Source organism: Poromitra crassiceps (genome assembly GCF_964638095.1).
Source record: "Poromitra crassiceps genome assembly, chromosome: 2".
In the NCBI taxonomy this organism is placed as follows: Eukaryota; Metazoa; Chordata; class Actinopteri; order Beryciformes; family Melamphaidae; genus Poromitra; species Poromitra crassiceps.
In genome coordinates, this window is record NC_139624.1 from 50,267,740 (window position 1) to 50,411,918 (window position 144,179).

Consider the following 144,179-nt stretch of genomic DNA (forward strand, 5'->3'; position numbering starts at 1 on the left):
TTAATACATGCTATGTAATGTACACGAGCTGAAATATCAACGCACATCTTTGACTTAATATTTAAGAAGCAAAACCCACCAGATTTAACCAAGATTTCATGTGTAGCAACCATGTAAAGGCTCACATCCCTTGCAACGTCAACGTTACTGTAACTTGTCTTGCTGTCACCCGACCTCAAATGTTCAGGTTTATAAATGCTAATTCAGTAACGTGATGTGGTTATATGCTCAATGGAACACATATTTATTCTGTGTAATGTTCATACAGATTACATCAAACACAAAGGTGTGTTCAAAGCACGTCAACCCTGAGTGTTTTGAGGCTGGCCTGGCTGGGAAGACATACCTGGTTCCAGACAGTGTCCCCCAGCTGTTTCCATGGACTAAACCCACCCGTGTCAGGAGATGTATCACCATAGTGTAGTAAGTGAATATTATATATTATATTATATGTATTTTAAGTACTGTGAGCACTAATGAGGGTTTGTTTATATACTCTCTCTGTGTGTGTGTGTGTGTGTGTGTGTGTGTGTGTGTGTGTGTGTGTGTGTGTGTGTGTGTGTGTGATGTAATGCCTCTTGAACTATGACTGGTAGCCTCTATTCTTTTTTCCTTTCTGTAAGAGGAGCTGTGTAGTATTGTGTATTTATCTGTTGTGTTTTTTGTGTCTATCTATCTATCTATATATCTATCTATCTATCAGTAAGGAGCGTGCAGGTGGAGAGGGATTTCAAACGGGTTTGCTCCAGGCGCGCAGACTTTGAGGGTCTTGCCTCTGCACTACGCAAACAGAAGTCCATCCAGACAAGCGACATGAAGAGAGGAATCACGCTTGAGCTGGAGGCAGCAGCGATGTATTCTGAAGTCACACGTCACCAGTTTCCCCAGTGGGTTTTTGGTGAATACAAATGCCCCCCATCTAGGATGTCCACCTGACAGGAGAGTCACAGATCTGAATGCAGACCCCTGCCATGGCCTTCTTGAAATAAAATGCCCAAATAAGGACAGCTACAGGAGTTGCCCATACCTAATTGAAAAGGAGGATGGTAAATATTCTCTAAAGCATGGCCTCTTGACCGATTAAAAAAAAAAAACATTTGTTTGAAATCATCTGTCATTCATTCTTTCAGGTTCCCATAGGGCTTCACAATTATGTCAACATCACAATTTAATCATGGTTTTTACAAAGTTCAAGGGTATTTCTTGTTTACTATTCAGCACAATATTGCATTTTGAAATAGCATGTCACATCAGTGCCATGGATACCTGATTAGGAAGTGTAATGCAGTGTTTCTCAAACTTAAAAATGTCAAGGTCTCCCCTTAACTCAGTTACAGTTAGACTTGTATGGGCAGAGGTGTAGTGCTATCTAGAGAAGTGGGGGAACGCACCTACTGTATATGGGGAGCACCTGCACACGCACAGGTCCCAACAAAGCCCCCCCCCCCCCCCCCGCGCACGCACACACGCTAACGTTCACGCAGCCTATTCATTAATTAATCGTTCGGGGCGGGCAATCGCTTATATCAACGAATTAAACGAGCAAACTCACGGATTCCTCAAGTGCTGCAAACCACTGTCACTGACACACGACTAACTTGTGTCCTCTATAAACACTGCAGAAGCCCGTGACATTTGCAGCTCTGAAACTAAAATACGTATATGGGCACAGCAGAGCAGAGTCAGTTATCAACACAAACAGCTAAACAATCTCTCAACCAGCGATCACACAAGTTGCACAAGGCAACTGGCATCTGGCGATGCAAATTGCAATGGGGTGATTAACGCTAACTTTTGATTCAACCGCGTTGAAAAGAAACACGCTTTTAACATTGTTTCTTCATGCTTGTAAACGTACCTTTTTAGCAGCTGGTCCGAAAAATGAAAGGATGTTTGGCTGCCTTTTTCATCTTTACTTGTTATAGTGAGGTACTGGTGGAAAAAAATATATTTTGATGCTGAAAAAGCCAGTATGTTTCAGTATAGCTTTTATTAAACTGAGGTTTCCCCCACGCTGTAGCTAGTTAAGGTGGAATGTTTCCTTTTCCTTCAAGCCACGAGTTGATGCTGTGTGAATCATTCAGCCCACCTTAAATATAGTTACGGTGGAATGTTTCCTTCTTTCTTCAAGCCGCGAGTTGATGCTGTGTGAATAATTCAGTCCACCTTAAATATAGGACGAATGACAACGTTGTCAAGTTTCACTCGTTTTATTGGCTCGACATGCACACACACACTGACACACACAAAACACCCCTTGGAGAAGTATGGGAACGCTGTTCCCATGCGTTACACCGGGACTACACCTATGTGTATGGGTCAATTTAGACCCCCCTAAAGGAACCCACAGAGTCCCTGGAATCCACTTTGAGAACCACTGGTGTAATGGAAAGAATATTGGCTACTCTGAGTTTTAACTCATTCTCTGCCAAAGACGTACCCGGACGTACTTTTAACAATGGCGTTCTGTGCCAAAGACGTACTCGGACGTACTTTCATGTTTTGGCTGTTTACATTACATCAGACACTTTCCCAGCCTGTGACATTGTTTCAGGTCAAACTGATAAAAGGAACCCGCTAGTTTAGTATTTATGGGTGGAGCCTGTGGTCGAAACAGAGTCCGACCCAGAGTTCTCGGATGGCGACGATGGCGAGGAAGATCCAATGGGAGAAAGTAATCCAGAGATGTGTTGATCAGCGGAGGAATGAGGAAATGATCGATCAGTTTGACGGGTAATCCAGAGGGTGGTGAGGACGTGTTGAATAGCCGAGGGGAAAACGGGAACGATCAAACAGCAGGGAGGATAGGACAGGGAGACATGGACGAGGACGGGTGGACCAGAACAAAACAAAATAAACACACGAACAGCTAACAATAACGAAAAGTAAGGACGCGGGCAGAAGCGACAGTCACAGCAGCAGACACCAGCAGTACTCAGACCCGGAAACAACGTAACGTAAACGATAAAAGGGGGATCGTGTGTGTGTGTGTGTGTGTGTGTGTGTGTGTGTAGGTGTGTGTGTGTGTGTGTGTGTGTGTGAGAGAGAGAGTGTGTGAGTGTGACCACATAAGGGTTCGTTCCATTTGTTTATGCTTTTATCAAGCTAAGCTAAAAATCCACATGGCAACTGTAAAAGTAAATTATTTATTTGATTTTGTGCACATATTTATCATACTTTGATAAATACTGCGGCCAAGCCTCATCTGTCAAGAAACCCCAGGGGCCAGACTCTCTCTCTCTCTCTCTCTCTCTGTAGCCGCTCACTGGGCGGGATGGACCGACACAGCTCCCTCAAATACATTCTCTTATTTTTTATTTTTTATTTATTTATTTGGGAAAACAAATACTGTATAATGTGTCTGATGTGTCACTGAGGCAAAAAATAAAAGGCTCAAAAGAGAGTTCTGCTTGAAACGGTGTCCTTCACTAAAAACCTCTTTTTCTCATATTTATGTTCCAAGGAGGGCATTTTTAGTGAAAACAAGCTAACTTCCACTGCTTGTAACTAAACAAGGAAACATGGGAGAGTTTCAGTTTTTTACAAGGGGTAAGAAGAGAGTCTCTGCTTTATTGTGAGATATTTTGTGTAATTTTATTCCTAGCACAGAATATTCTGTGGGTCCTGGAAGATCAGGAAATATGCTCAAAATCCTGGCACTGGGAGCACACAGACCGAAATGACCCTGGCAGAGAATGAGTTAAAGACCAACTTTGTGTGTTTAAACTTTTTTCCTCAAGAGATGAAGGATTGCAATCACAAAGACAACATTATACAAAGGGATTGTTTTTAATTAAATTCAGAAATAATAATTACAATACATTTCAAAGTGCTTTTTCCTTTATCATTCAAAGTGTAATTTCAATGATTAGACTCACACGGGGGAAAACTAAAACAGATGCCGTTAATATGCCTCCAAACGTGTTTCTTTGGCTCTTTAAAAATAGCAGATATGAGCATGTTGGTCTTCTATTTTTGAAAAATCTTGAAAAGTTGTGCAAATCTTTGATTATATATATATATTTTTTTTGGAAGCGAACATTTTTAACTCAAATCTTTGCTTCTGGGGGTCCCTGGAACAAAATATTTTGAGATGGTTCGTGTGACTTCAGAATACAACGCTGCTGCCTCCAGCTCAAGCGTGATTCCTCTCTTCATGTCGCTTGTCTGGATGGACTTCTGTTTGCGTAGTGCAGAGGCAAGACCCTCAAAGTCTGCGTGCCTGGAGCAAACCCATTTGAAATCCCTCTCCACCGGCACGCTCCTTACTGATAGATAGACACATAAAACACAACAGATAAATACACAATACTACACAGCTCCTCTCTTACAGAAAGGAAAAAAGAATAGAGGCTACCAAGTTCAAGAGGCATTACAAACATTACACACACACACACACACACACACACAGAGTATATAAACAAACCCTCATTAGTGCTCACAGTACTTAAAATACATAATATTCACTTACTACACTCTGGTGATACATCTCCTGACACGGGTGGGTTTAGTCCATGGAAACAGCTGGGGGACACTGTCTGGAACCAGGTATGTCTTCCCAGCCAGGCCAGCCTCAAAACACGCAGGGTTGACGTGCTTTGAACACACCTTTGTGTTTGATGTAATCTGTATGAACATTACACAGAATAAATATGTGTTCCATTGAGCATATAACCACATCACGTTACTGAATTAGCATTTATAAACCTGAACATTTGAGGTCGGGTGACAGCAAGACAAGTTACAGTAACGTTGACGTTGCAAGGGATGTGAGCCTTTACATGGTTGCTACACTACATTGAAATCTTGGTTAAATCTGGTGGGTTTTGCTTCTTAAATATTAAGTCAAAGATGTGCGTTGATATTTCAGCTCGTGTACATTACATAGCATGTATTAATGCAATCTGAAAGCTAGCTAGGCTGTAATGCTAACGTGGTGCTAGATAACGCTAACAGGGGCTAACGCTAAGCAAAATCTTGTTTTACCTGGAAATTCGGTCCAATATCCCTCCGGATTTTCACAATCCATTGTCTCCTGAGTTTGTCGGAAACGATGGAACGACAATGATTTGCCAGATTCCCGACGTTTATCAGAGTTGCAGCCCGGGCACACAGCAACAAGACATTGTTGTTGTCGCAACTTTGCCACCCTGTGCGATGACGTAATCCAAGATGGCCGCGCTGTGAATAAGGTCTATATGCCTTCCAGCTGTGAAAATACTGTCGTCATCCAAGGACTTAAAAATCAGATTTAAAGTAATCTTATTATTTATTTTCTCTTGTCTTTATTTGCATAATTGGTGTTGCAGTAATCCCAAAGTAATGGAAAGTAATCAAGTTACATTAGTTTAATATTGTGAAACTTGGATCACGTTACTGATTACAATCTTTAACAGGTAGTAATAGTATTGGATTTTTTTTTTTAAAGTAACGAGTTCACCAATGACCACAGTTGTGAATAATTCTACGCCTAAAGGGCGTGGTTAAATGGTTAAGGCCGGGTTTAGCGCCGAGGGGAAAATAGGGACTGCGCCTGACCACGCCCACTAATAGCGCTGCACCTGGCATTAAATGCTATTTTAAGGCCAGGGGGAAGATAGGGCCCACAGTGTACAAAAATAGTGTATATTAATAACTGTGTGTCCATTGCCACACTGCTACCCCTGGCTCCTATTGTATTATTGGCAGATAAGCATCCAGTAATTGAACTCTTAGCTCTGAACAAAATGGCCACAATACAGGAAGATGTTCGCTTTAATAACAAGCCTCCACTGAATGCTGCAGGCCAGTGACAGAGGAGTCCATTTGGGCTCGAGCTTGGTCAGTTTCCTCAAGATGAATGGATTCTTTCGTTCATAGAGTGAGAGATTATAGGCTGTCCAACCAGGGGATGCACCATCACGGTCCAAAGTGAACCCAGATTGGGGGTCAAAGAACTTTGTACATTTTAAAGTAAAATGCATTAATCTGGTGCACTTTGAGAGCAAAATTAAGAGGCTAGTAGATCTATGAAGAACTACACACATTACATTAATATCCTCTTCACTATGCTGTGGCTTTACAATGCCAATTTATTCAATATGTCTCTGTCTTCTTGCACACTCCCAGCCATTTGGAAATGTTCCAGAATAACTCCACTTCACAAAGGTGGTGATCCCCTTGATCCCAATAACTATAGACCGATTTCTGTTATCAGTGCTGTTGCAAAAATATTTGAAAAACTAATTTACAATCAATTATCCCTGTATCTCAACCACTTCAATTTATTATCCCAATCTCAATCTGGTTTCAGGCCGAATTTCTCCACCACTACTGCTCTTCTTAAATTTACTAATGATGTTACTTCATCCTTTGATCATGGTCAGTTTACTGGTTCTATCTTTGTTGATCTTACCAAGGCGTTTGATATGGTTGACCATCATCTGCTTCTTGATAAGCTTTACGCCATTGGACTGTCTCGTCAGGCTTTGCTTTGGTTCAACGCATACCTGCATAACAGGCATCATTGTGTGCTATTAAATGGCTGTCAGTCCGACTATGTGGTTATGGAAAGGGGGGTGCCCCAAGGTTCCACGTTGGGGCCTCTCCTCTTCTCTATTTTTATAAATGATCTCCCGCAAATTTGTTCAGACTGTCATGTGCAATTATATGCCGACGATACCGTCATATATACATCTAGTTCAGATATTCAACAGATTCAGAACTCACTGCAATCCGATTTCAATCTATTACAAAACTGGTTTTACAATAACAAACTGTTACTGAACAAAAATAAGTCATGCTGTATGCTGTTTGGCACAAGGTTTAAACTTGCCCGTATCTCCAACACACTACATATTAATTTTTCTGATGGTTCACTGCTTGAGAAAGTTGATGTCTTTAAATATCTGGGCGTTTGGCTTGACCCAGAACTCGCCTTTAGACCGCACATTGACTCTGTGATTAAAAAAGTAAATTGCAACTTGAGAATATTATACCGTTCAATTAACTGTTTCACTTTCCATGTAAGAAAACGTATTATTTCCCAATTAGTACTTCCTATAATTGATTATGCTGATATTGTTTACCAAAACACCATAGCTTCTCACCTGCGTCCTCTGAATGTTGTGTTCAATAGTCTGTGTAGATTCATTTTAAGATGTCCATATCTCACCCACCATTGTAACATGTATCATTCACTTAACTGGCTATCTCCTAACTCTAGAAGACATTTTCATTGGCTGCAATTCATTTTCAAATGTATCAACTTCAACTACCCATCTTACCTTAAACAGTACTTAATCCCCCATATTTCTTTATATCCGCTTAGACACTCCCAATATCCTTCATTTGTTGTCCCCAATACTCTCACTCAATCCGGGCGTAGGGCATTTCATTTCAAAGCACCATCCGATTGGAACAACCTGCCAAATTCCCTGCGCTCTACTACCTCACTATTCATGTTTAAAAATGCATTACTTACTCATTTAAAAACAACCTGTTCTTGTTTCTAACTACTTTAACTACTGTAAATTGCCCTTGGGTGTGGGCATGTGTGTGTGTGTACGTGTGTGTGTGTGGGTGTGTATGCGTGTCTGTGTGTGTTATGATTGTGCGAGGTTTGTACCTCTACATGTTCATGTAAACCTGCAACTCTCTTTTGTTGTATTGTTGATGCTTTCTGTTCTTATGTAGGTCCCCCTCTAAAACGAGATGATTCATCTCAAGGGGTTTTCCTTCAATAAAGTTCAATATATACAATGATGAAAAAATATGAGTGAGTTGAGTTGAGAGGTCAAGTACAGATTTATTTTATTCAGAACCACAATGAATCGAGAAATTGCATTGAATAATTTTGAATACAATGAAATATAGATATCTACAGAATTGAAGTCCTTGAGTCAGCAAAACATAGACACACCCTCGACGACAGGGACAGATAAAAGAAACGGACCTAAGAGCCTTGGTGCTCTCCTGCACAGGCAGGGAGCCAGACGGGAGACCGTCACTTAAATGGAATTGTCTCAGCTCCAGGAGGGAGTGTGCAGACAACAGGAAAAATAGAAAAGATACGGGAGAACCGTCACTTAGATGGTCTCGACTCCATCAGGGAGTGAGCGGAGACAGGCAGGCCACTTTAGATGAGAGAGAGTTAGCTCTGGGATAGGGCAAAAGAAGCATGATAAGTGCCTGTGCAAAATTCCCCCGTGAACATACGGTTGGAGCACAAAGGTTTGAGACATATATTAGAGACCGGCAGGCCATATTAGATGAGAGAGAGATAGCTCTGGGATAGGGCAAAAGAAGCACGATAAGTGCCTGTGCAAAATTCCCCCGTGAACATACGGTTGGAGCACAAAGGTTTGAGATATATATTAGAGACCGGCAGGCCACATTAGATGAGAAAGAGATAGCTCTGGGATAGGGCAAAATAAGCACGATAAGTGCCTGTGCAAAATTCCCCCATGAACATACGGTTGGAGCACAAAGGTTTGAGATATATATTAGAGACCGGCAGGCCATATTAGATGAGAGAGAGATAGCTCTGGGATAGGGCAAAAGAAGCACGATAAGTGCCTGTGCAAAATTCCCCCGTGAACATACGGCTGGAGCACAAAGGTTTGAGATGCATATCAGAGATAGACAGGTTTTTATTTAGACAGGTTGGCCACCTCAGATAAGAAATCGTTAAAAGCCAAGAGTGATGCTTAAATAGGGAGTGTATAATGAACTCCATGTTGAAAATTAAGGTAATGTATATTGGATAATGATGTCATGTATATTGGACAGAATGTAATGGACAATGATAGTATGCTTTGTAAGGAGAAGTGTTAACTTATATAAAACCTATAAAACCCAAGGATTTTTTATTTATTTATTTTTCTTCTTCAAAGCATCATTGAGAAGGGTCCACACATCCAATAAGGTAAGAGGCATGAATTTGGGTTCAGATAATTAGCCTCCTCCATGCATGTAGAAATGACAGAATGATCTCGGGCTATATATATATATATATATATATCATTGTGTGTTTATGGATTTGCGGTTGTTAGGCCTATATACTGATGAGCGAGAACCGAAAGGTAAAAAGATGTATAACTAACAAACTTTGTGGATTCACTGTTTTCGTAATTGGTTTTACTGTGTAATGTAATGTAATGTAATGTAATGTAATGTGTGTGTGTGTGTGTGTGTGTGTGTGTGTGTGTGTGTGTGTGTGGGGGGGGGGTTCACTTAGCTTTGGGCATGTTTCCTCCTCAAATATTTTGGGCATTTTGGCGGTTTTTGAACACCTCTTGGGCTTGAAACCACCAGCTGTATCTGGCAACACTGTTCAACATCACATTTCTGTAGTGAAATTGAAAGTAACCTTTCAGTAAGGTGTTGAGTGAGTTGGTAAGGTGTGTTGAGAAAGTAAGCCTTTCTCAACAATACAGCAGTCTTAGGGCCCTATCTTCCCAACGGCAGTAATTTTGCGTTAGCGCCCGTTTTGCGCTGGAATAGCACCACGCAAAGCCCTAATTGTGGGCGTGTCGGCCTGCTGCGCTTCACGTCATCTCGGCGCACATCTCCGTATAGGCATGTTTATGCCCAAAAGCATTGTGGAGGTGTGGTCATGCCCATAAAACCACAGCGTCACATCAGCAGCTTCCTCCTTCACTAAGAGGGACTAGAGTGAGAGAGAGAAAGAGGGAGAGAGAAAAGATAACCTAGATGGGGAGAGGGAGAGAGAGGGAGATAGAGAGAGATGTGAGGCTGTCATGCATAGAAATCAAATAACGTGCTCATGCCCACCTGCAGGGCCGGTTCCAGAACAAGATGACTAGGGGTGCATCCTAGATAGGAAGGGGTGCAGATGCCCGGCCAAAGGCCGGCCGCCCGAAAAATTTGACATGTTATTTTACTAAAAATAATGCATTTGACCATCATTTCAAGTAGAATGATACCACCCAAGCAAGAATATTTCAAGTGTTTCAAGTGCTTTACTGAAATATTTAGACCATAATGATAATACAATTATCTCAACCTTAAAAGGTTACATATAGGTGCCAAAAAGCCATAAAATCACATCAAAGAACAAAGAAAAACAACTATAATTCAAGTTTAAACAGTAAGTGTGTAGCTGTAGCATTTATTAAAAAAAAAAAAAAAAAAAAAAAAACTTTTCAACTGAGCATGCAGACAATTAAAATAAGGGTGCAATGCATGCTTTTGCACCCCCGTAGAACCGGGCCTGCCCACCTGTGAATCACCTGTGTATTATTGCCATTTCACACGCTGAAAAAGGGCTGCTGCCCAAACGTCTGTATGCTTATTTCGGGCTCTCTTCTATCTCCGCTGCGGTAATATACTGCATGCATAATTACGCAGCGTACTGAGAGCCGCGATGAGTGATGCTGCTCTATTTGAAGAAGTTGAATTTCGTTCCACCAGCACACATTTTATTAATCAGCTATTTTCTATTCGTTTCTATTCATATATATACATTGAATCCCACCAATTTAATCTGTCATTTTCCCCTTGGCGCACATAAAGACATGCTTCCGTCACTGTCTGCTTGATGGCGAGAGGGACTTCAGCTGCCATCCGCGCTGTGGAGAAGCTGGTCTTACATGCGTGCAATTGCAGGGAAAGAGGTTACTGTACTGGCCGGACACAGGTGTTGTGCGAAATAATGATGCGTTTTGAATTGGATTAGGGGAAGGAGGGTCTGGCGGGCGGGCATCTGTGTGCGCCGGGTGCTGGAGGGGGGTCTTCCCTGAGAAGGTGGGAGCCGGACAGGTATGCAGGCTTGGTGGTGGGGTGGGTGTGGCTCGGTGCCCTGGGTGTTTTGGGCCGGCCAGGGTGGGGAGAGGCAGCTTGGCACAACACCGTCACAACTTTCTCAAAAGCAATCTATTGTTACCTCACACCACAAACCTGTATGGTCGGGAATTATGTAGCCTAATAAAACCATGACAAACAAATTCTCATTTTTAAATAAAGGTGTGCTTTTTCTGCAATGTAGGCTATAGTTGAAAATCAACGTGGCATTCCGAGGAGAGAAGAGTGTGTGCAGGCGCGAGTGGAGAGTGACATCCATGCCGTGCGTAAATGGATCCAAGCAAGGATTTCCTGCACTGCACGGAGATGTGGAGACTGTCTGCGTTTGCGCTAAGACCAGCTATTTCCTGGCGTTCAAATTGAGAGCACCCAAGGCGATTTTTTCTAACACATTACGCTGGAACGCCTATTTTGGAATGGGCAATGCCCAGACCTCTCTTTGCGCTAGAGGCCCACGGACACGCCTGGGGCACGCCTACACCTGCGTCATCCCAGCGCAAAACTGGACGGTGGAGGCAGACGATAGCTTAAGGCGCGCAAATGCAGCGCAAACGATAGTGCCGTTGGGAAGATAGGGCCCTTAAAGTTACAAAACTGAGTACAGCAGATATTTACTGTTTAAACAGAGAGCAGTGACACATTTAGCTATTATCACTATGGGATGTTTCCCTGTTTTCATTTTGCACTGTACTGATACTGATACTGTACTTGTCAAAGGAAGTTTTCAATGCATTCAATCAATTTTCTCTTTCTTATTTCTCTTCTGCTTTGTGGAGATGTCCACCCTTGCCCAGGTCCAGTAAACATTGCTTAGCCAATTACTGACCCTACAATCAACAACATCCCTCTTCATCCTGGTCATCTTATGGACGTATGTAAATCCAAGGGCTTACACATTCATTTAAATGTGAGAAGCCTACTTCATAAAATTCATCAAATCCGGCATCTTATACAAGGTAGTAAAGCAGGTATAGTTTGCATATCGGAGTCATGGCTGGACGCCTCAATAACGGATGTTGAGATAGAAATTGAGAATTACACTGTGAGTAGGAAAGACCGTAATAGGAGGGGGGGAGGGGTCTGTGTTTATATTAGGTCAGATATTGTTTTTAATGTAAGATTGGATCTCAATGATGATCACTTAGAAGCAGTCTGGGCTAACATCCTACTTCCTAAGAGTAAACCAATCCTAGTGGGATTATGCTACAGACCGCCAAATCAAACTGATTTTTACAATAAGTTAGAAGAGCTACAGTATGTTCCAAACATAGAGAATTTTTGTCTGATGAAGTGATATTAATGGGTGATTTTAACACCGACATTTCAAACCTTGACCATTCCATGTACAGGGCCTGATCTTGCACCAACTACAACTTTAAACAACTAATAAATAAACCCACTCGGATAACAAGTTCTTCACAGACCACAATCGATATAGTTTTATTATCTGTCTAAAGTCTAAAATCTCAAATAGTGGGGTAATAGACTATGGACTAAGCGACCACTCAATTACATTCTGCACTCGCAAGGTTCAGAGGTCAGTCCTAGTATCACAACACTACCAAGATAAGGTCCCTGAAGAACTACAATAGTGAAGTGCTGAAAGGTAGGCTACTGTGCATGGACTGGTCACCTGTTTTAGTTGCGTGTATGTGGATAAAGCTTGGGAGCATTTTAAATCCTTGTTTCTAGCAGTCATAAACGAAATTGCACCAGAGAAAAGTCAGATCGGAGCCTTGGATGAACTCAGAAATCCTCAAAGCTATCAAGGTCAGAAATGACACATTCACCATTTTTAGTAGAAACAGGAATGAGCAAGTCTATAATGAGTTTAAAAAACTCAGAAATTAGGTAGTCTGATAAAGAAAGCCAAGCAATTACAGAAAATAAGTCAAATCCACAACTGTGGAAGTGCCTGAAACAGACAGGATATAGAAACAGGCTTATAACAAAAGCAAAAAACATGAGTCTAGACATAGGAGGCACGCTAGTAACAGGAAATTTCAATGTAGCAAATAGTCGAAATACATTTTTCAATACTATAGCAAACCCACTAGTTAATAATCTGCCCACTCCAACAGACACGTATGGTGAAAGTCATGTGGAGAGTTTTTATCAACAAAAAGGTGTCCAGGCAGACACGTTTTTGTTTTCAAGTGTGTCTGAGGAAACGAAAAAAAAACAAAAAAAACAAAGGCCCTCAACCCTACTAAGGCAACAGGACAGGATAAAATCCCTGCCAGATTCCTGCAGGATGCAGCCTTTATCAATCAATCAATCAATCAATCAATCAATTAATTATAATTTAACTAGCTCAAAATTAAGCTACTTTTTCCAATATTCCAATAATAACTACACAAATATTCAATAATTATGTAATTACAATTCTGCCATTTCACATTTTTGCTTTTGGTCTCAGTGTCTCTGGTTTTCAAACTTTTTGTGGCCAAGGCACACCAAAGGGCAAGCCAAAATCTCAAGGCACATACCTGTATTCATATCCATGCAAAATAGTCTGTAAATCAAGAAGTTAACAAGCATAATACAAAATAATTTATGAATGCATTTGAAATGTAAAATTACTTCAAAGCAGCAGCATATCATAATCAATCCAATTAATTTATTAAGCAGAATATCAAAGCAATTTAAACATTCTGTTATTAAACCTGTCAGTGTCTTATCTGACCTATTCTCCCTCCCTACCTTACCATCCACCTGTTGCTCTCCCATCTGTGCCGTCTCTTCATCGAATGACATTTTTTCTCGTATCATCATCATCCTCCTCCTCTTTTCTGTTTTCTTGGGGGTTTGGGGGGAGAGGGTCGGTGCTTCAGCAAACAACACTGCCCGCCTGCCTAGGCAGTTTATTTTAGGATGTGTGGTATTTATTCATTGTTTCATTATTTCTTTGTTAGTAACTCCGCGTAGGGGAAACACTGAACAGGCACTGCAATAGGGTAAACAAAAAGGTGTGTGTGTGTGTGTGGGGGGGGGGGGGTGTTAAAAACAAAACCTTAATTGTTATTATAGCCCCCCCCCCCCCCCCAAAAAAAGGGCAAATAAATAATTTTTCCATTGCTTTATTTCTCAGTGAGGACTTGAAAGGGTTAATTGCAGTAAGAGGCGGTGCAACACTGGACTGTGTCAGCGTCACTTTCCTGAAGTGAAACTCAGTCAGAGCAACATTACAGCACTACTGCAGATGAGAAAAGTCTCCGACTTTCTTTCAAAACTCAACTTAAACTAGAATCATCAGGCCTTTCTTCTTTCTTTCCAAAACTACAGCAGTCACAGGTGAGTACAGCAGATCATATTTAGTTAGTTGTAGTTACAGTTAAACAGATCATAACAGTGTCTGAGTTGTATCCAGATTGGATGTTCCTGTTTCCATTTGACACTGAATCTTGTCACATGGTTTGAGTGAACTCCAATGAAAAAGAATGATGTATTTACAATGTTGACATTTTACACTCTCCTTTCAGGTCTCGGTGTCAGACCTTTCCCAACAGCAGAGACGTCGCCTACACGGGTGAGTACAACAGATCATATTTACTGTTGAGTAGTGACACCAAATTGAGATCCAGATTTCCCCATTTTCATTTTTGGCTAATATTACAATAATCTAACTTTTGACATTTTTGCATTATGAATATTCAAGAATTATGTAGGCGTAGGCTTATTTGCAATGTTGACCTTTCACACTTTCAGGTTAGGTCTCAGTGTCTAGATACAGTATGTCTGCTGCCAGCTGTCTCCTGTCTGAAGAGCAGTTTCTCTGCTCCATCTGTCTGGATGTGTTCACTGATCCAGTCTCCACACCATGTGGACACAACTTCTGCAAAAACTGTATCACTCAGCACTGGGATGTTAATGCCCCATGCAAGTGTCCCATGTGTAATAAGCTTTTCGAGAGAAGACCTGAGCTGCAAGTCAATACTTTCATATCTGAGATGGCTGCTCAGTTCAGAAAGTCAGTGAGTACTAGACCTAAGACAGAGGCTGAAACCCGACAGATGATCCAGGAGAGACAACTGAAGATTCAGGACATCAAACAGTCAGTAGAGCTCAGCAAGGAAGATGCAGACAGAGAGATAGCAGACAGTGTGCGTGTCTTCACTGCTCTGATGCAGTCTGTGGAGAGAGGTCAGGCTGAGCTCATTGAGACGATCGAAGAGAAGCAGAAAACAACAGAGAAACAGGCTGAAGGCTTCATCAAAGAGCTGGAACAGGAAATTTCTGAGCTGATAAAGAGAAACGCTGAGGTGGAGCAGCTCTCACACATTGAAGACCACCTCCACCTCCTCCAAAGCTTCCCCTCGCTGAACACTCCTCCGCACACCAAGGACTGGACAGAGGTCAGGGTCCATCGCTTATCATATGTGGGGACTGTGAGGAGAGCTGTGGCTCAGCTGGAAGAGACTCTCAGGAAAGAGATGGAGAAGCTGCTTGAGGCTGAGCTGAAGAGGGTCCAGCAGTATGAAGTGGATGTGATTTTGGATCCTGAAACAGCACATCCTAAACTCATCCTGTCTGATGATGGGAAACAAGTACATCATGGTGATGTAAAGAAGAATCTCCCAGACAATCCAGAGAGATTTTCTCATTGTTGCTTTCTCTTGGGAAAGCAGAGCTTCTCTTCAGGAAGGTTTTACTACGAGGTTCAGGTTAAAGGGAAGACTTTGTGGGATTTAGGAGTGGCCAGAGGGTCGATCAACAGAAAGGGAGAGATCACACTGAGCACAGAGAATGGCTTCTGGTCTATATGGTTGTGGTATGGAAATGAGTATGAAGCTGCTGCTGACCCTGCTGTCCACCTCTCTCTGAAAAGGAAGCCTCAGAAGGTGGGGGTGTTTGTGGATTATGAGGAGGGTCTGGTCTCCTTTTATGACGTAGATGCTGCAGCTCTTATCTACTCCTTTACTGGCTGCACCTTCACTGAGAAACTCTACCCATACTTCTGTCCCTGTTATAATGATGGCGGTAAAAACTCCGCCCCTCTGATCATCTCTCCTGTCAATCACACATACATTTATTAGACTTCTCAGAGAGGATTCTTCGGCAGCGTATTGATGTCACATTGACACAGAAATATAGGCTCAGTCATTAGAACATGGTATTTTCACATTATGACAGCTTTTTTCATCATTGCGACATACCAACTCATATAAGGAGATTATAACAAGATATCAACTTGATTGTGTCTCGAATCAGGACAAGTTCAGTGACTGATTATTGTTGCTGAGATGTCTCATTCCATGAGTCTGTGTAAACTTGATCAAATATTGTGTTTATTGGTATGTCGTAACGAGAAAGGTTTATCATTATAAGGAGATACCATATGTTGGTTTGTCAAATTTACATATTCAAGGGTAATTTATATGGTTTCCTATTTCATAAATGTAACCCTTAGTAATTCTAATGTATGTACTTGGCTGCTTAATTTTGTACATCCAATTTTTCTTTGATGTATCCCATTACTACTTACTGTTGCAACACACCACCTTCCTCATGGTGAATGACAAAAGTTTGATCTAATCTAATGATTCTGTAACACTTCTCAGGAAGAGTGTACAAACTTGTGTGTGCTCGAAATCTTGGTGTTATCTTCGATCACGTTATGCACCTTGACAGACGCATCAAGTCCTTGTCCCGTACGTGTCCGTACGCGTTTTTATCATCTTAGAAATTATTGCAAAGCTCAGGTCTGTTGTAGCACATGAGTTGGAAATGATGATACATGCCTTTGTTTCATCACGTCTGGACTACTGGAATTCTCTTTTTACTTGCATCAGCAAAACATCTCTGGACCGCCTCCAACTGGTCCAGAATGCAGTTGCCAGATTGTTGACCAGGTCAAGTAGGTCATGTTATATTACTCCTGCCTTGACCTCCTTGCATTGGCTTCCTGTTAACTTCAGGATCCAGTTCAAGGTTCTGTTGATTACATATAGAGCTCTGCATGGTCAGGCATCTGCATATCAGTGACCTGCTCCACTCACATGTCCCCAGCAGGTCACTGAGGTCTGCTGTCCAGGGCCTATTGGTTGTTCCCCGCACCACGCTCAAAACCAAAGGTGACCGAGCCTTTGAGTCTGTAGCTCCTAGGTTGTGGAACGCTCTTCCTCAGGATTTGAGAGCTGTGGCCTCTGTAGACATTTTTAAAAAGCAGCTAAATCCATTTGTTTAGACAGGCGTTTGTTTAGACTGTGTGTTTTCTGTGTCCCTGATTGTAGCCCCGTTTTCTGTATTTTACTGTTACTTGTCTTGCATTGATTTTTTTGTATGTATTTTAACCTGTGAAGCACTTTGTGGATCCTCTCTGTGAGAAGTGCTATACAAATACAATTTACATACTTACAAACTTCAAGCAATGTCATATCAGGAAGAAGCAGCATTTACTAATATCATTGTCGAAAAGACAAATTGAAAAGGTGTCATGTTATCAGAGCATTATTATGCTGTATTTTGCAGAATTACTGAACAGCTGTTTATGAGTAAGTAGGAATATTACAATCTGTTTCTCACTTTAAAATGTATTATTTGAACAAATAATATCCAATTGGAAAAGCTTGTGTTGTTATGACTTATTTCTCTGTAGCCTATGCTTAAATTATTTAAAGTTTAACTGATAACAAAGATGGAATGTTTTCAATTCGAAAGGCAATCAACAGTTTGACCACAGAAATGAACCATGTCTATCCCACACTGATGAAACAGCCAAGTCATAAGCTGTTCTCAGTCATTGTTGGTATGAGCTGTAGACCTCCAATATGGCCACAAGAGTGCAGCATCCATCAGCTGTAACTTTGAAAGCCCTCTATAGTCTACTCTATAGCAATGATTCTCAACCTTTTTCATATTAAGGACCCCTAGTTTAACCCACATGAGGGCCATGGACCCTGCAAGGTCGCTCAGACCCATATCTCAGAATATTTTCTTATTCTTAGATCTGATTTTGTCCAGAATTCCATGACTGTCTTCTGTCTTCTACATTCTCTAATTGACTTCTTGTAAATGAAATAATTGTGAAGGGTAACGCTTTATAATAACATTCAGTCAACGTAAGTCATTTATAAGCTTTTAGTTAATGATGAACTAACCATTTACAAAACATGAATATACATTTGTAGATGATTAATAAATGTTATATACAAATGTGTTGTAATCATCTATAAACCTTTAGTATGAAGTGTTCCTCACCTGTTGTAAACGATGTAAATAATTTACAATTCCTTTACAAGGCTGTCTGCATCCTCTAATCTAAACTGTAAACCATTCATGACACATGTTACATTCGAAGGGGATAGTAGCTCTGTTTGTCAAAATTGAAGCCAATGCGGAAGTGTCCTCTTTGCCTGCAGGGGGCGACCCATTGGTTTGGGTCTATGTTGTAGTTGCAGACTATGTTTTGGGGGCGTGATTGACAGGTCGCTTGTCCACTGATCACACAGCTTGCCGATCACGGACCAATAGCAGGCCATGCTCTGTGGGAAACCCCTGGACTTGGGTTGAGATCCAAGATGGCAATCGCCAAAATGCCATATGTGAGGGATAAAAAAAAAAACAAGTCCACAGACCAATAGGTCGCCGCCCCCTGCAGGCCATTCGAAAGAATGCAGGTTTAAGTGCACTTCCACATTGGCTTCAATTTTGACAGAGCCACCCCCTTGTATGTAACACATTTATGTGTGATGAATGGTTTACACTTTAGATTAGGGGATGCAGAAAGCCTTGTAAATTAATTGCAAATAATTTACACATCATTTATAACAGGTGAGGAACACTTCATTTACTAAAAGTTTATAGATGACTGACACATTTGTGATATGTTAACATAGCATTTATTAATCATCTACAAATGTATATTCATGTTTTGTAAGTGATTAGTTCATCATCAACTAAAGGCTTATAAATGACTTACGACTGAACGTTATTATAAAGTGTTACCTGGTGAAGAATAACAATTAATCGATTTGCCGGAGACCCCCTACAACCCCCTCCAGGGCCCCTGTTGGTCTCCGGACCCCACGTTGAGAACCACTGCTCACAGACCTGATGCTCACAGAAACGTCCTCTGTCAGCAGCCTGCTGTTCAGAGCACTTCCTCTCTTCTTTCTGTCTGGATGTGCTCAACAATTCACATAAGTTGTGTAAAACCTGAATGGACACACTGGGAGAGGAGGATCACACTCAATGTACAACAAATCAAAGAAGCAACAATACACACATTCATGGACACACACTCTTACACACTGATTAACGACAATGCAGCAGAATGATACTGTGAAGACAACTGGGGAATTGAGCATAAAGTATTGAATATTTTTCCATTGCATTTTTTGAGGTGGGAAATATAATTTCAATAGAGTGTTTTGAATAGAATGCCAAAGTAACGCCCTATTCCGGGTTAGGCATACATACGAACCAAGTGATTACATCTGCCATCTTATTTTACATAGACATTTTATAAAATGCGTATAAAAATAGTTTTGGGAAATATTGCTGGGGGGGAGGGGGTACCACCCCCATTTGGACACCCCAACTGTAAAATATAGCCTAATCAAGATAGAGAACAGAAATTAACCATGTTTATCCCACATAGGGTTGGGCAATAAAATAGCAATATCAGCAATAGACACTTGTATAGACATTATAGTATAATGTATTGATATGTCCCTTCATAATGGCACATACTGTATACTACAAGTGACATGCAAACAGCCAATCAACAGACAAATCATAAAGTTCCCAACGATCGACTATCGCACTTTGACGCTGCAACACTCAATTTGTGTGTTTGTAATAGTTGTGAAACAGAAAAATGATGTGTGCCTTGACTTAAAAAACAAGGCCAGGTCGAAACCTGGCATAGGCCCGTGTGCTGCTAATTTGGGTGGGAAGAGGGAGAGGATTGAGATGCAGAGATGGATAAAACATCATTCTTATTGTATAGCTTCATTGAAATGCTTAGTTTATGAGTTTAATGTGAAAAATAAGCATTTTTCATTCGCCCCTGAACAATATATAAAGAACCCAAAACGCTTGGTTACATTGGTGGCAGCGGTGGTCGAAGGTGACGTCAGCGGTGGTCGTCTCTGACCCGCAATTTTTATTTATTTGAACGTGTTGGACCGTGGTGAGCACTGTTTGGTTAGCTTAGCTGTGTAGTGGCTACAGTTAACTGGCCGGCCGAATGACACTTTATTATTATTTTCAGGTCAGTAAAATGTCACCAAGCACCTTGATACAACAATAGCACTGTATATAAGCGAGCAAAACTGTTAATGAGATGTTTAATTGTAAACTGTGTTTTGTGTTGAGATATGTACCGAGATAACGTACTTTGCGCTAAGCTAACGTTAGCATACTTGCAGGTCCATTCCATTAACTTTATGTGCCGAATTTACTATGGCGAGGAATTTGAACATTTATCTGTCAGTGCAATGGTAGATTTTCATGACCGGAGAATATTATTTGATTGCTTCATTATTGCTTGCATCCTAATAAACAGATTGCCTCCAAAGATTGTGTTGTGTATAATGTGCTAAATCATGTAGGCTATCGCATGCAGACAAGCTCATTATCCATTGTCTGGTGATGGGCACAGTTGGATAAAAATGATAGATGTCTGTAAATTAATATAAATGTTGATGTTGAGTGAATGCCAAATGGACCAACCCTGGAACAGACGAGAAGAGGAAGAATAGAAGAATTAACAACCTTCAAGTCCCTGCCAGCAGCCTTCAAATCTCCAGACTTCGAGTCCTTATATGTAAAATGTGATGTCTGTAATAATTTGGCATACAATACATAGCCTACACCATTCAGCATGCATTTCAGCTTCGAGGTGCATTACCGCCACCTACCGGACTGCAGAGAGGTGCAGGACCCGCATGCAAAGAGGCAAAGAGGTGAGCAAAGTCATTCCCGACAAACGGGAATCTAATGTGTGTTCATGTGTGTTCTCCACACATGGGCCAAAAAGTTCAAAATGAAGTAGTTAAATTAAAAAAAAAATTAAAATAGGTAATGAGAAATTATCAATAATTATTAATATATATTATCTACTAATATGAAATATTTTGTATCTATAATTTATTTTGGCTATATTGCCCAGCCCTAATCCCAGACTGATGAAACGAACAACTCTGATTCAAATGCAATCAATCAGCAGTTCTCCGTCATTTTTGCCATGAGGTGTGGACCTCCAATATGGCCGCCAGAGGGCAGCAAGCTACATCACTTGGTACCTCCTAAATCATACACAAAGCTGACATTAACATCTTTACAGTTGAATGGACAGTCTGACTCATGTTAAAAACAGCTCCACTTTATTTATTTTACTGCAAACCATTTCAGAAATAAAGTGCTTCTGCACTCAAAGAAAACACACCATTCTCATATCGTTTCTAATATTACACACAAAGAAGCTTACAAGAATAGACACTTTTCATGGGGGCCATTTTGTGTCGAAAAGGCAGGATAAACACCGGTGCAAGCAAAACACTAATACAAGCTTGCACCTGTGTTTATCCTGCCTTTTTTCAACACAAAACGGCCCCCATGAAAAGGGTCTATCATTGTGTAGGCTATACATGATCATTTATAAAATTACCATAATTTAAGTAGGCTATTTTATCTAGTGTATTTGTACTCTGCATCATGCCTGCTGTCAGAAACATTCAGGAGTGTTCTTCCTTGGACTCTTCTCCAATATTTCCATTAGTAACATTATTACCATTAGTGGCAGCTTCCGTTCCATTGTTGATGTTGTCAGAGCCTGGCGCTAGGCAGGCTGCAGCCTGTAGGACAGCCAGCCAGCGCTGTTTGAGCTCTGGGTCATCACAAGAGAAGGTGTGGGTGCATGTGGACTGGTTTAGACAGAAACAGGACCGGCCCTGGAGCTCCAGAGGCGAATCCTCCACACTGTAGCCAAGCAGAGGGATGCTGCACAGGGCCTTCACATCCTGGAGATGATGGAGATGTGGGGGTTGAGTGGGAGAGGAGCAGGTTGGTTTCATTAGTTAAAGTTGTACTAGGCAAGATTTTTTTTAATGTAAAAACTACACCTGTGGGCCGTCCCGGTGGCTCACCTGGTAGAGCACGTACCATGGGAACGTACAAAAAGGTGTGGACCAAAGCAACTCAGCAGGCAACTATAATAACAAAGCGAAAAATGAGCTGCTTAGAGTTTAAAGATAAATAAATTTAATAAGAAGTAATTTGTACCTGCGTACTTCACAGTTAACAGACAGTGTACATCTTCACATAGTTGATACGGGCAACAACACAAAACACAACGCGTTTCAACCGTTGGTTTTCGTCAGGCTGTATGGAAGGGCGTCGGCCGCCGCACCTGCATATATAGAGAACATAGCCTACGTGGTACATGTAACATGGAGTGACGTGGAGGGGGCAGAGCCCTGACGTCAGAGGAAAAGGTATGCTCTACTTAGTCTACTGAGTCTACTAGGATAGACAGAACTAGCAGAGGTCCATAAATGATTACATATTACAAAAATAGGCTACAAGTCACATCAGTAATGCTGTAGGAAAATACAGGTAGCCTAATATGTTGATGTTAATGCAAAGCATATCAGCAAAATAGATGCAAGGATATGATGCAAGAATCGCACAGAGCAATACATATAATTAATAAATGTGACAGTAGACATTCCAGTAATGCAGACTTCATGATCTAACTAAATAAAGCATGAAAGGTCCAGCTCCTCATTGAGTCCATTGGGAGCGGAGGTATCCAACCTGTGGATCCAGTGCGCTTCACGCTGGAGAAGCGTCCTGTCCAGGTCGCCACCCCTCGGGTGGGGTTTGACACTGTCTATGGCCCAGAAACGGAGGTCAGAGACACTATGGTTGTGTCGAACAAAGTGATCGACCAGAGGGGCCTTGGTGTCCTGACGCCGGAGCACGCTCTTGTGCTCCGTGATCCGTATTCGTAACGGACGCGAGGTCTTCCCGATGTACCAGAGCGGGCAGGGGCAAGAAATGGCATACACCACCCCTTGCGAGGCGCAGGTGGTGAGATGTTTAAGATGGACGGTGTGTCCGTTGGGGAATATGAGTGATTTGGCCTTAGTGGTCTGTGGGCAGCAAGCGCAGTGTCCGCTCGGGAAATGACCTGTAGAGGGAGGACGGGAATCGATAGTGGTTTGAGTTGTTATGTTGGGGGTGACAAGCGTCTTGACTAGACAGTCCCTAATGTTTTGATTTCGGGAGAAGGCGATCCTGGGGGGTGTGGCGAAGACATCATGAACCTGTAGCACTCTCCAGAATTTAAGCAGGCTCCGCTTGATTCTATTGGCCAAGGGGGAGTACTGCAGGGTCGCTGTCACCCTGGGCGAGGGAGGGTCTGATATTCTGGGCTGGAGCAGGATGTCCCTGTGGGAGTGTAGTGCGCGTTTGTACGCATGTGAAATGGGTCTCCGCCCATATCCACGCTCCTGAAACCTCAGTTTCATCTGTGTGGCTTTATTCAAAAAGTCACATTTGTCGCTGCATAATCTCCAGAGGCGCATGAATTGGCCTGTGGGGAGGTTTTCTTTTAGATGTGAGGGATGGTAACTGGAGGCATGGAGAAGGGTATTTCTGTCCGTGGGTTTTCGGTAGATGGATGAGTGTAGTTTGGTGTGCTGTTTATATACAGTGACGTCCAGGAAATTAATACGATCTTGGTGGTGATCAATGGTAAACCGGAGGTGTGGATTCCAGGTGTTGAGGAGTGTGTGAAACTCCAACAGGGTGGTGGATGGGCCGGACCAGATCATGAACACATCATCTATATACTGTATCTGCGCCACAGGGTGATGGATGAGATGAAGGGGTTAACGCTGGGGTTGTAAACAAAGTCTCTTTCAAAGGCACCTACGTACAGGTTGGCAATACTGGGAGCCGCGGCGCAACCCATAGCAACACCAGAGGTCTGCAGATAAAAGTCTCCGTTGAACAAGAAATAATTATTGCGTAGGCTAATCTCAGCCAGTGTGGATATGAAATCATTGGGGGGGTGAGTGGATATTCTACCTGTCAGTGTGTCATTGATGGTATCTATTGCCCCCTGCTGTGGGATGTTGGTATACAGGGATTCAATGTCCATGGTGACAAGAATGACAGATGGCACATCAATGTCGATTTGCTCAATGATACGTAAAAAATCAGACGTGTCCCGGATATATGCTGGTAGACTCTGTACAAAAGGTTGTATGTGGTGGTCGATGAATTTGGAAAGAGGCTCAAGTAAGCTCTCGTTACCAGAAACGATAGGCCGGCCAGGGGTCGGGGTTATGTTTTTATGGATTTTGGGGAGGAGATAGAAGGCTGGGGTCCTATAGTGTTTATGTAACAGGAATCGATGGTTGCGTGTAGTGATCTGTCCCGCCTGCAGTGCAGTGTCAATCACAGATTTAATGGTTGTGCGGGTACGGGGACCTGGGTCACTACTGCAACGCTTATATGTAGATGTGTCAGAGAGTTGACGCATGGCTTCTGTGATGTAGTCAGCACGGTTCTGGACCACAACAGCTCCACCTTTGCCGGCTAGTCGAATGACAATAGAATCATCCCTTTGTAGATCTGTAAGAGATGCTCTTTCCCTGCGCGTAATGTTATGTGTAACAGAGGGGATGCTCTGTTCCAGCGTGGAAATGTCCTGATGTATGAGCTTACTGTAGGTATCAATGGCAGAGTCTATAGGCCCAGGTGGAATGAAGGAGGAGGGGGGTGCCAAAGCTGCGGGGGTGTTGTCACTGCTGCTATGTTGCCTAAAGTACAATCTAAGCCTGAGTTTGCGAATGAATTTGTGTAAATTGACTCTTGTGTTAAATGGCTGGTACTTGGCTGTGGGGACAAATGACAAACCTTTAGAGAGCAGATCAAGGTGTGATTGTGTTAGTGCTTTGCAGGAGAGATTTATCACAGGTATGGGTTGGGGGACGCACTCCTGGTGTAGTAGCGGGTCTGGGGTTGGGAAACACCGCCTCGGTACGGAGGAGGCTTCGTGCCGGAGCCTCGTTTTTGCCGTCCTGTCCGCGCGGAACGGCCTTGGTCTAAAAAAGGGGCCTATGAGGAGGGGGCTGGTGCAGGGAAGGGTGCGTATCCCTCTGAATCTTCCCCACTGGAGCAAGTATAGTCGGGGGATGAGTCCCTGAAGGTGACTCTCCTGGGTCTACGTGTAGCTGGGTTCAGCCACTGGTAGACGTGGTTTCTTTGGTAGTCGTTAATGTCGCGTACAAATCTCTTGTATTTGTAGGCTTTTGTCTCCTCCTTCAATTTGTTGATCCCCTCCTGGATGTTGGAGGCCTGGGTGGTGAAGTCCTCAGGTGTCGTCTTGTCTTTCACGGAGGTGATGTTAAAAGCAATCTCAGTTTTGAGCCTGCTGGCCTCAGAGTTAGAGGTTTGGATAAGGAGAATCATCAGGTCCAGTCAGCATTTATTGAGGATCGCACACCATTTATTTGAGAAGTCCGTATTATCTTGGAATGCCGTGGGTGCTTTTTGTATACGTAGTCCACGGGGGATTCTCTTGGCGCGGCAGTATTCAGACAAGGTGCCCGCATGCAGTGTGAGGCGAGCTACTCTTTTCTCCAGTCTCAGGATATTAATCCAATCCTGGGACACAGGCGAGGCGGGTTGGGTCTCAAAGAGAGACGGACCCGTTGCCAGAAGGGGCTCGATGTCCTCAGAGCTGTAGCTCAGTATGTTTTCCCAAACGGGTACGTGGGTATCGGTACCGGTCATGTCCACTGACAGTATGCCAGACTGTACAAAATAGGAACGCACAAAAAGGTGTGGACCAAAGCAACTCAGCAGGCAACTATAATAACAAAGCGAAAAATGAGCTGCTTAGAGTTTAAAGATAAATAAATTTAATAAGAATTAATTTGTACCTGCGTACTTCACAGTTAACAGACAGTGTACATCTTCACATAGTTGATACGGGCAACAACACAAAACGCAACACGTTTCAACCGTTGGTTTTCGTCAGGCTGTATGGAAGGGCGTCGGCCGCCGCACCTGCATATATAGAGAACATAGCCTACGTGGCACAGGTAACGTGGAGTGACGTGGAGGGGGCAGAGCCCTGACGTCAGAGGAAATCAATTCTATTGTCATTCGACTAGCCGACAAAGGTGGAGCTGTTGTGGTCCAGAACCGTGCTGACTACATCACAGAAGCCATGCATCAACTCTCTGACACATCTACATATAAGCGTTGCAGTAGTGACCCAGGTCCCCGTACCCGCACAACCATTAAATCTGTGATTGACACTGCACTGCAGGTGGGACAGATCACTACACGCAACCATCGATTCCTGTTACATAAACACTATAGGACCCCAGCCTTCTATCTCCTCCCCAAAATCCATAAAAACATAACTTACTTGAGCCTCTTTCCAAATTCATCGACCACCACATACAACCTTTTGTACAGAGTCTACCAGCATATATCCGGGACACGTCTGATTTTTTACGTATCATTGAGCAAATCGACATTGATGTGCCACTGGATTAAATTTATTTATCTTTAAACTCTAAGCAGCTCATTTTTCGCTTTGTTATTAGAGCACGTACCATGAAAGTAGGAACTTTTTTGAATGGGGGCCAGATCATGCAACAGTTGCCTCCTATGAGATCATTAGTGGTACAAAAATTGACAGTGATGTCACTATGACATCATCAGTTGCCTCCTATGACATTGCCCACATCACTGATGACATACTCTGTGATGTATGACATGATTGATGACATCACTGATATAATCAGTGATATAATCAGTGATGTCACTATGACATCATTAGTGGGACAAAAATGGAAACAGAGAGACAGTGATGTCAGGAAATCTCTGAGCTGATGAAGAGAAACTAAAGAGAAGATAATCTCCCAGGACATCAAGTGACCAAGTGGCCAACAGAGACACCATCACCAAGAAGGCTCAGCAGAGGTTGTACTTCCTACACCAACTCAGGAAGTACAAACTGCCTCAGGAGCTGCTGATCCAGTTCAACACCGCCATCATCCAGTCTGTCCTCTGCAACTCCATCTCTGTCTGGTTTGACTCTGACACCAAACATGATGGGCACAAACTGCAACGGACAGTCAGGACTGCAGAGAAAATCATTGGTGCCAAACTGCCCTCCATGCAGGAACTGTACTTTTCCAGAGTAAACAAGGGCATATTCAGCCCAGGAGCACGTGCGGCGTGTGGCAACTGCAGGGGCAGGCATGCCTGGGTTGTGGCTATATGGGGTAGGCTACAGCCATGGATGGAGCGATGCGAAATCGTGGCAATTGTTATTCCATGTAATTTGTGTTACTTCTTGTATAGTGTCATGACGAAAGCAATAGGCTCGTTTGAGATGAGCAAGTTCTGCGCAGATTCGACCAGCGCCTTGCTTGCCCCGTTGCATGATGGTTAGAAAAGTTGTCCGACTTGCTCCGCTTGCCCAACTGCGTGAGCCACAGGACTCTTGTGAGAGCGAGGCGGGCGCAGATTTGGAGCAAGGCGCCGCAGTTGCTCCCCACCAACTGCGCCCGACTGCGGATGACAGAGGATGACGAGAAGCGCATCAAGCTGAGCGCCCATTGGTTCAACACAGGTGCATCCAGGGCTGGACTGGGACCAAAAAAGCTACCTGCCATGTGTCAGACAGGCCCACAATTTCGAATCGGCCCAATTTTTCCAGCTTCGCTCACGCTCGCATGGGTTGGGGATTTACTTATAAAGCCACATGTTATGACCCGGTCTAGGGGTTTTAGGTGTAATGATGTTGCAGCATTGAATAAACGTGCCCAGTGAGAACTCAAGGTTTACTTATTAAATAGACATAAGTAGAGTACTAAACATAACACTGATTTTTTTAAAGTGCAGACATTTCAGTCGCACACTGTGCGTCTCAGCAGCGCAGCATGTCAGCATGTGTGTGCGCTCAGGGGCCGCGGAAGGCTGTTCAAGTAGGTCGGGCTCAACCGCAAAAATTAGACTAGACTACATCAGACAACAATATGAAACTTTTTGAAGTTTACTCCATTAGTTAAATGAAGCTTATTATCGGAGACAGATGAGTTTAGGCTATTTGCATAGGGCCGTGCGTCGCTGTTCCTGCTACTGAAATGGAGCGGAGTTGTGGTTATAGCCTATATCAATCCGATTCCGATATCAATCAATGAATTAATCAAGCATCACTTCGATTCAGCGTCGTGGTTTAAATAGTGCTACTACTACTTTGCGAACAGGAGGGATAGAATAATACACATCAAAGTAGTGAAACACAAAAAAGCACCAGCTGATGCTGCACCTCGGCAACACACACACTTTCTCCCCTCCCTCCTCCTCCACACACACGCCAGACTCACCATATCTTTCTCTCTCTATCTCTTTACATTCTGCCGAAGAACTGCGTCCTCTTGTCGTTGCTCTGGACGAACTCCCTTGCAATCACCGAAACATCCACTTTGTCCAAATAGTCCTTGTGTGTATGGCCGCACATCAGGCTATTAAGTCTTTTTTGTGTCATTGTTGATCGCATATATGTCGTTGATCACATAATATATATCAATCAATAGGTCTTTAAATGACGACACGGGGATTGTATAAAACAACTTTAACAGTTTGTGTACATCTGGCAGGAGTGTTTGTGCCACAGGTGTATTGTTCATTGCTGACAACAGATGACACGGTTAGGGGTTTGCCTGCTTCCTCCTCGCCCTCCTCGAAAAGCTTGATTGTGTCTGGCAACATATCAAGCTGTGTGCCGAGAGAGTCAACATTAAAATCCTTCTCGTAGAGACACAGAATAGCAGACGGGAAACCAACCTTTTCCCCTTCAGCTGCAGACACAATCAGGCGCTCCAGGGCGGCTGCCTGCCACATGCAAGTCTCTCTGCACAAAACGACGGTCCAACTCCCCAAAAGTAGGTCGGGCTCAAGCCCTACCGGCCCTATAGGCTCCGCGGCCCATGCGCTGCTCTCTAAGCAGGGTGTGTGCATTGTGCACCCGCCTATACAGAGACACATACTGTAGCCTATTACTATCTTGCACATTGTGGAGTTAGAGGGAGCACCAACAACATCTTTGAACAACACGTCTGTTAGCAGAGTGGGTTAATGCAGCAGTTCTCGCGTGCACTCCCAGAGCAGCAGCAAGACGGAGGAAATAAATATAACACGAGGAACAGTTTCTCTTTCTCTCTCTGTGGTTCTTCTCCCATGGAGCTGGGTCAGAGACACACACACATGCATACGTTTTCCGTGCATGTCATTGGCTGCACCACCTGTGTTGCCTTCAGGTAACATCCTAAATTACAATGCTATACATTAGCATTGGTTAGAGGGCCACTCCAGAGACCAGAATCATTCATTATTGACGCCTGAATGGGCCGCTACTGGCCCAATCAAATACATAATACATACTTTTTCACCAACCTGACCGGCCCACTACCAGCGGCCCACCGGCCATCGCACCGGTAAGAATACATTGCAGTCCAGCCGTGGGTGCATCACAAACCCACAGTGAAGTGTAGAAACTTCGATTTTATATATATTCCAAGCTGTCACTCCATATTTTACATAAATACCACCTGTAATGCCTACATTAAAATAAAAAATAAGTAATCTGAAGGGCTGGGTCATTTGAGCAGTGAATATGGGTAGCGCTAATGCATGTTTTAATTTGTTTACAAACCGCTGTTATACAAAACTGTAGAAGAAGAAAAGCAGCAGGGAGTGTGCTGTCGGGGGTGTTCGACTTGTTGATGCCTCGCCTGACTGCGCCTGGCTGCTCTCGTCTGCTTTCCAGGCGAGGCGGCAGTCAACTCAAACGAGCCTAAAGATACAACAGGTTGAGATAAAGGATACATCCTCCCAATATTCAAGTAGCCTATATACAGTGTGTGTATCCCCCTACAATGGTGATGATCACAGGTACCCAATACATTAGATGCAGGGCGCATTATGTTGACCCATTCACTCCTATAGTAAGCTTTGGTTGACTAATGAAGTTCATTTCCAAAATATAACTTAAAATAAAGACTTGGTTTTTCAACCAACTCAATGATCATGGTGTTTAACACCTTACTCACTATAGAAAAGAGACTAAGGCCCAATCCCAATTCTTATTTTTACCCCTAACCCTTGTTTTTGAGTGTCCCTCACTTTGGCCCTTGCCCTTCAAAACGGAGCCACAAGGGATAGGGATTGAAAACAGTCACCTCCTAGGAAATGGGACACCACTCATTACTTCATCATTTTTGCCCAACTGTGATAATAAAGCTATTTCTAGTTCAAACAGATTGATTGAAGTCTGCAGATTCGCATAGATACACTATTTTGTCATCATTGCATAATTAATTAGTTAATGTTTTTGATAACTTACTAATATTTTAATTTGTACGATTTTATTAGTTGACTGGTTTGCTCAGGAGTCACTGGAAAACATGATTATAACATTGTAGGCTAGTCTATAGCAGGGGTGGGCAATTATTTTTCATGGGGGGGCCACATGAGAAACCCAGATTGTTACCGAGGGCCGAACAAATATTGTCATGCCGTAACCCAGGGATGGGCAACTTTGATGATAGAGGGGGCCACAAAAAAATGTCCTCGCTACCAGAGGGCCAGGTATTGCTGGGGGCTGAACGGCGCCGGCGCGAACAATTTGGGGCATTTGAAGGCAGGTTTAGAGGAATAACTCATTTTAAATTAACAGTTGTGATGTCATTATTCAGTCTTAACCACCAATATTTGATCGTTTTCTCACTCAATCCTATGTCACCACCTGCTCTCCCTGCAGTGCTTGAAATTAACTTTTTTGACCACCTGCCAATATGGCTGCTAGATTTTAAAATTACCAGCCAATTAGAATTTCCACTAGCCAAAATGTTTTTCTTTAAATAAACCAGAATATGAATGGGTTAATTTAAGCATACAGTAAGTATCAGTAAGCGGCCTGGGATTCTCAAAGCCTGTGTTGAGGGTCACACGAACAAAAATGCACTCTTGAAGCTAAATAAATCCAAAACCAATGAGTTAGCCTAATTATTTAAATTTTTACTTAAATGTAGAACAGTCATTTCTTACACATGAGATTACTTTTAGCCTTTTAGCCATAAAGAGTATTGAAAGATATTCCATATTCCAGACTGAAATGTTATAACAGAAGTGGAGTATTGGCCAGAATTACATGAACATTTGGACACTTATTCAACGGGTGTCTTGCATGTCGCGTTCAGGTGCACTGTAAAAAAAAATAAAAAAATAAAAATAAAATGCAATTCCAGCACAGGCCACACAGGAGCCGCATGCGGCCCGCGGGCCGCCAGTTGCCCAGGTCTGCTATATAGGATAGTCTAGCCTATTCAAATTGATTGAGTTGATATTGTAGCTACATAATATTCTGTTTTTTTACATTTTATTCTGGTGATTGGGTTGCTTCATAATCGGGACATTAAGAAGTTGACGTTTGTTTGTAATGTCTGGCTCATTTCTGACTGATTAATAGTGGTTTTCTTTCAGCCCTTGGTGTTTTGCAGTGGGTGCTGCTGCAGTCCGTGTGTGTGTGTGTGTGTATGTAGGTGCGCTCGTTGTAATTGACGCTGCGTCCCAAGCGTACGGCAACCATTTTAGGGCATCCTCGTCAGTCAGAGTATAGGCTATCGTTCCTCAGTCTAAAGCGTTGTCAGTTGTCATGTCTCCTATAGTAAACCGTCGAGTGTGCTCTGAAACACCTTCAGTCCTCACACGAAAACGCTGTCATTCCTCCTGCCTCACTAAAAACGTTGTCGATCCTCCTGCAGACTAGCTGTCAGACATCACTCAAACTAGCTGTCAGGCATCACTCCTCACGTCTCACACAAAAACGTTGTCGATCCTCCTGCAGACTAGTTGTCAGACATCACTCAAACTAGCTGTCAGGCATCACGCCTCACACAAAAACGTTGTCGATCGTCCTGCAGACTAGTTGTCAGACATCACTCAAACTAACTGTCAGGCATCACTCCTCACGTCTCACACAAAAACGTTGTCGATCGTCCTGCAGACTAGTTGTCAGACATCACTCAAACTAGCTGTCAGGCATCACGCCTCACGTCTCACACAAAAACGTTGTGGATCCTCCTGCAGACTAGTTGTCAGACATCACTCAAACTAGCTGTCAGGCATCACGCCTCACGTCTCACACAAAAACGTTGTCGATCGTCCTGCAGACTAGTTGTCAAGCATCACTCAAACTAGCTGTCAGGCATCACATGAAAACGCTGTCATTCGTTGTTTTTGGTTGTTCTTCCGTGTGGGGAAAGAATGCCTGTGAAGTTAGCAACAATTTTTTACAACTTCACTTCCGGTTGAATGCTTTTGCCTTTCAAAATAAAAGCACACGTTTTTTTTATATTTACAATAGATTAAAGTAGTAATCTATGAGACCCAATATAATTAACATAGTAACACTAAGAGGAACATCTAGTTTAATTGACAATAGACTATATATATATTTAGATATATATATTTATATTTCTTGAAATTCTTTCAACACAAAGACCGGAAGGCTAAATTTGGACACATGTAAATTAAACATAAAAAGTTAAATGGCTTTAAGGTAGATTCCTAGGATACTTCTTTATTGAATGGGAAAGCTTATTTAATTATTTAATGGTAAACTGTTGTTCCATCAGGCATAAGATATCCAAACAATGTAGGGTGTGTGCAGAAAACATTTGACTTCTACAATAGCCTTGGTTATGGCCTCTTGGTAGACATCCAAAGAATAGCAAGTAGAGGTGATGCACATTAAGCAAAATGGAAGGTTTTGGTCTTGTGAAAAGTTATTAGCAAAATTTAGATACACAAGTGTCTTGTTGATGACCACCAAACATAACCAGCAACCTAAGGACATGTTGAGGAGCTGGGCCATCGGTGTAAGACAGGGGTAGCAAAACTTTTTTGGTTGAGCCACAAACAGAAAATATAAGCAGTCATGGGCTAAACAATATAAAGCGTGAGTTTTCAACCAGGTACACTGTAAGCAAACATCCAATTTGTAAACCAGAAAACCCCTGGGCCATCAAACATTCATTTTCCATCCAAATAAGTGAACAGTTTTGACATGGCAGTGAGTGCTCACCTATGGTTAGCTCTTACTGTATTATTTCAATGATTGTTTCTGTCAGAGGTTAAGACCGATAATTCACCAAAATAACATGATTACACTGACAAAAGCAATGAACTGTGTATTGGCAAGCAACAAACATTTGTAGGAAATGCATGACATCATGGGAATACTATGGCTAGGCTAGAGTTCAAGGCCCACCCAAAGATTCCAGGATCATTGTAATAGACTGAGTAATCATAATGCCAAAGAGGAATTTGACTTTGTGCAAGTATGCATATCACATCAATTACAGAAGATTGAGCAAACAGAAATCAATCTCAAATGATAGTGTCTAGAGAGGGAAAACACATGAAACTTGAAATGACAAGCAAACCAGATGAAACCTGTTAACACGTTTTAATGTAATAAGAAACATTTCACAGAATGGTCAGTCCTCCACTGGAATGCTTTCCCCCCCTTCTTTTCAGTCCATAGCAAACACTGCAACAGGAAGTGAGCTGGGGTTCAATTTAGAATGTTTTTGTTGTCAATTTAAAACATCTATACGGGAGAGTTTCTACTTTATGGAAATTTCAAAAAATAAAAATGTCAAAATCCCACCACGTGAAGGGTCTTTCCAGACACCACACCTTTACAGAACAAGAGCAACCAAAAAGCTTTAAAAATAGGTGCTAGGCGAACTCACCAATGGCTTTAGGCGGCGTTCACGACCAAGGTGCTTTTTTCATGTAACGTTATGGAAATCATGTTGAGAGCGCTTCCATTGTGCACAGAGAGTTTTTTGTGCGCTTCGTTTTGTTTTTACCTGCAGTCGCCTGCAGTACAGTTTAGGACACAACAACCACTTTGCTTCGTTGAAAGGACATCACACACATCTTTGCTGCACAGACTTCTAAATGAATGGACTGCACTTTCAAGTAAATATGTCACTCTGCCTCTCTCTGATGGTCCCGATAACAGCCAGCCACTCTGCCTCTCTCATGGTCCTGATAACAGCCAGCCACACTGCCCCTCATGGTCCAGATAACAGCCAGCTACTCCGCCTCTCTCATGGTCCTGATAACAGCCAGCTACTCTGCCCCTCTCTCATGGTCCTGATAACAGCCAGCCACTCCGCCTCTCTCATGGTCCTGATAACAGCCAGCTACTCTGCCCCTCTCTCATGGTCCTGATAACAGCCAGCCACTGTAGCCAACTGTAGCCTAGCCTATTCATAGCATTCCATGATGTCACATGCATTTCCTACCAATATGGTGCTTCACAATACACAGCTCATTGGCTGCTTTTGTCATTTGAGTGTAATCACCTGCCAATGGATTATAATCACCTGTTATTGACCTACAAAGGACAACTGTTATACTGAATTTTGGTGAATTATCTGTCTTAACCTCTGACAAAAACAAGAATTGAAAATAAAAATGGAAAAGATACATTGTCTTTTTAAATAAATAAATTGTAATAGGAGAGCACTCAAACTACTGCACCGTCAAACTGTTTACTTATTTTGATAGAAAATAATGTTTTGATGGAACTGGGGGTTTTAACTGTTTCTTCCTAACTGCAGCTGACGTCATCACTCATACACATGACTTGTGTATCTAAATTTTGCAAATAACTTCACAAGACCAAAACCTTCCATTTTGCTTAATGTGTATCACCTCTACTTGCTATTCTTTGGATGTCTTCCAAGAGGCCATAACCAAGGCTATTGGAGAAGTCAAATGTTTTCTGCACACACCCTACATTGTTTGGATATCTTATGCCTGATGGAACAACAGTTTACCATTAAATAATTAAATAAGCTTTCCCATTCAATAAAGAAGTATCCTAGGAATCTACCTTAAAGCCATTTAACTTTTTATGTTTAATTTACTTTAATTTACATGTGTCCAAATTTAGCCTTCCGGTCTTTGTGTTGAAAGAATTTCAAGAAATATAAATATATATATCTAAATATAAATATAAATATATATATCTAAATATATATATAGTCTATTGTCAATTAAACTAGATGTTCCTCTTAGTGTTACTATGTTAATTATATTGGGTCTCATAGATTACTACTTTAATCTATTGTAAATATAAAAAAAACGTGTGCTTTTATTTTGAAAGGCAAAAGCATTCAACCGGAAGTGAAGTTGTAAAAAATTGTTGCTAACTTCACATGCATTCTTTCCCCACACGGAAGAACAACCAAAAACAACGAATGACAGCGTTTTCATGTGATGCCTGACAGCTAGTTTGAGTGATGCTTGACAACTAGTCTGCAGGACGATCGACAACGTTTTTGTGTGAGACGTGAGGCGTGATGCCTGACAGCTAGTTTGAGTGATGTCTGACAACTAGTCTGCAGGAGGATCCACAACGTTTTTGTGTGAGACGTGTAGAGATTTGTGATGTTGGGATTACTATAGCAGGCCCTTGGTACTGCTTTTACATGCTAACTCGTTAAAACGCTGGTTATGGTCCTTTAATGCTAAAAGTCAATCTGAGCGCACCATGAATCATAAAAGAGATGAAATATGGAGTTATGTTAGGCTTGTTTTATTTGCTTGTAACAATGATATAACTCGGGCTACATTTTCATAATGCATTTATGCTGCATAAGGCTTCTCACAGTTGGGCAGAAAAATAGCATTGGCTTTTAACATTATGATATTATATTAGTCATGCTTAAATGTGTAATGGAGTGAATACTGCTCTTCTCCTTGCTGAAAAAACCCAGTATGATAAATAGATGTTTTCTCTATGGTTAATTAGGCATATTCCAATACTTTTATTCATGTTATATTCTGCTTCAGTTATTGCTGTGTTTGCTTATAAAATTAGGCTAAAAAATAGCATTGGCTTTTTATATAATGACATTCGAATATTATGCTGTATTGGTTTATGTTTGCTCCAAACACTGTAGGCCAAAAAGACTGAGGTGGGCCTATTACTGTTCAACTGGTAAAGTGTATTTCAAGTCAAAAAATGGCATTAGAACTGTTTTACTGTCATGTACTGTCACATATACTACAAAGCCTTGAAGCCACTGAGAGAAAGGGGAAGAGGTTACTTAAGGTTACTTTCGTTTTCAGCGTTGGTTAATGCAAGTGATGCTGTGAGAATGAGATCATGTTTTCTGCCTGGGCGCTTTGCTGGGGTGTCATTCATCTACTGTCTCCCCTCCAGGTGTAAAGCCAGGGGAGGGGGAAGAGTGAGATGGGGGGGCACCTATGCAGAGCGGCCTAGCACACAATTTAAGAGTATATGCCTGCTTAGGTACTGTTTTTTGAGAAACTACACTGTTTGTTTATCCTTTGTTTATCCTTTGTTTATCCTTTGTTTACCCTTATCTACTTTGTTCAAAGTGAATAAGGGGGGGGCTCATAAACAGAGCAGACCACAAGGCCCTTCTACGTGTCTGGAAGAGAGCAGGGGACGGGAGGAGAGTGATACCGAGCACCTGCCCACACCTTTTTTAAGAAAATGTATCGTTGCTTTGCGCTGTTAGTAAGAGAGCCCATTGTATTCCCCAGCTGCATGAAGATTAATGTTGCGGCCTGTCAGATAACAGGGGGAGTGACGGGTGTCAATTAAGGACAAGGCCATATTATCTATGTACACCGAGACAATCATTCTTGATCACTTTTTCACATCACTCCTTGGGAAGACTGCTTCAGAGCTTTTTCATATTTTAGGACTTCTTGTCTTGAACGAAAAACTTTGTTTTATATCTTGTAAACTCTTGTAAACTTTTATTTTTTGAACTTAAATAAATAATTTTTTAAATCCATCCACCCTCCTGGTTCTCCATCTCCATCCATTTTGTGAGGTTTTCCAGCTTCCAGCTGCCCTTCTTCAAAAAGGAGAGTGAGTACGACAGCTTAAGATACCTGGCCCTTTGGGCTAAGGGGTAGCCATAGGTTACCCCCTCCCTTGAGTGTGTTGAGTGTAATGAGTGTGAACAGTTTCAGTGGAAAAATGGACGTAGCATTTATCCACCCGATTTAAGGTAGAACATTTCTCTAAAGCGTTTGATTGCTTCTGTATATCATCTGTACTTAAGCAGGAGAAAGTGCCCTGGATAACTGGGACCGGCTGGTGACAGACTTTTTAAGTCTGACACGGCTGGAAGTGGTTATCGTAGCCGGGGTTTGTGTTTGAGTTTTAATCCTGATAAACAGAGCTCTGGTCTAAATACTGGTGATTGCTAATCAAAGAATATTTGTTGTGTGAATCAGCGGGTATAAAAAGAAGAGTGATTAACCCCTACTATCTGTGAATATAAATTTATCGATAGAAAGATTAACTATATACTCTGAACTCCGGGGCTTCCATAGGCTAGTAAAGTGGAAAACCACGTCTGACCGATTCGAGCTAGATTAGAGAAGCCGGAGTATAAATATAAAGGGTCATAAGGTCAGAACCTAGAGGGACGTAATATAGTGGTGGCTTAATAGGGAACTCTCGTATACCGGATGAGGGTTTTTCTCCTCAGACATCAAAAGTGGGTGAGGAGATAATATTTTGGTATCGCTCAGGCTATATTATTACGTTAATATAGTTTGGATATTTAAAGTATTCCATAAGCGACCTGAAAGGTCAGCTCTAGGGGTTTTTCCGCTACAGACGTGAGGCGTGATGCCTGACAGGTAGTTTGAGTGATGTCTGACAACTAGTCTGCAGGAGGATCCACAACGTTTTTGTGTGAGACGTGAGGAGTGATGCCTGACAGCTAGTTTGAGTGATGTCTGACAACTAGTCTGCAGGACGATCGACAACGTTTTTGTGTGAGACGTGAGGAGTGATGCCTGACAGCTAGTTTGAGTGATGTCTGACAGCTAGTCTGCAGGAGGATCGACAACGTTTTTAGTGAGGCAGGAGGAATGACACCGTTTTCGTGTGAGGACTGAAGGTGTTTCAGAGCACACTCGACGGTTTACTATAGGAGACATGACAACTGACAACGCTTTAGACTGAGGAACGATAGCCTATCCTCTGACTGACGAGGATGCCCTAAAATGGTTGCCGTACAAGCGGTCAGAGTCAGGTGTATGGAAACACACCACCCCTTCGGGAAGCGAGAGTGAAACTCATCCAGCGTCCCTCAGAGTGAAAAGGGTCCTTTCCGTTCCATATGACTAGGGGTGGGAATCGCTGAGTAGCTCACGATACGATATCGTCACGATACTTGGCCCTCGATAACGATATTATCACGATACAGCGATACTGCGATAATCGATATATTGGAAGACGATACATCACGATACCTGTGTAACTGAAGAGAAAAAAATACCCCTAAAAGGCAAGAAGCAGGTATTATGTATTTATTAGCAGAATTGACATGAACTCTCTCAGAGTTCACTCACTCACTCATACCATTTTCGATACCACGGAGGAAAAGTTACACATTAAGTCTTTTTATTATTATTATTAAAACAAGAAAACCTATATAACCTACCTACCTATATAATTTCTAAAAGTAGATATTAATGATCAAACATTTCCATTCATGTAGCCTACAGTATTTATGTTTTTGTTTCAACTACAAACATAAATAAACGTCAACTTGAAACTATGTTTGAACTACCACACACAGCATAATATTTTAGCCTGTTTATTATTATTATTATTATTATTATTATTATTATTATTTTTTTTTTTTTTTAAATAAACATATCGATACTTGGTGCCAGTGTATCGATAACGTATCGCAAGTGGAAATATCGCGATACCGTGAGTATCGATATTTTGTCCCACCCCTACATATGACTGACACTGAATAACTGGTGTCTAGACCAGTGCTGGCGCACGTGGTAAAAAAACGGGCAGGAAAAATCATCACAGACTCATCTCACCCCGGTCATGATCTGTTCCAACTACTCCCCTCTGGTAGGCACTACAGTGCACTGTACGCCAAATGGACTCCCAGACATAAAAACAGTTTCTACCCACAGGCCATCACTCTGATCAACACTTAAAATCTTTCACTTTAACACTTTTGCTAACACTGAAATCACTTCACTCTGATCACTCGCGAACTTGAACACTCAATGTGCAGTAACCTGTAGCACCTACCCCTGTGTATATACCGCCCTCTCCCACGTACAGTAGGCACACTACAAACACATTTCTATGTTTACTGTGAAATAACTGCACACCCTCACCCCACACACACAATTCGAAATACGTTTTACTGGGTAATATCTGTGCAATATCTGACTCAAAGCTTAAAGGTCCCATTCTGTGAAAAAGCTGTTTTTACTTGTAAATGCATATATACTGCTGTCAGCCCTCCCTGTAATGAGTGGTCACAAGCTCAGAACTGCCACAGTTGGATTTGTCCCTATCCAGCTTCCCCCTGCAGTCTCCTCCAAGCCACACCCCCAAACGCTTCGTTTGCCCAGAGGGGAATTGGGACGTCACGAGCTTCCTCACGCATACTGCGCGGGTCTCTCTCACACAAGCTACCTGCACCATTTTGTCTATAGCCACAAAATTAACACTTCTAGCTGGAGCGACGCCAACTGTACGTGATCCAGCAACTGCAGAGGTGCATTCGGTAAGTCTAGGCATTTTGAGATGTCCTCTTTAGCGTAGTAACCGTTAAGTTAACGATAACTCGCAACCTAGCGTGCTGGTCCACAGATGCTAATCTGATTGGCCGCTGGGAGCCTGGGGCGGGCTCTCCCTCAGCGGCCAATGGGAACTGTTAGTTCTGAATATATTATAGAAACAGACCGTTCTTGGGAAGCGACGAGATGAGGAAGTGAGAACTCCGTCACAACAAACGGGGTTGCTATATTTTCGACAAATTAATCCAGAATCATGTTTTATGGACCAGAGACACACGTTTTTAAGAGGTTACAGCTGCACGAATTGGGACCTTTAATTCACACTGAACGGTAAATAACTGTGCAATACCTGATACCTGATTGTTTATACATGTACATACAGCTTATTTATACGTAGCTAGCTTATTTATACATATATACATTCATATATACTGTACCATACATTCCTTTCACGTATTCAAAATAAGATGCTTTTTTTCATACACTTATTATTGAATTGTTTATAGTAGTTAATGTCGCTGCTACTCACAGCAGTTGAAACAATTGCACCTGAACCCACAGCTCTCTGGAGCTGGGAGGCGGAGCGAAGTCAGCTCACAGCACGTGGCTGGCAGTGCGGAAGCCGCCCAGGTGGAAAGCGAGCTACTATAGGATTTTAACAGGCTTTCTGCTACGTCTGGTGTCCAGAAAAAAATAATTTTACCAGGAAAATGTGTTGGTCACATTTCAATAAAAATTACAATCGCATTGCTATCTGAATTAAAAGCGACAAAGGCAACTGGACTGGATAGCATCCCATCGAGATTTTTGAGTGATGCTGCAGGGATCATTGCGCCTAGTATAACCCACATTTTAAACCTTTCCATTGATTTTAAACTGTCCAGAGTCATTCCTCTCCACAAGAAAGGGAGTAAGACTGCTCAAGGTAATTACAGATCTGTGTCTACTTTAGGAGGAATTTCTAAGGTTCTCGAAAAAAATAATCTATGAACAAATTGAGGAATATGTTGTTGAGAATAACATCTTGTATGATCTCCAATCAGGTTTTAGAGCATCCCATTCAACAGAAACACGTTTGGTTTACCTTATTGACTACATCAAAAGGGAAGTTGACAATGGTAAATTCTGTGGTATGGTTTTACTGGACCTGCAAAAAGCTTTTGATACAGTGAACCATAGGGTTTTACTGTATAAGTTGAAGGCTCTTGGTTTTAACAGTTTGTCATGTTACTGGATCAGATCATACCTTTCAGACAGATATCAGAAAGTTGATATTAATGGGACACTGTCAGGAGTTAGGTGTAATAGCTGTGGAGTGCCTCAAGGAAGTGTCCTGGGGCCTCTTCCGTTTTTAATTTATGTTAATGACATGAAGGCTGCTTGCTCCTGTCTTGTTTTTCTGTATGCAGATTACTCTGCTCTTGTGGTGTCCCATAAGGACAAGAGCATGGTTGAGAGCTGTCTGGGTGCAGAGATGGAGAAGGTGTGCGACTGGCTGAGCGATAATAGGCTCTCTCTCCATTTGGGCAAAACAGAGTCCATACTATTCGGGACGAAAATAAAACTTAACAGATCTCCGGGTTTTAATGTTAAGGTGGATGACATAGTTTTGTCAACTAACGACATCTAGGATGTGAGCTAGACCAGTCGCTCACAGGGGAGAGGATGGGGACTAAGGTCATAGCCAAGGTCAACCAGAAAATAAAATTTCTGGCCAGAAAGTCAAAACCTTTAGATTTTAACACGTTGAAAGTGTTGGCCATGGCGTTGGTCCAACCACACTATGACTATGCTAGTTCGACTTGGTACACTAGCACCCCTAAGTGTATCAAGACCAAACTGCAGACATCTTCCAACCTATGTTGGCCGCTCCCAGTTCATTGCACTAAACTGGCCGTCAGTTGAAGACAGAGTTAACCAGCTTAAATTAAGTCTTTCCCATAGAATAATGAATGGTTCCATCCCCAAATACTTAAAGAATTATTTTAAATTGGTAAGAGAGACTCATGGCTATGCCACTAGGGCAAGTGGTACAGACATAGTCCCAAGTAGATTCAAGAGTGAAGCAGGTAAAAGTACCTTCCAGTACTCTGCTGCTGTAAATTTGAACCTTCTTCCAACACATATCAAGGAGATGGAATCAGTAAGTATTTTTTTAAAGAGCAGTAAAGGGATGGCTGCTATGCAGTGCACCCAATTAGGTAGGACCACAGCTCAATTGCTGCATGGTATTAATGGGTATTTTTAGAAGGCTATGGCTAGCTGGTGTGATGTATGTTAATTCTCTGGAGAATTTAATGGCGTTTTATTTTGTTCATAGAATTGCAAATAAGGTGATATATTGCTAGTTTTTATATTGCTTGTTTTATATTGCTCTTGTTTTTATATTGTTTGTATTTATTGTAAGTATTTACAATGGGGCCTGTTTGTGCCAACCATTTGTTTCTACATACGGGGACCACAAATTAATTCCTCTGACAATGTGATACTGATGGTGTGGCCAGTTGTATTTTAACAACTGTCAAATAAAAATCAATCAATCGCCTGGACCGCGTTCCCTTCGCCTCTCTCGCAGACACGCAGACACACACGCACGCACGCACACACGCACGCACACACACACACACACACACACACACACACACACACACACACACACACACACGTCAGCTAATTGCCATGTCAGCTAATTGAATGAGGTATGTTGAATACATACAGATGGGCCACTTGTACTCGTGTACATTGCCTGACTTTGTTTGCCCCATTAGATTTGGAATGACTGCGAATGGATTGCTGCCATCCAGAACTACCGTCCTGTCTCTCTTCTCTCATTCATTTCCAAAACCCTTGAACGGGCTGCTTCCGAACAACTTTCTCTCCATCTCTCCCAGAATGACCTACTGGATCCTCTACAATCTGGCTTCAAGGTTTCTCACTCTACTGAGACAGCTCTCCTTTCAGTCACTGAGGCCTTACACACTGCTAAGGCCTCCTCCCTCTCCTCTGTCCTTGTCCTCCTTGACTTGTCTGCAGCTTTTGATACAGTGCATCACCAGATTCTTCTCTCTATTCTCTCTGATCTAGGCATCTCAGGATCTGCACTCTCCTGGTTTGCCTCCTATCTCTCTAACCGCTCATACGCAACTCAGCGCACGCTGCGACCTGGCAGAAGGGAGTAGATGGTAACCACTACTGCCTGATGTAAACCAAAGTGCCCTTCTGGGACATGTATTAAATATGATTGATTGATTGATTAATTGATACCAGGTTCTATGGCGAGGATCCCTATCCAGATCCTGTACTCTTAGCACAGGTGTGCCCCAGGGCTCAGTCCTGGGCCCCTTGCTATTCCTTCTCTATATCAGATCTCTTGGCCATGTGACCTCATCGCATGGCTTCTCTTATCACTGCTATGCTGACGACACTCAGCTCTACCTCTTTCCCCCCCTCAGACACCCAAATCGAGGCACGTATCGCTGCATACCTCAAAGACATTGGTGCTTGGATGTCTGTCCACCATCTCAAGCTGAATCTTGGTAAGACAGAGCTACTCTTCCTCCCCGGGAAAGACTGTCCCCTCACTGACCTTTCCATCTCCATTGACAACACTACTGTGTTTCCCTCTCAAACAGCTAAGAACCTTGGAGTGATCCTTGACAATCAGCTGTCCAACTCAGCCTACATCGCAGCAACTGCCCGCTCCTGTAGGTTCTCCCTGTACAACATCCGCAAAATCCGTCCCGTTTCTCACAAGGGAAGCAACACAACTGCAGCCCATCTGGTATTCAACCAACCCAAATTCTCTCATGTCACTCCCCTCTTCCGGGACCTTCACTGGCTTCCCATCTCGGCACACATTACATTCAAAACACTGGTTCTGGCCTACAGGGCAGTACACCAGAAAGCGCCTCTGTACTTACAATCTATGGTCGGGCTCCAAATCTCTCACCGTTCCCTCCGCTCCTCCACCAGCGCAGGACGCCTCGCCCCTCCTCCACTACGGGGGCTCAAAAGTCGCTCATCCCGTTCGCGACTCTTCTCGTCCCTGGCACCTCAATGGTGGAACGAGCTTCCACCTTCGGTCACAACGGCCGAATCACTGCCGATCTTTCGGAAAAGACTAAAGACACACCTTTTCAGGCTCCATCTGGGCCCTTCTTGAACCAACTTCTTTCTCTCTCTCTTAAAAAAACAACAACTTCTAAACTAACCTAAGCTAAACTTGTACCACTATTCCTTCAGAAGTTGTAGTTGTCATAGACTGTGTTGCATAGTTGATTGCTCTATTGCTGACAAAAATGTGTTATTGTAAGTCGCTTTGGATAAAAGCGTCTGCCAAATGACGTAATGTAATGTAATGTAATGCTTATTGGTTAGCGTAGCTTTGGCAATATTTTGATGTGCTAGACTTCGAGAAATGTATTTAATTTAATGTAATTATTATCACAAAGGGATGCAAGAGGTTGGTCAATTCCCCCTGCTGCCCCAGTCATTGCTCCACCAACTCTACCCGCTTCTTTTTGGTGGTGCAACCACTTCTATGAGTGACTTTGTGTGTATGAGCATGACAGTTCACCTGAGATGTAGTCACCTGAAAGGGGTTAGGGTTAGGCAGTGAAAAGTCACCTGAATCAATCTCATGTAGGAGCACGAGATGTAGTCTTGCGACATCTGGCGAGTGATGTCACTAAACTGGAAGTGAATTGCTCGACTGTGATGTCATCAGTCAGTCGTGATGTCTTCAGTGATGTCAGTGTAGAATGCATTTGCACTGTGATCTTATCTTAGTCACAATTTATGACAGAAGTGATGTCAGTCGGGCAGTTTTGTGTGTGTGTGTGTGTGTGTGTGTTGAATGCATTTGCAATTGCCCAACTGTGATGTCACCTGAGATTCTGGTCTGGATTTGGGTCTGGATCGAGGCAACAAGGAAAAGGGTGTGTGCGTGAAGTGATGTCATTCAACTGGAAATGTCGTGACACAATTGCTCGACTGTGATGTCATCAGGTAGTTGTGATGTAGTCACCTAAGAGGTCACCTGGAAGTGATGTCACTCGGGCAAGTGTAGGTGTGTGTGTGCGTGTGTTGAATGCATTTGCAATTGCACAACTGTGATGTCACTCGAGCAACTGTGATCTTATCTTAGTCACTATTTGTGACGGAAGTGATGTCAGTCGGGCAGTTGTGTGTGTGCGCGTGTGTGGTGAATGCATTAGCAATAAACCCTTTTCACAGCAGCCATTTTGTGTCTAAAAGGCAGGATAAACACAGGTGCAACCAACTCACTAATTAGGGCCTCAGCATTGGAACACCAAAATGGACTGGAAGTTGGAAACCCCAATTAATGTTTTGTTTATCCTGCCTTTGAGAGGCAAAATGGCCACCGTGAAAAGGGTCTATTGCCCAACTGTGATGTCACCCGAGAGATTTGGGTCTGGATTTGGGTCTGCATTTGCATCGAGGCAACAAGGAAGAGGGTGTGTGTGTGTGTGTGTGTGTGAAGTGATGTCACTCAACTGGAAATGATGTCATGCAATTACTCGTCTGATGTCATCAGGCAGTTGTGATGTCATCAGTGATGTCATGTCAGGGGTGAAAGTGGTTTGAATTTCTTACAGGAACTATACTACCCCAACCTTCATCGTTTCATATTGTCCTCCTCCCGCCCCCAGCTTCATGCATCCCTGAACACACACATCCATTTTTTGAATGCCTGTATGGTGTAGAAATTAGAAACACTTGACAATATGTATAGTGAATTATTTAGGCCTGTTTAAACATTACAACAACAGACTCTCCTATGTGGAATATCATGTGTGATTTCAACTCTCCTTTTTGACCAAAACATTTACCACACACTGAACAATTAAATTGTTTCTCTCCTGTGTGAACTATTATGAATAACCGCAGTAGGCTACATTGTATGCTTTGGTGCGATGTAGGATTTTGTCTTTCAATAATAATATCCTCATTGCAGCCTTGCTGTAGTTGTTGGTGTTGTTGCGGTTATTTGACTTTCTGACCACCCGCCTCAGTGCTTATTATGAGGCCAGAATAACAGATGCTGCCCTTGGCCATTGGGAAGGCTAACCATTTACTTTTGGCTTTATTGATTGTGTATGATTCAACTTTGTATCTATGATTTTATATTATTGCATGTTTTTGTAGATTGTTGGGACTTCACTGGCCTGGAACAAACTGCTGGACTGGGGCGAATGAATAGCTGTGCCAAAGAAGCTAGGCCTATGTGCTGTAGCCTATTGTATTTTTAATTTTATATTTTTTATATTTTTCATTTGCAAGTTCAACTGTCAGCTGAGCTCTGTTATTGAAGCTTTGGCTAAAGCCCTGAATTTTACAATGATGTTTTGAAATAAATATGTTTAAAAATCATTTGTGTGTTAAAAGCTTGTGCTACGTTTTCATTAGCGTTAATATATTACAGTAATTTAGTAAGTAAAATCGCTGGGCTGGGCGCAGTGTTTGTGGTGTGGGAAATGTGTTAAAAGCTTGTATTACGTTTTCAATAGCGTTAATACACTAAGGAAGGTATGTGACCATCATTCATTTCAATGTCCGCTCTCAAGAGCAATTCAGTTGGTTCATGAAATCGCTGGGCTGTGTGCTGTGCAGTGGTTGTGGTGTGGGAGATTCCAGCTGTCAAAAGAGGGCAAAAGACTTGCTCCTGGCCAATCCCGGCGCTTGACTGCTGCGTAGGCGGGCACAGGGCGTGGTTTTGGCTTAACCTATGTGGGTTTCGAAATAACGCAGTATGGACAGACAGCCGAGCAGCAGCGCAAGCGGATTTTGATTGACAGCAGCTGCGTGTCTTCCAGGAACGCCGTTCAGGCACAGAATTTCTTAACGGAACTGAGTTCCGGACCGTTCCGGCCCACTTTCACCAGTGCATGTCACTCGAGCAATTGTCTTCTTCTTCTTCTTAGTTAAAATAGGTTAAGTGGTGTCTGTCTGCACCTGGGTGTGATTTGTATTTATACAAGTATTTAGGAATTTGTGTTCTCTCTCAGAAACAAGGAGATACTGTTACTGCATCTGCTGATAAATCCTGCTGTTAAGTGCACTAAAACTATGTTTTTCATTTATAAGACAGTTAAAGACAGTAACTGTATTGATAGAGCCTTATGTGAAGTTTGATTTGGACAGACGAAAAAAGTCCCTGTGTGCTCGGTTATGCTCTGGAAATCTTCCTTTGGCACTGGAGACTGGTAGGTTTAATGCTACCCCTGAAGAAGATACTTTGTTTGCTTTGTGACCTGTGTGAAATTGAGAACGAGATTTTCTATTATATTGTACAGCTTATGATGATACAAGAGAGATACTTTTCAGTAAAATGTTCTCTATTTATGCTGTTTTTTTTTTTTAGATGGATGATTATGAAAAACTTAAGAAAGGAACCTTCTTTATCCACCTTATTTCTAGCTGCCATGATGCCTATGGGTGCTTCTTCCGGTGTAATAGACAGTTTTAACTTGACAAAAAAAAACGTCTGAGGGTTTTACAGCAGACCTATTCTGCTCTACAGCCGTAAGGGTTAATATGTCACTTTTATAAGTTTAGAAAAAAATGTAGACTGTCAAAGTAACCATTTAGATTACTCTTGTGTGCTCAGTTTATCAAATAACGATAAATAACGGCTATTTAGAAATCTGGTTTTCGTTTTCAGCTTTATTTTATGCATTTAATGTCGTTCGGGTGCTGGGATAACGTAATGCATTATGGGTAGTCGGCTACTGTGGCTAATGCTAGCAGCTAGCGTTAGTTACTTTACATGGCTGTAAAACGCCACTGAATGACCAAATTGATTTAACGTGACTATATTTATAACTTTTATAACGTACTCCGGTTTCCGGTTTATAATTTAGAATAAATTTAGAATTCAGCAAACTCTGAATTCCGAGGTGGCTACAGCATGGAAGACCTCTCACATAATTCCAATTCCCCAAAAATCATGCCCCAAAGAGCACAACGATTACAGGCCTGTTGCCCTGACTTCAGTGCTGATGAAGGCCTTGGAAAAACTGGTGGTCCAGCATTTTCTGCCCCCTGTGGAGAGCAAACTTGACTCCTATCAGTTTGCGTACAGGAGAGAGCGGAGCACAGAGGATGCGGTATCAACACTCTCCCATCTGATTATAAAACATCTGGATGACCCAAAGGCCTTTGCCAGAGCCCTCTTCATCGACTTTTCCTCTGCGTTCAACACCATCAAACCACATATACTACTGGAGAAAATGAAAAACCTGGACATTAATCCACATATCATTCACTTTTATCATTCTTTTCTGACTGGAAGAGTCCAGCAGGTGAGGGTTAACAACATTCTTTCCTCCCCTGAGATCACCAACATAGGAGCTCCACAGGGCTGCGTGAGTGAGTTCCCCAGTCTTCTTTATCCTATACACTAATGACTGCACCACCTCAACCAAGGACCAGTACATCATCAAGTTCTCAGATGACACTGTCCTGTTGGCGTTGATGAACAGTGACAATGACATTCCATCTTATGTGGACAGTGTGAACAATCTGGTACAGTGGTGCGATGAGAATGCACCGGTACTAAATGTGTCACAGAGGAGGTAATCTTCGACCCCAGGTCAATTGCCAACCGAACACCAGTATACATCCACAGCACTCCCATAAAGCAGGTGGAATCCTACAAATACTGGGTGTGTGGGTGGACCACACCCTGGGCTGGTCTATCCAGGTGGATCATGTCTGTGCAAAAGTGCAACAGCGTATGTACTTTTTGAGGAGATTGAGGGCTTATGGGGCTAGCCCGGAAATACTCCCGCTGTTCTATTGTTCTATCATACAGAGTATCATCCAATACTGTGGCACTGTATGGTACAATAGTCTAACGGTACAAGCTAAAAATAAAGTGGCCAGATTGATCAAAACGGCCTCCAAGATCATCGGTCGACCCGTCAACCAGGGCTTCCTTGACAGCCAGAACACAGCAACTGTGCGTTTGGCCCAAAAAATAGCAAATGATCCCTCTCACCCCCTCCACCAGGACTTTGAGCTGCTTCCATCAGGCAGGCGGCTCCGAGTCCCGCGGTGTCGGCTGAACAGGACCCAAAACTCTTTTGTGCCTCACGCCATCACCCTCCTGAATAAGGGGCCCTTTACACGAGGACGGTTTCCTATGGTGACGGGGAATTATTTTATCGCTAGTGCCTCCCCGGCGACGGCGAATTCGCGCTTAGGAAACGACACATTTCGAAACCACCCTCCAGAGTTAAATTCTTTGAGACGCCCCCCGCTGATCGTTTCATGTAATCGCTTTGAGACGGCACATTTCAGAAACTGACGTGCCTGCACACGCGACACACGCGATTACGCCATAGCCGTGCGCGAGTTGGCAACCATTTTCAAAATAAAACGTCATTTGGCAACATTCAGAATTAAGCTACACTGCGGCCAACTTCAGTTACATGTTCATAACGTTACTGCTGCGAGGAGCTGATGGCTGTACCCGGTCGGCATTTAACGTTAGTTACAAAAGCACGTCGACAGTGTTTTCTCACTGCCAGTAGCCTAACTACAGTAGGGTTTGACAGATCACAGTCAGCGCTCCCGGTCCTCGCTGCTCGTTAAAGATTTCCAATAGGCGTTATTCTGATAAACTGGTCACATATACTGTATGTTACGTTCTCACCCGACAAATATTAAAACTTTAAAACAGTTTGGGGTTTATTTTAGCTTGAAAACAGCTTTTTGGCAAGTCTAAATGACTGCGGTAGGCAAACTCTACTTCCGTGTTTAAAACCGGAAAGACGATTACGAAATGACGTCATGCAGAAGCGTCCTTGTATGGGCAAAGAATAAGGTGATCACACTGCCACCTAGCGACCTGGCATGTACATTACGGCGTTTAAAAAATTCAACAGCGCTCATGTAAACAGGGAGAAGGTGTGAAGGAAAAGGTGTGAAGGAAACGCTATTGTGTCGTTTCTTCCAGAAACTGTCCTCGTGTAAAGGGCCCCTAAGCAGGGGGGTAAATAGGTGCGACTTTGGGGGTAGCCATTGAATGATTTGATAGGCTGAATTGGGGGGGGGGGGGGTGTTAGTGTTAGTCTATTTAATGGAAATGAGGTGGATATGTCGGACTTGCCTGTCCCTACAAACTCCAGGTGGATTTATTGCTGTCCTTATCTTCTATTTTTTATATTCTACATTTTATGTCTGGTTTTTAGGACCTTACATTGCTGCAGGTTTAAGTCTGTATGTGTCCATGTGTCTTATCTTTTTGTATCTTCTGACTTTCTGTATGTTGGCACTTGTTGCACATTACAACAAATTTCTGTGAAAGCAGACAATAAATTAACTTGAACTTGAAATGAGGTCTGCAGCCAAAGAGTAGGCTATAACAAAGGAAATGACAAGCTGCAACAATAAGTCACGTTAAACCGGACCTTGTACCATAATTATTTTTTACAGTGGGGCATTCAAAAATAAGGTGGATAGGAAATGTTATTTCCCGGGACTGGGAGGAAAGGCAGAATGTTCTGTTTAGAAAGTGATGTAATGATCCGTTTTGTTGTTTCAGGAGTACATTATATTGTGATTTAGTTGTACTATTATACCGCTGGCTTATGCTGTACTGTATATTTTGTGTGTCTTGTAAGCCCATCTGGGCTGGGCACTGTCAAGTGCATGACACAGTGAATAAAATAAAATCATCAATCACCATAAGTTTTTTTTAGGTTAGTTTTTGATTTATAAGTGCATTGTAGACAGAGTAAGCACACAGAGAGTAAAAAAAAAAGTAAATTTAAGATCAGCAATTTTGTGTCTTATTTGTAAAACTAAATTGTTGTATTTTATCAGATGCAAATAAGTACAATAAATGATATCATGATATCATATATCAGCAGGTGGTGACGTTGAGGGGAGTGAAAGAATGAGCAAATGATGAATGATGACATCACAACAGTATAATCCTAATGTTAATTTAAAATGACATTCCTCTAAATCTGGCTTCAAACGGTCACAATTTGAGGGAAAAAACACCAATCTTTTTTGGCAGCGACCTTAATTTGAGGCAGTTTCATTTCAGCGTCCTTGTTAACAGGCGAGACCGATCACAACAGCCACAAGCCACGCCACACTGAAGCCACGCTGCACGTGTGCTGCAGCGATAGTTTCAGCTTCTGGTCTATTTTTCAAGCGTGCAGCGCTCTGCACGCAAGCAGCCAGGCATGAAGTCAATGCAAGTTATGAGCAGGGGCAAGGCAGCGCTGGGTAAAACAGACCGAGGCGTGGACAAAACACAAGTGTTTCTGGTGTGAATGGTAAGGGTCCTGCTGGAAGCTTCCGTGAAGCGCTGCTTCTGAGAAGCCTATGGTGTGAACCTGGTGTAACTCCGGCGAATGTCCAGACCTGATTCAATGGACATAGTCCAGAGTTCATGTATGAAAGTGGCTTATGTTGCTATCTGGTCCCTGCAGGATGCTGCAGGGTCTCAACCTGCACCTTCTACATACTTTCTGTGCATTCCAACGTGTGCTTACTAAACGTGTGTGTGTGCGTGTGAAAGAGAGAGAGAGAGAGACCGAGACCTACCTGTCGAGTAGCGTACAGGTAGAGGACCTGAGGTTCAGTCCTTGTGATAACAGACCAGACCCTTTGGTAGGTCTTGGGGTCGTCTCCATACTGCAGGAAGCCACTCATCACAGCGTCACTGGAACCTGGGGACGCCTCCATCTGGGAGAGAACACACAGGGAAGGGAACATTTCATAACACTGGAGCACAGTTATGTATAGTTATCGCTTCTATACTTTTTTTCAATCATTTATATCCTTACTATGCTATATTTATGTTGCAGACGACACCTGCAGTTAGTTCCCATTCTCTATAGTGAATGGGCATCTGCCTATTGTGAAGTCTTTACTACATAATATCCCTCCTAGCCTGCAAAGAGTCTGAATATTGAAGTCTGCCCTTATTTATTGGAAATATGTCAAGAAAAGAAGTCAAAATGGCCAACATCAAAATGAGCTAACCAAGGGCAAGCCAATCAGAGGCAGCGTAGGCTGTGTATCTTGTCAAGTACATTAACGTTAGTGGGATCCTGGCTGACTTCACAGTCTATGGTGCCTTCAAAGCAATCAGGACGAAAGAAAAAGGGGCAGTCCTGTCAAAGGGGGTTCTGGTTCAACAGTAATGGTAAAACAAAAAATATACATATATATATACATTTCTTTAATTTTATTGCCCAAAATTGTAGTTTGTAGTTTGAGTAGTTAACACGTTCACTGCCGTCGACGAGTTAACTCGTCAAAAAAACAACAACGGTTGACTGCCGTCGACGAGTTAACTCTCGACAGTGCTCTCCAGACTAGAGAAAGCCGAGCAAAAACAGCAGGAAAAAGCGTGAGGAAACCATTCTCATGGCGAAAACGCTTTCGCGCTGGGAGCTGGCGCACAACGGTGGGGGATTCCAAAAATAGACTCTGGGTGCAACACACTTTGAAACACACAGCAGAAAGCCCAGAATCGCACGCAGCTTCATCCCAGCTCACAACCGAAAACCCAGAAACGAACGAGCCCGATCCAGACTCGCCCGACGAGCGGCCGCCAGCAGCCAGGCAGCACAGACAGGCAGCAGAGACTCGCCTGTGACACACGCTGCAGCCACCAGAGACACACCCACGGAGGGAGGAGTTTGAAGGAGAGGGGGGTGGGGGTGCTGTTATTTTGGAGGAAATTACTGTTCAGAACTATTGTTTAGATGTCTGATGTCTCACTGATGCCAAAAATAAATGGTTAAAGTGACTGTTCTGCCTGTTCTATCGAATTTCAGAAAAAGGCATTTATCTCAGCTGTCCTTCTCAGACGCTGAAACCATGCTGTATTCAACTGCTAATGCCTACATAACAGAACATGATAAAAACTAACTCTTTTAGACAGAGAAAGCACACATTCTATTAGTTCTTTTGAGATATTTTGTGTTCACAAAGTCCTAGCAGAAAATAATCCTCGGCTCTTGAAAGATGAGCCAGAATCCTCAAAAAAACCCTTGGCAGAAGCTACCTACTGTATTGGAAAGACTGTTGGCAGTGAATGTGTTAAACTACACAAAAATGACCAAAAAGTAGTTTAACTACTTGATTCACTACGCAAATATGAACGTAGTTGAAAACTACCAGCAAGCTACTGCAAAATGTAGTTAAACTACATAGTTCACATACATGTAGTTCACTACTCCCCAACACTGCTGGCTTCATCCGTGGCGTGGCGTGCGGCTGGTGTTAACGGCCTCGCCTGTTAACAAAGACGCCGAAATGAAACTGCCATAGCACTGCATAGCTTCAGCGTGGGATTGGCGTATGGTGTGAACGATGGCTTACACCGCTTTTACACAGTGATCCCACAATATCGCCGTTAGGAAGGCCCAAAAATAAGCCAGTGTTGCCTTTTTATGCGTTTAGTCAGCAAGACCGGTTTCCGCAATGAAAAGAAGCCATTGCCATGGAGATGTTAACAGCTGTACCTACCTGATGCCGAGGCGAATAAGAATACAGACTTTGTGGATAGTTTTGAGGAGACTGACGGAATAGAGGAAACATCCTCACCTGTCGCCCACGTCACAGAGATATTTATCAGACACACACTAATAATAATATTATGGACTTACTGTATGCCCATTAATTTAATTAATATCAACGTTGTTTGAGCATAAATAATATAGCCTACTACTCATAAAACTGTGTAGGCACGGTCCACTGAGAATTCCTCCTGGCCCTGTTGTTACAGTAATGGATCACCTGCTTTCTGCTTTTATTTCATGTCAAGCCATTTACCCTTTTTATTGCTGTAACGGCGTAACAACAAATCTATAGTTCTATAATATTCCTATAGTACCAGTAATATTGCGATGGTGGCACTATAGTAAGTTGGTGAACAAATCATGGTATTTTCATGTTCTGTAGGGTAGTAGCTATAGCACTGTATTATCTCTACTAGTGCAGTGCCCGTTCCCCCATGCACCACCCCGTGGGCGCTTCCCCGCCGCACACACACTGCACTCTGTCAGGTCCTCCTAAGCGCAAGTTTGAAGTCAATCCGACAAACGGTTCTCGAGATACGCGAAGGACAGACATACAGTCCTGGAATAAGTTCAAACTGCATGAAATGCGGCACCGCACTCCATCGGGGTCCGAGCAGCGCACTCCCCAAGGTTGAAGTCAATCGGACAAATGTTTCTCGAGATAAACTGTTTTTTGTGTTGCCAGTAGGTGGCGCTATGTCAAATTGCAAGAAATTCAGCACCGCACTACTTCGAGTTCCCAGGAGCACACTCCCCAAGTTTGAAGTCAATCGGATGAACGGTTCTCAAGATAAACCACTTTTTGTGTTGCCAGTAGGTGGTGCTGTGCCAAATTGCACAAAATTCGGCACTGCTCTATGTCAGGTTCCCAGCAGCACACTCCCCAAGTTTGAAGTTGATCAGATCAATGGCTATCGAGATAAAGCGCTTTTTGTGCTGCCAGTAGGTGGCGCTATGCCAAATTGCACAGAATTCAGCTCCCTGGATTCCGTTGAGTCCCCCTAAGCGCACTCTCTGAGTTTGAAGTTTGAAGTCGAACCCTATGTTGACTTTTCTCACTTACTGTCAACGACCCTACACCCAGATCAGCTGGAGCTTGAAGGAGCGCAGAATTAAACACAAATGTTCAAATATTGAACGTGTTTTGCGTCCGAATCGCACAAAAACAGGGCACTGCACTGAAGTTTGAAGTCGATCCGACCAACGGTTCTCGAGATACGCGAAGGACAGAGAGAGAGAGAGAGACAGAGAGACAGACGATCCTCCAATTATAGTATAGAAAATAGATAAGGAGTTAGGCTATATTTATTTGTTGGCATATAAGCTAGTAGGCCTATCCACCTAAATTATAGCCTACAGGAATACTGTTTTTCTTCAGGGAACGCACAACAGGTGAGACTAACGTTAAAGGAGAACTTACCTCCAAAACACTTTTTTTCAGCTTTTAACCAATATATATGACTTTGGGGGTGATGTGTGAAGAATTCTGGTCAAAATTTCCACATTTGACACCAAACTGTTGCCATTTTACCATTTGTATCATTTTTCAGCAGCATACCTGGCATAAGCGCCCTCTAAGGGTGGAACACTGCTTTTTTTTTTCCTCAAATGAATGGGATATTTGACACGTCGTGACGTCACCATGAACCAAAGACTATGGGATTTCAAGATAGTTACTCCCCTACCCCCCCTGTACCCTTTCGGCTCCTCACAACTCCAAGCCTATTCCCATGATGTCACTTGACCTGTTCATTTATTACAATCGCCTGTTATTTTCCTACCAACTCCTATGTAACACAATACTATCAATAAACGCCACTATAATCATAAAAGGAAGGACATTGCATTGTGTTGCTGTAAAATCATTCCCAACCTTTTATAAATCTCCAAAACAGCAACTTTTCAGTAAGTTTGCTCTTAAAATACTGAACCAAACGTTGTCGAAGTTGGCACATGTCTTAATTATAGTTAGTTTCCCGCTGAATGTGTCATTACTTTATTAATATCTTACCTGGATAAGCTCGAATGATGATGTTTATATTATCAGTCCGAGTTGGAAGTCAGGCCAGTCAGGCCTTATCCTCATGCACGAGCCCCCAAGCTCCGGGGGCGCGCGCAGCAGCAGCAGCCAGTGCTCTCTCTGCCTCTGGCCGAGAGAGCACTGTCTGACATTTCCGCAAACAAATCTCCTCGCAGTTTAGCGCACATGTAAAATATAACGCTATACTAAGACGTGACAACGCTGCTCTAAACACATCGGCTACTAAAATATATTTCCCTGCATCTCATACTGAGAGATTAGATCGGTATTGAGTTTCGACAGACTGAATGGGCTGACTGAGGAGGAGAAGAGCATTGCAGCTCTGCCCTGCGCTGCCTGCCTGCGCCCTGAGAGGAAAAATCAGAGCGTTAACGTTACTTTATTCTCGTCAGAAAACACTCCGATTGGCATGTTAAAACAAGTTTGCAGCCTAGGAATAACTGGAAAACATTTGATTGATCTATTTACGTCAGACGATGCCAGAATCTCACACACACCAGCAGCGCAAAGCACACAAAGTCAGCAGCGTGCCTGGTGACTTTTCCAGGGAAGAGGGAGCAGCCTACAGCGCTCTGCTGAGATCTGCTGAGAGGAAAACTTTTGCACAACTTTTAACAAGAATCACGAAAAGCCCCCAAACTAAAATTAAAAAGGGACTTCATGTCAAGTTGGACGAGGGAATGACGTGGAGAAATCTCACATTGTGTTACCCCAGAGCGGGGGGTTTGTCCTATTGTGCGGTGTGCTGCGGTAACGAGCCCACGTCACTTTGCTCTTATCGATAGGTACAGACGCCCACATACACATACATGGAAAAAAATTATTAAATTTCTAGTTCGCCACTGAATTACCAAATTGATATAACTTTCAACCATTTTGAGCAACACTGTTTCCATACATGCCACCAGCGTTGGCTAGTTGTTGATATTTATAAAGATATTGCCCCTCTCAAATAAATTATTTTTGAGGCGGTGGGCAAACTGTAATGGCGTCGATTTCCGAAAAAAAATCTTGACTTGAACACAGCCAAAGAGTTTAGTATAGACAAGAGCATATGTCATTTCTTGTTTTTTTCCATAGGTATTTTCAAATCACTGTTCTGATACATATCTAGGGGGTAAGTCCACCTTTAACTAGTGATCCCCCCCCTTGATGTGAGAAGACAGGAAGCTCATGCATTTAAAAAAATAATTAAAAACTGTAATTTTTATTAATCAGATCCCACCTTGGCGGGTTATCCTTTTACATAGAGGTTGATTCAGGGCTGTTACTACCTGCACTGGCGGAACAAAATGATCCTCCTTTCCGTATTTGAGAGGCTGTCTAAAAGGGGCTTTTGGCCAAGTACATTGGGGAGAAAAGATCAGAAAAAATAAATAAATATGTAGAGGTATATTTCTGTTAATATGAAAGCTAAACCCTGCTCATGAAATAAACCCTTGACCTTTAGAAAACTCACCTCCAGTAGTCCTGTATTCTTGCCCTCGACCCCCTCCCCTCTGTCCTGGCCGGTCAGGATGGGGTAGCAGGCTTTACACACTTTGTTCAGCTTGTTACCGTCGTACTCTAAAGCCGCCTTGTTGTCTGAACACTTCCAACACACCACCTGCAGGGGACAGCAGAGGAATGTAAGTCACATGACACTTCCAACACACCACCTGCAGGGGACAGCAGAGGAATGTAAGTCACATGCACCGTACAATAAGTAAATTAATACATTCACAGTCTGCTATTCACACAGTCTCTCACATACTTGTGCATGCTATGTCCCGGACCATGTATTTTTACTTTATCTGTCCATCATTGTCATTCTCTCTCTCTTTTTAAATCGGATGTGGACTACAGTGTGTTGAAGCAGACACGTCACTCACACAGCCACAGGCTCTGCAGTGGTGCCTCCTTCTGGTGAGGGCGTTGAAAGGCTCCTGGCATTTCATACACACGGTCACCTCGTTGTCCCTGATCCAGCGAGGGGCACGGCAGCCAAGCTCCTCTGTCTGCAAAAAACAAACAAACATACATGCATGTCAATTTAGACCAATCAAAAGACTGCAAAGACGCCGATTCCATACCTTCCCTGGAATAAATATTCTCCAACTTACTGAGACGTCCACATCGAGCTGCTTCAAAGCCAACTTAAAGGTTTCATTTTTCATCTGAAATACATCAATGGCTTCCTGAATCACCTGGAGATTAAAAGTAAGTTGCTTTAGAAAACATGGAACTAATAAATCTTTAGCCATTTTATCCAACATCAGATGCGATGTATCAAACAAGCAAGCAAACAAAAATAGAAAAATACTCTGGTACCTCTATCCACTCATCTCGGTCTTGTTCAGAGCTGGGGGGGATGAAAAGTATTATATTTGATATTAGAGTTGTAAACAACCAAATTGAAAGTTGGCGCTATCCAAAACATTTCTAGAAGGAGGTGAAGGAAAAATATGGGGGAGGCTGATGTACATATTATGTACATCATAATATGTAGATTATGTGAGAATTAAAATAGCCTAAATATACTTTCTAGAAAATCATGGTGTATGCATCCGAGTTGGCATTATAGGGCCTCCATATTTCCATTTGGCTCTTTCGCCTCCACACACACCTGGCCTGCAGCTCCAGCGTCCTCTCCTTCCCAGAGACCTGGAAGGTGTGTGGGTGGTCTTCGTTGGTGGTCCGCTGTACCTGCATGCCCTCTACGCCAACCCGGGCTCGCACAGTAAAACGCTGCCCCGCCAGGCTGAACTTGGGAGTGCAGCAGAGCAGGAAGTTGTTGAACTGCAAACAGTAATGCAAGTCAAAGCTCAAATTAATGAGGTAAATAGATTATATTGGCAGTTTACGCTTCATTATCTCAACAATAAAATGTGACAGATGTTAGCAGGCACAAGCAACAACAGAATGACTGTAAGAACATGCAGGTATGAAAACCGTCATCAAGCCACGCTTTAGGAACAAACAACAGGGGCTGCATGGATATCTGTATCTATGATCAGTGTCTGACCAGGAAGAGGTGTCTTTCCATGGCGGACGTGTTCCTGGCAGCAAGCTTGAGTAGCCGACCTTCCTTCAGGAACTCATTGGTCGGATTGACCACCTCCTCCTCCCCAACCATCTCATAGATCTCCAGCAGCCGCTTCAGGCTCTCCTACAGGCCACGGAAAACAGATTTTAAAATTATAAACACTCCAAACGGAAAACAGGAATAGCAGCATCCACTAGGGCAGCATGACTAGTCATTTCTGATTGAATATCACAACATTAGTCATATATATAAGGGGCACGGTGGCTCAGTGGTAGAGCTGTCGCCTCACAGTCAGAAGGTCCTGAGTTCGATTCTCGCCTGGGACACTGTGGGCACTGTGGTTGTGTTCCCCCCCATATCTTCAGTGCATACTGCCCAGGTGGGGTATCTCGTCATAAGGGCCTTTCTCTCTGTGTGGAGTTTGCATGTTCTCCCCGTGCTCCCCAGGGGGTTCCTCCGTATATAACCCCCCCACTAAAAAAACATGCAGAAGATGAGATCGTCATCGTCATCCGACCAGTGACGACAACATCCAAAGTTGGTCCCCGGGCGCTGAACGAGAAAGCGACCACTGCTCCTGGCCTGCCCCCCCGAGGAAAGGACATGCCTGGATGGGTTAAATGCAGAGGACACTTTTCACCGGCCACCGTCAGCATGAGTGTGTTGTGGCCGCATGCACGTGTTGTGGTGTTCGTGTGACAATAAAAGACGGGGCTTGTCCCGTTACGAGAGTTTTTTTTTTTTATGTAAAATGTAATTACCGTATTATTAATCATAAAATACTGCCAGATGATTTAATTTCATTCAGAATTTCAGCTGTAGTTTGAAACAGTCAAGATGCTGATATAAGATGTATAAGGTTTAGTAAAATTATTTTGTTCTGCAAATAATTAAGACTAAAACTTAACTTAACTTAGTCATAATTGTGCAGCTGTGGCATCCTCGATGAAATAATCCTTTAAAAAAGCAATAGCTGAATGGTTGAAAACCAGGACATTAATTAGAATATATTTGTACAGTGTAAAGCTGTGTTCACACCAAGATATTTATTTTTCTCTCTGTCGCTCGATTCAACCCTTTGGAATCGTTCTGTCGCTCCGTTTAAATCGCTCGTCAACAGGCACAATAATTGACGGACATCTGGGGGCTATAATGTTACGCAATGTCATGATATTTGTCCACTACGAGCCACCGTAGTTGTTTACAAGCTAAGCCTATCAGCATGCTCCTAACGCGAGCTCTATAGCGGTAGTACAGACTTCACTTCATGTCAGCTGTCAGCCTGTCAATCAGCTGTCAATGCAGTTTGTTGCCACACAATAAACCAGTGGTTTGTTCCAAGCCAGTGTGATCCTTGACTCACTCTCACACGGCAGCCAATCAGCGTTGAACAGCGAGCGACTGATGTCAGCATAAGAAGCAATGCAGCTTTTTTGCCCACAATATGCACTGTATACAGTGATTTAACAGTATATTGTTGACATGTGAAAACCTCTGAACCCCAATTTTGTTCATTTTGTTGGTAAGCTAAAAACAATGCTCGTTTGTTTTTTAATAAAATAAACAATATCAAAACCGTCTAGTATGTTCATTAAGGCAACGTACAGCTTTGTGTATGGCACTGTTTGAGTGGATGGTTGCCATGGAAATGGTCTGCAAGGATTCTGTGGGAGGAGACAAAATGAAGAAACTCTTACTGCTCATCACCAACCAATGAGCTTTCAGAGACAGGCAGGCATTTTAAAGAGGGAAAGAGAGACTATAAACACCTGACAGACAAACTAAGACCATGCATTGTGGTAGACGACTGTAAGCTAAGAACTAAGACGAAGCATTATTATTCAACATAGTCTTTGAGAAAGCTCACGTTAATCAAATAACATGGGTGGTCCATCTTTAGCTTGATTAACACATTCATTCCTGGATATTGAGTGTCCAACTAACTGTGAGCAGGGCTGTGGTCTGGTTTCTCCTCAGGCAGGTTCTTCAGGTAATCCCTCAGCAGCATCTCATAGCGAGGAAGCCTCTGGACCGGCTCCAGCATGTGGTGCTGCAGGCTCAGGCTGCCACACACCTCCTCACTCTAGAGGATATCACCATCAAGTCAAGTCTATTTGTCTAGCAATAATTCACAAGCATGTCTCAGAGAGCTTTACAGAGAATATGTCTACCTAAATATAGCTAAGCACCATCAATAAACAGGGTTGAACAATCTTATATTAGAGAAAGAGGGAGGGTGAGGGGAGAGAGGGGGAGAATGAGGGAGAAGAGAGAGAGCAGAACAAACGTCACTTCCTGAATCAGCACTGTACCAGAGATTTTCATCCGCATTTATTTTCCCATAGACATTTCGTAAAATGTGTATAAAAATAGTGTTAGTAACACTATTTTTATACACATTTGACCAAGTAACACTGTGTTACTTGGTACACCGTGAAAACAGCTGCTGCAAGGCCTGCGAGGTAAATACAACCGTTCATTTTCTCTCTCTCTCTCTCTTATCATAACAATCTGAGCCTGTTAGTGGCAAAAACAAATGGTAAATGGCCTGCATTTATCGCACTAATGTAGCTAGAGCGATAATTCTATAAGAGAGACCTAATTATCATCATTCACTCTCTTTTTATTCATTCACTCTCATAGGAGAATCCCTTAGTCGTCAATTGTCACGGGCACTAATTCAGCTCTTCAGTCATTCACTTCTTTCCCTCTTAAGAGAAACCCTCTAATTGTCTCGCCCACTCATTGATAAAATTACGTCATCAATCACTCCTTTTCCCGCTTCTATCTAGCGTCACTGTTTGTGGGAGTTAACGTTCATTTTAGGCCAATCAGAGTAAGACACCTTTTCCCATTCAGCCTATCACCATCAAGCTGTCAAAGCTAAAAGCTCTCTGTTCTCTCTGTGTGATCTGTTGCTTTTCAGTACATTCCTGCGACCCGCCTCCACCCCATTCTCCTCCAGTCCTCTGAGATCTCAGATTCAGAAGCTTCGCCACCAAGACCAAGACCCCATCTGTCACCACCACCAGGTCTAGACTCCACTGGGGGGATCTTCATTCCTATTCCTGGCTGATCTGCCCCTGCTGATCATAACGTCATAATCAAGCTGACGTTATGATGGAGTCTAATCGCCAAAAATAAACTCTTATGTGCCTACAGGCTCATGTATCTTATCATCTAATAAATCCTTGTCATTCTAGAAATGTGTCTCTCTGATTGAATTCACCTTATTCTTTGCCCACACATGGACGCTTCCGCATTACGTCATTTCGTAATAGTATTTCCGTTTTGACTTGCCAAAAACCCCGCAGGCAAGATGGCCACCCACACGCCCCTCCTAAACTGGCAGAATTACTCCCCCATAAACTAACATATTATCTTGGCCTACATAAGTATGTAACATACAAAATAAAACAACCCGTAATATCTTAATTTTATGTAGAATGCAGAGGACATGTAATTGTTTAGTTAAACTTGCATTCCAGGAATATTGTGCTCTAAAGATGACGTTAGTGGAGTCGAGACTGTTTCGTCCTGAAACCCACATAGGTTGCACCAGGCGTAACCTATGTGGGATTCGAAATAACGCATCCGAGATAGAAATGTTATGAATATAGCCACGTTATAAACAACAAACTAACGCTGGTGATCCGAATGGAAACAGTGTTACTCCAAATGGTTAAAAGTTATATCAATTTGGTCATTCAGTGGCATTTTACTGCCATATAACATAACTAACTAGCGGCTAATATTAGCCACAGTTGGCAACTAGTGCTGAACCGGAAGAACAAATACGTTTGCGTTGAACGCGGAAGAGAGAAAAAGTGGGCGTGGTGAATAAGGTGAATACAATGAGTAGGTACATTCACCCACTCGCACACCGATGGCGGCAAGCTACCATGCAGGGTGCTGGCGCAGCCATCGGGAGCAATTTGGGGTTCAGTATCTTGTCCAAGGACACTTTTACATTCAGACTGGAGGTGGGAGGGCTCGAACCACGACCTCTTTTATCCAAAGCGATTAGTGGATGACCCGCTCTACCAACGCTTTGTGTTCGGCGGCTGCCAGCTGAAGCGATCTCACTCAATACTGGACCAAATTCAGAAATTGTTGTACTGATGAATCACTTAAAATAATTTAGGAAAATAGCATCCAGGTTAAAAACTACAGAAATTCTCCTTTAAATAAATGTGGACAGTAATACCTGTATGTCCTGGATGATGTTTCTAAACTTATACCTGGACAGTAATACCTGCATGTCCTGGATGATGTTTCTGAACTTATACCTTATACCTCGACAGTAATATCTGTATGTCCTGGATGATCTTTCTAAACGTATACCTGGACAGTAATACCTGTATGTCCTGGATGATCTTTCTAAACGTATACCTGGACAGTAATACCTGTATGTCCTGGATGATGTTTCTAAGCGTATACCTGGACAGTAATACCTGTATGTCCTGGATGGTGTTTCTAAACGTATACCTGGACAGCAATACCTGTATGTCCTGGGTGATGTTTCTAAATGTATACCTGGACAGTAATACCCGTATGTCCTGGATGATGTTTCTAAGTGTATACCTGGACAGTAATACCTGTATGTCCTGGATAATGTTTCTAAACATATACCTGGACAGTAATACCTGTATGTCCTGGATGATGTTTCTAAACGTATACCTGGACAGTAATACCTATATGTCCTGGATGATGTTTTTTTTTGTTTTTTTTTAATCCCATTTTTATCCCCAATTAGTGCTAACTTAATTTATTTATCCTGGTTGCTACTCCACCCTCTGCCGATCTGGGGAGAGCCGAAACTGGCTCCATGCTTCCTCCGAGACATGGGCAGTTAGCCAGCCACTTCTTTTCACCTGACAGGGGAAGCTTCACCGGAAGGACATAGCACGTGGGAGGTTCACGCTATTCCAACCAGTTCCCCTCCCTCCGAACAGGCGCCCTTAACGACCAGAGGAGGAACCACATTAGCAACCAGGATATTGCATGTTTTGGTGAAGGAGTTCCTATATGAAGGAAACCCCCGGGAGGCACGGGGAGAACATGCAAACTCCACACAGAAAGGCCCTTTTGACGACCCCACCTGGGCGGTGGGCACTCGAGGACATGCGGACGGGCACGCATTCCTTCAGCGTTCACAGCGTCCCGGGTGGGAATCGAACCCAGGACCTTCGAGCTGTGAGGCGACAGCGCTTACCACTGCACCACCATACCCCCCTCTGGATGATGTTTCTGAATGTATACCTGGACAGTAATACCTGTATGTCCTGGATGAAGTTTCTAAACGTATACCTGGACAGTAATACCTGTATGTCCTGGATGATGTTTCTAAAGGCAGCAGAGCGCTCGGTCCAGGTCCTCACCAGCTCCATGGCCTGGTCAAAGTTGCTAATATAGTCGGCATACATCCTCAGGAAGGGGGCGTGCTGCAGCATGACATCACCCAAGCCTGGCTTCTCACACCTAGGGTTGGCGACAGTGGAAAGGGTCAAACATGCTAACCAGCTTGGACTGAAAACACTGCCGGCTGGCAGTTCAATTAGAATCTTTTGGTCTTTAACAGCTTTCCACTTTCAGGCAGATACAGCCGTAAACACCGACCGTCTAGTCTCTAGTCTCTAAGAGGCCATTTACACCTGGCGCTAACATGTGTTTTCTGTGATCAGATTGCAATCAGATTGTGTTTTATCACTTGAAATGCCAGGTGTAAACACCCCCAAAACGCATTGAAAAAGGATTGCAATCTGATCGGCCAAACCACCTCCGGAGGTGGTCAGGGATGCATTGTGTACACATTGAACACAAGTGTAAATGCAATGTGTCCTCTCAATCTGGATACACCAACTTTATGCGGATTGAGAGGACAACCATTTCTGCAATCTGATTGCAATCAGATTGCAGAAAATGCATGTTAACGCCAGGTGTAAATGGAATCAGGCTGAAGTGATAAAATACAATCTGATTGCAATCTGATGGCAGAAACCACATGTTAACACCAGGTGTAAATGGCCTCTCTGTAATTGGTATTCAAGGTAAACTAGTTACACTAGTAAGTGTGATGAAACTAGATTGTAGAGGGAAGCAACACCCATTCATCTATGTCATACTCGGTGTTGGAAACAGACAGAAATGGAGGCAAACTCAACAGAAACATGTTCTTTCAACATCAGGAAACGAGCAGGAGGCCAAATGATTATACTCACTAACTGCAGTTTAAATTGTCACATTGTACGTTGATTTTCATAGTGAATAATAGACCCTTTTACAGTTTGTAAACAGTGATGACGTATTTGGTGGGCGGAGCTGAAATCGTTGTAGAAAGTTACAACTAGCGGTTGCGCTGTCATAGAAATATGATGATCCTGACGCCTCCTCCACGTATTTTAAAGCTTTAATATATACTACTGTATATTGGATATTGTATGCTGTATATTCTCTAAGACAGCCTTTGCACCTTTGAATGTGCTTACCATACTCCCAGATTGCACTCTGCACTTGTAACTTTTAAACCTATGTACTGTAGATGTTTTATATTGTTGATATTGCGTGCGTGTGTATGTGTGTGTGTGTGTATACGGTGTGTAGTGTGTGTACATGGTGTGTACACGGTATGTACTGCAACAGACGTGTATGATGACCTCCCGAGTTTCCCCTTGTGGGATAATAAAGTTGACCTTGTACCTTGTAACCTTGCCCAGTCATTAATATAGGATTTCCTATGGCAAAACCGGGAAATGCTGACTTGTGATTGACACTCCGTCACTGGAAGAGACTATGTGAGACAAGGATTGTTTAGGTGCTGAATGTTGTTTATGAATATGAACACCCACCAATGACCTATGCAGTTTTCCAGGTCAGGTAGGAGGAACTGGCTGTGAAAGGAGTGGATAGAAGAAATGTTGGAGAAGACGCTCCTCACCACCTCCGGAGGAAATGAGCCTCGACCCGACTCTTCGGTTAGACGTAAGCAGAACACCTGTTTTGGGGGTTCAAGAAACAGGATAATTATGATGATCATGTTTTTGGATGTTCAGCTTTTACCTAAGTAATGTGCTGTCATTGTCAAGGAAGTAAAGTTTATTTGACAATTCCTTCCCATTCTATGCCTCTAGAAGGCGATGATAGTTTCAAAGTCATGCAAAAAACATTAATTGCAATGGCAAACTGGAAGGGGAACAGGGGGCATCCTTGCCATGCGCTATGCATCAGTGACAAGTATGCTGACCTGAAGTTGTTGGCACAGACATAGGCTAGGAGGGAGGAATAATAGCCGTTGAATCCAAGAAACATATTTGTGTCCGAATCCACATCTTTTCAGAAATAGCAGAAGTAGCTCAATTCAATTTGATTAAAAAAAATGCATCAAGTGGATAGGTGGTGGAGGCTAGTGATTGAGATGAATGCAGAATCTTGAAAAGCTTTCTGATACGGACTAATAGGGATGCCAAAATTAAATCCCATCTGCTCCTCTGCTATACTATGAAGTAAAAAAAATCGAATTGATTAGAATGATGCCTGAGTAGACACTGCAGCTGCAAAGTGTTGCTGGGATTAATAGCTTTTGCACACCAAGTCCGTATTTTCGTACGAAATTGACGCACGAAAAAAAAAAGAATACGACCTCATTTGTGTCAATCATCATTGACACACCAAGTCCGACAATTACGTCCGTCATTTACGTTTTCGGACGAGGTTCGATTTTCTGCGTTTTTCGCATCAGTCAATAGATTTTTGCGAGCTGGGACCCGTCTGTGTTTTCAGATAAAAAACACGCATATGAAAACAATCGGACTGTGTGTGCAAAGACCTTAAGAAATTGACTATTGTCATGACTATGTCATGGAATGTATGAGAGATCTCCCTAGTAATTGGTGATAGTTGATGGACTGTGCAACTGTTGTCTATCGATAACGTGCATTTTGATAGCCTTTAGATATGACCTGAAGCTGCTCTGGATACAGACAACTTTCAAAATGTGACATTAACTCAACATCTGGTGCCGAGATCATCCCATCAAGCCCAAAGCCAACAATACTAACCTGGTCTAGCAGGTGGAGACGAGTCACGTAGGCTCTCTCCGTCTGCAGCAGCTCATTGGCTATCTTGAAAAGTTTGCGCTCTGTGCTCTTCTCCTCCTCCTCCTCTCCTCCTCTCTCCTTCCTCTTCTCCTCCTCAGTCCGTTCACTGTTGGACTCCTCCTGAATCCTTCCGTCCTCTGGAGTTGTCTCATTCCAGTGGGAGGATGACGAGGACTCAAATCCTGTGGATCTCTCCTCTTTTCCTCCATCATTTACTCCTTCTCCATTTACAGCTCTAAACTCTCCTCCCAGCACTGTGCCATTAGTATGGTCTGGTCTAAACTCTCCTCCCAGCACTATGCCATTAGTATGGTCTGGTCTATTAGTATGGTCTGGGGAATGCCCTTCACCATTTGTGGTATGATTGATTCTCTGACTAGCCAGTGCTTTGATACTCATGGTAGACACACTGCAGTTGACTGACAGCAGTGGTTTCAGTGGAGAACGCTCAGGTTTCTCAATGGAAGGGCTGGGAAGACAAAGTGTATTGGTTATAAACAAGTACCGGTAGTCATTCATAGCATTTATAAATTGTTACCTCCGCCTGTTTGTTTGTTTGGTAGCAGGATTACGGAAAAACTAATGGGTCCAATTTTAATTAAGCTTGGTGAAGGGTGTAGCCTGGGCCAAAGAGGAACCCATAACATTTTGCCGCTGATCCGATCCAGTGCCGGGCAAGGAGGGGCGGGGCTAAGGAAAAGGGGCCGTAACTAGGGATAGGAAGGTTGTAGAGTCGGGGTTGAGGCGTGGGTAGGGCGAGTGGCTAGATGTATCTGGGTGGTGGGAGGGGGCATGGTCAGGAAAGGGGCAGGGCTAGGGAAATGAGGTGGTAGTTAGGGATAGGGATGCCAGTGGCGAGAAATTTTCCCAACGTTTAAACCTACATTTTTAATGGAAACTAGTCGACTCGTCTAAGCAAGAAAACACTCAGAAAGCCATCTAAATTCAGCATAATTTAATCTATAATGTTAAAAAGTTTAAAATGCAAATATTGTGTGTATTTAGGAGCCATTTAGCCCAAACATTCAAGACAATTACCAAGCCGTTAATTTAAATGCTGTTGTAATGTGTGGCACTTTGCGCCATTTATTATTAAGATTGCGCACATTAGAAAGCATGACAACTCACTGATTGCATCTCGCAGGTGTGCTGCCAAGTTTTCAGCTGTGTGCCTTTCCACACAACTACCTTCGTTCATAAAATGACATGTTATAGTCATTAGGGGTGGAAATCTCTAGACACCTGCTGATTCGCTTCCGATTCAGAGGGCAACAATTCGATTATACCGGCCTGTTTGTCGACGGGCAACAGATGACGCTAGGTACAAGCGGGGGTATGCTTGGCGTCCAAACTGCAGTATAGAGGAAAAGAGGACACCGTACCCAGACCCGAGCGTTGCGCTGCAGGTCTGGGGGATGGTTACGGATATACTCACAAGAGGGTGAGGTGATGCGTCAGGAGGGACGCACGCGCAAGGGGAGCTTACTAGAGCCGTACTCGTTTTAAGCAAGGTTTAGAGAAAAAAAACGGCCTGTTTGTCGACGGACAACAGATGACGCAAGGTACAAGCGGGGGTATGCTTGGCGTCCAAACTGCAGTATAGAGGAATAGAGGACACCGTACCCAGACCTGAGTTTTATGTGTGTGTAGTCATGTTTATAGTCATGATGTCGGGGGACTCAATATAGATAAATTGATTTATTCTATTATGCAAATCCATTGAGTCCTCTATAAGTTTTTATCTCTTTTTGCAACTGTTGCGCCTGTTGCTTAATGCACTTTTTTTTTAACTTTTTTTAAGTTTTGTTGTGATGCTTAAATGTCCATTTTATTCTCTTTTTATTCTTTTATTTTCCTGTCATCCATTTTATGTGAAGCACTTTGAATTGCCTCTGTGTATGAAATGTGCTATACAAATAAACTTGACTTATAAAACGATTATCGATGCATCTTGAATCGATGCATCACTTTTTTTTCTCACTTTCTTTTTTCTCACTGTGTGGCTACTTTTAAAATAAAGTGAGTTTGGAATTGCATTGTATTATGATCCATAATTAAAATAAACAAATGCATTTACTGCTCATCTATTATTAATACAAATGCTGCCCTCTGTTACAAGAGTTAGCCACCAGGTGGCAGTCAGGGTTCCAAGCATGCAGCAAAGCTACAGTAAAAGCGGAGAGTGCAGAAGAAGCACGCTGACGTTAAGAAGCACAAGCTTTACTGACATTAAGTTGCAATAAAGAACGAGTCAAAACATATCACCTGACTGGACATCCATCATATAAACATGGTGCCAGAAGCGGATCCTTGATGATGCGACAGGACCCAAAATAACAGGCTGGACACCATTGATTCCACAATCAATTTGCTTATCAAGTTCAACACTTGATAAGCAAAAGTGCTAACGCTAGATGCTAGCCGACGAACGGCTTGACAATACCCCTATCTGCACTCTGTCTCTCTCTTGTAGCCCTGCATGCAGGGCGGACGTATCTCGCAAACCATAAGTCGTAGAGACTGATGGCGGCGTTGGATTCGCGGTGACAAAATACATGTAATGTTTTAGAGGCATCGCGATCTGACCTTCCGTTTCCCAGAAAATGTAAATAATGTAATAAATCGATTTTTGACATTTGTGAATCGATTCATAATCGTCCACGTCCGCATCGCGATGCATCTAAGAATCGATTCCCCCCCACCCCCACCCCTAATAGACATGTATGACTCTGTTGTCATGGACATCCAGCCATCTGAAGTTATGGCCACATATTCTCCCTCTACAGTCATTTCAGCGATGAGTTGCATTATCTTTTCTGACCGGTCACCATCACAGCGTCTGCGGGTCGGAGTCTGCTCTCCTCCTTGCAGGTGTACATCAAGATGCCTCAGCTGAATGTGGTTCCTCAACGATCCGGTAGAGTGGTCATATGTAGAGCGGTTATTTATATGCGAGCTTCTGCTTACACAGCCTACACACAACCTTGTTATCACTTTCTTCATCAAAATACTGCCAAACGGCACTGATTTTCTTTCACGGTTGTGCTCCCATTTTTCTTTGTTTCACTACTTCACTTTTCCACCTGCTGGAGTGTGCAGTAGCAGGGGGAGGGGCAATTGCCTGATTTGCCTCCAGTGGCTGTAGTGGAGAGGCTGCTCGCCTGGCTGCATAAACACAGCCTGTGAAAGCTGCATAACATTGATGCAACAGTTAACCAGCGTTCTTAATTGAATAATTACTAATCGACTAGTATTTCTCATGCCAACTAGTGAGGGAGTCGGTATTTAAACATTTAACAGACTAGTCGCTGGCATCCCTAGTTAGGGAGAGGAAGTTCGTAGAGAGTCAGGGTTGGAGGGGACGGGTAGGGGAAGTGGCTTGGTGTATCTGGGTGATGGGAGGCAGTGTGGTCAGGAAAGGGGCGGGGCTAGGGAAAACAGGCTCTAGCTAAGAATAGGAAGGTCATAGAGAGTCGGAGATTGAAGCGTGGGTAATTGGAGTCGCTAGGTGTGTCTGGGTGGTGTGAGGGGGTGTGGTCAGGAAAGGGGGCGGGGCTAAGGCAAAGCGGCTGTAGCGAGGGGCAGGAAGGTCAGAGAGGGTCGAGGTTTGAGGGGTGGGTAGGGGGAGTAGCTGGGGGTTCTGGTTCTGATCCGACTCACAAAATTTGCATATCATAGCAGACTAGCAGAGTATAGAGCTGAACAGTCACGTGACATTTCTTGCCCCGGAAGAGAGTTCCGGGTTAGCTTGGTTCCACCCTTAAAACTCGTTATATAAGGATTTTTCTAAATGTCTATGGAGAAAAGAATGGGGAACTCTCTTCCGGGGCAAAAAATGTCACGTGACTGTTCAGCTCTCCAAGTGCACTTCTAGTTTTTAATTAATTATACTGTGGGGTTCTGCAGAATGAATATGTTTTATGCTGTATTGTGTAACACAGAGTTATGAGAGTAGTTGGTGCAGAAGTGGAACAAAATGAATTAACAACCTGCTCTTGTCCAAGTAAATGATCAACTCAGGCACGCTGTAAGATTTCCCAGGTTTTTTGTGTTGTCCAAGCCAGGATTTGGGGCTCTTGGCTGGGCTGTAGGTTCCCATTCTTCCCCGAACAGGGCTGGGGGTCCGCAGTCTTCCACTGAGAGGGCTGTGGTTTCTTGGGGACAACTTAGCAGGGCTGTGCCCTCCTTCGCTGCCTGATGGACTAGGAGTCCCTTGACCATTTCTTACAGGGCTGATAGAGGTTCCAGAAACTCGGTTCACAAATCCGCTCCCTCTTGCCCTTCCTATAACGGGTCTAGGGGACCCTGGACAGCACCTTCCTGGGCTGATGTGGGGAACGGATACTCCATCGACTGTACTGTTGGCTCCTACCCCTTCCCTGTTAGGACTCGTGGCTGCTGCTGTGTCATTAATTGGTCCAATTAATGGTTCTCCTCTAACAGGACTGTGGGCTTGTTCTTGTCCTGCCTTCACAGGTCTCTGGAGGTGAGCTGGTTTAGGAGGCACTGCAAGATGATAAATAAGAGTGTGGTTGGGTAATCTCAATCTTATAATCGGATAGGAGGGCTGCATGGCGACTGACAATTGCTCCACAATTGCTCAACAGCAGCAATTGCGTTAGTGGCCGAGCTGCGTCTGCGAACCCGCAAAGCGGGTGAGTCCTCGCGGGAACCATCGAGGGACAATATTGTGACTCGAAAACTCGACAACATTGGACCGGAAGCGCCCACAACTGTCATATTTCACAATAACAGCACTGGCACTTCACTGTGTGCAGGGCCCGAAATTACAGCCCGCCACCCGCCAATGGCGGGCAGATTTTAGGTTTGGCGAGTGACGCTCAGGGGTCTACCCGCCACGTGGCGGGTCCCAAAATAGTCATCATGTAATATTAAAAATGTGTGTAGCCGGCTAACATGAGTGCTTCCTGAGGCTGTTTCATTCTGGCTCTCCCGTATGGGCTACCAAACGTGACTCTGGAATGAAATGCAGTCGTCAATTTAGCGGAGGTAAATTGACAGCCTATGTCGGGCGAATCAATCAATGAATCAATCGCTCGCACTTGTTGCCGACACTTGTATGATACAGTATATACTGTATGAGGAGATAATAGTTATCATGTGTGTTTTGGTGCGCAGCTGGCTAACACAAGTGCTTTGTGAGACCGTTTCATTCTGGCTCTCCCGTATAGGCTACCAAACATGACTCTGGAATGGCATGCAGTCGTCAATTTAGCGGAGGTAAAAAGCGTCTTTTAACCTCTGCTAAATTGACAGCCTACATTGGGCGAAACAATCAATGAATCAATGCTCGCGCTTGTTGCCGAGCTCGTATGATGAGGAGATGAATCAAAATGCTTACCACCAATAAAGCCGAAGGGGAGCCGAGAACGAGTGCAGGAGAGCTAACGCAGGTGCCAGGTGTGGAGTGGGAGAGAAAGGTGCGTAGCTCAAGTTGTGTGCTGTCTGCAGACTGCAGGGTTATTACTTTTAGCTGCGTTTTTTTTTACAACAATTTAAGCTCAAGATTGACTTGACATGTATTGATAAGATTGACTTGACATGTATTGATTAATCAATCATCAATCAATATATTAAAATAATTTGCTTAAAATTTTACTCTGGCCTCTTATTTAAGTGTGTATTCTTCAACGTAATACCTTATCTACTTGAAATGTACTGAAAGAAATGTATATATATGGATATATGTGACACAAAAATGTGTTTTCTTTTTGGCCGGTAAGAAATATGCTTGGCGAGTAGATTTTTTCCATCTACCCGCCACTGGCCGGTGGGTCAAAAAGTTAATTTCGGGCCCTGACTGTGTGTATATCACTCCGCTTCACAGCTGCTCTAAATCATTGACTGTATCCATCCATGGTGTGAGCCTCCTCCAGCCTGTTAGTTGCGGATTTACTCCACAAAGTAAAACCGTTTTCAAAATATTAGTTTTTTTTGTTTGTTTTTGTTTTTTTAATATACATTTTTTATTTTCATTCCAACAACACATGAACAAAACAAACAGCTCAGACACAGGAAAGGGAAAAGGACAAAAACATACATACCAAGATTTCTTTTTGATAAACTGACCTCACAATTGGGATCTATAGAGTTGCGTGTGTCTACTAACATTATTAAAACATCATAAAGATAACGCTGTTTCTGATAGTTTGCTGAAATACTAGTGCTAATCGGTTAGCAAGCTATCGGGCAAGCTTCTTCTTCTGCTCCTTCCAATAGCTTTGCGGCAGACTAGATGCCTCGTGGCACATCGCTGCTTCTCATTGGTTGGAAATATTACTGCTCCTGCTTGCTTGGTAACACTAGTGCAATCCTGGAGGAACTGTTTTTGTTGGCGGAGGCGAATAATAGACAGAAATCGTCTGTTGTCGCAGATTACTTGACAGAAATGCTATTATTACTTGATGAATAGCTTTGTTTATGCTGTACAACTGTTGTATAAAAGCAATATCACATCGCATGCTGTTGTCTAATATCGTCATGGCTGTGATTATTTTCGGCACTCAGCCGCACGACCGAATCACAGTCGTGACGATATTAGCCAACAACAGCACTACCTCTCATGTGATATTGCTTAAATAGCCCATAAAATCATTACAACAACCTTACGACTAAACCTTAACTACCGTAACTATACGGTAGAATACGGTAGGTATGTAACTATACAACAGAATCGAAGTTGACGGCCCCTATTCTCCCACAGGCCTTCGGCGCTAAAACGGGCCTTAAACGCAAAAAAACGTGCCTTGCGCCTGCCTCGGGAAGATATCAATATGGCTTTACGCTGCCAAATGCGCTTTAGGCCGAATGTGCGTGGCGCAGTCCCAGAATGGGCGTGTCGGCCTTAAATGCCGGCGTAATGATATCTTCCCACCTGGCGTAAATTTAGCGCTTTGCGCTTTTGAAAACCAGGCCTATTCAGTGCGCTGGTTGCGTGGAGCATTCCTCTGGCTCTCCTCTGTCACCCTTCTCTGTGTCACTCCCTCTCTCTTGCTCATATCAGTCTGACAGGCACAATATGACTCTCTCTCTGTGACTCCCTCGCTCAGACAGACACAACACATAGCAGCACCCAGCTTCCCATAGGAAAAAGAAGTTGTAAGTTCAGTGCCTGGCATGTCCCAGCATGCATTGTGATGCTCCATTTAGCTACTAAATAGCAACCAAATGAGCCGAAATAGATATAAAAGGTAGTTCTAAATAATGTGTAATGGTAACACAACCTGCAATTGTACAACATTTCAATATTGGACCAAATAAAACATCGAAATGAAAACACCACCCTATGTGAAACATATATGTCCTCCTGGGCCTATATATACCCCTTGTCGATTTAACGTGATTTAGATAAGTGACAGCGGAACGCGCTTCTACTGGCATCTGCTATACTGTGATGTCTGCTCCAATAACTTGGCCCTATTTCACATTTAGTTTTACAATAAAAACACATTTATGCAATGACTTTACATAATGTAGGGTATATTTATGTGCATCATCCTTCCTGCAGCAGGCGAGAGAAAATGATATCTTTCTGGACAAACTTTCACCAATCTAATAGGCTATATTTTTCTAGCTGATGCATTTAGAACATTCTTTTCACTTTGATCTTGCTATAGTGTAGGGTATTTACATGCTTGCAGTATTTAAACTGCAGTTAGATTGGTTTGAGAAGCATAATAATATGGAATAATAGCCTATATATGGAGACAGACAGACTGGATGAAGGGAGGGGGGGGGGGCCGAGCGCTTGGCTTTTGTCTGGTTTTGCTGGACCACTGGAATTGGAGCTTAAAAGGCAAGCTTGCGATTCGTTTATTGCACTTATCCAATGAGCATGACGGTGCATAATTTTACGCTTAAAAGGCGTGGTTGTAAAGCTTTAGGCTGCGTGGAGCGCCAACACGAAGATATCAAGTGCGCTGGTCCACGCCCACTGATTTGCGCAGCGCCAGGCGCTCGGCCTAGAAACAACGCTGATGCAACGATAGGGGCCGACGTTTCCATCTAGGCCTACACCACGCTACACTATACTGGATACAAATGAGCATGAGTAGTCATTGTCTGGATTGTTTTCTGTACTGATTGGACTTCAGACAAAAAGAGAGGCCTACCTTGTGGTTTGAGAGGAGATCTGTTGGCCGGGCTTCTTTCATTGGTTCCCTCTCCATTTGCTGTGGAGTTCGGTCCTGAGCCACACACCCTGTCACAGGCACGAAGACAGCTGTACGAGCCACACACACCACTGCTCACCACTGGAACAATCAGAACACACACCCTGTCACAGGCACGAACACAGCTGTACGAGTCTCACACACACCACTGGAGCACACAGAACACACACCCTGTCACAGGCACGAACACAGCTGTACGAGTCACACACAACACTGGAACACACAGAACACACACCCTGTCACAGGCACGAAGACAGCTGTACGAGCCACACACACCACTGCTTTTACCTCGACACTACCCAGACGCCCTAGAGCAGTGGTTCCCAACTTTAGGGTCGCGACCCTAATACTCCATGGGCCAAGGCTGAAATTTTGACATATCGGTACCACCTGAGGTGACCGCACGATTTTGTTATTTTTGTCTTCCTACATGTCTCTAGTTTATATTTTGGTATGATAACCCTTCCGATTTGGTAGCTTAAGGATAGTTATCACTCTGTAAACAAACCTACCCCCAAAAAATGACAAAACCCTGATTTCATCATATCTCCTGAACCACACATGATAACGCAGAAAATGTGATGTCTATCCCTATGTTTTCATAGTCAGGGATTACAATGACACCCTATACAACATCATAAACTGTTCACATGAATAGTTAATGGTGAATTCAGTGGTGTTTTGGTGAATTCAGTGGTGTTTTGAGAAGGATACAATGCAATTAGTCCATGGGCCAATGGTGAAATCGGTACCACCTAAGGGGACCACGCAATTTTTGTATTTTTGTCTTCCTACATGTCTCTAGTTTATATTTTGGTATGATAACCCTGCCAATCTGGTAGCTTATTGATAGTTATCACTCTGTAAAAAACCTTCTCCCATATAAATGACAAAACCCTGATTTCTGTGTATTAGTCCAGATGATATGTGGGGCGGCTTTAGCTCAGGAGGTAGAGCGGGTCGGCCAATGACGCAAGGGTTGGCGGTTCGATCCCCGCTCCCTCCCAGCCGCTGTCGTTGTGTCCTTGGGCAAGACACTTAACCCTCCTTGCTCCCGATGGTGTGTAGGCACCCTGCGTGGCAGCCTGCCGCCATCGGTGTATGAATGGGTGAATGTAGACTACCTACTGATTGTAAAGCGCTTTGGATAAAAGCGCTATATAAAATGCAGGCCATTTTTTTTGCAGGCCAAAATCATGTTCACTTTTTCATAAAAGCATGAAACTTGGTACGCATATAGTTTGGGGCCCCATAAATCTTCAGAAATTAAGCCATCACAAAAATGCCTCGTGGTGGCCATTTTAATTCCGCCATAAGTGAATTATGTAGTTTGCATCATATCTCCTGAACCACACATGATGACACAGAAAAGGTGATGTCTATCCCTATGTTTTCATGGTCAAGGATTACAATGATACCATATAGAACATCATAAACTGTTAAAGTAACTAATCAATGGTGAATTTAATGACGTGAGAAGGAAATCACAGTTTCTGATAACTGATGCTATAACCTCAATTCCATGACCACTCTCTGGCTAACATTGTCTGATGAGTAATTTTAGTTAGGGTTACTTCTATCGGCCTTTTGTTAAAATAGCCCCCAGGCCCCTCCCAAACATCCTGCGACTTTCTGCCAGACGGCCAAATCCAAGATGGCCACTGGTACAATCTTGAAAAATTTACTTTTGAACCAGAGCACCTAGAATAATGTATGAAGACACTTTTCGGTGTAAGTCAACCACAAAGAATCTGATTCTGACATCAGTTTAACATTCTAACATAATTTTGAGCCAGAATTCCAAGATGGCTGCCATCCAGTAGCATGAAAACTTAACTTGTGAATGGCAACATATACGTATGTGATGTTTGGGGTTTACCATTTTTAGAGTAAGGACGGAGATTAACAATGGTGAAGTATAGCTATTTTAATTGCAAATCCATGCCTACCAAACATGGTTTAGTAATGACAATTATTGTGTTTTGAGGGTAATTTCATAATTATGTTAGTCTCGCTGGCCAGCCTCCCCTCCCTACCAGGAGAGGAGTCTGGCGCCACGGAAACAGGCAACTGGGATAAGCCCTCCCCTGCTCTACAGCTGCTCCCCATTGGAGCGACTGTTTCAGTCGCTGCCGGATGTCTGCTCCCGGCTTATTACAAACTCTGTCATTGGCTCCGACCACGTCAATCAGAGCAGCTTCCGCTCCCTCCTCCCTGTGTGTTGCTGTAAATAGTGCCCTGCCGCCTCAGTGAAAACAACAACGCTAACTAGCTAGCAAGCTAACGGTAGAAACCTACACGCTAGCTCGTTGCTACAGGCTGAAAAGGGCAAGTTGGATTGTTGGAAACTATTTTCCAAGGGCACTGCCGCTAAGCGCCGCCCATCGCAATCCCACTATGGAGACCTGCGTGGGAGGGGAGGCTGGCCAGCGAGACTATGGGATAGGTGAAGGTGAATAGCCTATGTCCATTGTCCAACAAGTTTTCTCAATTTTCTCAATAATTTCCCTCTTTGCGATGTGATAAAAGTTTCTCAGTGAGTTATAGTTGATTGCCTCACTGAATTATCTGCTAATATCCAATTTTAGCAGCAGAATTTGATGTCCTGGCGTGGCACGTCCGTGTGTAATGACATATCCAAAAGGAATTTTAGTCTGCGCTGCGCTGCACAGCATAGAGATTATGGTGCGCTCAAGCGCAACGAGTATTCAGCGCGTAAGAGGTGCTTTTTTTTTGCGCGTAAGAGGTGCTGCCCCGTATTCGGCGCAGAAACGCCTGATTGTGGCACGCCTATGTCCAGTAAAATTATAACAGGCATGCGCTTGTGCACGCCCCCAATTTGCATTGCGCGCGGCATACCGCTTTTGCGAAGATAGGGCCCCCGGGACTTGCAAGAATCTGGTCAACTTCTCCCCTCCTGCAGCATGGGCTGATTTTAAGTGTGCAATGAGTTAATCAGAGGCAGGTAGGGTGCGGAGGGTTGGGGAGGCCAGTTCAAACGGGAAGGAGTTGAACTCATGCATGCAGGCATGGCTCAAAATGGATGCGAAAAGGTGCAAACACACCAGACGCTGAAGTGACGAAGCATCTGGAAGCGCAGCCAGTTTCATTATGGCGCACTTGTTAGCACATTAGACCATTCAGTCAGACCAGCCGTGATGCGGCCGGCTCGCCCCATGCAGAGATTGTTTCGGCATCTGATCTATTTTTGATAGATTGGATAGATTGTCTCCACGCCTGCCTCCACACATTTCCTCAGTCCAGGTCCTAAACAATTTGATAAAATCCAGAAACTTAGTTGACATTTGGAGAGTTCATCATCCTACTGATAAAGTATATTAATTTTACTCCCACGCCCATAAATCATACAGCAGAATAGACTACTTCCTAATAGACTCGTATTGATATCCCACGTCACCGATACAAAATACCATAACATATTGATTTCTGACCATAGCCCCTTGACATTGTCTTTACGTGTCTCTCTTCCCAAACAAACCTACTCTTGGCGCCTCAACTGAAAATAAATTAATAGAATATAAGAATATATGACCACTAAATTAAAATACTTTATGGAATCCAATGATAATGGTGAAGTAACAGACTCCACATTATGGGAAGCATTAAAGGCTGTCATTCGTGGGGACATAATTTCATATGAAGCCGCTGCCAGAAAGGAGAGACAGAGATGACTATTGGAGATTGAGAATGCTCTCCCCGCTCTTGAGGCGACATACCAGGTTTCAAAATCCTCAGAAGATTATAATAAGATACTGAAACTAAAATATGAATACAACTGTATCCTGGGCGGCCAAATAAACACTCCTCTTAAAGTTGAGACAAAAACAATTTGAATTGGGAGATAAGCCAATGCTCCTGTCACGGCAGCTCAAGGGCGCCCAAGCCTCCAAGTCAATCCTCTCCATCAAATCAAAGAGGGGCGTCTTGCTGACCAATCCAAAAGAGATAAACAATCGTTTTAGAGAGTTTTACAGTGAACTGTACTCATCTAAGTACGATGCTGCCCAGTCCGACCTGAACGACTTTTTTGATCCTCTTGAAATACCCAAACTTGGCGATGCTGCCAGAGAGGACTTAGATTCTGATTTCACGTTGGAAGAAATTACTTCTACCATTAAATCACTCCCATCAGGCAAAGCGGCCGGGCGGATTTGGTGCAGAGTTCTACAAGACATTCTGTGACACTTTCGCCCCACTCCTCCTCAGAATGATACCAGCTCTAGGAAGGACAATGTCTTGCCTAGAACCCTGTATGAAGCTAACCTCTCCCTTATTTAAAAAAAGGGAAAAGAAGAAGTAGACCCGACCAGCTACAGACCCATAGTGCTCCAGAATTTTGACAGAAAGATAATCACCAAAACGTTGGCTACCCGGCTGAATACACATTTGTCATCCAGCATTCACCCTGATCAGACGGGGTTCATCCCGAATGGGTTATCTTTCTCCAATGTCAGATGCCTCCTTAATACTATACAGATCATAGCAAGACCAGCGGCACAGCTATCTTGTCGCTCGATGCACAGAAAGCATTTGATCAGGTTGAGTGGCCCTATATGTTCGAGTCGCTGCGCAGATTCAGATTTGGCGAATCATTCATATCCTGGGTAAAGCTTATATACGCTAGTCCAACATGTTCAGTTATAACCAACGGTGACAAGTCATCCACATTTCCACTACTCCGCTCGGTCCAACAGGGTTGCCCTCTCTCGCCAGCCCTTTTCGCCGTTGCGCTCGAGCCCCTTGCCCTAAAAATATGCAGCCACCCAAGCCTTGCAGGCCTGAAGGTCGGTGGTATTGAAACGCGTATTAGTTTGTATGCCGATGATGTAATTTTATACTTACATAATTCTGAAAAATCGATCCCCCCTCTTCTAGAATTATTCACCTCCTTCGGAAAGTTGTCCGGATATGCAATTAACTGGACAAAGAGTGACTTTATGCCTCTCTGATGCCTTTACCCCCGGCTTTCTGGAAAATCTCCAATTCAAATTGGCAAAAGACTACCTCACCTATCTTGGTTTGACCATACCCAGAGATCCAAAACTAATATTTAAGCTGAATTCTGATGATTTTGTTTTGGGGCTTAAAGTCCCTGGAAACCAGAAATATTTCTTTATTATTTAGCATTTTGAGATCAACGATGATGAACGTCGCAAAGTATATAAATTTAGGTTTGACAGTCATGGCAAAAGTGTATTTTCTCCCGCGGACTGTGTGGGTGTGTCCCGTCTGCAGCAGGGAAATTTCTCTCTCTCTCTCTCTCTCTCTCTCTCTCGGAGAGAGAGGGAGAGAAGGGGGGAGAGAGAAGGAAAGATAGATGGGGTGTGTGTGTTTGCGCGTTGCTCCGCGCATAGCATACTGAGAGGAAGAGATCTCTGCTCTGCGAGTGCACAGCGCTACTGTATGTGTGAGTAACCTCGCGTCACCAGGCTGTGTGTCGAGCGCTATGCTGCCTGCTCTCTCTCTCTCTCTCACTAGTCCCGAGAGAGAGAGAGAGAGAGAGAGAGAGAGAGGCATAGCGCTCGGGCGGATTGCGCGCGGGTACAAAGGTTATATAGAGCTTATAGCGTCATAAGCTCCTGCATTTTAGCACCTCGCGCACTGCTCTCTTCAATGAGGAAGTACCTTGTAGAATCTTGTCGAAAAGTTTTTATAAATTTTAAGGCTTTGGGTTGAAAGTAATGTATAATAATTTCTGAGGCACACAATTACTAACCTAAGACCCTAAATAACATAGTTAGAACGTTTTTGTGGATTTTGGTTTCCAGGGACTTTAAACAATGTATAGAAAACTGGAAAATCCTACCCCTGTCCATGATTGGTCGCATAAACTCAATTAGGATGGTTTCACTTTCCAGGTTCCTCTATCTGTGTCAAAACCTCTCCATCTTTCTTACATCAGATTTCTTTTCAAAACTGGACTCCATAATTCTTTCTTACATCTGGAATTATAAGAACCATAAAATCTCGAAAATCCATTTGCAAAAACCTAAGTCTGCAGGAGGGCTGGCCTTACCAGTGTTTAGGCACCACTACTACTGGGCCGCTAATGTTAGGGCTCTAATGTTTTGGTGCCAGGGGATCCCTGGCAATATAACCCTGGGGCCCCCTTGTGGCTAAAGATGGAGACCAGCTTTATTGACAGCTCTTCACTGCCAGCCATGCTATTCGCTAAGTTAGAGAACCCTGGGACCCTAGGAAATTAAGTTTTGTTGTGAAAAACTGTCAGAATTTAAACCAAATTAGGGGTGCTTTGAGCCTACCAGATGTTTCTGTCCATACGCCCATCTGTTTCAATCACTCTTTTCTGTGTCCATGGTCAGACAAAAATTACCATGCTTGGAGTAAGAAGGGGCTAGTCTCCATCAAAGACTTATATATAGATGGTCACTTTGCATCCTTCGATTTACTGAAGAGGAAGTTTGAGTTGCCTGGCACGCACTGGCTCAGATTCCTGCAACTCAGAAATTATGTTCGATCCAAAATTCGCACTTTTGAAGTGCTTCCAGATGAAAATGCATTTTTTGATGTACTGCTAAGCCCTGCTCACTCCAAGCATCTAATTTCTAGATTTGACAATTGTACCACAGCCTCTACTGAGAGGATTAGAGAAGCGTGGCAGGGGGAACTTGGCATCGACTTAACAGACATTATATGGGACAAGAGTATGTCCGTGATACAGCTTTGCTCAGTTAACAGTAGACACCAGCTGATCCAATTTAAGGGTACTCACCGTCTTCACTATTCTAACCATAAGTTGCACAAGATGTACCCCTCTGTCTCACCACTGTGTGTCAGGTGTCGTATATCGGAGAGCACTCTGTCTCATGCTTTCTGGAACTGCCCTTCACTGACTGGTTTCTGGGCAAGGGTATTTGACTGGTACTCTTAAGGCCTACAGGATAGCCCTTCAGCCAAAGGCAGAACTTGCCATTTTTGGCTGCTCGGAGTCCTCTTTGAACTTCTCTACAGCTGTGCAGCAATCTCTGACGCAGGGAACAATCGTTGCCAAGAAACTCATCTTGCAGGAGTGGAAGTCCCCTTCTCCACCCTCTTTCCAGCTGTGGCTTGCGGACATGATCCGTTATACCAGTGATCCTCACTATTTCTTCGATGAGAGCCGCACTGGCAGGACAAAGTCAATAGGATAGCCACTTTTACCGCAAAACACCAAAAGCCACCCCAACCAAGCACATCTGCCTACCATTTTTTTGTGTCTCTCACACACACACACACACACACACACACACACACACATTTCCCCTAGAAAATCTTTGAGGCCTGGAGGGATTTCGAAACGTACCCCGACTGCAACGGTGGGGGCCATCGCTGGCGATGCTAAAGTTTTAGCTAACCTGTTCACATCTATGTTCGCAATGGCATCCCAAGTATCATCATACCATTATGGGATGCGATGCGAACAGTTGTATTATGGGATGTGCGTTTCCCAGGCAACGACACACGTTGACATGTTTTGGAACAGCGCTGCACGCTGGCACAATACTCTAATGCTTATTGTTTTGAATGATTTGGCACCTTCTATTACTGTCAACACCAGTATTGTTGTATTGTAATAATATGCCATAAAGGTTTATTGAAATTTTGGGGAGAGCAGGGGGGGAAAAAATCTTTAATTTTTTTTTTTTCTTAGAGCCGCCAACTAAAGCTTCGAGAGCCGCCAGCGTCTCGCGAGCCGCGCAATGAGGAACTAGGTGTTATACGGATGGAGAGACTCAGGTACCTGAGGACCAACTCACTCGGGAGATTTCTAGTCGTCTGGGAGCCGTTTCTGGCCTACCTCGACGAAGTCGTGGATGGTGGGTGATTCGCTTGGTTGATCTCTCACAGACCCTCTTGTGCAGGACCCAATGCACAACATATATATATTTCTTTTTTGCAAGTACCCTCACCACGTTGTAAAATCAGAGTGTGTGTGATTTTTGCTTTTGTTTGTTTGTTTTGTCTTGTTTTCGTTTTTTGTTTATTTTATTATCTGTTCAGCCTTGTTATAAAAAAAAAGGGGGGGGAGAAAAGATAACTGTACATTCTAAAGCTGTAATATTGTTTCTGTAAAAATATGTTTACTTGACTATGCACCAATGTGGACTGTACTCCGCCTCGCAATAAAATATATATATAAAAACATTGTGAGTGACTCAATTATATATTTTTTATTTAGATGAAAATCTTTGGGATTATAACTTTAAATCAGGATTCTGAGAAATAAAGTCAGAGTTTTGAGATTAAAGTCAGAATTCTCAGACTAAAGTCAGAATTCTGCGGGGGAAAAGAAGCATACTATGACATCACTGAGTTGTACCGGAATTTGAATGTCACAGGTCCCTAGATTTTTGCGACATCAAAATAGGGTCACGAGCCAAAAAAGGTTGGGAAACCCCTGCCCTAGAGGGTATCATTCAAACTTCTTGTTCCTATTTTGACTACACTACCCAGACGTCCTAGAGGGGATGATTCCAACTTATTTATTTTATTTACCGGTAGTTAGGGTGAGAGCAAATTTTCTTGTTCCTATTCTGACTATTCAACACATGTACACATCCAGAAGACTCATGACCATACTGCACATAGCATCACCAATGTCATTAGCGGCTCACAATACCAGTATTTCCCTGATAAGAGTTTAGCATAGATGGTTGGACTGGAAATCAAGTCTGCCCTGAATATTGCCCACTCATCGAGGAAAATGTTGAGGAAAAAAATTAGCTCCTCTATGCATGTACAGACATTCAAATACTGTAGGACCAGGGCATCCGGGTAGTGTAGCAGTAGATTCCCTGCCTACCCACACGAGGGTTGCAGGTTCATGCCCTCATGTTACCTCCGGCTTGGTTGGGCATACAGGCACGCTTGGCTGTGTTTGCGGGTGGGAAGCCGGATTGAGGGTATGTGTCCTGGTCGCTGCACTGGTTGGTTGGGGCAGAAAGGAACTGTGACATCATCAGTGATGTCATAAGAGTACTTGTGATGTCATCAGTGATGCGAGGTTGCGACATCATCAGTGATGTCATAAGAGCAAGCAGTCGAGTTGCAGGGCGGGCGGGCCTAGGAATCGAGCGTGCGAGATGCCTAGTTCAGGATGAAAAAAAAAATCTGTAGGACCAGCACTTCGACCAGCACAAAATCTTTCTATAAATCATAAGCATGGAATTCACATCACTGTATTCAATGCTGCTCCATTATACTGAGAAATGTCTCTCTAAAAATAGTCTGTCAATTTGTATAATAATAATAATTTATTTGAATTATATAGCGCATTTCAAGACAGTTAAATCGCTTCACATATCAGGGGAGGGAGGGGGAGGGAACTCAACTCATCCACCACCGACCATAGACTGTAAAAAAGAGGTATATAGACGTTATTCCACCTGGCATCTTATTATTTTTAAATTGTGTAACCAGTTATTTTCTTACCTGGTCTTTCCTGAGCTTATTGGACATGACCAATACGAGGAGAAAGCAGAGATTACGTTCTTACTTACATTCTGCTCTTCAGAGTGACAAAGAGAGAGTTGGTCATGTGCAGATGGCTACTTTCTCAATAGCACAACACTTCCGCTATCTTACTTCTGTCTTTTCTGCACACTAAGTCGACCCTTTGCCTGACCTCCAAGTTCTGTTATCTTGCTGGAGAGGTAAAAAAAAGTAGCGCCTCAAAAGGCTGCATTCAAGACAAGTCTATTTGAATTAACTCATTCATGGCCAAAGACGTCTTTAACGTGTTATCAGGAATGTGCCTCCCAGCCAAAGACGTGTTTGACGTGTTTTTGTTTTTATTAGTGCAGCGCGTAGTTCAAAGACTTCCCCAGCCTGTGACATGGTATCAGGTCCCTGGCCTCAAAGTCAAGCCGACAACACGTGAACAACACATACCGCAGCTGTTGTTTTGAAATTGAGCAGGAGGAAAGAACAGAAAACGGAGAAACGCTTCCTTGTGCAGAGAGGAGAAACGCCATTGAAACGCCCCTCGGCGCGCTGCACGAGCTGGTCGCCTTGCTGCAGGGCAGCGGACATGGATCAGTTGTTCGCGGTAGTCAAACCCGTGACCAACATGATCGATCCTGGTCCCTGGACCCCGTTCCTGTGTGCCAGCCCGAAAGAGACGAGACGGAGTCACAACTTTGTGAGGAGAACAGCAGCCTCGCCACAGAAATTGCTTTCACACAGAGCCAAGCAGCACGGCCACTTTCCATGTGAGGGCGAGGAAGACTGGACTCCAATGCGACAGGACCCGGATGATTTCGCGGTAAGGAGTGTGTGTGTGTGTGTGTGTGTGTGTGTGTGTGAGAGAGAGACTACACTGATCTCTGCATTCTATGATCGTATAGTTTACTGAGACACTAGTACACTACACTGTCTCTGTACTAAATGTGATTACCGTAAATTCCGGACTATAAGCCGCACCTTTTTTCCCGTTTTTTGGGCTTTTTTGGCCCCTGCGGCTTATATAACGGTGCGGCTTATCTATGGATTTTTTCCAAAAAAAAAAAAAAAAAAAAAAAAATCTCTCTTTTTTAGCACTCTTTCTAACTATAAATCCACTTCTGTTTTAATTTCCTCTCTTGCCCTCTTTTCACCACACTGTATGACACTGTATGACACTGTGTGCACTGTAAAAAAACAACACAGGTGGTGTTGTGTTATGTTGTTTTGTTGAAATGTTAATAAATGGGAGCTTCCTCAAACAGCCATCTCTTTCCCGACAATCCCCTCTGTGCATGAACCCTTACATATGGTAATTAAACATTAAAACACAATAAAAAAAAATAAAAAAAAACCATTAAAACACCCGCGGCTTATAGTCCGGTGCGGCTTATATAAGAAAAAAATAGTCAACTTTGCAGGTGCGGCTTATACACCGGTGCGGCTTATAGTCCGGAATTTACGGTATATAGTTTACTGAGGATATGTTGCTTTTATTTCAGATGAGGAGCCGATTGTGAGCCCACATCTCAGAATGAGGTCAGGACGGTCAGGACGGTCATTTAGGTCTGCTAAATGACGAAATGTAATGTAATGTAAAGAGACACACATGGGCCCCGCGCACACACACACACATTCACACTCACTCACACTGAGTAAACTGTATTGTTGAATGTAAAAAAAGCACTTCATATACATATATACATATATATATATATATATATATATATATATATATATATATATATATATATATATATTATTTTTTTTGTCATTTGTGTCATAACGAATAATATTTACATGTCTGATGTCAATACAGTTCAAAATAAAAGAATTGAGAGCGAGTTCTGCCTGAGATAGTGTCCTTTACAAAAATGCAATTTTCTCTTCTCAGAGAGACCTTTTTGGTGAAAACAGGGTGTATATAAATGGCTATAAGTAGAGTACAGAACATGCTAAAAGCTCACTTTTTTTTCTGGTGAACCCAGAGACGTACATCTTCATTTTGAGGTATTGCAAATCACTTTGGTGCTAATAGATAATTTACTGTGGGTCTTGAAAGATGACCAACAATTATGAAAATCTTTGGCCTGTGCTAAATATTGGCAGTCCTAAACTGGCCATGAATGAGTTAATAGAGTGCCATCACTACTCGTTACCAATGAGCCGCTTTAGGCAGCAGACATACAGCATGACTTTGATTGACATCTGGGTCAGTGACTCTCAACCTTTTTCATATCATATCATCATATCACCATATCCTATAGCAGTGGTTCCTAAACTGGGGGTATGCGTACCCCTAGGGGTACGTGGAGGTACTACAGGGGCTACTTGAGAGAAGGGGGAAAATGGAAAAATGTAAGAAATCTGCTCAGGAGGCACTAATTGCAATTCTTTCACTCCATTTCTTATTTTGTAATGTTATATTCTTCAAAATGGGTTATCGTTCATTCATTGCATAATTTGCTAGTTTTCTCTTGCAGTTTTCTAAGCAAAATGTTGTATTCGGATAAAGGAGATACTTGGATTCAGTTGTCAAGGAAGGGGGGTAACTAAAGCCAAAAAAGTTTGGGAACTACCGCCCTATATCATATCATCATATCATCATATATCATATCAACATTAGAGACACAGACCCCCATTTGATGAGATTTTGTCTCTCAAAACCCAAATCTGAGAATTTGTTATTGCCAGATATGATTTTATCCAGAATTCTATGACTGCATTGTAGTTCGAGAGATAACAGAGAGACTATGATCAAAACAGTGATTCTTCTACATCAAAACAGTTATTCTTCTACATTCTCTAATTGTATTAACTTAATTTTGTAAATGAAATAATGTTGAAGTTGAACAATTCATCAATTTGCTGGGGACGCCGTGGAACCCCCTCAAGGACCCCTGGTGTTCCCCCGAACCCCATGTTGAGAATGAGAACCACTGATCTGGGTAAAGCACCAAATCTTGAGAGAGGGAGAATGAGAGAGAGAATGAGAGAGGCACGTTGAAGAGCTACATGTCAGCAGTATTCTAATTGATCCAAAATCCTCTACCCTACAAGTTAAAAAATGTATGAAAAAAATATGTTGAATGTTTGTTAGTTGAAATTGAGTAAAATCTGTCATCATCGACATCATCGACTGTTGGTCAAGAATCAAGATGATGGACTGTTGTGGGACAAGGGACAGTAAAATTGAGCAGGTTATGTATTTTACTTACCAGGCAAAAAGAGCCACTAAATAAGCAAGAAACAAATTGACATTTATCACCCAGCCCCAGGGCATACAGCAGCTACTCAATCCGCCTGTCATCTCGCTGCAGCGGCCGAGGTAGCAGCGGCGGAAGCAGCGGCGGAAGCAAGTGAAGTGGCGCCGGGAGAGGGCGACCCGCTGAGCGCTCCGTAACTTCCTAGACAAATAGGCTTTTTATTTAGTGTAAACGCGTTTTAATTTAATTTCGTTGCCTCGATTCGCTTGTAAATACCTAGTGTACATAGCAGTGTTTTTAAATAGTGTAGCCTACATAGTAGCGTCTTCGCACTTTTCTTTGCAAGAAACTACACAGACGGCTGTTCGCTGCAGCCGTCCGCTCCCCACAATGGAGGAGAACAAAGACGCCAAAGACGCCGACACCAGCGTCGGGCAAAAATACAACAGGAACGCGCTGATCCAATTCAGGAACACACGGATTTATCCCAACAGTAACTGGCGAGCTCCCGACCTCACGGAATTTCCTGAACTTATAAAATACCAACGGAAAAGAGGTAGGAGAGGTGGCATACTCGCCCGCCTAAGAAGGCGCGCCAACAAGCCCCCGTTACCCAGCGTCTTACTGGCAAATGTCCAATCTCTGGAGAATAAGCTATGTGAATTAAGAGCGCGAGCACAATTCCAAAAAGACATAGCGCGATGTAACGTTTTATGTCTGACTGAAACCTGGCTCACCCCTGATACAACGGATCATTCTATCACACTACCAGGATTCAATGTATTCAGAGCAGACAGAGATGAACGATCCGGGAAAATGAAAGGCGGAGGCGTCTGTCTAATGATTAACGAAAACTGGTGTGTAAACACCATAGACATTGGGAAACACTGCTCAGCAGATCTTGAATATGTAATGGTACAATGCGTGCCGTTCTGGAGTCCGAGGGAATTCACGTCAGTCACCATCATGGGTGTATATACGTTCCTCCACAAGCGAACGTGACTGTCGCACTGAAAGAGCTGCAACGCGCAAGTGTGCCGGTCGTTCCTGCGTATCAACCCACGCAAGGCGGCCGGCCCGGACGGCATCCCCACGCGGGTGCTCAAGGCCTGCGCCCACCAGCTGGCAGACATATTCACAGACATTTTCAACCAGTCTCTCTCCCTCAGACGAGTTCCCCCCTGCTTCAAAGCAGCGACAATCATCCCCATTCCCAAGCAGCAAAAAGTGACCAGCCTCAATGACTGGCGCCCAATAGCCCTCACGCCAATAGCCAGCAAGTGCTTTGAGAAGCTGGTCATACCAAAGATCCGCCCCACACTCCCCCCGGACCACGACCCGCTACAATTTGCATACCGCCCCAACAGGAGCACAGCGGATGCAGTAGCACACGTGCTCCACACCGCCCTGTCCCACCTGGAGGGGAAGGACACCTATGTAAGAATGCTGTTCGTGGACTACAGCTCAGCATTCAACACCATAGTACCCTCCAGGCTGGTACACAAACTCAAGGATCTGGGACTAAACACAGCAATGTGCGACTGGACCCTGGATTTCCTGACAGACCGCCGCCAGGTGGTGAGGGTGGGCAACCTCACCTCCTCACCACTGACCATCAGCATAGGAGCGCCCCAGGGGTGCGTCTCCAGCCCCTTCTGGTACGACCTCTACACCCACGACTGCGTGGCGACTCAAACTTCGAACACCATCGTGAAGTTTGCAGACGACACAGCGGTCGTGGGGCTGATCTCGGGGGGCGACGAGACGGCCTACAGAGAGGAGGTGGGGGCCCTGGAACAATGGTGCCAGGACAACCACCTCTCTCTGAACGTCTCCAAGAAGGAGATCATTGTAGACTACAGGAGGGGGGGGGCACACACCCCCCAATCACCATCAACGGCACAGTGGTGGAAAGGGTGGACAGCTTCAAGTACCTGGGAGTCAACATCCACCAGGACCTGACTTGGGCCGGCCACACCGCCACTGTTGTCAAAAAGGCCCAACAGCGAATACATGGACTCAGGCGCCTGAAGAAATTTGGGCTAAGGCCAGAAATCCTCACGGACTTCTACAGAGGCACCATTGAAAGCCTGCCGACTGGCTGCTTCACCACCTGGTACGGGAACTGTACCACCATGGACCGCAGGGCGCTACGGAGAGTGAGACGCGCGGCCCAGCACGTAACAGGATGTGAGTTGCCAGATCTGCATGAACTGTATAAACAGCGGTGCCTCAGGAGGTCCCTGAAGATCATCAAAGACACAAACCATCCCCACAACAGCCTGTTCTCCCTGCTACCCTCAGGGAGAAGATACAGGGTTCCAAAAGCACGCACAAATCGCTTGAGGAACAGTTTCTTCCCGCAGGCTACGAGACTCCTTAACATACACAAATAGTGTAGTAGCCGTACTGTACCGTACTGTAGCTGCTACCATTACGTATGTCTAACGTTTAATTGTATGTTTAATAAGGAATATGCTATTTGCACCCGTATGTCAAATTCGCCGAATTTAAAACGCAGAGTTTAATTGTATGTTTAATAAGGAATATGCTATTTGCACCTATATGTCAAATACGCCGAATTTAAAATGTTTAAGCACGGCTAAAGTATGCACAGGACATGTGCACCTATGTGCAGTGAATATGCCACTGTCTCTGACTTGTCTTATCACTATACTGCCTTATTGCTTGTTGTGTCTCTTGTTGTTTTTGCACTCATATGCCTACATTTGTACTATGTTGTAAACGGAGTCCACAGCACAAGAATTTCACACGTGATACTTGTACCATGGAGTGACAATAAAAATCTTGAATCTTGAATCTTGAATCTTGGCACACTGGAACCAGCAGCAGAGCGGCCAGGCCAAATGAGCAACAGCTCTACCCTACAAGTAAAAAAATATATGAAAAAAAATATGTTGAATGTTTGTTAGTTGAAATTGAGTAAAATCTGTCATCATCGATTGTTGGTCAAGAATCAAGATGATGGACCGTTGTGAGTAGCCACCATTGAGATATATATGAATGGAGAAAGCGTGCCTACTGTATCTCCTCCCTGTATGGTCTATTGAAGCCAAAATCTTCTCAGATCAGAGAACCAGAGTCTGCGCAGTAGCTCTTTTGGGTTGAAACCTCAATCTGAGCCCCCCCCCCCCTATACTTTCTTATGTACAGCTGCTGTTTCTAGATTTGCGCACAGTGTGTTGTGTAGTCAATCCTCTCTAGCTGTCTAAATATGGCACTTTAAGTTCTAATGTTTTTTTCTCTCGCCAAAGTAACCATGTAGATTCCCACTACGAGGTCAGTTTATCAAAATGATGCCTGTACGGAAATCTGAATTTCGTTGTCGGAGATTGCTCCTAGCAGCCAGACTCCGGGGGGCTCTGGGTAACAAACCGTCATACAGGGGGAAATTACGGTATTATCCGATGAACTGATCTTTACAGCTCTGTTGATTAGCTAATGTTTCTGTAGCATTTGATTAACGTTATGATTTAATTCATTTTGTAACAAATGTTGGTTTAACAGGTGAAATCGAACTGAACCTTTGGCTACGTTGTAACTTATGTTTACTGACTGGGCAGCCCAGTGCTGCTGTCTCTCGGTCGGGTCGTTTTTCAAACTAACGTTATCCAGCTGCCTGTCTCTTCTGTATCCTGGCATCCTTATAAAGTATATCCTTCCTTATACAACAGCTACGAGGAGAGGAGCTTGCGAACATCCCCATAGTAAAAGCACTTGCCAGATATCCATATAGGCTAAATACTCTCCTCGTGCTTCACCCCAAATAAAACCTCTAGTGTCTGTTTGCGACAGGCTAACCCGTTAGCTATTAGCTAATGCCTGGTATTGTGTAGGCCTCATTTTATACCCGGGAGTTGTAACGTTATAAAACACATTTCCTGGCATATGCAGGCAGTTGGACAACCTGGTAAGTTCTGAAAATATGTGTCTATTGTGTTATTCCAGCTATTGTTATCGGTTGTTAGGTTTTAGTAATATTAAGCCGACAAATAATGCAAAACACCGGCTAACACAAGTAGGGCTGGGTATCGTTCAAAATTTTTCAATATCGATACCGTTTCGATACCGGTTCCTGAACGATACTTTTTTCGATACCAATTTTTAGAAAAATCCATTTTAACAAAAATAAAACTGCATTACACATTGAGAATTATGATACAAATCTTTAGTTTTTTTCAAGTTTTACAGCAGAAAAAAAAACTACTGTATTTAACATAACTTTAAGTTGTCTAAACTTATTGCTGTCCCTACAAAAAAAATATTGGAGTACTACAAAGGAAATAAATGTAAAACAAATAAATCAGCGCAATAGTTTTCAGTGCAAAACGGAGAGTTGCAAATGAGTGTTTGATGCAACAGATGCAACAGAACGCTATTCTTGTCCAAACTGATGAGATGGCTCCACTTCATGCATGGAAGACAATAGTTGAGCATTGACTAGCCTATCAATAATGGCACAAAGTGAATCCCATTTATATTCAACAAACTATCATGACATCAGCGTTTGTTAACGAGTTGCTAAAAATACATAATGGGCGATAACTGCCCGCTTGCATATAACGTTAACACTAATTAATTGAACATCTAACGCTAGCATTGCAGATCAGTGTTTAATGCTCACTGCTGCAACAGAACGTCATTCTTGTCAAAACTGATGAGACAGCTCCACTTCATGCATGGAAGACAATAGTTGAGCATTGACTAGCCTATCAATATAGCCTTAATGGCACAAAGTGAATCGCATTTACATTCAACAAACTATCATGACATCAGCGTTTGTTAACGAGTTGCTAAAAATACACAATGCCCGCTTGCGCATAACGTTACCGCGCCAATTAATTAAACGATCTAATGCTAGATACAACTCACAGCCAGACTGTCAGACTGAGGGATCTGATAACCGCTAATCAACAACAACTTGCGGTAAGCGGACCCACCTCTCGATTATTTCTCTTGTCTGTGGAAACCAGTCCCAGCTCCACTTGTCTCCGCACCGCACGCTGCCTGCCTCACAACAAACACACACCGGCTAAAGTGGGCGTAACTTTCCCTGCATGCTTCTACATGACAGCCAATCACCAGCCGTATTAGAGCGTGGTGTGCAAGCATGTCGCATGCTTATAGGCTCAATGACACTGTTTTGTTTTGGTATCGAAAATTGGTATCGATTGACAAGGGAGGCTTCGATACCCCTTAGTATCGATGTTTTCATTTCGGTGCCAAGTAAGTATCGAAACTCGATACCCAGCCCTAAACACAAGCGGCTAATGCTAGCCTGCATCCGTTGAAACCATTGTGTATTAAAATAACCGATAACGTAGCTGGAGTAACTAATAAAACATATTTTCTGAACTTACTACTTCAGTCCCCAACCAACGTTACTTCCTCGCACACCTTTCTCAAAACAATGTCCTTTTTATTGCGGTCCATCAATATACAGTCTGGTAGACAGATCAAGCAGTGTCTTCCTTCTGTTTTACCAAGCAGTGTCTTCTCTATGTAAACTAGATATATAAGTTGAAGAGCCTGTCCAGCCAATGACGGCTTGAGACTGGCTGCCACAGCTGTCAATCATCCCTTTTTATATGTCAAATAACTAATTAAAAACAAACTGATCAGAAAAATGACCACTTGCACAGGCATTAGCGTGATAAGAACTATCTAAATTGATACAAACCAAAAGATTATCTGACGTGTACTGTGATTGTTTCGGTTGTCCATTTCCCCATCCACTAACATGGGGAGGCGGGCCTTGTGACCTATACTGGTACCTGCCGCCAGAGCGGCGATCTAACATGCAGCGGCTTCACTGAACGGGACCAGACCAGATGTCCATCTTTTCTATGTCGATGTGGGGGAGGAGAGAGCAGGGTAAAGGAGGAGGTGGGGAGGGAGAGCGGAGGGGTGTGTGGGGAAGGAGAGAGCAGGGAAAGGGAGGAGGTGGGGAGGGAACAGGGGAATGTGGGGGAGGAGAGAGCAGGGAAAGGGAGGAGGTGAGGGTGGCGCAGGGGATGGGGGGGAGAGGAGAGAGAGCAGAACAGGTAGAATATACTGTGGCTGGGCGATATGGTCATGAGTAGTCACAAGGGACAGTGACAACAGGGGAATGTGGGGGAGGAGAGAGCAGGGGAGGGAGGAGGTCGGGAGGGACTGGGGAGGGAGAGCGGGGGGTGTGTGGGGGAGGAGAGAGCAGGGAAAGGGAGGAGGTGGGGAGGGAACAGGGAAATGTGGGGGAGGAGGGAGCAGGAAAAGGGAGGAAGGTGGGGAGGGAGAGCAGGGGGATGTGGGGGAGGAGAGAGCAGGGAAAACGAGGGGGTGGGGAGGGAACAGGGAATGTGGGGGAGCAGGGAAAGGGAGGAGGTGGGAAACAGGGAATGTGGGGGAGGAGAGAGCAGGGAAAGGGAGGTGGTGGGGAGGGAGCAGGGGAGGGGGGAAAGAGGAGAGCAGAACAGATAGAATATACTGTGTCTGGGCGATATGGTCATGAATAGTCACAAGGGACAGTCAAATTTAGCAGGTTATGTATTTTACTTACCAGGCAAAAAGAGCCACTAAATAAGCAAGAAACAAATTGACATTTATCGCCCAGCCCCAGGGCATGGGAGTCAACATCCACCAGGACCTGACTTGGGCCGGCCACACCGCCACTGTTGTCAAAAAGGCCCAACAGCGAATACACGGACTCAGGCGCCTGAAGAAATTTGGGCTAAGGCCAGAAATCCTTACGGACTTCTACAGAGGCACCATTGAAAGCCTGCTGACTGGCTGCTTCACCACCTGGTACGGGAACTGTACCACCATGGACCGCAGGGCGCTACGGAGAGTGAGACGCGCGGCCCAGCGCGTAACAGGATGTGAGTTGCCAGAACTGCATGAACTGTATAAACAGCGGTGCCTCAGGAGGTCCCTGAAGATCATCAAAGACACAAACCATCCCCACAACAGCCTGTTCTCCCTGTGATGGAGAAAATTTACATCACATTAGCCTTTATTTGGACAATCACTAGTTATTAATATATTCATATACATTTCCAATTTAGTTACATATAGTTATGACACAGACATATTTCATAGTTAGATGACCTGTGTACATACACAGATAGACTTCATATTTAGATAACTTGTACCATACATTTGCAGCTCCTCTCGATCGCACACTGTGCCCTGCACTGTGTCATGTCACCTTGCTACGGTGCTCTCTACAGGGCCAGAATAACAGATAGGTTGAGTCTACTGAATGGCCTTCCAGTGTGCGTCAAGACAATCTGATGTGCGTCAAGACATGTAATCTGATGTGCGTCAAGACATGTTATCTGATGTGTGTCCTATAAGTGTCTTTGAGTTTCTGTTCAATGTATGTAAGCCTGTGTATCCATCCGTGAATATACAAGAGTGCATCTCTTGGCCAAGATCTATGTTCAATACATCATATCAGACGACTTCTTCTGACTCCTGGCTCCATCATTTCATTACAACTGGTTTTCCTTCAAGTGGTTCACTGTTTACCTTTTGGCTCTGGAATTTCATTCTCCATCAATTGGCGACACGAAGAACGGATATCTACAAACAGCTCGGTAAGTTGAATTAAATTTAATAATTCCTTACCTAACTGTTTGTCTGATATAAAAGAACCTAAGTTAGTATTTTGTGGGTTTTCTTGAGACAAAAGGGGGACACCCCAATGTAAATAATACAGATAACCTCAGGACCATTACAAACTCTCTTGACAGGCTGTATTAGGCAGTGACCTGGATGGTTCGGTGGTAGCTGCAGAGCAAGAGAGCCTGAGAAGCGTTATCACATAATTTGCCTCAAAAAGGCCAAAAGGCTGCATAGCAGCGACTAGAATAGTCCAGTTTGGAAACTGCGGCAAGATGAGCTCTCTTTTTCAAAGCCAAAAGGCTGCATAGCAGCGACTAGAATAGTCCAGTTAGGAAACTGCGGCAAACACGTGAGAGAGACTAGGCAATAATTGATACGGTCTGAAGGAACCCCACAACTATACTAATGAAACCAAAAGCATTATAAACAGCAAAAGTGAACAAATTCATACATTTCCAAATCCATACATTTCTTAAGAGCCAAAAAAAATTAAAGGAGTACAATAATTATAAAATATGGAAGTTCGCAATGAAGTATTCCTAACTGTTTGTCAAACTAACAAATAACATCTGGGAAAAGAACAAATGATCTGTCACAAGTTTTTTTGATTCACAGACAAAACGGGCTCAGTCAGAGCCCTGGACAAGGCCTCCGCCCCAACAAGGAGGTCAAGCGAGATATTGCAGACCCAAAACTACAACCAACGCCAACATTCCCTGGAAAAAGCACCTCCACCCCACTAAGGAGGTCAAGTAAGATACAGGAGGACCCAATACTACATCCAGCAAAATTCCACACATCCATCCCTACATCCAGCTGGTAAGCTCATTCCAAACGCACACACAACAAGGACAGATGCCAGTTCCAGAAACACAGGCCCGAAGGGAAATAGAAAACATAAGATAAGAAAAGCTGCAGCTATTCTCTCTGCTCCTCACCCGCTTTTGAGACAAGAGTTCTGAAACCCTGAGCGCTTAAATAGAAGCATGAAGATGACACTGATATATACAATATAATCTAGATGGTGTGTTGACTCTGTGACAGAGAATCTAGATAATGGGTAAAAATCAGTCCAAATGTGGGGAACCGGAACCTTGTCCACTGCCAAAGGCGGAACGCTTGAGGGCGAGAGATATTCGCAAACAGCTCACAAAAGCCAAGGTCCCTTTGGTACCACCGGGTTCATGTGCCGACATAGTCCGTTTGCAACTTGGAGAAAACTATGTCATACCTTTCACCCATGACCTGACTAAATGTAGCCAGGGACTCTGGCCTATAGGAGGCTCATTTGATAAAGACAAAATGATGTACATGCAGACTGCAGCCAGACAGTCAATCAACCTCGGCTGGTCAGAGTCTTATGTTACAGAATGCATAAGAGGATGGAAGCGGGTAGCTAAAAAGCACCAGCCTCCCCAAGGCAACACAATTAGAGTGCCTTGCTCTGATGTTAAAAAGAATAAGGCTCTAGCGCCAGAAATGACAGATATGATTGATAAAATTGTCAAAACAACGGCACCCGACAAACTCAGTATAATCATATCTATCCTGGAACTGAAACAAACAGATATAGTCCGGATCTCAGCAAAATTCCCTGAAAACACTGCAAAGCAAGCATCTGCCCTCATGCACCTGCACTGTGTGAAAAACAATCACGTGACTCCACAGTCTTTCATTAGACATCTGAGAAACAGCGGTATCAATTGTGATAGGTTTGCAAACACAGAGCCCACTGGCGCGCGTTTATATTCTAAACAATGTGTTTCCTCAGAGTCAGAGGAGGAAAATGATAATGACCAAATGTTAGAGCTAATTGCATGCACAGAAGCAATTCGTTTAAATGATAGCGCGGCAGCCAGACCCCATGAGCAAGAAGGAGGAGGAGCGAGCGGCCAACCATCCAACCAATCACTCTCCTCCACTGAAGCAGCAGAACAGCGCCCAAAATACAGCCCAAATGAAGCAGGTGCTAAACCGAAGGACAGTAAAACAAAACATAGCATCTTAAAGAGACTGGATATAGACCCAGATGAATTCAGTAAGAGCAGTCTCTCACGCCATCACCGGTCAGGAAAGGATTATGGAACACGGCCACGATCCTCCTCACAACCTGACATCAGCGATATTGATGGAATAGAAAAACAATATAAACGAAGGCAAACAAAAATAGACCCGAGACATAGACTCTCCCGTGAGGATTTGTCCAAGCTCATGACTCGGGAGGAATGGGCTAGATCATTGTTACACCCAACAACTGATAAAGAACAACTCCCCACCACCAGCAGAGAGTCTCTCACTGACAAAACTGACCATCCTCATTTTATTGCCCCCAAAATCATGGTCGGTGAGACACCCATTCTGAAACCTTGGACACCCCACGAGGCAAGACAGATGCTCAGAGACAGTCCAAATCCCCTAAACAGACCTGGTGCCTTTCATGAATGGCTAGCACAAGTGATTTCTCTGTATAACTGCTTAATTCCAGATGTAAGACAATTATTGGCATTGGCTTACAATTTGGAGTGGAGAAGTGTACAGACACATTTCTCATTTCCAGTGGGTAGCGGGAATGGAGATTGGCTAGCAACAACAGAAGGGGAAAATTATTCCCGAGATGATTGGATAACGCAAAAATGCCTAGAGGCTATCAAGAAATCAGCCAGAAACACAGGAGATTTCAGCAAAGTCACTTCCTGTATCCAAGGCAAAACTGAAGAAACACTCCAATTCCTTCAGAGATTTCAAATTACTTGGGAAACTTCAGCAGGTGTTTGTGTGAGTGAACACAATTTGTTGGCGGTGCAAACGCTCATGAATTGTTTACGTCCCGAGGTCGCAACGGCCTACAAAATATCTGCAAAAGATTGGCACACTGCAGATTTTGCTCAGACAGTAGTTGCACTGTCAAACTTATGCAGAGACGGTGTATTTGACAGGTCCAGCAGACAAAGTGTTTTAAATATGGCGCAACAAGAATCTGGAAACATACAAATTGATCCTAATGATTTACTCAAAACAATGGTTAAACACTTCATATCTGCTGATCACATTCCGGCACAAGACCCAAACCTCAATAAGCCTGGGTTTTCCCCCAATACAAATACAGCCGGGGGTGCATATCAAAAGCGCTCACCTAGCACGGACAAATGTCATGTTTGTGGTAAGCTCGGGCACTGGGCCAATAAATGTCGGTTAAGAAAAAAACGGTATAACCAGCAGACACAAAGCCAGCCTGGTTGTCAACAGCAGAGCCAATCCTGGACCCAGGGTAACCAGCAGACACAAAGTCAGCCTGGTTATCAACAGAATCAATCCTGGACCCAGGGTAACCAGCAGACACAAAGTCAGCCTGGTTATCAACAGAATGGCCAATCCTGGGCGCAGGATAACCAACAATCACAAGACCAGCCTAGGACTCTCTGGGCTCAAGATAATTACCCGCCGCCGATGCAACAACCGATTGAGCACTAGGGGTGCCACGGAGGAATAGAAAAAACATGTGTGCAATTATTAATTAATACACAGGACAAGATGTTACTATCCCTTGTGCCAAAATCCGAGGAAAAACACATTTAGAAGCCCAATCCAGAATAAAACAAGCTAACAGGCTAACAAACTAATAAACAAGACACAAATCACCAGTTACCTACCCTAGCCAACAGCAGTATGAAGCATGTCATTGGGGTTTTCAAGTGGGCACCTTCCTTCACCGACGTTTCGTTAAGTTAGGCCCACGACACCTCAAGAAGGCTTAACGGTGTAATCCAGCGTCCTGGAAACACCCCCCTCCATGCTACCACCGCACAACTGCATATTACCTCACTATCTAAGCCTAGCTATCCAGGTCGATTCGGTATGACATTCCTGACTACACCACCACTGTCAATGATTCAGCCCTGTTGATGCGGACCGTTAATCATGACCACCAACAAACAATCCCTAACTACACCACCACTGTCAATGATTCAGCCCTGTTGATGCGGACCGTTAATCATGACCAACAAACAATCCCTAACTACACCACCACCGTCAATGATTCAGCCCTGTTGATGCGGACCGTTAATCATGACCAACAACAAACAATCCCTAACTACACCACCACTGTCAATGATTCAGCCCTGTTGATGCGGACCGTTAATCATGACCAACAACAAACAATCAATCTGACCTTAGCGAGCTCCCCAGCTAGCATGTTTCCTCCTTATCCACAGCCATTCACTTGCTCGTTCTGCTGCCTGAGACATGTTGCTAACCGCAAGTTTCAGGCTCCGTCCCCGAATGCCCAACTCAGTTAGTAAGGCAATAACGGACTTTGCCACAAAACCACGGCAGCCCACCTCTACAGGCCGCACTCGAGCCCTCCAACCTCGCTACTCTGCCTCTGCTGCCATTTCAGCATACCTAGCTTTCTTGCGCTCATAAGCCTCCTCAACTCGATCTTCCCACGGGACTGTGAGTTCGATAAAATAAACTCTCTTCTCTACCTCAGACCACAGTAACAAGTCCGGACGTAGCCGGGTGCTAACTATATATGCTGGGATGACTAGCTGTTCATTCAAGTCAACCCTCATTTCCCAGGCTCCACCTACACTTAGCTGCCCTAACTTGTGCCTGACCTTAATTGGTCTAATCTTTTCTCCCTCACGTACAAATTTGATCTGTCTATTCTCTTTGCTAGCAACTAGAGAATTTACTTCTAGCCGCTTTTCCTCAACTGCAGCTGCCAAACATTTCAACACCTGGTTGTGACGCCAGGTGTATCGCCCCTGGGAGAGACTGACCTTACACCCTGACAGTATATGCCTCAATGTACATACACTAGAACACAACGGGCAGGCACCATCCTCGCCCAACCACTGATTTAAGTTATGGGGAGATGGCAGCACATCATAAGTAGCCCCTAGAATAAATCTAATTCTGCTGGCCTCCATGCTCCACAACTCTCTCCACTTCAACTTTCTCTTCTCTACACTCTCCCAGTTCACCCACTGTCCTTGCTTTGCCTGTGACACTGCCTTAGTACATCTTAATGCCTCCTCTTGCCTATGTACTTCTTCAACTACCATCTTCCTCTTTTCTATTACTGATGCCTTGTTCCACACAGGTTTCCCTATGCACAACCCTAAGCCTCCACGCCCATGCTGCACCTGACCTATGATATCCCTGTGTCTAAGAGCTGACTGTGCTTGCTGTACTGCCTCCTTTGGGTTCCACTTCCTCCCTGTTTTAACTGTGGGCGCTACACTCCTAACCACTGGATCCTTTGACTGAGTCAGAGTCATTTCCAGTCTAACCTTAGCACACTTGAACTCCTCTGTCAGGCTAGATAATGGCAATTCCAATATGCCTTTCCCATATAAGGCTACACTGCTTAGGCAGCGTGGGACTCCGAGCCATTTTCTAATGAATGAGTTAATCATCCTTTCTAGCTTTTCTACCTTTGAAAGGGGAACCTCATACACTGTCAGTGGCCACATCAACCGAGGCAACAATCCAAACTGCAAACACCACAACTTTAACTTTCCTGGGAGCCCTGACTTGTCTATACTTGAAATACCTTGAATCATTTCCTGCCTCACCTCCTCAAACTGTCCCTTATCACTGAGACTTGCATCATACCATCTTCCCAAACTCTTGACTGGTTTCTCTAACACTGTAGGCACCACCTCATCATTTATAACAAACTTCTTACCTACTACCCTCCCTTTAATGATTGAAATACTCCTGGACTTACTTGGCTTCACTTTCATTCTAGCCCACTGCAGATTACTATTTAACTTATCCAACAATCTGCTAGTACATGGAGCGGTTGACGTCATAGTCGTCATGTCATCCATGTATGCCCTAATTGGAGGGAGCCGCAGCCCTCCCTGCAGCCTTTCTCCACCCACTACCCATTTTGAAGCCCTAATAATGATCTCCATTGCCATGGTAAAAGCTAATGGGGAAATTGTACACCCTGCCATAATGCCTATCTCCAGCTGCTGCCAAGCTGTAGTGTACTCTGCTGTGGTAAAGCAGAGTTGAATATCTAAGAAGTAGGCTTTAACTAAGCTCTTTATACTACCTGGCACTCTAAAGAAATCAAAGGCCTCCCATAACAGACTATGCGGCACTGACCCGAAAGCATTAGCCAGGTCCAAGAATACTACATGCAGGTCTCTCTTCTCACGCCTAGCTGACTGGATTTGGTGCCAGATCATGCTGGTGTGCTCTAAGCACCCGGAGAAGCCGGGAATTCCAGCCTTTTGCACCGAAGTATCTATTAGCCTATTCTTTTCTAGATAACTAGACAGCCTCTGTGCCACAACACTAAAGAAAACCTTCCCTTCAACATTAAGTAGACTGATAGGTCTAAACTGACTTATCTCTAACGAGTCCCTTTCTTTAGGAATGAAGATTCCCCCTGCTCTACGCCATGCCTTAGGAATAACCTGCTTCTTCCAGACTACCTTCATCAGCTTCCATAGAAACTGCAACACATCTGGAGCACTCTTATACAGCCGGTAGGGGACTCCATTAGGACCCGGGGCTGAAGAGGCCCTTGCACGTCTCACTACTTCTTGAACTTCTTTCCACCTTGGTGGGCTATCATCACACTGGCTCTCTATTTCACCAATAGGTGGAATATCAGCTGGGACTGTCATCTCTCTAAACCTTTCCCTATCTTTGTGAACCTCCTCCAAATATTCCTCAAGCTTCTGCTTAGGTACCATAAGGCTACCATTCTTTTCCTTACTAAACAATGACTTCACAAATCTAAATGGATCCTTATAGAATGCTATTCTAGCTCGCTCTTTCTTTTTCCTATTTTTCCTAATGCTCTCTGCTCTTCTTAAAACTGCCAACCGATCCCTCACATCTGACTGCAAGCAATCAATGCCTTCCTTCTCAACCTCTGTAGCTTTCCTCCACTGCCTCTTAAGCTGTCTTCTCTCCTGGATAAGTCTATCTATCTCTTGTTGGCGCCTAGATTTAACTACCTCACCCTCTAGTTTCTTCCTTTTCTCAAAGACGCCAAACCTTTCCTTACCATAATCATAAATACAATCTCCCATTTTCTCCAACTTACTCTCAGCAGTTCCTTTAAGCTTCTCTAACATCCTAACCAAATCACTATTGATATCTTCCCACTTCCTACTTTCCGCTGCACCTGGCCACTTAACTCTAGGCTTCTGACCGCTAATCTTCTCCCTTTTTGGCTGGCTGGCCTCTCTGCTTTCCTCGGTGCTAGGACCTGCCTCAACATCAGGGGTGCTGATGTCCTGCGAGCTGTGGGTTACTTCCTGTCGCTGGACTTCACCCGACTGACTTGATAAACTTCTTAAGAAATAATTATCAATGCGGGGTCCCTGTGTTCCCTCTACCAAGCACCTCTTCCTGCCTTGATGGATTCTAAGGCCCCTCAAAGTTGTTACCTTCTGCCAGCCACACAAGCAAACCTGACGCTTCTTTCCATCTACATCTGAACTAGTGGCTTCCACTGACATGTTTTCCCTACTCATAGTCAAGTCCGTTCCAGAGTCAATAACCGTGTCAACCATAGGTGAGTCATCTTCCGCCCCCGCTCTCGCAGACTCTAGGGGTGTTTTTTCATAATTCTGTTTCGTAGCAAGTTTGGGTGTAACCAATGGCCTATTGGCCTTGGCTACTGCCACAATGAGCAGCTAACCCATTGCAGCCCCGGTGGGGTCTAATCCCTCCTGTCAGCTGTCTTTCCATGCTGTCACTAGGTCTTTCCCTAGTTGTCAGCTGCACTATTCACAACAGTCACTAGCCTAAGCTAGCTTTAGTATTAATTAATACACAGGACAAGATGTTACTATCCCTTGTGCCAAAATCCGAGGAAAAACACATTTAGAAGCCCAATCCAGAATAAAACAAGCTAACAGGCTAACAAACTAATAAACAAGACACAAATCACCAGTTACCTACCCTAGCCAACAGCAGTATGAAGCATGTCATTGGGGTTTTCAAGTGGGCACCTTCCTTCACCGACGTTTCGTTAAGTTAGGCCCACGACACCTCAAGAAGGCTTAACGGTGTAATCCAGCGTCCTGGAAACACCCCCCTCCATGCTACCACAGCACAACTGCATATTTAAAAAGAAAAAAAAAAAAAAAAAAAAAAAAAAAAAAAAAAACTTCTTAAAGTCAAGCTGTCAGAAAACCCAAAACAAGACCCAATGTTAACAGTACAAATAGCTGGAAAACGTATTGCTATGCTTGTTGATTCAGGTGCTACTTTGTCAACAATTAGAGAAAAAGAAAATGCATGTATCAAGGGCTCAGGCACAGTAAACACAGTGGGGGTGTCAGGCGTAGTTATGAAAGAAAATCTATCTCAAGCTACAAATGTTGTGGTGACAGACAGTCACAGTTTGCAACAGGAATTTTTAATTTCAGCCAATTCACCTGCTAATTTATTGGGGAGAGATGCATTGTGTAAGCTAAATGCTGTCATTTACTGTACCCCTGAAGGTCTGTATGTTGAAATCCCAGAAGACAAAATATTACAGGCTGTGCAAATTTTGAATAATGAATCAGAAATGTATTATTGGCCTTTACAATCTGATATATTAGGTTCCCTGTTGGAGTTTCAAACTGTGAAGGCCATCTCAAACCATGCACCGGCCCTAGCTGCTCAGATTACACAGATGAGGCAACACTCTGCGTTTCAGTGTGTTGCTCTATCAAGCCAAAACAAAGTGGAAGACGACCTTGCAGGCACACTACAATCTGCCATGAAGACTGTCTCCTCCATCCCCCATCCCACAGAAATATATTTTACAGCAGAGGGCTGTTGGGCACTAGTGGTTTTGCCTACGCCTCTACAGGCCATCTGTAAAAGCATTTCCTGGGTTCCGATTGCAGTAACTCCAAGTCACCAGCAACACTCGCTAAGCCCATCACTAACAAATTTGCAGGACATGACAGGCACTTTGCTAGCAGAACTGGATTGTGGCTCTCTTTATGACTTAACCCAGGATTGTTACAAACTCGTCATACCTGCACACTCTGACATAGAAACAAAATTACTTCACGTGTCTCCAATTCCGACACCAAATTTTAAACCTGAATTGGCATTATCTAAAGTTCCCCAGGAGTTATGGAGCAGACATGCAAATCATGTTGGCCTAATCCATTCAGCGGCGCCACATAAAGTACAATTAAGAGCTGGCGCCCTCCTGCCACGTATTAAACAATATAACCTCCCCCCGAAGGCTGTATTGGGAATACGACCGGTTATTGAATCACTGTTAGCTCAAGGTGTATTAGTTGAGACCACTAGTTGTTGTAATACACCCATTCTACCCATTCCCAAACCAGGCAGACCTGATGCATGGCGTTTTGTACAAAATTTGAAACTCATCAATGAAGCTATCATTCCAAGAACGCCCCTGGTGGATGACACAAATACTATTCTGACAACATTACCTCCAGACTCTAAATTTTACACAGTAGTGGACCTATGCTCTGCATTCTTTTCAATACCCATACATGAAGATAGTCAATATCTCTTTGCATTTACCTTCCAATATAAACAGTTTACCTGGCGTAGGCTTCCGCAGGGATTTTCAGATTCACCGACAATATATGCTGAGGCCGTGAGAAAAGATTTGCAATCATTGACATTGCCAGGTGGAAGTTCTTTGTTGATATATGCTGATGACCTGCTGATAGCATCGCCAACTAAGGAGGCGTGCGAAATTGACTCTGTTACACTGCTGACCTGCCTTGCTGAGAAAGGACATCGTGCATCACTTGCCAAGTTACAGTTTTGCCTACCCACTGTAACATACCTTGGTCACCTGTTGTCAAATGGACAAAGACAGTTGTCCCCAGAAAGGGTCAAAGTACTGTGCTCCCTTCCTCCACCTGCCACAAAGTCAAGCATGACATCGTTTCTGGGGATGGCAAACTACGTGAGACACTGGTTGCACGACTACAGCCGCAATGACTCGATCCTGCGAGCATCAACACTGAAGCACATGCCACAAAGGATTACTTGGTCACAAGAGATGAACACTGCTTTCCAAGCCCTAAAGCAGTCAATTATCAGCGCACCAGCCCTAGGTCTCCCAGACTATCAGCAAACCTTCCACTTGCATGTCCATGAAAAGGACGGTTTTGCCACAGGCATCCTTACACAAAAACATGGTTCATATTTCCGGCCCATAGCCTATTATTCGGTGAAACTGTGTCCTGTGGCAGGCGGTCTGCCTTCCTGTTTAAGATCTATAGCGGCAGTAGCCACAATGATTGATAAATCCTCCCTAATTGTTTTAGGCCATGAATGCATAGTATATGCCCCGCATGCAGTTGTCCACCTGCTAACAACATCAGCAACACAACACCTGTCGGTTACACGTCGATCGGGTTATGAAGCAAAAATATTTGCGAGCACAAATGTGAAAATAAAGAGAGCCCCACCAGTGAGTCCAGCTACTTTTGTGCCATTATGCGATGACACAGATGAATTGGTAACACATGATTGTGCATTGGTGGTAGATACTTGCACTTCACCACGCCCGGATTTGATGCAAACACCAATTGAAAATTGTGATTTAATCCTCTATACAGATGGCTCCTCTTCCAGGCCCAATGACAACGAATGGTATGCAGGATATGCAGTGTGCACTGACTTCTCTGTACTAGAAGCAAGGCCACTGCCTCCTGGCACTTCTGCACAGGCAGCTGAGGTCATAGGACTAACGCGAGCATGCATTTTGGCCAAAGATAAAACAGCCACCATTTACAGCGATTCAAAATATGCATTTAGTGCAGCGCATGATTTTGGCATGTTATGGAAAATGAGGGGATTTGTCACTTCTTCAGGTAAACCACTCCAACATCAAAAGTTGATTCAGGACCTGCTTGACGCTATTTTACTACCCAAGAAATTAGCTATCATAAAATGTGACGCACACACAGGTGGTTCCGATCCTATATCGAAGGGCAACGCCGCTGCGGACGCAGCGGCCGGACAAGCTGCCCGTTCCACCTCCTCCGTGGTAAACCAACTACTACAAACTAGGCCTACTCCTAATATTATGCCCGTTCCTACTCTACATGACGTCGCCCGTAGCCAATCGGGCACTGAAGCGAAAGAGAAAGAATTCTGGGTTAAGAAAGGCTGTAGTGTTGACAAAGAGTCTGGCTTGTGGACTCATCCTGATGGGCGCGTCGTCTGCCCTCACTCTCTCCTTGATGTTTTGGCACGTGTGGCTCATGGCCACACACACATATGCAAAATGCAGATGATGCACATGATACAGTCTCAGTGGTTCGCTCCGGGCATAACAGCCGCAACACAAACAGTAGTGAGCCGCTGTATCATCTGCTTGCAAAACAACAGGGGTAGAGAGAAGATAAAATACGACCATTTGCCAATACCATCGGGCCCCTTTGTAAATTTACAGGTTGACTTCACTCATATGCCACCTGTTCAAGGGAAAAAGTATCTTTTGGTATGTGTTGACAGGTTTTCCAAATGGGTTGAAGCCTTTGCCGTCAAAAAGGAAGATGCGGCAACAGTGGTGAATTGTCTCTTAAAGGAAATAATACCACGATTTGGCATTCCTCTGAGCATAGACAGTGACAGAGGGACCCCATTCACCGCAAAGATTACACAAACACTGTGTAAAGTGCTGGGGATAGATTGGAAATTACACATACCATACAATCCCACCTCATCTGCTCAAGTTGAAAGAATGAATGGTGTTGTTAAAGACAAATTAACAAAAACAATGCAAGCCACTGGCCTCAAGTGGCCCGAAGCGTTACCACTTGTGCTATACTCCATCCGAAGCACTGCTAACCGCACCACAGGTCTCAGTCCCCATGAAGTTCTGATGGGGCGGAGCATGACCACAAGTGTCACTCCCCCTTTAACAACCCATCAGGCCACCCTAATTTGGACAGAGGAATATATGAGGGAGTACATACTCTCTCTGGCTAGCCTGCTGAGGAAGCATCATTTACAAGTTTCCTCCAGGCTACCCGCCCCGGGCGAAGGGCCAACCCACCCCTTTAAGCCCGGGGATTTTGTTTTAATCAAATCACTTTGCAAAGTCTCTCTCGTTCCCAGGTGGTCACAACCATGTCATGTCAGGTTCTGCTGACAACAAGGACAGCAGTGAAAGTGGAAGGAAAGAAGGAATGGATACATGCAACTCGATGTCGCATGGCACCAGCAACAGGGCACCTCCCAGGAGCAGGGAATCCAGTACCTGCACTTATGGCATTATCACTGCCCTCATATGTGCAGGGCTGGTCCTCCCTATCTTCCTAGAGGACCTGCATCAACTAACCACTCCCAAACCATCACCTACCAAGGCCACTAAACCCACCACGGCCCCACGCTCTGCCCAAGAGGCGGAGAAACAAGATAGGTTTTGCCGCTCGGCTCCAGATATTAACCCTTCACAACTAGATGCCAACGGAGTTCCCCATGACAATCTCTACATGAGGTTAATACACGATTTTGCAGCTTCCCTGAACCGCTCTGATTGTTATGTTTGTGCGCCCATCCCCCGAGCCCAGACATGATAGGATGGCTACTGGCCATGCAAATGCTTCCCAATGCCTCCTATAGTGGTAAAGTTGACTGCACATTTGATATATACAACCTCACCCTAGTAACCGCAACTAATTACTGCGGATACACTGTGCGACAGATTAACTTCACCAAATTGGCTAAACGCAGGTCTAGTTTCCCTGCATTGCATCGACCGGTGTTAACTATAAACCCTTCATACGTTCCTGTTGGCAAATACTGTTTCATTCGTTATAGACCAGGTATACCATCACAGTTTTTCCTCGGGAACAGCACATGCGAGCACTACCTTCCGTCTAGCTGTGGTATGTATGAAAACAGAAAATGGTGTCCTGGAATGACCCAGCCATTTTTGCAAAATGTACTGATAAACTCAACCTTAAAACAGGACACCTCGACACCCGCAGTTTTTGTCACGCGTGGGTTATGGATTCCTAGCAGCGACGGTGCAAACACACTAACATCCACAGTATTTATCTGTGGCAATAAAGCTTATGCTTTTCTTCCAACAAATTGGACCGGTTCGTGTTACATTGCTCATCTCATCCCCCACATGTACATTAACGATACACTAATCCACAAGCATGCTTACTATCCCCACCGAGTGAAACGCAACAAAAGAATAAGCGCGAGCACCAAATTCATTTCAGGCCTTCTGCCTTGGTACGGGACTGTTCAAAATGCGCATGAAATTGATCGCCTGGCCGCGGACCTCGAGAATCTGACCGCATTGGCAGAGGCCGGATTTGCGGCCCTCAATGAGGAACAGAAAGCAAACCGTTTGGTAACCATACAGAATAGAGTGGCACTAGATTATGTCCTGGCCTCAACAGGTGGTGTGTGCCATCTTATTGGTCAGGAATGTTGCACCTACATTCCGGACGCATTCGATAATGTTACGCACGTGGGGCAGCACTTGAACAACCTACTCAAAAACATGGTGTCACATGATTCGGCTGCCTCCGAGGGGTGGGACATATTTGATTGGCTCAAACGCACGTTAGGTGCCAAACTGTGGGCTATTTTACAACCAGTATTGGTTACTTTTGTCGTTCTCGTCAGTATGATCGTTGTCGTTCGCTGTGCCATCTCTCTTATTCTGTATTTAATGCGAAAACCGGTACGCCAATGCACAGTCCAATATGTACAGCCCCTATCCGACTCAGCCCCAGTCACGCCCTATGACCTGGCCTGGTCCCCATACTTCATGGAAGACACCGACTCCGAGGAGGATCTTCAAAGCACCGACATCTGACTGCGTGCACAGCCACGTGCATTCTGGGGCTCCAGGATGTTTCCATTCAGCAAATATTACAGTTGATTTGTTCTCTTAAGTAGTTCTCTTAATATAGAATATTACAGTTGATTTGTTCTCTTAAATAGTTCTCTTAAATAGTTCTCTTAATATAGAATATTACAGTTGATTTGTTCTCTTAAATAGTTCTCTTAATATAGAATATTACAGTTGATTTGTTCTCTTAAATAGTTCTCTTAATATAGACTACTACCGTTGATTCGTGTGATTTTGAAATAGTGCATTTGATTTTGAGATGTTCCCCTCTCTCTCTCTCTCTCCCAAACCCCCCATTTTTAATGTGTTTTATCCACAGAATGTTTATATAGAAATCAGTCACATTGCTATGGAAGGCCATGATTTTAGATAACTATAATTGTATTTAAATTTTCAATGTTGTTGTTACAATTGAAACAGTAACAATAGGAGGGACTGATGGAGAAAATTTACATCACATTAGCCTTTATTTGGACAATCACTAGTTATTAATATATTCATATACATTTCCAATTTAGTTACATATAGTTATGACACAGACATATTTCATAGTTAGATGACCTGTGTACATACACAGATAGACTTCATATTTAGATAACTTGTACCATACATTTGCAGCTCCTCTCGATCGCACACTGTGCCCTGCACTGTGTCATGTCACCTTGCTACGGTGCTCTCTACAGGGCCAGAATAACAGATAGGTTGAGTCTACTGAATGGCCTTCCAGTGTGCGTCAAGACAATCTGATGTGCGTCAAGACATGTAATCTGATGTGCGTCAAGACATGTTATCTGATGTGTGTCCTATAAGTGTCTTTGAGTTTCTGTTCAATGTATGTAAGCCTGTGTATCCATCCGTGAATATACAAGAGTGCATCTCTTGGCCAAGATCTATGTTCAATACATCATATCAGACGACTTCTTCTGACTCCTGGCTCCATCATTTCATTACAACTGGTTTTCCTTCAAGTGGTTCACTGTTTACCTTTTGGCTCTGGAATTTCAAACTCCATCACCCTGTTACCCTCAGGGAGAAGATACAGGGTTCCAAAAGCACGCACAAATCGCTTGAGGAACAGTTTCTTCCCGCAGGCCACGAGACTCCTTAACATACACAAATAGTGAAGTAGCCGTACTGTACCGTACTGTAGCTGCTACCATTACGTATGTCTAATGTTTAATTGTATGTTTAATAAGGAATATGCTATTTGCACCTGTATGTCAAATACGCCGAATTTAAAACGCCAAGTTTAATTGTATGTTTAATAAGGAATATGCTATTGGCACCTGTATGTCAAATACGCCGAATTTAAAATGTTTAAGCACGTTTAAAGTATGCACACGACATGCGCACCTATGTGCAGTGAATATGCCACTCTCTCTGACTTGTCTTATCACTATACTGCCTTATTGCTTGTTGTGTCTCTTGTTGTTTTTGCACTCAAATGCCCTGTTATATTTGTACTATGTTGTAAACGGAGTTCACAGCACAAGAATTTCACACGTGGTACTTGTACCATGGAGTGACAATAAAAATCTTGAATCTTGAAATCTTGAATCATACAGGAGCTGCTCAAACCGCCTGGTCATCTTGCTGCAGCAGCGACACACTGGAACCAGCAGCAGAGCGGCCAGGCCAAATGAGCAGCAGCTCAGACAATCTGACTACGCCATTAACTAGCACACAAGGAATCTAGCTAATCTACAGCCTAGTCTGCCCTGTCCTACTCTACTCTGATTTTAGCCTGAACACTATAAAGGGCGGTTTTCGCCTGGTCGTGCGCACCCCGAATTTTGTAACTACGCGGACGCGGCTGGGCGGACAAAGTGGAGTTTTCAAGACCCGCGCTCAATTCCGCGAGCAGAAACCCACACAGAGTATAAAAGCTCCACATGTTTCCTCGTCAGGATTCCGTGTCTCTTATTTCCGTGCGGCCGGCCAAAGCATCAAGCATAAGGCTTAACACTCCAGAGGATTCCAAAGTGGGAGGTGGGCCCCCCCAGGGGGGCTCAAACAGTTTGAGGGGAGGCTCAGTGAGTTAGTAATTATTTTAGTTATTTCAGTTATAGATTTTTTTTCAATATTTTATTTTCAGATCTTTTTTTAACAATACACAAACAAAACAAACAAGCTCAGTCACATGAAATATGCATACAGTATATGCTTGTAAGAGACATTGTGCATGGGAACCCACGCAAGGGGTCTATGAGATACCAGCCATGCAAGTCACCCGTCGCCCGTAACCTCATTAAGGTAGGTTAGAAACGGGTCCCAAATAGTTGAGAATTTTTAAAGTGAGTTGGTCCTCAGGAACCTAAGTTTCTCCATCCATATGACAGAGGTCATGTCCGTCAACCACAATTGAAAAGAAGGTGAAGAGGGGGATTTCCATTCCTGCAGAATGAGCTTTTTGGCAACAGTTTGCCCCCTGCATCAGAGACTGTTGCACAGCTGCAGGGAAGTTCAGAGAGGACTCGGAGCAGCCGAAGATGGCCAGTTCTGTCTCCGACTGAAGGGTTATTTTGTACGCCTTAGAGTACCAATCAAATATTTTGGCCCAGAATGCCGTTAGTAAGGGGCAGAACCAGAAGGCATGAGATAGTGTGCCCTCTGAAACCTGACACCTGTCACACAGTGGCGAGACCGAAGGGAAGATCTTGTTTAATTTATGCTTGGAGTAGTGAAGACTAAATTGGCTCAGCTGATGTCTCCTATTAACTGAGCAGAGTTGTATCACAGACAGACTCCTTTCCCATATAATATGTCAGATAAATCAATACCAAGTTCCCCCTGCCACTCTTCTCTAATCCTCTCAGTAGAGGCCATGGTGCAATTGTCAAACAGACATACAAACCTAGAGATGAGATGCTTGGAGTGGGCTCAGCAAAACACCAAAAAAAGCATGTTAATTTGGGAGCGCTTCAAAGGTGCGGATCTTGGATTGAACATAATTTCTGAGTTGCAGGAATCTGAGCCAGCTCGTGCCAGGCAACTTAAACTTCCTCTTCAGTTGATTAAAGGATGCAAAATGACCATCTATGTATAGGTCTTTGATGGAAGCCAGACCCTTCTCACTCCAGGCATGGTAGTTTCTATCCATCCAAGGGGGCAAAAAAGAGTGATTGAAACAAATAGGAGTGTGGACGGAAACATCTGGTAGGCTCAAAGCTTTCTTAAATTGGTTTAGAATTCTGAGGGAGTTTCTCACAACAAAACCCAAATCCCGAGAAGTCCCCGGCCTCTCTGGCTTAGAAAATAAGATGGCTGGGAGAGAGGAGTTGGCCACAAAGCTGGCCTCCATTTTCATCAACAGAGGGGCCCCGGGAGCTAAATTCCCAGGGGTCCTATTTCAGTTATAGTTAATTTAATAATTTGAATAAGGTTTCTCTAATCCCAACTTGGAATTTGCAGATGTGCACCGTGCAGTTTTCAGATGTCATGGTTTACACCTCCCTCTTGCCAAACTAATTAACCCATGTTTACGGCTTGCCCAGGGGTGGAGGTGGGATTCGAACCCACACCCTCCCGCTTCTAAAGCACACGTGCTAACCGCAACACCAAGAGGGCTAGGTCCCTTGGCAGAGCTGGTTCATGGTGGGACTTTATACTGGGCAGTCAGTTTAACCAACAACTCTGATTTACTCATTGCAGGTTTCAATCTCAATGGGACTCATCTAGTTAAATAAACGCCAGTCTCAAGACACACGAGGCAAAGTCCAGGCTGAATCAGGGGAAAGAGATTTCACTCCAGTAATAATTAATTCTAATCTTAGCTTAGTTTAAATTGCATTTAAAGCTACTAGTGTGAAACCGTATACACAAGTCTGAAGTTTTTGAGTAGGTTTGATAGCCCTGGTCACATGATGTTTTAGAGCAGCCCCATATGTTCCGCTGTTCTCCGTTCCTCTGTGATCCACTCCAAACACAGCGTAGCATAAGGAAATTGGGGGAGTGGAGCGTTCAAAACGCTCTCCTACCCGTCTCCGACATCCGATCGTAGATCCAAAGATATAATAATATCCCTACGGAAGCCAGTAGTTTAGGCAGTGGAGTTAAAATTATATTCCTGCGTGAAACAACCGTTTAAAAGCAGTCTTTCCACAGCCTGTGCTGAATTTAGGAGAGGAGAAGCTTCCTAGTGCCGACAGCAACCTTGGGAGTTAGTATTTCATAACATGTTTTGCTTCCCAGGTGCGCTGGATTTGATGATTTGATCACTGTGCCGCCGTATCCGTGTGACTGCAATGTTGTTTGCTTGCTCCGTGCAAGTGGTGCACCATGATAGTGAGATCAAACACACCCTGCTGTAAATTCGGCACAGGCTGTGAAAAGACTGCTTTTTAAACGGTTGTTTCACACAGGAATATAATTTTAACTCAGCTGCCTAAACTACTGGCATCCGTAGGGATATTATTTAGGGATGCACCGATATGAACATTTTGACCGATACCGACAACCGATATTAACATTGGTGTTTTGGCCGATAACCGATATTTACAGATTTCGATAATTATGATCTGTATAAAAACGCATTTGTATGATAATCAAATTTTGTACATACTGAAAAACACATGTAAACACTGAATTTGAAAAAGTAATGCATTTCCTTATTTCCAAAACATTTGGAAAAGCCCATAAATCATAGATTTACCGCATTGTTTCATCTCAATGTGGAATTTTTGGCTGATACCTAACCGATATTACCACTGCAACATCGGACTGATGCCGATATGTTAAAAAATGACTAACATCGGCCGATACCGATATGATTGCCGATATATTGTGCATCCTTAATCCTTATGCTACACTGTGTGTAGGGAGGGATGCACGATATATCGGCAATCATATCGGTATCGGCCGATGTTAGTCATTTTTAACATATCGGTATCGGTCCGATGTTGCAATGTTAATATCGGTTATCGGTATCAGCCAAATTCTTCACATTGAGATGAAATAATGCAGTAAATCTATGATTTATGGGCTTTTACAAATGCTTTTGAAATAAAGAAATGCATTACTTTTTCAAATTCAGTGTTTACATGTGTTTTTCAGTATGTACAAAATTTTATTATCATAGAAATGTGTTTTTATACAAATCATATCGACATCGGTAAATATCGGTTATCGGCCATAATGGCAATGTTAATATCGGTTATCGGCATCGGCCAAAATTTTCATATCGGTGCATCCCTAACTGTGTGATGCTAGTTTGGAGTGAATCACAGAGGAACAGAGAACAGCGGAACGACGGCTCAGTCAGTGATCAACGCAAATCCAGCGCACCTGGCCTGAGAAGCAAAACATGTCACATGTCACTCCCAAGGTTCCTGTCGGCACTAGGAAGCTTCTCCTGTCCTCAATACGGCACAGGCTGTGGAAAGACTGCTTTTAAACGGTTGTTTCACGCAGCAGTATCATTTTAACAGCACCGGCTAATTTACTGGCTTCCGTAGGACTATCATATCTTCGGACGTCGGAGCCGGGTAGGAGAGCGTTTTGAATAGCCTTTCCCCCTTATTGCCTATGAGAAGGCTGTGTGACCCTGACTGCTGCACGAGTATATTATAATATACGGAGTACAGTAGTAGGGTCACATTCTGGGGCTAGGGTTCTCCAACTATTTTCATGTCAAATAGGGATGCAGTGGTATACAGTTTGAAGGTATACCGCGGTTTGAAAAAGTCACAGTATTAAAACCACTAAGATTTGCCATCATACCTTCCCAACGGTATCAGCTGTTTCCCCAAAACAAAGTGCCCAGGTCGCTTGCAGAGTGCAGCTTATGCGGCCCCTCCCCCTGGCATGGCTGCATGCCTACCTAGACTAGAGCACAGTAGAGAGGAGCTATCACTGACTGTGTTTACAACTGTGTGTGTGATCATGGCTGAAGCAGGAGAATGCAAGGACCTCCCTAAACTTTCCCCCATCTAAAAAGACGACGTCGGCTGTATGGGAATATTTCGGCTATTGTAAAAACACAAATGGTCCGCACATAAAGGTCTGCAATACCGCGATACCGTGAAACTGTTATTTTTGACCAAGGTTATCATACCGTCAAAAACTCATACCGCTGCATCCATAATGTCAAACATCCAAATAGATACAAAACAGACCCACATTTAACTCATTGAGTGCCAGCCACTTTTGGAGAACGGACGCTCCCAGTGCCAGAGTTTCAGAGCGTTTTCAGTGATTTCTCGAGGCCCACAGAATATTGTGTGATATTACTATGTAAACACCGAACACGCACAAAGAACGATGAGACTCTATTGTATCAGCAGGAAAAAAAAGTTTATTGATATCATTTTCCGTTCTTTAGTTATCAGCCGGAGAAGATAGGTCAAAAACAGCAAAAAAAGGCATTTCCATCTAGGAGCTGAGATATTGAGCCTTTTGTGAAATGAAGCATTTCAAGCAAATCACTGACTTTGAAACTAATATTTTCTGACCTGAAACATCTGAACAGTAATTTCCTTCAATAAACAGCACCCACACCCCCCTCAACTCCAAACTCCTCCTCCGTGGGAGTGTCTCTGGTGGCTCTGCTCGCTGTGCTGGCTGCTGCGTGTGTCAGGCGAGTCTCTGCCTCCTGCTATGGCAGGCTCTGCTGCCTCACGGATCCACGTTCAGATGGCGGCCGCTCGTCGGGGGAGTCTGGATGGGGCTTGCGTTCGTCTGCGTTTCTGGGGTTTCGGTTGTGAGCTGGGATGAAGCTGCGTCCGATTATAGGCTTTCTGCTGCGCGTTTCAAAGTGCGCTGCACTCAGTCTATTTTCGGAGCACTCAGCCTTGTGCGCCGGCTCCCAGCGCGACACTGTATAAGCCAAACCATTGGCTTTGGTTTTATTTTCTGGCGGCTAATCGTGTGGAGAAGCTATGCAGCAGAGACAGAGACATTTGTGGGAGCGGATTGACTGCTGTTCGCAGCTAATGTTGGCTCCAGGCAGCCAGAGCAATCTGTGCCGCTCTGGCTCATGCATCGGTTTCTCTTTGATCACAGGGCTTTTTCTGCTTTTTTTTCCTCAACTTTCTCTAATCTGGAGAGCACTGTCGCCACCTAATGGGTCGGTAAAATAGGTTATACACATTCAACAATACACATTGGCACTCAACGTTACTATCCGAATTGACGACTAAAGTCGTCATTGGCACTCAATGAGTTAACACGTTCACTGCCATTGGCGAGTCAACTCGTCAAGCAGAAACCAACGGTTGACTGCCAATGGCGAGTCAACTCGTCAAATTTTTTTTTTTTTTTTTTTTGACGGTGGGACGTTGATCTAACCCTTTTAGATCTCCTATATAAATATGGGAGCCACCGAACGTGTACAACCCATTCCACCGACCCACTAAGTGGCGACAGTGCTCTCCAGACTAGAAAAAGCAGAGCCAAAACTGCAGGGGAACGCGCGAGGAAACCATTCTCATACTGTAAAATGGATTGGCGAAAAAGCTTTCGCTTTCGCGCTGGGAGCTGGCGGTGGGGGATTGCAAATTTGCATAATAGATTATGGGTGCAACACACTTTGAAACACCGGCAGAAAGCCCACAATCGCACGCAGCTTCATTCCAGCTGAGCTCACAACCGAAACGAACGAGCCCCATGCAGACTCGCCCAAAGAGCGGCCGCCAGCAGCCAGGCAGCACAGACAGGCAGAGCCTCGCTTGTACCACTGCAGCCACGGAGGGAGGAGAACACACACGGAGGGAGGAGTTTGAAGGAGAGGGGGGTTTCCTGCTGCTATGGAGGAAATTACTGTTCAAAACTATTGTTTAGATGTCTGACGTCTTACGCCAAAAATAAATGGTTAAAGTGACTGTTCTATCGAATTTCACAAAAAGCCATTTATCTCAGCTTAAATTTTCAGACGCTGAAACCATGCTGTATTCTACTGCTAATGCCTACATAACTACTAACTCTACAAACTAACTCTTTTAGACAGAGAAAGCACACATTCTATTACCGTAGTTCTTTTGAGATAATTTGTGTTCACAAAATCTTAGCAGAAAAGAATCCTCGCTCTTGAAAGATGAGCCAGAATCCTAAAAAAAAAACCTTGGCAGAAGCTACCTACAGTATTGAAAAAACGGCTGGCAGTGAATGTGTTAACACGTTCACTGCCAATGACGAGTTGACTCGTCAAACACAATCCAACCGTTCACTGCCAATGACGAGTTGACTCGTCAAAAAATATATATATATTTTTTTGACGGTGCTACGTGGATCAATGCCCCCCACGTCTCCTATAAAAATATTGGAAGTATTGAATTAGTATAATCTATTTTACCGACCAACTAAGTGGCGACAGTGCTCTCCCGAAAGAGAGAAAGGCAACCAAAAACAGCCGCGGGAGAAAGCCATTCTCAAGGAAATGGCTTGGCGATTTTACAGTCATCAGTCACCAGACTCGCCCGAGAGCGGCCGCGCCAGCAGAGCAGCACACTGAGAGCGGAGAACGGTGCTGGCGTGGGGGATTGCAAATTTGCATAATAGATTATGGGTGAAACACACTTTGAAACACCCGCAGAAAGGCCAGAATCGCACGCATTCCGAAAACCCAGAAACGAACGAGCCTCATTCTCATACTGTAGGCGAAAACGCTTTCACGCTGCTGCACACGGGCGGGTGGGTTCCAAAAATAGACTGGGTGGGCAGCATAAAGCCTAGAATCGCTGGCTCAGCCTGGATGGGGGCGTGGTCAGGGTGGGGTAAATCCCCCATTCTATCCATTCAGCAAAGTTAGAATTTAGCTGCTATAGCCCACCCCAGGCAGACACGATCAGGGATTTAACCCCCGCAGTAAACGCACATCTGAACAGACATCTTGTGTTCTGCTCTAGAATCCCCAATCCTGTAGTGTTAGAGCTGCAGCATCTTTCGTTGGTGAATCAGCCCATTGAGATGGGCGGTTTTACCCCACTCGCACGCCAGCCGTATAACATTTTGTGGGTGTTCCCACACATGCCGACTGTCTCTATGCTGTGAAGCAATTTGAGAGTGTAAAGGTTCTTGCACACAGAGTCCGAATTGTTCGCTGCGTTTTTTTAATCCGTCATCCGAAAAAAACACGTCACGCACAGATACCTTGCCCACTGAGTCCGATGCGTTAATTATCCAATATTCGTTGCGAAGATTCGCAACGAAAAGAAAACTACCGCGATCCTATTGATCCACAACTGGCAGTGTGTCTGTGTGGCTCTCTGTCTCTCTCCCCCCCCCCCCTTCCCCATACACACACACACACACACACACACACACACACACACACACACACACACACACACACACACCGCGTCCCGCATTCCAAGCTGGTCTGCAATCACCCGGCACATTCTGTCTTTTAATTCCGAATCTCTGTATTCCTGCTTTGCCATAAAATGCTTTGTGCTGGGAGACGAACTGAATTAACTTCTCAGATGCCATTTTTCATTGTGAATAGCAACACTACGGCAGCTCTGGGTGGTCAAACACCTGTCAAAACGATTTCATGGATGCGGAAAAACGCAGAAAATCGAACCTCGTCCGAAAACTTAAATGACGGACGTAATTGTCGGACTCGGTGTGTCAATGATGATTGACACAAATGAGGTCGTATTTTTATTTTTTTCGTGCGTCAATTTCGGACGAAAAAACGGACTCTATGTGCAAGGACCTTAACTGTGATTAACACATTTTTGTCAGGGGTATTTCTAGGGAGTGGCACTGGCCACCCCTGAAATCTCATTGGCCACCCCCAGGTGCCACCCCAAAATCCTGAGGGTGCTGGCATCTGTGGCCGACATTACCGTCTTTCAGAGGCTGCAGCAGGCTAATTTTTAAAGTTACAGTGAAGGTACTGATAAGAAGACCAAAGGCATCCATTGCTACCAACCATGTTATTCTAGCCCGTTGGGAAGGGGGGGGGGGGGGGGGGGGGGGGTAAATAATGCTCCAAAGTTAGGCTCAATTTTGGCGAGGGAAAACATTTCTACCCCAGTCAAAATGGTCTGGACACGCCACTGATTTTTGTTGACTAAACGGTTAACCTAACATAAAAACCAGGGTCTAATGTAAGCAGGGCTTACATAATATAAGCAGGGCTTACATAATATAAGTAAGGCTATATAGCATGGACTGTTATTAATTAAAAATTACATTAAACAATTTCCCAAATATTTAGTAGCTACATTTATATTAGTGTATGCGCTCTTAAACACGAGACCTAACTCTACCTGAAGTCCAGTAGGCTACTGCAGTAGGCTACAATAACGTTTAGTTTGATGATCCAAAATAAACGCTATGATCTCACCTGTGTGTGAGGCGTGTCCGTCCGCGCCTTTCACCTTCCGTCTCACCGCCACCCGTCTGAACTCCTCGGGCTCATGCTGGGAGCCAGAGCTCAGAGTCAAGCTGTCCCGCTTCTTCAGGTCAAACATGGCGAGAGAGATGCGTCTGTGTCCCGAGCCTACGTGTCTCTCTGACGGGGAGAGGAGCTGCCTGCTCCGCAGACTGAAAAGTGCTTTTGGGGGGTATTTTCTGCTGTTCAACAACTCCGTGTGGGGGCCATGCATGCAGCCGCCTTCACTCACTGCCACTGGTATCAAATCAATTAAGTTGTATCTGAAGCACGGCCTACTATTTAAATGTACACGCCCATAGAGACAAAGTCACGCCCACTTCCGAGTTGGCATCCAATTTCATAGTGTGTGTGTGTGTGTGTCAGTGTGTGTGTGTGTGTGTGTGTCCTGATTTAAAATACCTGAATCGCTTGGTTTTCCAAGTAAAACAATTTTTATTTTAAGCATTTTACAAAATGTCTATTATGGAAAAATGAATGGTGGGTGAAATCCCTTGGTGCATACCGGTATGTCGAAGTGGGAAGAGGGCGTAACTTTGGTACCCTATTCTGAAATCTGTGGAAATATTAATAATGGCACTTTGAGCTGCTAATGTTTAAGTTGATATGGGCAAGCAGCCTACGGCAAATTAGGCTAGGCTACATTTCCTTTCTATATGCTAATTTGTTTAGTTAGTAGGCCTATTGTTACTTTTACTCTCTAGGCTGTTTTGTCTTAAATATCAAGCTGCTTAACCTAATTTTAAATCTTATCCACAGTGAATACAAGTTATCGGCTTTTCAGAAACTGTCCATTTGCAACGGGGTTCTGGGCCAAAATATTTTATTGGCATAGGCCTATTTGAAGGCCTACAAAATAACCCTGCAACTGGAGGCGGAACTCGCAATATTAGGATGTTAGGAGTCCTCTCTGAACTTCCCTACAGCTTTGCAGCAATCTCTGACACTCGGGACAACTGTCGCCAAAAAACTTATTCTGAAGGAATGGAAGTCTTCCTTTTCACCTTCCCTTCTTTTCACGTGTGGCTGATGGACATGATCTCTGTTATACAGATGGAGAGACTCAGGTCCCTGAGAATCAACTCGCTTAGAAGGTTCTCAACTATCTGGGACCCGTTCTTGGCCTACTTTGACAAGGTTAAGAATGACAAGTGACTGAGGTTAGAGGTGACGGATGGCTCGCCCGTCTGGTCTTTCATGGACCCCTTGCGTGGGATCCCATGCGCAATGTCTTTCACAAGCACAAGCACCTTATGCGACTGGTAACACTATGTTGTATGTTTTTTTGTTTGTTTTGTTTTTCTTTTCTTTCCTCTGTCTGAGTTTGTTTTTCTTGTTTGTGTATTAAAAAAAAAGAAGAAGAAAAAAAAAAAGAAACTGTCCATTTGCAAAGTGTTGATTCAGGCTTTACCTACTGTGTTTCTGCATTTTATTTTGTAGTTTCCTTTTAATTAAGAAAAACATAGATTGAACTGTTTCCATTTTTGTCCATTTGCATCACATGTAAAACAATGTCTGTTTATTAAAAGTAACTCTTTTATTTTTTACACCAGTAATTTCATTTCACATAGCATTGACCCCTGACTATACTATAGGAGTGATTCATTTCTGTATTTTATCCAATTCCAAAATAGCATTTCACAATTAAATGTTTGTTTGTTTGTTTACTGAATGTTTGGACTGGCGCTGAACTGGAGGGAAGCATTGAGGTGGTGGAGAAAACAAACATAACATATAATTCCCCTATTGACAAAGGTTAGTTTATTTTTCATTTGAAAGACAGGTTCTTAGAAAACAAAAATGGCTGAAACAAATAATATAATAATAATGATATATTGCTGATTGGTGCTTCTCTTCTTCAGTGTCATTTTCAATTGTGTCAATTACTAATATATACAATCTGCTGCCAGTTCAGCATATGAAATTGTGCAAAGAAATAATTACCTTTCACAGTTGATAGATCAGTTACATCAATGCATTTCGTGTTTTCTGACTGCTCCGCTAATATACAGTCTAGCTGTAGATTTCTCTTATCAATATCCACAGAAATGAAGTGCCATGGGATTCATGCCATATGCTCTTGTTTTAGAGCTGATGCAAGGAAGACTGCAGTACACACTTCCAGAACATTTGCATTACAATAATACTGTACAATGAATTCAAGAAAGGAGTTATAACCCCTCATTATGTAAAGCGCTATGTATAAATCCACTCAGCATTAGCTTCATGCCAGATTGATCAGAGCTTCAAAACTTTGTGTCTGGCCCGACCTGGAAGAACTGTTCAAATTATTTTCTGCGAGCCCAGATTAAACTCAAATCAAATGATAAACCCAACCCAGGTAATTGAAATAAATAAATAAATAAATAAATAAATAAACAAATAAATAAATAAATAAGCAAGCTCAGCCTCAGATCCTGTTGTGTCTTCAGCACAAATGTCAAGCTCTAATGAGAAGACACTCATTGTCACTGAACTTTTGGCAGTTTGTTGAGTGGATCCTAGAAGTGAATCAAAACTATTATGTGTGTTGTGATGCTGCCATATCTTACAGTGAAACATCTTGGGAGTGGAACAAAATCCCACTTCACTGTAAAACACAGTTCATCTACACCATGTACTACAACCACCACTGCACTGTAGACTGTTCAAGGCAACCACCACTGCACTGTATACTGTTAAAGTTCAGATCCAAGCATTGTCAAACAAATCATACGATATCTTGAAAACGGATGTATCGTCAGCTTCTTGCAGCATTTGATATGATTCTAACAGTCACTCACAATAAGTTTCTGGAATGCATTGTTTGAGTTTGTGCTTGTTCTACAGGGGGTATTATTATTTGCTGTATTCTTTTTTTAACTGGAAAGGTGTATTTTAGTAAAAATAATAAATATGAAAAGGTCAAAAAGATAGGAATGAGTGGTGTGTATAAGGCCTTTACAGTTGTGTTAGAAAACATCCTCTTGCAAACACACAAAGTGGAATAGAAACATTCACAAAAAGCAGTGTGAGCAGCAGTTCCACAGAATGCACAATCCAGTTTGAGCAAACTCATGCACCACTACCACTGTGCACGATGGCGCAGTGGTAGCGCTGTCGCCTCACAGCAAGAAGGTCCTGGGTTCGATTCCCGCCTGGGACACTGTAAAGGGCTCATTATACTCAAGCTAGGCTCCATGAGTCACGTGCGGACCTCGCGCTGGGGCAGATGCTTTTATACTCAGAAGTGATCAGCATGTTACATTGTACAATGGTAATAGTGAGAACAGCCTGTGAAAAGTCGCAATTATGTGCAGTACTGAGTGCGCTTTCACTCTCAAACGACTGTACATCAGCACATGAATGAATCACCAAACTTGTTTTTACTGAATAGCCGTTTCAGTTCTCAGCCCTGAGCCTACTCTGTGGTGCTTTTAATCTCTCTCAACCATGCTCTCAACACAACACATTTACTTGTTGAAATGACTAAAAACGAACAGTTGCAAATCAAAGTTTAGCGTACCACATGGGTCAAGAAATGTCGTGAAAACATTGGCTCGAAAGCGTCCATGTTTGGAGAGAAGCCGTGCGGAGGGCGCGCTGCGAGAAAAATCTTCAGGTACGCGGTGGGCGGCCTACCGGGGTTGCGCCCAACACATTGACGTCATTTGACGCTCGCGCCCCTCGCTCCTCCCCCACGCCCTTCACGGCACGGCGAGTATAAAACAAGCTTTAGGCAGCGCTGAGGGTGTGTCCCCATCCCCATGTCCTCAGTGTCTACTGCCCAGGGGGGCACGTCAAAAGGGCCTTTCTGTGTGGAGTTTGCCCGTGGGGTTTCGTCCAGATAGGAACCCCCTGATAAAAACATGCAAAAAAAAAAAAAAAAAGTATTGAATCACCTTGAACCCATGGTATGCGTTTGATTTCAATCTCTTAAACGAATTATGAACGGAGAGTCCAGAAGGACCAGAAACCGCCCGGTACAACATCTGTTTAACGCCTACAATGTTAAACTGCAAGTGAAGCTTCCCATAGCAGCTACAGATGATCTTTGTGTAAACGGCAAAATAATCTTTGGTGAAAAGCTGTGAAGAAGAAGCATTACATAGCAAGCTGGAAACCAGGCCACTGAAATAATGCTGCCATTATTGCTCAAAACATTTACATGCTTTTCAAAATACACACAAAGTCAGTTCATGACATACTTATGGCGCCACATTGAGTGTACAGTGAGACATTCAGTCTCAGTAAAGCATACATGGTGTGACTATTCAAACCGATAATTACACTTACACACACGATAACCACTTTTCATGACATGAAAGGTTGATTTGATCATTCAAAACACCATAAATTAAGTGATAAATACATGGAGAACTAGCTAGGAAGTTCTGATGATTACTTTGAGTCAATTACTGAGGCCTTGCTTACAGCAGCTAGTGTCACATCTCAACCCTAAGTTAGCCAGGCACTCTCTCTTTCCTGGTGGGGTACTGTTCTGGCTTTGCCCTGCACAAGCCAGTGAGGGGGAAGGGGTGGGGGGTGTTCTGGGTTGACAGTATCAGGGGTCAGGGGTCGTGGGGGTCAGTGAGGTTGTCCATCCAGGGAGATGGAGGGGACCAGATGAAACTGAGGAAGCCACAGAGGAGGCACTCAGGGCAGGCTTCTGTGGAGCGGGCATGGGGTCAGTGATACAAAGCTACAGCGGGAGAGAGAGAGAGAGCAAAGAGAGAGTATATTGTGCCTCGCTATGATTTGAGAACTAAGTACAATAAGAATGAGTAAACTCATACAAACACACACTCACTCACTCATACATACATACAATAATAAATGTTATTCTTTAGTTTTAGTAAAACTTCAAATAAAGTAAAACTTATAAGTTATAAACTTATAAACTTATAACTTATAAGTTAAACAAATTAGTAAAACTTCAAATAAACGCCAAGTCCCAAATAGACCGCGGTCCCAAATAGACGTCGGGTCTGGCTACATGTTTTGGTAAATAAACGTCGGTCCCAAATCGACGCAGGGTACTTTTTTCATTACGGTATGTTTTTGTGTTGCGCTCAGACTGAATTCACAGTCACTTATGGTAATGATGTGGGCAGTGTACGTGTTTTTGGTGGAAGTCAGTCGGTTCGGCAAGAGGAGAGATTGAGGTACCGTAGACTACTTTCTCCCCCCTGTCAGACAGTTTTACGCTTTGTTTCTACATACTGTAACCGATGCATACCGCGTTGTTTGATGCTACGGACTGAACAACATAAACATTCAAAACTCAGCCATGGACTGGAGACGCTGTATGCCATGGTTTCCATAAGGACAAGGGGAGCGGTGGAGAAGTTAACGTTAGTTGAACGTTGTAAAAGTTCATTTCCGTCAGCGGAAAAGCGATCATCAAATCAAACTGCTGCTTTCCAATGAAACACAAACAACAATGTGACTGGTAGGCTAATGTTACTTGTTTGAAATACGGTATGGCTGTCTGGCAGAGGGAGAAGAGGAGAGCAAAGAACTGCAGCATAGTTGAGGATGACGATGATGATGATGAAGGGGCGGCTTTAGCTCAGGAGGTAGAGCGGGTCGGCCAATGACGCAAGATGGTGTGTAGGCACCCTGCGTGGCAGCCTGCCGCCATCGGTGTATGAATGGGTGAATGTAGACTACCTACTGATTGTAAAGCGCTATATAAATGCAGGCCATTTACCATGATGATGATGAAGGACATCTCAGTTTTGTTGCCGTATTTGTTTTGTTTTTCCCAATCCGTACACTACAATACTAGGCATGTTCAAAACTGTCTGTACCTACCTTCTGGTGTGTAATGTACTATCATACTGGTTTAAATAAACAATTTGATACTTTCCAATCTTTGCTGAGCAATAATTCTCAAAAAGAATTAAACGCCGGTCCCAAATCGATGCCGGTCCCATAAAAAACCCGGGTCTGTAAATAATTTTTGGTAAATAAACCCCCGGGCTTTTATTTGAAGTTTTACGGTACATACATAGACCAAGGAATGCAGACATGCATAGACACAGACACAGACACAGACACAGACACAGACACAGACACAGACACAGACACAGACAGACAGACAGACAGACACACACACACCAAAAAAACAAAACAACACTGTATAAAGCAGGATTGGGGTCACAGATTGAAGTTTTAGTTATAACCTATGAACATGAATGCCATGGTCATGAATTAATGTAAAAATAAGTAATCACCATTATATTTAATAATATTTTATACTTTTTACCAGAGTTCCTTCTTTGCCATTCTAGGTTGCCAGTTAGCTAACCAGCAAATTCATTTTTCACCTGACAGCGAGGAGTTTCACCGTAGCACGTGGGAGGTTCACGCTATTCCTCCCAGTTCCCCTCCCCCCTGAACAGGTGCCCAGAACAACCAGAGGAGGCACTAGTGCAGCGACCAGGACACATACCCCTAATCCGGCTTCCCACCCGCAGACAGGGCCAACACGGGGGCTTGAACCTATGACCCTTGTGTCGGTAGGCAGGGAATGTACCCGGACACCCATATACAGTATATACAGTATATATCATGTGGCTGAAGAAGGTGGTCGGACTGAAGCTGCTGTTACCTGAAAGAGCTAAGGAGGTGCTAACTCTCAGCTCTGGGGAGGGTACGAGGAACGGCACTGTGGCAGAAGGCTACTGACGATCTGCAAGAGACTGACACTGTTAGATGGATACACAAACAACACTACAACAGCACAAAGCATAATAACTAGTCTGGGAAAAAAATAATGAATACTTACCCAAACATCAACAAGCTTAATGGATTTGGTATTTTCAAGTGTCGTCTTGTTTCAGTAATTTGTGACAGTTATCCAAATTGAATAGGGAAAATAATTGTAAGACATCGCTGGAAACACTTAAATCTGTGCATCTCACAAGTCTAAGGAGTGAGGCATATCAGGCGATGAATACCACCCAATCACAAAATACAAGAACACACAAAATACTGTTAATTTATACATGGTATTTACAGTATATTAACACAACACTGTACAGATTAAGCTTTAAAATACTCAGTATGTACACGTGCATATAAAGTGCTCAAAAAGCAAACAGCCACCTGACACATTCAGTGGTGTGATGTTTTAACAGTCTGCCCTGGATGGAGGTTTGAACAGTGTGACATTAGCACAGAGTTGTTGTTTGTGTTGACAGTTTGCTAGGGGTGGAAATCACCACAGAGCTCCTGATATGCTCAGTGAAACTTGGGCCATGATACAGTACAATGGTGATTCTTAATATTCCTTGATATGTTAAATGCTGATTGGAGTTTTAGTTCGATAAACATTTCTCAGAGTCAGAGCTGCTCTGGAGGCAGGAATAATCTCATTGGTTGAATTCAACTTCAACATCATGGCCATGAATGGATGATTTTTTTTTTTTCATTCATATTTTTATTTATGTTTTGACCAGTTTCAACTTTCCCTTTCAAGTTTGGCTGTTTGCTAACTTGCACCAAAGAGCGTAAATTTCTAAGAACTGATGGCTAATAGCTGTTCCTTTGCAACATCAGTGGACAGCAAATCCGTCATTTTGGCCTGAAGGTGACTACAGCAATGACGCCAGTCAAAGGTCCTGTCTACAAAGTGTCGTACAAAAGTATCTCTACCGAATTGGCCTGTGTTCTTCCCGGTCATGGTGTGTCTCTCTGTTATGGTTCGGTGCGGTTTCCGGTGTTTTCAGGCCATGGTGGCAGCGCTTTTGTCAAAAAACCATCAGACCCTCGTCCCTTGGCTTCTATACTCTTTGCTTGCATTCTGAAAAGCTATAGTTGTTTGGCTCCGCCCACTTAGATTGAACTCAACCAATATGATTATTTATGAATACAGAGCAGCTTTACTGCTAAGAAATATTTGTATCATGTTTGTTACACCATGATGAGAAATGTTTGTTTTAATTGACCACAGTTTTAAACTGAAATAATAATATTATGGCAATTGAGTGTCAACATGATTTACTTAAAGTAAAAAGCCATTTTTACAACATTCGTTGAAAGCTTTGTAACGAAACAATACATAGCAATACAATATTATACCGTGACATCAGACTGTATCAATACTTTTCATACTGAAACATTTGACCTATTTTAGCTACTTAATTTGTAGAGCTGAGCTGATACAGCCACCATTGCTAGGAAACCAGTAATGGATGTCCGGCCAGCCTACCCATTGACTTCAACACATGTGCCTGTTCTTTCAAATCTATATCTGTGGGTTAATATGGAGGAGAAAGCCCACACCAATGATGATGAAGGAATGAGCAGCAAAATATGAAACTGCTGTACTGATATTTCAAGGGAAATCTTCGGGGGGTTGTGGGGCAGAAAACATTTGACAGACTTGAGTTCCGTGTGTGTGTGTGTGTGTGTGTCTTTAGATGGAGTGGGGTATCACAGAGAGGAGATCACACTGGTTTCCTTCCTTTAGCTTGGCCAAAACACAAGTTCCACTGACCAGAGGTATCTAATATCGCCATTTATACCCTGAGCCCACATTCTTTACTCCTCCTCTAACACATATAATTCCACCTGACTTCAAAGCAAAACAGTGCAGAATCATCCAGTAGATGACACCACTAAAGACGATGTGCACACTTCACACTTCACAGAGAGGATGACGATTTAGATGAAACTGATATCAGATGTCCTTCTTAGCACAACATTGACCGCACAACCTCCAATTCCGACCAGCTGAGGATGTGTGTTAAATGATAATTAAGCCAAAAGAAAAATTCTCCAAGCACCGTAAAGGGCCACCTCCACGTAGAAACGTGTGCAAAACTGACTGTCAATACAGTGCAGGCCAGGGAGGGACACAATGTGAATGACTATATCCAGTCCATCTTTGACTGCATATAAAACATCTGCATATAAAACATCTGGGCTCATATTTCTCTCAGGATGTGCCAATAACAAGTCATTCATCCAGGCAAAAAAGGACCCCCCATTCTTAAATCAAAATGTATTAAAGCCACACTGAAAAGATACATACTTTTTTTTTTGCCTTTTTATCTCATTCTATAATAATAATAATAATAATAATAATAATAATAATAATAATAATAATAATAATAATAATAATAATAACAATTTAATGTATTTTTTTTTTATATCAAAATCTTAATATCCCATCCTTCTGGCCTTCCAATCAGTTAAAACTGCCTTTTTCTCTGTAACTGATATCCCATTGGTTTACAGTACACTTTATATTATATATACCCCAATATTGTGTTTCAACAGGACAAATCCATCACATTAAGAAGCAAGATGCTCTCAAAATGCTGTTTCATTGTGACTTGAAATGAGTGTGCAGCACTTGGTGAAACAATATTGCCTGTTGGACAGTTAACACGTTAAGTGCCATAGCCGAGATATCTCGTCTTACATAATCCAACGCTTGAGTGCCAGAGCCGAGATATCTCGTCTTACATAAACATTTTTTTTTTTTGACGGTGGGACATCAATCAACAACTTTTACATCTTCGAGATCACTATTGGAGCAAGAGAATGTGTATAATCTATTTTACCGACCACTAAGTGGCGACAGTGCTCTCCTGACTAGAGGAAGGCAAGCATTTTTTTAACTTGTCACGCCATTCTCACCCCAGCCATTCTCATGAAAATGGATGGGGGAAAACGCTTTCGTTTTCGCGCTGATTGCTGGCGATGCGGGATTGCAAATTTACATAATAGATTACAGGTGGAACGCACTTTGAAACACGCAGCATAAATATGACCAGAATCGCAAAAGCTTCTCTCAACCAAAACTCCAAGCGAGCGAGTCCATCCCGACTTCCTCAAACAGCGGCCGCGCAGCCACAGGCACAGGACAGCAGCAAAGCACTGTCTGAGACTGGTGACAAGCTTGTGACGGCCGCTGCAGCCAAGAAGAACGCCCACGGAGGGAGCGTTCTCCCTCCGTGGGAGAGAGAGAGAGAGAGAGAGAGACAAGGGCAAGAGTGGGAGACAAGGGCACCCATAATCACAGGCACGTGAGGTGGTTCTAAAAATCCATTTATCTCCAAACTCTCTGAAAATCTCTGAAACCATGCTGTACTCAACGGCTAATATCTACATAACTACTAACTCTGCAAACTAACTCTTTTAGACAGAGAAAGCACACATTCTATTAGTTATTTTTAGATGATTGGTGTTCATGAATTCTTAACAGAAAATAATCCTCGGCTCTTGTAAAATGAGCCAGAATCCTCAAAAAAAAACCTGGCACAACTTACCTACAGGATGAAAAAATGGCTGGCACTCAATGTGTTAAGACACAAAGCCGCCTAAGGCAGAGGAAGATTATGGGAGGGGTAGGAACAAGAATGTGGACCAATGTTGGCAAGGCCAAATTTCAAAGGAGCCAATCAGAAATCGATAAAATAAAGATGTCTGTCAAAGGAGGCAATCAGAAATATGTCAAATAAAGATGCCTGTCAAATGTGTTTTGCCCCATGATGCATATTGAAAAGCATGTGTGTTGTAGGCAAGAGGGCGTGGCCGGCTACTGTATCAGACAAGAGTCACCAGACAATAGTAAAATAGTCTCCAGTGATGATTGAGGAAGGGAAGAAGGGGCGTGGTCATTTAAAGGTTCCAATGATCGAAAAGGAAAGAGAGGACCGAGGACATTGGAGGAATGGAGAAGGGGGAGTGAGCCAGTATTTGGCAACACCTGTCTTCTGGACAGCACCCAGATAGCATAGCAGGCCTGCCATCCTCAAGTAGCGTCCATCCACAGTTATAGCAGAGTCATTATCCAGGCCACAAAACAAACACACACAAACCAAGATCAAAACGGGTGGTGCAGGCATGGAAAAGGAAAACAAAGGAAAGCCATTCAGAAACGAAGACAATAGTGATCAGCCACAGCAGGCATTGTTATTACACTGTGCAAGTATAGTAGGTACTTGTAAGGCACACACATACACAGGGAATACGGTATCATGTGTGCAGGACTGGTAGGATCTCAGCTGTGAAGTTGGCCTACAGTTAATGTACACTTAAACTAACCTTGCCTTAAGTGTAGTCTAACTAGGGAGATAACACTGTCATGATATTAGTAGTCCTTCTGATTTGGTTTATAACTCATTCCAGGTTGAATGAGGTGTGTCACATTTCCCTGAGTTTGGTGCAGTGCCATGAACGAGCCTTCAGATCATCTGAATACATTCATTCTATGTCGCCGACCCGCTGCAGATGCCCTCAGAGGCACAAGAGGGTGCTACAGTATTAGTGTACCAGTATAACGCTAAAGTCGGTCACAATGATGAGTCATAATAGTCTTAAATAGCTTCCTCTCCTCAGTGTGTCAGTGTTGGGAAAGTGAGTCAGAGAAATGTGGACCTTAGCCTGATATAGGGAAATATTCGTCAGTCTTCTTTTTCTTAAACAATACTGCTGGGAGTGATATTAAACAATACTGGTGGGAGTGATCACAAATTAGAATTCTCTTGAATCAAATGACATGTTGAATGATTTGCCTTATTTGAAGATAATGCTCATCTCATTGCATGAACAGATTGTTTTCACTTGTTTTGAGAGAAAAAAAATCAGTCAGTAATATAATACAACCTTGGCCATCCTCTAGGTTGGAATTTGGATCAAGTAGTAGTAACAGTGAGAGTTGGCAATCTTGTTTTGGATCAAAATAGTTTACATAAATTAGAAAAGAAAAGATGCCAGTGTGTGATGGTTTCAGGTTATTTTGTTGATCTACGTATTCAGTTGTGTGTGGGAACTGGAATGGCTGTCAGCTGGGTCAGGGTGCTGCAAAAGAGGTCAAATACAAATCACTATACTCTCCTTAAAAAAACAATATATTTCTTATTTGAACCACATAGCAGCATCCCTGGAGCTAATGGTGATTCAGTGTCCTGTTCAGTGGCACTTCAGCAGGCCACAGGTTTGCTCTTAACGGGGAGTTGAACTTGGATATTTCAGTTGAAGAACAACCTCCCTACTCACTATTCTCCCCTGCTGCATCTGGGTAAATATAGTGACTATTAGCGAGTCAGCGACTATAGGCAATATGACGGAGGAATTTGGCCTGCCGAGGATTTTATGTCCGTAGTATTTCTACTTCAATCGGGTGCAGACAAGGACATTAAATGAGGAGAAAGCCATTTCAGACTATTGAGACACACCCCAGAGTTAACTCGTCATCCTGCTCACTTTTTCTATGGCTAGGCCCTTTAAATGGTCATGTGCCATGTTTGAGTGCTCTCAACCTCCCTTCCTCCTTTTTTTGTGTGGATCTAATCACAAATCAAGGTTGTCCGCTATCATTCTCTTCTGTATCAGATACACTTCTCAAATTGAAGGGGGACGAGGTCTGCACTGCAGCAGTATAAGAGCATCCAAACGTGAACATGCATAGCTGAGTATATGGCTATATTAGAGAACCATCAGGGTACAGCTAGAGATGGACCAAACGCTAAAGGCTGAGCTGAACCTGGAAAGGCAAAGAGAGGACTAGTCATCGCCCAGTGCAGACTCTCATTTAGAGAAGTGACTGGAGAAGAAGTGCACTGACAAATTCTTTTGCTGAAAATAGTCACCATGTGTGGTCATGTAGTCATGTGTCAGACCGCTGTGACTTATAATGTACATGCCGATGACTAGTCCTTCCTCCTCTCGTCCACAGCAGTCACATCACTCAAGTGCGGTGTGTGTTCAAGATCAACATAGGGTGAGAATAGTCAGACTGGTAACATTTGCTGAGCATCCACTGTGATAAGTACCTCATCCGCAACAGTGAACACTTGCGCTGAATGACATTTGGTTTACAGTGCTGTGTGTGTATACATCATAATTATTACCATTTAAAACAGAGTGAATATTACGCTAAATATAGAATTAAGCGTTTTAATGTGTCGCGGTCCTCCTTCAAACATGTGAAATCAAAGTATCCCCCAAACGTCCAGTTAAATCTCTGAATGTCTCTGTGTTTTGACCACTTCATGCATGTGTGGGTGTGGACCTGAAGGGCAAAACTAAACACTAAAAACCCTTTCTAAAAAGTCTCTATTAAACGTCCTTGGACCAATCAGCAGTCTCAGAATAAAAGGAAGGCGGGGCCACTTGTGCTCCTTGTGTCAAATCCCTGAGCAAAGTCACTGAACATTCAAAACCCATTGGCCGAGGCTTAGGCACAGGAAACAGGTAATGGAAACAGGAAACCACTCTGTCCTCCTCTCTGTGAGCCCCACTCTCGCCGCCTGCCCGGTGATAGAAAGAGAGGCATGATGGGAGCTGTAGTTTTAGTATCAGTAGGGAGCCTGATGGATATGCCTTCATGTTAGTTAAAAGGCTTATAGGCATTGAAGTTTTGAGGGTCAGTGACGGGGCCGGTGGGAACTGTAGTATCTGGGGTAGAGTGGGCTGTAGTTGGTGGAGTGGCTGTGGCCGGAGGAGGTGCTATAAGAGCTAGAGGGGGTATAGACAGGAGGGGGGTTGTAGTAGGCGGAGGAGTAGCTGTACGAGGAAGAGGGGGAGTGAGAGGAGGTGTAAGGGGAGGAGGAGGAAGGCATATAGAGGGCAGAGGTGCGTGTCAGGCTGGAGAGGGGCCGTGTACGGGGCGAGGAGCTCCACGTGGGGCGCCTGGGCCCCAGAATAGGTGAACGGTATGGGGAGGAGGGGCCTGAGCCCGGCTGGGTGGGTCTGGTGGCGGCGGCTGCGGTGGAGGTGGTGGCGGTGGTGGAGGAGGGCGACGGATGCGAGTCTGGGGCATAGTGCCTGGAGAGGCCGGAGCTACGGGGCAGAGCGGGGGAGATGTTGAGACTGAAACTCTGGGAGTCGACCACGAACGTCCGGACGCCCAGGGTCCACTGCGAGTGAGCCAGCCTCAGAGGGGTGGAGGGTGGTGTCCAGGCCGATGGAGAGGAGGGGGCCTCCAGAGACGGGGGGCTCCCCGGGACCGAGGGGCCCGCCGACGGGGCGCCCGATGATGGACTGAGAGGGTTTCTGTGGGACGTAGGGGAGGTGAGAGACGAGGCCAGAGCTGCAGCGGCTGCGCTGACTGAGGACGGGCTAAGGGGCGTGGCGGAGGGGTCATCGGGGATGCCGAAGGTGGGACTAGTGAGGCCGGAGGGGGGGACGCTACCGGGGGCCATAGCCGAAGAGGCGCCTTGGGCCGAGGTCGGGTGACTTACTTTGGGGGTGCTGGTCTTCACACGGGTCATCCTGCTCCCACGGGTGCGGTGCGACAGCTCTTGATCGAAGGCCAAGTCCTCCAGCCGCTGGGTGAGGGCCAGCTTCTGCTGGATGGCCATTCGCAGGAGGGAGTTCAGCGTCTTCTTCTCATCCTCGGCCGCAGCCAGCTGCCTCTGCATTTCATCCAGCTGGTTCACATACTCGTCACACCTAAAGAGAGGTGACGTGTGAATAGGTGGATGAGAGAGAAAGAATGTGAAAGAGAGTTAGGAAGGGAGGAGTTTATGAGAAAGAGAGAGATTGTAGGATCGAGACGAAACACAGTTGCTTGATTTTACAACTTTTATTTCTTGATCTACTGCAATATTTCAAAAATACACATGATCCCATTAAAATAACATAAGATATCATTCAAGCTTATAACTTAATGCCACTCGGTCTGATTTGAGTGACTTTTTTTACTCTTTTGAGACACCCAAGCTCAGTGACGCTGCCAGAGAGGACCTAGACTCTGATTTTACAGTGGAAGAAATAGCTTCCTCCATCAAATCATTCCCGTCAGGTAAAGCAGCTGGTCCGGACAGATTCGGAGCGGAGTTTTACACGAGATTCTGTGACATCCTTGCCCCACTCCTCCTCAGAATGACATCTAGCTCTAACAAGGACAAAATTTTGCGTAAGACACTATATGAAGCTAACATCTCACTCATCTTAAAAAAGGGGAAGGAGCAAGCAGATGCGGCCAGCTACAGACCCATTGCACTTCAGAACTTTGATAGAAAAGTAATTACTAAAACTCTGGCTATCCGTTTGAATAAGCATCTCTCATCCATCATTCACCCCGACCAGACAGGGTTCATTCCCAACAGGCTTTCTTTTTTCAACGTCAGGCGTCTTCTCAACGCCATGTATGCAGATCACAATAAGACCCGCGGTGGAGCAATCTTGTCACTTGACGCACAGAAGGCATTTGATCAGGTTGAGTGGCATTACTGTATATGTTCGAGTCCCTACACAAATTTGGATTTAGCAATTCATTTATATGCTGGGTAAAGCTTATATATGCTAGTCCAACATGTTCAGTTATAACCAATGGCGATAAGTCGACCAAGTTTCCACTACTTCGCTCGGTTCAGCAGGGTTGCCCTCTCTCACCGGCCCTCTTCGCCGTTGCGCTCGAGCCCCTTGCCTTAAAAATACACGCTCATTCAAGTATTGAAGGCGTGAAGATTGGAGATATCGAGACACGCATTAGTCTATACAAAATCCTTAAGCAGATCAGAAGAGTTCTGAGTATACCAGACGCCTCCGCTTATATACCAATTTGTTTTAATCACACTTTTTTGCCTGCACGGTCAGACAGAACCGATCGTGCCTGGAGTGAGAAAGGGCTGTGTTCAATCAAAGACTTATACATAGATGGCCATTTCGCCTCTTTCGACCTTCTGAGGAGGAAATTTGAGTTACCCAACAAGCATTGGTTTAGATATCTACAAATCAGAGATTATGTACGCTCTAAGTTTCGAGATTTTGAAGTTCTCCCAGACGAACACACTCTCTCTGAGGTCTTGTCGAGTTGGCTTTGACCTTTAATATCCGGATTTTGGGCCAAAGTTTTCGACTGGTATTCTAAGGCCTACAGAGTAACTCTTAAGCCGGAGGCAGAACTTGCCATTTTTGGCTGTTCGGATTCCTCATTACTTCTCCCCATGGCTGTGCAGCAGTCCCTGACACAGGGGATGATTGTTGCCAAAATACTTATTTTGGCAACAGAAGTCCCCCTCTCCACCCTCCTTTCAGCTGTGGCTGACAGACAGTCTCAGTAGTGCGCATGGAAAGACTCAGGTCTTTGAGGACTAACTCAATTAGGAAGTTCTCGACCATCTGGACCCGTTTCTGGACTACTTGGGTGAGGTCAGAAATGTGTGATTTGCATATTCTTGCACACATATTTGAGATGTTGTAATGTTTTTGTCTCCTATTTTGTTTTTGTTTGTTTTTCTTCTTTCTCTTTTCTGTCTTTCAGTTTGAATTTGTTTACTTGTTTTTTTTGTGTGTGTGTGTGTTTTTTTAACCATTTAAAACCAAAATCTGTATAATCACCCCGTAAACTAAGTTTACGTAAACCCGTAAACTAAGTTTACAGGGTGGGAGAAAATGTTTATTTTCAGATTAAGCACTCACACTGTTGGACACTGTCACACTGTATGCAATTTATTTGAAGATTATTTGTTTTGGGTTCTGTCCCGCCTGCAGTTGTGTTGTTTTTTTGCTTGGGGTTGTACACCCAATTGCTTATGGCATTAAACTGATGTCTGAAAACGAAACAATAAAAAAATTATATACATAAGCTTATAACTTAAAATGATACTGAAGTATGAATTTAAATCAAACTTTTGTGCCAATAGGGGCCTTTTTCTGGATCAAGAAAGCTTATTTGGTACTCTATGGGCCTAAAAAATAACCCTCCAGCTGGAGGTAGAACTCGCCACCTCTCTGAACTTCCCTACAGCTGTGCAACAATCTCTGACACTGGGGACAACTGTCGCCAAAAGACTAATTCTGAAGGAATGGAAGTCTTCCTCTTCACCTTCTTTTCAGGTGTGGCTGATGGACATGATCTCTGGAGAGACTCAGGTCCCTGAGAACCAACTCACTTAAAAGGTTCTCAGCTATCTGGGACCCATTTTTGGCCTACTTTGACGAGATTAAGAATGAGTAGTGACTGAGGTTAAGGGGTGATGGATGGCTCGCCCGCCTGGTATCTCATGGACCCCCATGAACATTATCTCTTACAAACACATAAGCACCTTGTATGGCTGCTAGCACCACATTGTAATGTTGAATGTTGATGATGTATGTATTTTTTTTTTCCTTTTCCTGTGTCTGAGCCTGTTTGTCTTGTTCATTTATTGTTCTATAAAAAACTGAAAATGATTGAAAAAAAGAAAGAAAGCTTGTTTGCTAACAGAAGTCTTGTGTCTGACCTGGTGGCGAACATGGCTCTCAGGGAGGAGAAGGTGGCTGCGTCCTCCTTCAGGGCCTTCAGCTCATTCCTCAGCTTCATCATGGTGTCCGTCACCATGGACTTCTCCATCTCATACTTACTCTTCAGGTTGGCCAGAGCCACCTCTGCCGTCTAGGCACACGCACACACGCAGGCACGCAGGCACGCACACACACACACACACACACACACACACACACACACACACACACACACACACACACACACACACACACACACACACACACACACACACACACACACACACACACACACACACACAATTTACACAGACCCATAGACCAGTTACTGGCAGTGATATTTCTTAGTCAGAAAAAACAAGTTGCTTGTAACATTGGTGAGATGGAAATCTTATTCTACTGTTGCAGTCACTGTAAGTTGCTCTTGGTAGGAATTAATGTAGGGCTGGAACTGCAGATTATTTTCATTATCAATTAATTTGTTGATTATTTTCTTCACTAATCGATTAGCCGTTTGGTGTATAAAAAAAACAAAAAAATTACCATCACCTTCCCCCCAAAGCCCAAGATGACATCGTCAAATTGTTGTCCTGGCTAACATTCCACATTCACAAACCAAAGATAATCAGTTTACTGTCATATAGAAGACTAAAGAAACCAGAAAATATCCACATTTACAAAGCTGGAACAAGATAATTTTTGTATATTTTCTTAAAAATCAGTCTAAACGATTAATCGATTGTAAGGGGAAAAAAAGACGAAGCAAATATGATGAAGCAAATAATCATTGTAGCTCTAGTAAGAATATCAGCTAAATTCCTGAAAAGTAAATGTAAAATCTCAATAGGATTCGTTCAATAAGACACTGTAGGCCCTATCCTCTCAAAAGCGCTAATTTAGCGTTTGCGCTCGTTTAACGCAGGGGCGTATCTACGGGTGGGCCTGGGTAGGCACAGGCCCACCCACTTCTGCCCTGGCCCACCCAAAAAAAAAAAAAAAAAAAAAAAAAAAAAAAAAAAAAAAAAAAAAATTTTTAATTGGTTGTTTTCTAGAGGCAAACTTGCTGCTGCATTGCTAGCCAATGGTTTTGTTACTTTTGTAAAAACGCAGGGCACATCATCTCCAGAGTCTAATGCATGACAACTTCATGACATCTAGGAATTTTGTTCTCTCTGTGGATAAATAAACCAGAGGGCGTCTTGTTCAAACTTGAAGCAGCCTCAGTGTTGTTATTTTTTAAACTCACAGCAGTATATGGATCAGTGGTTCTAATTTCTGTATAAAGTAACAGTATACACACAAGTATAAGCATTCATGTATGCAACATTTGGCACCTATATGTAACCTTTTAAGGTTGAGATAATTGTATTATCATTATATGGTCCAAATATTTCAGTAAAGCACTTGAAACACTTGAAATATTCTTGCTTGGGTGGTATCATTCTACTTGAAATGATGGTCAAATGCATTATTTTTAGTAAAATAACACGTAAAATTTTCGGCCGGCCACCCAAGTGGGCCCGGCCTTCGGCCGGGCATCTGCACCCCTTCCTATCCAGGCCCACCCAATTTGATCCAGGCCCACCTATAATTCAATTTCTGCATACGCCCCTGGTTTAACGCCGTGCGCAATGCAAATTGGGGGCGGACACAAGCACATGCCTGTGATAATTGTACTGGGCATAGGTTGCCACATGCCAAAGCAGGCGTTTCAGCGCTAAAATGTGGGGATAGATGGCATTATCCTATCGTCAGCAGCGCGCACTTTGCGCTAAGAGCTTTGAAAAGGACCTCTTACACGCAAATGCTTCGCTGCGCTGCGCCGTTTGCGCATCCCCGCCGAGAATTGCATCCCCAACATATTTCGGGGCTGTTTAACTTAGAAATCAGGGAGGTCACGTCTACCAGACAATTATATCGCTTTTAAACAGTTACATTTCTGTATAAATCATTACAAGTATGCTCCCGTGAGATGGGGATGCTTTTTTTTTGCTGCTGGGCGGGGGAGCAAAACTCAGCAGAACACCTGGACAAATGCGCAAGGTGGACTGTTATCTTGCCTGCATTAAGGCACGCGCAAACAGGTGCGCAAGCGCTAATAGGGGATATCGCCTGTCAGCAGATAGGGCCCTGTATTCCCTAAGTGAACCAGAACATTACTTGTAATTCAATGTGCTGCTGCTGTGCCTGGATATCAGTTTGTAAAACCTTCAAGGAATTTCTCTTTGCCATTTAACATGGCCATGCCTCAGCGTTTTTCTTGAAGGCAGCTAGTGAACTTCAAATGATCTATGAATAATTTAGTTGTACTGTTTATGAAACTATCCAGCAGCTCCACTACCTCGGAAGCCTAACCCTAACCCTATCCAGCAGCTCCACTACCTCAGAAGTCTGACCCTAACCCTATCCAGTAGCTCCACTACCTCAGAAGCCTAACCCTAACCCTATCCAGTAGCTCCACTACCTCAGAAGCCTAACCCTAACCCTATCCAGTAGCTCCACTAGCTCAGAAGCCTAACTCTAACCCTATCCAGCAGCTCCACTACCTCAGAAGGGAATTGCACTGAATAGATAATGAAACCTTTTACATTCCTATTTGGACAGAATTGAGCTCCCTTGTCTAGAATACATCCCTTACATACATAAATTACACTAGTAGAATTACACTCATCTACTGTGTTTAAGAACGAGGTTACAATGAAAGTGCCATTTGGAGTAGGAAAAAATAAATCATATCTATCTATCTGTCTGTCTGTCTGTCTGTCTGTCTGTCTGTCTGTCTGTCTGTCTATCTATCTATCTATCTATCTATCTATCCTGCTAATAGTGTACCAATGACGCACACGGGAGGAGCAGATTGAAAAGGCAATATAAACTAATAGCAATTGGGAAAGAAAGTTCAGGCAACTGAGTCCTTCAATCATCTTTATTTGCCTGCGCGTATTGGAAAGTGCGTCATAGGCCAGTAAACTGTTGGACACAACCTGGCAGTCCCATAAACTGCTGGACTCGCTCCTAAAGCGCCCGGCATGGTTTTGTGCAGCCACGACTTGGAGCCTTGCCGCCGCCGAGCGGCGACAGCGAGACTGTGCATACTCGAACATAACTCGTCCAAAACACGTCCAAAATGTTATCGTGTCGTTTACCAAGAACTTGCAATCATGTCGGTGGGGGAACATTTTATTGTCCCTCCATTTCAAAACTCATTCCGGTGAGCCTGCAGAAGGCTTTGCTACAAGCACGTTAAATGAGGAAATGGCATTTCCTCATTCCTCACAACAAGGAGTTTACGGCGCTAGACGGCGCAGAGTCACATTTTCGAGGAGCTGCACGCCCCCTACGCCGAGCTGCACCGATAGGATGCCCAGCTGCGGCGACCCCCTCGGCGCAGTCAGCGCCGGCGATTTCGCTCGAGCATAATTTGCGCTTAAAAGGACATTGTTAAACCCATGGTCGGATTTGTAAGGGGAAAAAAGAGCGGGGGTATTTTTGGAATGCATTTTTTCTGGGTGATATTTTACACTTGGAGGTGTGAAAAATATAAGTGCCAACCCCAATCATACACATATTATTATTCTCCAACGAATTATATCCATATTATGTCATATACATTTAACTAGTATGAGCCACACAGAGAGAGGGAGAGAGATTCTGAGTAGGAGGATGCCGTGTATGAAATGCTTGCATACCTCCCCGCAAACATGCATAGGGGAGGGAGGTACGGTGGTGCAGTGGTAAGCACTATCGCCTCACAGCTCGAAGGTCGTGGGTTCGATTCCCACCTGGGGACGTGGTGAACGCTGAAGGAATGCGTGCCCGTCCGCATGTCCTCGAGTGCCCACCGCCTGGGTGGGGTCGGCAAAAGGGCCTTTCTGTGTGGAGTTTGCATGTTCTCCCCGTGCCTCCCGGGGGTTTCCTTCATATAGGAACCCCCTTCACAAAAACATGCAATATCCTGGTTGCTAGTGTGGTTCCTCCTCTGGTCGTTAAGGGCGCCTGTTCAGAGGGAGGGGAACTGGTTGGAATAGCGTGAACCTCCCACGTGCTATGTCCTACCGGTGAAGCTTCCTCTGTCAGGTGAAAAGAAGCGGCTGACTGACTGCCCATGTCTTGGAGGAAGCATGGAATCAGTCTCGGCTCTCCCCAGATTGGCAGAGGATGGAGTAGCAACCAGGATTGAGAAATCAAATGAGCACTAATGGGGGATAAAATGGGATAAAAAATCGGGGGGGAAAAAAAAAAAAAAAAAAAAAAACATGCATAGGGGTTCCCAAGCTTTTTTGGCTTGTGACCCGACTTTAAAGCACCATTCAGCAACTTTTCCAAGTTTTGCTATTGGAGAAACTGCGCCCTCTGGGTGCAATAGTATCTGTATCGATATCGCCGTTCAAAGTCAACAAAACACAGCGCCAGAAAGCTATATGTACATGCTGTGTCATTGGGTACTCACCACGTGATGAAATAATAATCCATAGTTACGTGAAACGTAATTTTCGTAGCAAATCCGCACCGAGTTACTTCCTTGTTTTCATGAACACAACGCTTCCGCTGTACAGCGCATGCGAGCATCTTGCCTCCGGGACGCAGGCACCAAACTGCTTAGTCCCAGGAGAGGCCTTTGGAGGGCGGTGTGTGACCAATAGAGGTGACATTCTCCCTGTTACAAGTCACTCTACCATCTTCAATGACTAAAAAGCTGTTATACAGTATTAAGGTGAAAAAGTTACTGATTGGGACTTTAACCGTTTAACGTCACAAAAATCTAGGGACCCGATTCAAATTCCGGTACACCATCGATAATATCATCAGTGACATCGTCAGTGATGTCCCATGCAACAGTAGGCTATGCTTCTTTTTTTCCTCAGAATTCTGACTTTAATCTGAGAATTCTGACTTTAATCTCAAAATTCTGTTTTTTTGTTTTTTTGTTTTTTCTTTTTCCCAAAATTCTGACAGTAACTTGCCAAGCATGAACTACCGCTAGCACCTAGCGGGTGTAGTTCGGTTGAAAGAAAATAGTTCCTACATGTAAATGAAACAAGGTCTGTGGATTATCTTGAGTAACCAGGTCATGATTTCTGGAAATAAGAGACATTGCTGTTGAGTTTTTCAAATGTATTTTTTTGGCGCTTTGAGCACCACAAGCCGAGGGCCATCCAGTTCCATTGTATTTGAGAGAAGGCAGACATCTCTACTTCGGCCGATATCTTTAAAACTCATCAAAACAAAACACCAAAACAATCTAGATGGATAAATAGCACTGCAAGTAAGAGGAGGAAACTGTCCCTTTAAGTTATGTCTCCCCCACACCTAAAGATTTTCAAATCCTTGAAGATTATAAAAATCTTGAGAGTCCACACACCTCACGACAGAGATAACCGATTTTTTAACATTTCAATCTTGGAACACACACACAATCGCTACCGTTCAGACGCAACCCCACACACTTGACGATTACGCTGAACATAGTCACCTCGGAGGACTTGGGATGATTAAACGTGACTTCAGAGCAGAGAATTGTAGCCTATTACAGCCCCGCTGCCCCCCGAATCACATGCCGAAAATATGGACTCGTTAAAAGTGCGTCGGAATGCATCGGCAACTTCGCAGTGAGACTTATGCGTTACTATGGAGTGGAGAAAAGTGTTGGGCAGAGATCTCGTGTTGTGGATGAAGTGTATGGAGTTTTTGGTGCCAATTCTGTTCCTTTCTGCGCGCTCTCTCTGTGCAACCTGCAGACTTTTGCAGCACCACTGTGGAGCACACGTCATGCCCCATTTCTCCCCACTGCTCCGTTGGTGAAGCTTCCCCATCAGCTTCTCTCATTGGCTCTCTGCTCAAGATTCCATCGCCTGTCAACTTGTGAATATCCAACATGTTTGATATGCCCGATTCACAATCGGGAAGAGCCCGACAAGTCAACAGCAGTCTTTGAACCCCACAAACTATAGGATCATTTGGGCAGATTATCGGTCCCGACGAGGCTCAAATCGGGAGCACCTCCGAGATAGTCGGGAGGGGGGAATCTTGGCCACAATCGGGCAAATTCTCATCAGGTCCGCGGAAGGATATAATAACTTTTGACTCCTCACCTGCTTGTTAGCCTTGAGGACCAGCCTGAGCGTAGCGATCTGTTCTCTCTTGGTGCTGAGCAGTGACTTGAGCTTCAGGATCTCCTCCAGGCAGCTCTCCTTGTCCTTGTCCAGCAGAGGAGCCAGCTCCCTGGCTGCAGCTCTCTGTCTGGACAGTTGCAGTGACCGGTCCACTGCCCGCTGGAGGTGCTTCACCTGCGGGAAGAGAGGGGAGGGAGAGGGGAGAGGAGAGGAGGTCAGAGAGAGGAGGTGGCAAGAGGATACACTTTTTTATTTTCAAACTATTTTCCAAATTTTAAAGGTCCTATCCGTAAGTTCTAACTATTACTGACACCGGTGGCCATTAGAGTAACTGCAGGCAGCGTGTGAACGAGCTGGTGCGCGGGCCAGGCACGATACTCACACACACCCAAGCAGCTGCCTGGCAACAGCAGACTGTGTTGGTTGCTTTGTAACGTTAACTCATAAAAGTCCCTTGAAAACAGCAACGTGGACAATTTATCTGTCAGATCAACTTCGAGATGCCCAGGAAGGATTCTGGATGAATTATCGGACGTTATTGTGGCATGTTTGGTTGTGTTTTGGCTTGCATTGGCTGCAGGGAAGTGGATGTTAGCGTGAGCCAGGAACTACCCTGATTCCCCTGTATTATACGGTACCGTGTAATGCCAGGGGTTGACCAAACTGAAGTCAAACAATGTTCCATAAGCATAACAGTAACGTTAGGCATATTTACGACTGTTACATTCATTATCCACACAAGACGGTAACGTTAGTGGAGCTGGGTGGTAATTTCTATAAATGTGAATCTGTAAATCAATATTAGTTAGCCGCGATTAGCATCAAGCTGACGTTATAATATTAGGCAGTCTGACTGCAGTTGAGCCTGCTCCCCCAGTACCGTATTATCAATGCCTGGCGTTGATGTGAGCTGGACGCGACCAAACTGAACAGTCACACAATGTTCCATATTAGCATAACAGTAGTAACTTTAGGCATATTTACGACTGTTGCATTCATTATCAACACAAGACGGTAACGTTATTAATGGGGCTCGGTGGTAATTTCTATGAATGTAATGGAACTAACGCCATAGCTGACCACCTTTACCCAAACCCGCCCCCCCTTTGTTTGCGGACTGAGTGACGTACTTCCTCCTTCTTTGCGGGCTATTCAAGACGTTAATTGTCCGCTGTCGCAAGTCCCTTTTATTCGCAGATATCTGACAGTCTATGTGTAAAGTTTCATATTAAAATGTGCATGATAAAAGGTCCAAATACCTTATGAAAGTGCCTTTGATAAGAGAAAGTAGCAGTGAGCCGCTTGGGCGACGGTACCACAGAAGAAGAAAGGCCCTGTAAAACTAGCGCAGGCTAAACGTTCAGAGAGGACTGGTCAGCTTTGGGGATTTCAGCTCGCAGCTTTTTCACCAGCAATAACGTCACTTCCCAGACTCTGGTAAGGAAACGGCTATAGTGAATGATTAAAACAAGATGTCTCTAGAAAGATAAGAAGTTTGACTTGTGGTTTCAGCCATTAAACCGAGTGGAAACAGCACTTGATCATTTGTAGCAGGCGTTGAAACAGAATTTTGATAGAATATTGTCAAAAAAGTGGTCAGGTTTGGCGACGGTGACGCTAAATCTGTAAATCTATTAGTTAGCCGCATATAGCATTAAGCCAACATAATATTAGGCAGTCTCACCACCGCAGCTAACTGCAGTCAGTCAAACAATGTTCCACGACCATAAGCATAATGGTAGTAACGTTAGGAATATTTGCGACTGTTGCATTACACATACAAGACGGTAATTTTATTAGCGGAGTTTCTGACCAGCAGCTAACGTTATCGGTCAAAACAACATTACAGCAGCTACAAGCAACAAGGTCCCTCCATGAACCGAAAACACAGCCCCGACTCTAGTTTTTCCCCAATGTCGGTCACATTGCTGCTGTCTGGCCAGACGGGCTTCACTAGATAAATATTTATTTCTTTTTGTGTGGACATTTTGCTGGAGTCTGTGTTGT

At 43.7% G+C, this 144,179-nt stretch overlaps 3 protein-coding genes across 3 annotated transcripts in view; 1 reads left to right on the plus strand and 2 right to left on the minus strand.

Annotated features, from left to right (window-relative positions):
* Positions 1 to 14,537: 14,537 nt before the first annotated feature.
* Positions 14,538 to 15,861, plus strand: LOC310795800 (E3 ubiquitin-protein ligase TRIM21-like; the record flags this gene model as incomplete). The annotated part of the gene is made up of 1 exon (XM_083657889.1): positions 14,538 to 15,861. One exon carries the CDS (start codon positions 14,538 to 14,540, stop codon positions 15,837 to 15,839), a length of 1,302 nt encoding a protein of 433 aa, XP_083514015.1. The 3' UTR covers positions 15,840 to 15,861.
* Positions 15,862 to 26,770: 10,909 nt separating this feature from the next.
* On the minus strand, positions 26,771 to 66,615 carry LOC310799792 (FYVE, RhoGEF and PH domain-containing protein 4-like; the record flags this gene model as incomplete). Its single annotated transcript, XM_083662399.1, has 13 exons — positions 26,771 to 26,902; positions 51,067 to 51,207; positions 56,555 to 56,701; positions 56,967 to 57,092; positions 57,198 to 57,281; positions 57,406 to 57,436; positions 57,701 to 57,873; positions 58,100 to 58,243; positions 59,726 to 59,784; positions 60,065 to 60,203; positions 63,445 to 63,601; positions 64,969 to 65,114; positions 66,178 to 66,615. 13 exons carry the CDS (start codon positions 66,613 to 66,615, stop codon positions 26,771 to 26,773), a joined length of 1,917 nt encoding a protein of 638 aa, XP_083518525.1.
* Positions 66,616 to 132,254: 65,639 nt separating this feature from the next.
* The window catches only part of LOC310790454 (protein bicaudal D homolog 1-like), a gene marked incomplete at both ends in the record, with an annotated part of 131,477 nt that continues 119,552 nt past the window's right edge, over positions 132,255 to 144,179 (minus strand). Inside the window, 3 exons of the mRNA XM_083652144.1 lie at positions 132,255 to 133,281; positions 136,059 to 136,210; positions 142,152 to 142,346. Of these exons, the coding sequence (XP_083508270.1) occupies positions 132,255 to 133,281; positions 136,059 to 136,210; positions 142,152 to 142,346 (1,374 nt within the window). The remainder of the gene's footprint in view (positions 133,282 to 136,058; positions 136,211 to 142,151; positions 142,347 to 144,179) is intronic.